The 144,179-nt window shown below is 40.7% G+C and overlaps 4 protein-coding genes and 2 long non-coding RNA genes across 21 annotated transcripts; 2 read left to right on the plus strand and 4 right to left on the minus strand.

Moving 5' to 3' along the window:
* Nucleotides 1–33,375: 33,375 nt before the first annotated feature.
* LOC131227362 (uncharacterized) lies at nt 33,376–34,875 on the plus strand. Its single transcript, XR_009162225.1, has 3 exons — nt 33,376–33,519; nt 33,826–33,899; nt 34,465–34,875. It is a non-coding gene; the product is annotated as an uncharacterized LOC131227362 (long non-coding RNA).
* An 8,476-nt stretch (nt 34,876–43,351) lies between these two features.
* LOC131227186 (10 kDa chaperonin, mitochondrial-like) lies at nt 43,352–70,940 on the minus strand. Of its 11 annotated transcripts, none has more exons than XM_058222935.1 (3): nt 70,774–70,936; nt 68,954–69,093; nt 43,352–43,430 (listed from the first exon to the last, which is right to left on the minus strand). In XM_058222935.1, the coding sequence occupies exons 1-3, from the start codon at nt 70,876–70,878 to the stop codon at nt 43,367–43,369; spliced, it is 309 nt and encodes a 102-aa protein (XP_058078918.1). In that variant the 5' UTR covers nt 70,879–70,936; the 3' UTR covers nt 43,352–43,366. The 11 variants fall into 11 exon arrangements, with proteins under 11 accessions (XP_058078918.1, XP_058078921.1, XP_058078916.1 ...); XM_058222938.1 differs by lacking the exon at nt 43,352–43,430 and adding an exon at nt 45,670–45,841; XM_058222933.1 differs by lacking the exon at nt 43,352–43,430 and adding an exon at nt 45,670–45,855.
* Nucleotides 44,269–45,723, plus strand: LOC131227191 (uncharacterized). Its single transcript, XR_009162091.1, has 3 exons — nt 44,269–45,244; nt 45,323–45,566; nt 45,647–45,723. It is a non-coding gene; the product is annotated as an uncharacterized LOC131227191 (long non-coding RNA).
* LOC131227188 (uncharacterized) lies at nt 68,956–98,544 on the minus strand. 5 transcript variants are annotated; one of them, XM_058222943.1, is made up of 10 exons: nt 98,392–98,544; nt 93,692–94,033; nt 85,090–85,285; nt 83,512–83,691; nt 82,546–82,626; nt 82,289–82,452; nt 79,451–79,587; nt 75,954–76,069; nt 74,586–74,836; nt 68,956–69,093 (listed from the first exon to the last, which is right to left on the minus strand). In XM_058222943.1, exons 2-9 carry the CDS (start codon nt 93,952–93,954, stop codon nt 74,588–74,590), a joined length of 1,386 nt encoding a protein of 461 aa, XP_058078926.1. In that variant the 5' UTR covers nt 93,955–94,033; nt 98,392–98,544; the 3' UTR covers nt 68,956–69,093; nt 74,586–74,587. The 5 variants fall into 5 exon arrangements, with proteins under 5 accessions (XP_058078926.1, XP_058078925.1, XP_058078927.1 ...); XM_058222942.1 differs by lacking the exon at nt 68,956–69,093 and having other exon boundaries at nt 74,446–74,836; XM_058222944.1 differs by lacking the exons at nt 68,956–69,093; nt 98,392–98,544 and adding an exon at nt 98,121–98,244 and having other exon boundaries at nt 74,446–74,836.
* LOC131227190 (uncharacterized) lies at nt 89,823–91,706 on the minus strand. Of its 2 annotated transcripts, none has more exons than XR_009162090.1 (3): nt 90,485–91,704; nt 90,281–90,376; nt 89,823–90,197 (listed from the first exon to the last, which is right to left on the minus strand). XR_009162090.1 is itself a non-coding variant. In XM_058222947.1 (3 exons), the coding sequence occupies exons 1-3, from the start codon at nt 90,431–90,433 to the stop codon at nt 89,941–89,943; spliced, it is 333 nt and encodes a 110-aa protein (XP_058078930.1). In that variant the 5' UTR covers nt 90,434–91,706; the 3' UTR covers nt 89,823–89,940. The 2 variants fall into 2 exon arrangements, 1 of the variants encoding a protein (XP_058078930.1); XM_058222947.1 differs by having other exon boundaries at nt 89,823–90,044; nt 90,122–90,197; nt 90,281–91,706.
* A 41,590-nt stretch (nt 98,545–140,134) lies between the features above and the next one.
* LOC131226822 (uncharacterized) lies at nt 140,135–140,861 on the minus strand. The gene is made up of 2 exons (XM_058222545.1): nt 140,292–140,861; nt 140,135–140,188 (listed from the first exon to the last, which is right to left on the minus strand). The coding sequence occupies exons 1-2, from the start codon at nt 140,859–140,861 to the stop codon at nt 140,135–140,137; spliced, it is 624 nt and encodes a 207-aa protein (XP_058078528.1).
* Nucleotides 140,862–144,179: the final 3,318 nt, after the last annotated feature.

Here is a 144,179-nt window from a genome sequence, read left to right on the forward strand (position 1 = left end):
CGTGGTCCAGGACTTTTAAGATGTATTCAAAAACATACCTGGACTACCACCTCGACGTGAGATAGACTTCACGATCGAGCTAGTCCCTGGAGCCAAGCCCGTCTCCTTGCCTACTTACCGCATGCCTCCTTGTGAGATGGAAGAATTGCGGACTCAAATCGACGACTTGCTAGAGTCGGGTTTCATCAGACCCAGCGTGTCGCCATGGGGAGCCCCGGTCCTATTCGTAAAGAAGAAGGACGGCTCTTTGCGGCTATGTGTGGATTACAGAAGGCTGAACCAAATAACGATTCGGAACAAATATCCGTTGCCTAGAATCGACGATTTGTTCGACCAGTTGAGGGGTGCTCAATACTTCTCCAAGATCAATCTAAAGTCAGGGTACCATCAGTTGCGAGTTAGGGACGAGGATATTCAGAAAACGGCCTTTAGAACTTCCTTTGGCCATTACGAGTTTCTAGTTATGCCGTTTGGACTCACCAACGCTCCAGCGGTCTTCATGGACCTCATGAACAGAGTCCTTAGGCCCTTCTTATACAGATTTATTATCGTGTTTATTGATGACATATTAATCTATTCAAAGAGCCGTGAAGAGCATGGAGAGCACTTAAGAGCAGTCTTCAAAACCCTAGAGAAAAATCAACTGTTTGTGTAGTTTAGAAAGTGTGCCTTCTGGAAGGAGGAAATCAAGTTTCTGGGACATGTTATGTCTAAGGAAGGGATATCGGTGGATCTCGCCAAGGTGGCTGCAGTATAGGGTTGGAAGCAACCGAAATCGGTTACAGAAGTGCGAAGCTTCCTTAGTCTTGCAGGCTATTACCGCAGATTCATTAGAGACTTCTCAAAGATAGCCCGGCCGTTATCCCAGCTAACCCGGAAGGATCTCAAATTTGCTTGGAATGAAAAGGCAGAGGCGGCTTTCCAAGAGTTGAAGGATAAGTTGACATCAGCACCTGTGCTTGTACTACCTGAGCAAGGAGTCAAGTACACCGTGTATACCGACGCCTCTCATGTGGGTTTGGGCTGCGTACTCATGCAAAAGGATAGGGCAATTGCGTATGCATCTCGGCAGTTAAAGAAGCATGAGGAGAACTACCCTACGCATGATCTCGAGCTTGTGGCGGTAGTTTTCGCATTGAAGATATGTAGGCACTATCTCTATGGTGAGGAGTTTGAGCTCTTCTCTGATCATAAGAGCCTCAAATACATCTTCACCCAGAAGGACCTAAATATGAGACAGCGTCACTGGATGGAGACGTTGAAAGACTTCAAGTTTGATGTCTCATATCATCCTGGCAAGGCCAACTTGGTGGCAGATGCCTTAAGTCACAAGAAGGTAATTGAATTTGCGGCCCCGCTAATGGTGAGAGAGTGGGACATGGTGGAGTTCGTTCGGGACTTCGACATGAAGCTAGCGATGGAAGAACCATATGAATTTATAGCCCACGTTCAAGCCCAGCCAATGATTGACAGTAAAATCATTGAAGCCCAAAGGAGCGACGAGCTATTGAGGAAGATGAGGGAAGGGGCAAAGAATGATGATAAGTCCGAATGGAGGGTCGGCATCGCCGGGGGATTGCGGTACCGAGGCCGCCTTTGTGTTCCAAACCTCCAGGGATTGTGAGAAGAAGTTCTAAATGCCGCCCACAATTTCAAGTTGGCGATGTATCCTAGTAGTACAAAGATGTACCGGGACCTAAAGCGAACCTATTGGTGGGACAACATGAAAAAGGAAATAGCAGAATATATATCTCGATGCCTCACCTGTCAACAAGTTAAGGCCGTACACCGCCGACCACCGGGCCTATTGCAGCCCATGCCTATAGCGGAAATGGAAGTGGGACTTCATATCCATGGATTTCATTGCCGGTTTACCCAAGACTAGAAAGGGGCACGACTCGATATGGGTGATTGTGGACAGGCTAGCCAAATCAGCCCACTTCCTGCCAATCAAGACTTCTAGCTCCGCCGATGACTTGGCTAAACTGTATATCAAGGAGATAGTGCGGCTCCATGGCGTCCCATTGGAGATTGTGTCGGACCGGGATGCTCGTTTCACGTCGATCTTTTGGACCCGCATTCAAGAAGCTATGGGAGCGAAACTGAAGTTTAGCACCGCTTTCCACCCACAAACAGATGGGCAAACCGAGCGGGTAAACCAGATTTTGGAAGACATGTTGCGCGCTTGTGTTCTGGACTTCTAGGAGAGTTGGGACGATTGCCTCCCATATGCCGAGTTCGCCTACAACAATAGCTTCCAAGCTAGCATCGGAATGGCACCATACGAGGCCTTATATGGGCGTCCATGCCGAGCCCCGCATTGTTGGGAGGAAATTGGCGAGAAGGGATTGCTCGGGCCGGACCTGGTACGGATCACGACTGAAAAGATTGGAATTATCTGGCGCCACCTCTTGACGGCTCAAAGCAGACAGAAAAGCTATGCCGACACAAGGTGAAGGGACTTGGAATTTGAAACTGGGGACCATGTATTTCTCAAGATCTCCTCAATGAAGGGTGTGTTGCGCTTTAGCAAGAAAGGAAAGCTTGCGCCACGGTTCATCGGGCCTTTTCAGATTTTGGACCATGTGGGAGCGGTCGCCTATCGCTTGGCCCTACCCACACCTCTAGCCGGAGTGCATAACGTCTTTCATGTGTCTATGTTGAAGAAGTACGTCCCCGATCCTTCGCATATCATCAAGTGGGAACATGTGGAACTTAAGGAAAATGCCACCTACATTCTTCGACCTACTCGAATACTTGATAGGAAGGAGCAAGTCTTACGCAACAAGATCATTCCGTTGGTCAAGGTACTATGGACCCATCACAATGAAGAAGAGGCCACTTGGGAGACGGAAGCAGAAGTCCACAAGCATTACCCATCCCTGCTTCAACAATATGATCAGATACAAATTTCGAGGATGAAATTTATTTATAAGGGGGGTAGATTGTAACATCCCGTCCAAACGGTACAGGGTCCTGAGGTGTCCACGTAGGATTTTTCGCAGGACCGGATGTTTGAAACATTCGTGGCAGGGATACCATAAGCTAATTAACCTAGAATTAGCCCGGTTGAATAAACCAGACCGGCCTTGGCAAGACCAAATGCGGGCCGCCAAGCTGGATGACCAATTACACTGAGCAACAGCTCGTGCGGGCTATACCGCGACGCCAGAAGGTCAGAAAAATCTAGAAATTTAGGGGATCATAGGGCTCGCTGGGCTTGTGGACCATCGCGGACCACGGGCCCAGCAGACACTCAGAAGTGGGATCTGGCCCTGACTTAATGCACCTCAACCACGCTAGGACCAAAATCTGGCGCTTGCAAATGTAACCAAGATTCCAGGTCATCCGACCGTTGGATCCCTTCCATATTTACCGTGGAGGCCTAATGGATTTTTCTACACCTGTCCACCAACGCTGGGACCCGATCGTGGGCCGGTCACTGTCGATCACAAATCGGACCCGTGCGATCAAACCCCCTGTCCGATCGTCCTTAAATTTTGTGTGGCCGTTCATCGGGCCTTGAAGCACCCATCCTATAAATCTCATAGCCTGAGGACCACCAGAATTACTCAAATCACTAGAATGGACCCCACCGGGCCGTTTTAAGATCAAAGCCTTTGACTCAAACCCCACTTTCGTCTATCCGTTTATTCCCAAATTTTACACGGGCCCTAGACGGGCCATAAGGCACCTACCCACCAAATTTGGTGGCCAAAGGAGCATTAGGGCCACGCCAACCCCGAAAATGTCCCTTATTAGGCTAATTTGGGAATTTAAGGGAACTTAAGGCCAAAGGGCCCAAGTCTAGGGAATAAAACCTATCCCTCATAAATCTCTCTCCCATTTGCCACAACTACCAAGAGAGAAAGAGAGTAAGGGAGAGTAAAGAGGAGAAGAGAGAGAGAAGGAGGAGATCAAGGTGGACCCTAGATCAAGGTGGGCCCCAAGAAAGCCAACCCTTTCAACGCTTGCCACTCTTGCAAGGAGAGAACTCCTTTCCTTAGCCGCAACAACTATTCGTGGGTTGCCTAGGTGAGTTTTTTACCATCCTTCTTGAAATTCGAGTAGAATTGTGGTTTTGAGTTGGAATTCTAACATGCAATAGCTTGATTTAGGATTTTTGACCGTTCTACCCAAAGGCCCTCATTCCTAAGGCATTTTTCGAGTCTCCATTGAGCCATAGGTGCGGACTATTACTCCTAGGTGGCCTAGCACTAAATTCAATATGAGTTTAATGATTTTGATTGTTTGATTGATGCATTTAGAGAGTGTAGGGAGAACCTAGGAAATCATGCCCATCTTAATGTTATGGAATTGCATGTTCTATTTGATTCTCCTCACATGACTTGTTGGATCTTGATTATCGCTTGTTGGATGATTTGTGGTTTGCTCACATGATGTGCCTTATCTATTCCCATGTTGATATTTTTTATGAAATGTAGGAAGTGAGCAACTTCCTCACCAACACCCACAACAGTTGCACCATTGCTAATGAATTGTGAAAACTTGTTTATTTGATGAGTATGATCTATATGATGGAGGTGAGTGAACCTGATTACGATTTGCCTGTTGATACTCCTGTCCGTTGACATGTAGTGGACCACCATTTAAACCTTAGGGTTGGCCAAGAAACGAGGAAAGCTAAGGCGGTCTCTTTGGTAGGACCGCCTTGAGGCTAAACCCACGGTTTTGGGCAAGTGTGTGTGTGAGCGACTGTAGTTAGACTACGTGGGTTGCTTGCACGCGAAATCGTTCCGCCATGCACTCGCCTGGACTCGTGCGGTCTAGCCTACTGCCTGGCCAACCACGATTGTTAACCATGTTTGCTCACACTTGTATGGAAACTGGGACACCCCACAACCATTGTAGCCCAACAACAATCCACTTGAAATCGGTCCACAGTCTCTTGAGCCGGGCGTGGTGGAATGGGACACCATGTCCGAGCTGTCGGCCTATGCTGGGGTATCGCGCCTCCCCGTAGTGACAGCGAGCGATCCCTTTCTCATGGCACTCCTCATGTGCTTGAAGTCGAGGATGAGGAACCTGACAGGATCACGGATCGCGGGGCCTCGGCCTCACGCATTGGGGGGTCTTGGCCTCGCAACCAGTTTAGGGCATTAATAGATGGGGTGTACCAGATTCCCCAAACCTGCTGGATGAATGAACCTAACTAATCACTTGGCTAACACAACCGCATCGCATCGCATTAGTTAGGTTAGCGACTCGGCAGTCGAGGTCGCATTGAGGGAGTGTTGGCATTGGGTTAGATGGCGTCGCACGAGGGAGTGCAGTGGCGAGGGCATCCATCATATCATCCTGCATGCATCCTGCATGCATATGCATTAACAAGACTAGACAGATGCTTATGATTGTGCGCTTTTCATTAAATTCTTATTGCAAATTAATGCTTGTTACAACTTATGGCTAATAGCACCCACTGAGTTGATCACTCACTCCCACTCTAGGACGGTGTTTTAAAACACCAACCAGACCCTTTTATAGATGCAGGTGACTCGGGACTGGAGGAGCCTGGAGAGCCGAGCCTAGACGAGGAGGTCGAGCTGTCATACTTTCAGCTAATGGAGGGATCGCCGCCTGCTTGAGGAGCGGGATTGGATGGCCAGGTTATGGACTCAGCTCCATTCTTTTGGACATCATATTCTTTTGTTATTTTGGTTGGGCAACGCCACGCGCGACCCATTTACATTTTTGGACTTGTATATGTATATGTGAGACCTCTTCACTTCAGCAGACTTGTGTATTCATGTTTCATGTTCAGGGAACTTCAAGCTGCGCAACTCAAACAGATTAAACGCACGTTAATGATTATCTGTTAATGGTGACTCTCGGGAACTCGGGAGTCGAGTGGATGTGCGACCCCCGATTTCCAGGGCGTTACATTTTCACAGCCCCACTGCAACCACAAGTAGTACCATCACTAGAAGTGTGCTTAAAAATTTCTACACTTAATACTCCTATATAGAAGTAGGGCAAATCATATTTAGTGTGAACCTTGAAGTAAAGACAGCACCATGGTTCGGGTCCACGGTTTGGATCAACGGTTCGGATTAACGGTTCAATTCAATGGTTCGGTTCACGGTCCGGTTCTACATGCCCCTAAATCAGAACTGAACCGTATCCAACGGTTCTTGGATTTTTGAAACTGAAACTGGAACCGGTGCAGTCTATAACCAGACCAAACCGGACCGTTGGATCGGTTCCGGTCTGATTCCAAGGTTCTACCAGTTCGATGTGCACCCCTAATATGTGCATAGGTTGGACCTCAAATCAATGATCCAGATTTGACCGATGGGAATGTCCAAATGGCCCATTCAAAAATCAAAACATGTAGGCCTTGAAAAATACAATATAAATGTTAATTGATGTACGATGGAGATAAATGATTTTTTAACTTATGTGGCCTAGATCACATACGTCCCACTCTCTCTCTCTCTCTCTCTCTCTATCTATCTCTCTCTAATACACGTCCAGGGCATCTTCCCATCTTATAGGCATGAGAGGAAACGTGGGAAGCGTGATTTCCTTTAAGGCAAAGGTGTTACTTCCTCCTTTATGGTTTCTTAGGCTACTTCTTTTTTAAAAAAATCTCTTAGCCTCCTTATTAGCACATATCATGTTTGAATTTCACACCAATTGAGTTAATTGCTTCATTTGTTAAGAATTGTAAAATAATAATAATATACGATTTTCTTAAAATATTTTTACCACATTCAAGAACAAGAAGGGGTGGGGTTTTAAATTTGAGATCTCCAAGGACTCAAGAAGGCCCTTGGTCACTCTATGTAACTAATCTTAGTGGTTAAAAAAAATACGATAATTGAGATAAATTATTTTCTTAATGATGGGCCATGGATGTATGCATGACAAAATAAAATTTCACATATACAAAAGGAAATCTAACCATATGAATCATATAATATAGGTATAACAAATATATTAAAACATTTAATTACATAGCAATCCACTACATTATGCTACATCATCAGATAATCACGACCATCAATTTTTGGGCCCTAGATATAGAACATTTTTCATGATCAAACTATGAGAATTGTATCATTTCAATGTTAATGCTTCAGGGAATAAGTGAATGGTGATCACTGGGTAAATTGTGTGATCTGACGGTCAAAATTTAAAATCTTGACAATCTGCATATTGAATTAACTTTTTTTTAAAATGGTATATTTGGTAGTTAATCAATTACTATTTAATTTAGATGGTTTGGATCGATGATCCATGGTTTGGATTGGTGACCCAATGGACGGATTGTCATAGACCTTGGTTTAAATGGTCTAAATGACCCACCTGATGATCGGTTATGATAAAATAATTGGGAAAAAGAAAAAAGAAAAAAATTATCCCTCAAAATTGCTGGTATATTACATTATATCATCCTTAACAGAATTTCATTTCGAAATCCATCGTACTTTACTCGGTAAAGAGGTTGGGATAATTTTCTCAGATCTTAGCTTCTTACTCCCATGAGGCTTCTTCTTCATTATGGTGATTCCATTGAACCTTGACCAATGTATTACCTTCGTTCGTAACACATGTTCTTTTCTATCCAAGATGCGTATAGGTCTTTTGATATACGATGCATCTTCTTGAATTTTTAATAACTACCAATCTATTACGTGAGACACATCTCTCTCATATTTATGAAGCATGGATACATGGAAAACGCTGTAAATACTAGCAAGTTGCAAGGGTAGTGCTAGTTTGTAGGCAACATGTTTGATTCTCTATAGGATCTCGAACGGTCCCTATAAAATGTGGTGCTAATTTTCAATTATTTCTGAATTGCATAACACCTTTCATAATAATTTAGGGTTTTGATTTCTAAATCGGATTAAGTTGATCGCATTCAAATTGGAACCAAGTCGGGTTCGAGTTGTCATAGGTGAGTCTTCTTCTATGAGTGTTGGGTTACAGTGTAAATTCAGTTAGCTTGTTTAATTTTGAGTCTTAAATTAATTTATGGAAAATAAAAATCTCAAATCTAATCCTAAATCTAAACCATAGATCGACTACGTAATTCTACATCAAAATCCTAAATATAAATAATCAAAACCCTAGTTTATGATCTTAATCATAGGTAGTGTGTAAAAATTAAATCTAATCATATGATTTTTAGAATTCATAATAGGATTTGATTCTAATGGTGCACGCGTTTCTTAGCGACATTAGTAAGCAATTCGACTCATAAGATGATGACCTTTCCCCTTGGGCTTTCTACTTTCATGTTAGTTTAAATGATAGTTTCCCTTTTAATTTTGATAATTGATAATTTTATTTTATAATTACTTATGTTATTTATTAGATTAGACCCTCAAATTATATGTTAAACACTTATCTTGTATAAATGCTTACATGTTGCACGTGAATATCTGCTCATACTCGTGGATTGTTTATGAAGCTTGAATTGCCACATCGATTAGTGGAAAGTTCTACTTATATATGTATATTCAGAATTGGGATGTCAACTTGATTGATTGTGATTATAATGGACCCTCAAACTAGTGGTCATCTTTTTCTAATGGGTTAAATGGAACTTGTTGTGGACTTACTATCTCAAGGATCATTTGTCGCATGTATCTTTGATTTAAGATTTTCCCTACATGGCTTTAATACAATGTTTTCCCTATGTGGATTTGACAGAATATTTGCCATATGTGGCTTTGATTGCATATTTGCCCTATGTGGCTTTGATTTTGTATTTATCGCATATGCCTTTAATTGAACACTTGTCATATGTGGCTTTGATTGATTATTTTTATACAACCTTGCGATGGTAAATTCCACTTGTTGACCTATGATTGGCCATTAGTTGAATATGTTACCATTAAACATTCAAGTTGTTAGAGTCTAATGAGTCGTGGATAGTGGTATGGACACTCTGCCCGAGCTGTTGGCCTATGTTGGGTGACGAGTCTCCAATAATGACTTTTGAGCTTTCTAAAAATGGTTGTTTGCAATTGGACTAATAATGGTTGAGCTAATCATGTATTCCATGGCACGTGGATGTTATCGGGTGTCTGATTGACTGTTTGGAAAGACCAATATAATGTTCAAACGACTAAATTTATGTGAGCTTATCACTTGAGCACGTACTTATTGTAGTTTCACTGGTGACTAGTCACTTTAAGGTTACATGTGAGTATTGCCCCACTCATGGGTTTTTCTCAAAGGCCAACTGTATGAGCATCCCCAAACTTATGTGCATTCATATATCCATGTATTTAAATAAGATTGCATCGTGGATTGTTTTTATGTTTCCTGTTTAAACTATACTTAACTAGTGCGGTAGTGTGTAATCTTAAGAAAAAATTCTCATTGAGATGGCTACTCATTCTTTGAATATACAACCATACAGATGGTGCATGTGATATAAATGATACTCATGTTCAGACTAGTGAGGGGTAGGGTACAAATATCATGGATGTATGGTCGTATCTGCTTCAAGAGAAACAACGCGATCTTGCATCTCAAGTCTAGTTGCATTTTATTCTCTTTCATATATTAAATTGTTTCCTTCTTGTATTTGTTAACATTGAGACATTGGTTTGTATAAGCCATATAGGTGGCCGATCGTATATCTTTAAATGTGTATTCAAATTTTTCTTTATGCTTGATTTGTTTTTCTTTCACTGCAATGCTCACTATTGAAGAAGAAAAAATTATATGTGAAACTTGGGTTATCTTTAAAGGTTATCACTGGAATTAAAAAAAAAATGGGTACTAAACTAAGGTTACGAAAACCAGGGCATTACATTGCTGCTCAAGAAGAATCTTGTCCCATGGACGATGCTTATGAACAAGCATGGAACGATCTCCTTCAGTGGAACAGGGTGCATCAGTTCAACTATGCTTTACTTAGAGTGATTCAAGAACAATGCGATGAGCTTATAGAGGACATCAAGGAGAAGGACTGTACTTATGTTGTAAAGGATCATGCCGTTCTAGAGGATCTTTGCTCCTTTCAGGACTCCCAGATGGCTGACTACCAAGCTCGGTCATGTGAAAGTCTTGCTAGTAAGAGGGAGGCTAAGGGTACAGTCTCCTCAACCGACAACTACGTCGATCAACTTCTGCACATCCTACCCATCCTTATATAGCATGGATCTGACTAGAAGTAGCAGAATGAGACTATGGAGGTGAAAAAAGTGTGCATTGTTTAATAAATTGAGGAAATAAAGGCAGCATATGCCTAAAATACCTCTCTCGGCCAGTGGCCATTTCTCTCTTATTTTCTTTTATTATTATTATTATTATATTATTATTATTATTATTATTATGTAAATTGGTTGATGGCCCGCTTTACTTTCAATAAACTTGTTTTTTCATTATGTTTTTTGTACCACTCTCATATTACTATTTAGTCATGCTATTCTTGACATTGAACAACACCATTCTCATCAAGGTATCAGTATTACCACCGTGGTCTGCCGCATTCAATGTAAGACATAGCCGATGAGAATTCTCTAGCTACGTGTACCATTTAAATGAACAAAAAAGGACCCATATTAGTGTTGTTGAAATTTACCTTATCGGTTGACTAGATGCAGGGGAATACTGTCAATTAAGTCGCTAACAATTTTCTACTCAATAAGATCGACCAATGTCATACCCACACTCGACTGCACCCAACACTTAGTATCTTTTTCCTTCTTAGTGTAATAACAACCTCGCTGACGAGGCATGTGAAAGTGAAGAGACGTGTGTGTCGTTTTCCAAGGAACCAACATTTATTGCGGCTGCCCGTTCTATCTTCCTTAGAATATGATTCGATGCCGCAATCCTCACTTCAATTATCCAAACCGCCATGTCTCATCACGTGTGGTCATTAAATGCCTCTGATGATGCTTATTAAATCACCATTCTCTTCTATTATGCACCCTACACCTTCCTTTGTTGCATCCTTTACCTTCACACTGTCAGTAAGTTTGGCCTCATGTCTTCCTCGATCTTCTACACACGATACTTATCCCTCTTAAAAGAGATTCTTACTGCAAAGATTGAATACTTCTCTCAGTCATCTCTCCTCCATAACGTTTCTCACTTCATCAGAGATGCCTTTGAGGATTCACAATCTGAACTACCTCTAATGGAAATGTATGAGGTTTTAACCAAATTACAACACCTTGGGGATCGATACTTCAAGGCAGACTTAGAGGTACAAAAATACGTTGCACTAATGAAGGAACACTCCACTGTTCATGCAAAATCCAACTCTTTTTGCCCAATATGATGCGGCATAGAGACATCATTAGCACTAGAACTATCAACACTATTTTAACAAGGTAGTACTACGAATACTCCAAGCCCAGTGCCAAGAGCTAGTCGATGTCCTCAATGAGGTTGAATGTCTCTATCCTAAGAGGGATAGCCCTGACTCTCAGGAACTCATGGCCTTTGTGGACTCTTGGATCCATCTTTACTAGGCTTAATCACATGAAAGTGATGCCTGGAAGAAGGAAGTTAAAAGCGAGGTTAGTGCAATCTACAGCTACATTGATGAAGTTTTGGCCTTCCTCAACCATATTGCAGCTGAACAATGGGCTTGGAGAAGTTATAAGAAGCATGCTAAGGAGGCTAGATCTTTTGCACTGAAAATTTTTGAAGAGATCAAGGCCACCTTTACCTAGGACGTTCGATCAAATGCAAATATGTAATGCGTTTTTTGTTTTTGTTTTTATTATAATCACCACCTATAATAATATAATCCATTTTCTTTCCATAATTTGTAGTAGGATACTCATCAGTTATTTCTCTTTTTCCTTACTATTCGGCCTAGCCCTGCACTATCTCCTATAAGGAAGGGTGGTAAGTTTTCAAGAATCGGCTATTAATTTGGGCTCTTGCAACCTTTCTGCTTTTATCACGCAAGAGGTAGGCTCCGCTCCTAATGACTTGGATGACAATATACGGCCCATCCCAAGTGGCAATCATTTTTTGCCCAAAGGCCTAGTCCTTGTGTCTTATTAGCAACTAGATCTTATCTCCTTCTCCAAAGGACTTTCCCTTTACCATGATTTGTACAGTTTGGATCAACTTAAATACATACCAAGTGAAAATGATTTGTATGCATGTGTATGGATACTAACAGTATGCCAGAGTATGAAATTATATATATATCTATATATATATATATATATATATATATATAAGTATGATATATATATATATATATATATCTATATATATATATATATATATATATATATAAACACCTGTAATTTTCAATTGAGTTTCCTGATAATAATCAGAAATATAGTACAATGGTAGGTTGGCAGGGAAGAGATTTATACAATTCGACACAACCAATGTAATCCATCCAGATGATGGGTCCACTTTTGAAGGATCGTGAACTGAACGAATGATCATAGCTGTTTAGTTGGAGATAAATTTTAAGAAAAGTGGTATACAATTGTTGATAACATGGAGTTACAAGTACATCATCGTGGACAACAATCACGGTTGTTTCCTTTGTTTAGGTCCGACCTGAGATTTGGAACTGTTTTATTTTTTGGGCTTATGCCCTTAAAATGGAAAACAGATTGGCTACTCCCTTGCCACCAGCTTGGTGGCTGATGGTCGGTGCTCTGTGGGACCCACCATGGTGTATGTGTTTCATCCATTTCGTTCATCCATTTTTAAAGATCATTTTAGGGCTTGATTCAAAAAATGAGAGGTATATAAATTTCAGGTGGACCACACCACAGGAAAATAATAATGATTGGATTTCCACCATTAAAATCCTCGTAAGGCCCACTGTACTGTTTATTTGACATCCAATCTGTTGGTTAGGTCATACAAGCCCAGAAGGTAAAAAAACAAAGATCAATTTGATCCAAAACTTTTATGGCCCTCAAAAGGTTTTTAATGGTGGACGCTCATTTGACACTGTTTAATGCAATGTGGTCCACTTGAGATTGGTATATACCTCAGTTTTGGTCTCATATCATAAAATGATATGTAAAAATAGATGGACAGCATGGATGAAACACATACATCATGGTGGGGCCCACAGAGCACTGACCACCAGCTATTGGCTGGTGGCCGGGGGAGTAGCCAATCCGTTCCCCCTTAAAAGAGAAATTTATGACTGTGGACCCCACCTTTTATCCATTGGATATTCTTGAAGCAATACAAACTTAACATACGCACTTAGACCTCCTCGTACGGACGACAAATTCCAGGACGAAAATACCCCTCCTTTTCACATAAATGGACTGGGTACTCCGCCTGCCACCCACCAATGGCGGATCGTCGGTGGTCTGTGGGCCCCACCATGATGTATGCTTTTCATCCATGCCGTCCATATATTTTTTCCGGATCATTTTATGTTATGAGACAAAAAATGAGGTATATCCAAATCTTAAGTGTACCACATTACACGAAACAGTGTCTTATTTTACAGTGTGGTCCACTTGAAAGCTAGATTTGTCTTATTTTTCACCTCAAGCCTTAATACGAGTTCGCCAAATAGATGGATGGTTTGGATATAACACATACCTCATAACGGGACCCACAAAAATCGATGGGGATTACAACAGAATAAAAAAATAATAAAAATAAATAAAAATAAAAACAAAGCCAGCGAGTTGGGGTCGACCGGGCTGGGATCCGGTCGACCGAGTCAGAGCTTGGCCTATGGCTACGGATTATAACCGTAGCCATAACTGTAGCGCTATACACTTTTTTCTCTTTTTTATTTATTTTTTATTTATTTTTATTTTTTACATGGAGAACATTTTCCCCCTTACATTTTTCTATAATAAATAACTATGTAAATATGTATATATAAGTATATAAAAATATTTTTCTATCTTTTAATTCATTTCTTTGTCTATTTATTTAACAAGCATATCTCCTAAACTAGAATGATTTACTTAACTTACCGCATATGATTTTGGGGTAGGAGAAGCTAATTTAGCCAACCAACCTAGTTATTTTCCAAGATTCCATTGGGTCGATGGTCGAAAATCTATTTCATTCATTTCGTGGTCAATTTCAATCACCTCGCGGTCTGGTTGGATCGGGTTGAAAGTCGGGTGGGTTGGTTCGGGTTAGTGCTCAACCCTAACCCAACCCAAGGTTCCTATACCTAAACCTTGACCTAACCCAACCCAACCCAATCTTGGGTTGGGAATTCTCAACCCAAGCCCAACCCAAGAGGGCTCGACGGGTTGATTGGGTTGGTCGGGTGTATACGTGCTAATATTTTCGTTATTACATTAGTTTATTATATTTCAATATAGGACTTATTTTTTATATCTATGATTTTATTAATTATATACGTGATTATTCATCATAAAGAACTTTATTTTTTTTCTTTTAAAAACTAAGCTAACATATAGGACTACTCCGTTAACAAGTCATATAGCATAGCACGCAATCTATTTGGGAGAGAGAAATCTGGCATATATTGTTAGTGTGAGTCCTTAGAAATGACGTGGACAAATGAGACCCGACATCACTAGCGTACCTTCTACACAAACAATCCACACTCAATTATAATTTATAAGTAATTAATATATTGATCGGGTTCGGGTTGGGTCGGGTAACCTGAGACCTCAACCAAAGACTAACCTAAGTTTTATCGGGTTGGTGTTTGTATAGCCCTTCACGTAGGTAGCCCTTCGCACATGTAGGTAGCCCTTCACGTGTCATTAAAGGCCCTTTTTACTATGTAGAGCATCCAAATTGCGGGGCAAACTGAAATATGAGTGGGGCAAACTAGAAAAACAGTGGGCAGACTTAAGTATGAGCGGGGAAAACTAGAAAAGCAGCGGGGCAAACTTAAGTATAAGCGGGGCAAACTAGAAAAACAGTGAACAAACTTAAGTATGAGCGGGGCAAACTAGAAAAACAGTGGGCAAACTTAAGTATGAGCGGGACAAACTAGAAAAACAGCGGGGCAAACTGAATTATGAGCGGGGCAAACTAGAAAAATAGCGCGGCAAACTAGAGAAACAGCGGGGCAAACTAGAAAAACATCGGGGCAAACTGCATTATGAGTGGGGCAAACTAGAAAAATAGCGGGGCAAACTAGAGAAACAGTGGGGCAAACTGAATTATGAGCGGGGCAAACTAGAAAAACAGTGGGGCAAACTGCATTATGAGCGGGGCAAATTAGAGAAACAGCGGGGCAAACTGAATTATGAGTGGGGTAAATTAGAAAAACAGTGGGGTAAACTGAATTATGAGCTAGGCAAATTAGAAAAACAGCGGGGCAAACTAGAGAAACAGCGGGGCAAACTGAATTATGAGTGGGGCAAACTAGAAAAACAGCGGAGCAAACTGAATTATGAGCGGGGCAAACTAGAAAAATAACGGGGCAAACTGAATTATGAGCGGGGCAAACTAGAAAAACAGTGGGGCAAACTACATTATAAGCGGGGCAAACTAGAAAAATAGCGGGGCAAACTAGAGAAATAGCAGGGCAAACTGAATTATGAGCGGGGCAAACTAGAAAAACAGCGGGACAAACTACATTATGAGCGGGGCAAACTAGAAAAACAGTGGGGCAAACTGAATTATGAGCAGGGCAAACTAGAAAAACAGCGGGGCAAACTGAATTATAAGCGGGACAAACTGAATTATGAGCGGGGTAAACTGAATTATCACAAAACAACATTTTTTTCAGAAGTAATATCTCAAAATACTGTAGAAAAACAAAAGCTCTAAACACTCACACATAGAATCTAACAAAATCGAATATCACAGATTAACATTAGGCATGTTTAGATACAAGGAATGAAATTCTCTTGCTTCTAACAACAAGCATGAATTCTCGAAAAAGAATCTTTAAGTGTTCTAGATAGTTTATCTCATGTGTCTCCTCCTGGATTGGTGATGGATCAAAAATCTCCCCCATAAAAGAATCCCAGCCATCCAACCATTAGACTTCTTTTCCAATAGAAAACAAAATCAACAATATTTAAGTAAAAAAATGACCATCTTGACCCTTTCAGGTAATAGTTTCTAGCCCAAAACAAAAGACACCCCACACCCAACATAGGCGTCTTTATGCCAATGTTAGTGGTTTTGGAATTTTGAGTATTCATGATGTTGAGGTAACTCTTTAAGCAGATATAGATTAACTCATGATATGGCCTGTTCAACTGATATTTTTCCTGTTTTATAGTTGCTACACCAACAAGCTCGTAGCAATTCGATTAGTTAAGATAGAGAAAAGATTTAAAGTCTCCCAACTTATACTTTTTAATATCTTTGGAAGTTTAAAAAAGAAAAAGAATAAAAAATCAGTAAAAAAAACCATAGCCAAACATACATGCAATTGGAGATTTAAATACGTTAGAGAGATCTAGAAATGTGTTGGATTGAACCAGGACTTCATCAGGACACTTTGGGAAACTTGGTTCGATTTCATGCAATTGTTCATGAGTGACTGTAGGATGAAAAGTTGGACCGAGTGTCAACAGTGCCTTGTCTAATTAGATCGGAGTGTTGAACATGAGGTCATTGACTAGTCCCGACAACAGCACATCTAGATCTTTGATGAATGACTTTAGATAGAAAGCTAGAGCAGATGAAGAAGAAGATGTGGCCATTGAGATAAGGAAATTGGAAAATTTTGATACAAGAGAGAAGAAGCAAAGGTAAAAGAAGAGGCGCACAGACTTAGTCTTGTTTATGTATCAGCCACAATACGTGTGCATTAATGAAAGGATGATCATGACTCCTCGTACGATATGATTTTATATGATGTGTCACATATACAACTCAAAAGGATGAGGCAAAGAATATCTTTCGGTATAGTTTCAGTCAGGTAGAATGAATGGGCAGACAATATGTGGAACAACGATCGATTACATTTATTGTATTGGACAACGGAAAAACGTCGCTTTCACCTTTTTACCAAAGGCGAACTGACGTGGGGGAAATAATGTAGCTTATTTCTGACTATTTTGGAAAAATCCAATAGGAGAGCAACATGTGGCATTGTATGAGAAATAGGATATGGATGAAAAGATCTTCAAGATATGTGGAGCGCTTTTTGTAGAATCATAGCTGGCGTAAGTTCAATTTTACACATTAGTAAATGGTCGACAAAGTGATATGGCTGAGTTATTCAAAAGTCTAATGAACAAACCACTGTAGTAATGAGAGAAGGATTTGGAAAGAACAAGCTACATGAAAACTCTATAAATAGCAGAGGAATCCAACAAAGAAAAAAATGCAATATCCAAACGCAATACAATAAAAAAAAAAACAACCAATCTATCCATTTACTTTTATTTCAGCTTATCCTAGAAATAACAATAATCCAATAGTGATAATTCTTAGTTATAATATTTAGTTGTAATCCAAATATACACTCATACGTTGGATTTGATCTTTATCCAATATCACGTAGTCCTTTCAAGAGACACAATCTTGCAGTTGCTCCTACTAACTGATGGTGAGTTTTTCCTTTCGTTTGATTGCTGTTTTTCTAGTTTACCCCCCTCATAATGCAGTTTGCTCCGCTGTTTTTCTAGTTTGTACCGCTCATAATTCAGTTTGCCCGCTGTTTTTCTAGTTTGCCCCGCTCATAATGCAGTTTGCCCCGCTGTTTTTCTAGTTTGCCCCGTTGTTTTTCTAGTTTGCCCCGCTCATATTTCAGTTTGCCCCGCTGTTTTTCTAGTTTACCCCGCTCATACTTAAGTTTACCCCACTATTTTTCTAGTTTGCCCTGCTCATATTCAGTTTGCCCCACTATTTTTCTAGTTTGCCTCGCTTATAATTCAGTTTTCCCTGCTGTTTTTCTAACTTGCCCCGCTCATAATTCAATTTGCCCCGCTATTTTTCTAGTTTGCCCCACTGTTTTTCTAGTTTGCCCCGCTCATACTTAAGTTTGCCCCGCTGTTTTTCTAGTTTGCCCCGCTCATATTTCAGTTTGCCCTGCTGTTTTTCTAGTTTACCCCGCTCATAATTCAGTTTGCCCCGCTGTTTTTCTAGTTTGCCCCGCTCATATTTCAGTTTGCCCCGCTGTTTTTCCAGTTTGCCCCATTCATACTTAAGTTTGCCCCGCTATTTTTCTAGTTTGTCTTGCTCATATTTCAGTTTGCCCCGCGGTTTTTTTAGTTTGCCCTACTCATAATTCAGTTTGCTCCGCTGTTTTTCTAGTTTGCCCCACTCATATTTCAGTTTGCCCCGTTGTTTTCTAGTTTGCTCTGTTCATGATGCAGTTTGCCCTGCTATTTTTCTAGTTTGCCTCGCTCATACTTCAGCTTGCCCCGCCGTTTTTCTAGTTTGCCTGGCTTATAATTCAGTTTTGCTCCGCTGTTTTTCTAGTTTGTCCTGCTCATATTTCAGTTTACCCCGCTGTTTTTCTAGTTTGCCTCGCTCATATTTCAGTTTGTCAGCTATTTTTCTAGTTTGCCCCGCTCATATTTCAGTTTACCCCACTGTTTTTCTAGTTTGCCTCGCTTATAATTCAATTTACCCCACTGTTTTTCTAGTTTGCCCCGCTCATATTTCAGTTTGCCCCGTTGTTTTTCTAGTTTGCCCCGCTCATAATTCAGTTTGCCCCGCTTATATTTCAGTTTGCCCCGCTGTTTTTCTAGTTTGCCCCGTTCATACTTAAGTTTGTCCCGCTGTTTTTCTAGTTTGTCTTGCTCATATTTCAGTTTGCCCCGCTGTTTTTTTAATTTGCCCCACTCATAATTCAGTTTGCCCCGCTGTTTTTCTAGTTTGCCCCACTCATATTTCTGTTTGCCCCGTTGTTTTTCTAGTTTGCTTTGCTCATAATGCAGTTTGCCCTGCTATTTTTCTAGTTTGCCTCGCTCATTCTTCAGCTTACCTCGCTGTTTTTCTAGTTTGCCCCACTCATATTTTAGTTTGCCCCGCTCGGGTGGTAGACTCTTAGGAGTTTCAACACCCGGTCAAGCGTTCGAGTATCCGTAGGTGGTGAAATTCCACTAGTGTGAGTGTGTGGGGGTGTGTGTTCATGTTTCCCCTGCTAAATTTCATGTTTCCCTCGATCAATTTTCTAATTTGCCCCACTCAATATTTTCTCAAAGCGATCGTTTTTTATATATCGCAATGGAGAATTCCATCATTTATAGTTGAAAAGAAGAGTCAAAAGAGGTTTTCCAATCTGATGGAATATTAGAAAATAACTAGGTTGGTTGACTAAATTAGCTTCTCCTACCCTAAAATTATGTGGTAAGTTAAGTAAATCATCCTAGTTTAGGAGATATGGTTGTTAAATAAATAGATAAAGAAATGAATTAAAAGATAGAAAAATATTTTTATATACTTATATATACATATTTACGTAATTATGTATTAGAGAAAAATGTAAGGGGAAAAAATTCTCCATGTAAAAAATAAAAATAAAAAAGAGAAAAAAGTGTATAGCATTACAGTTATGGCTACGGTTATAATCCGTAGCCATAGGCTATGCTCTGACCCGGCCCGGTCAACCCCAACTCACTGGCTTCTTTTCTTCTTCTTCTTCTTCTTCTTCTTCTTTTTCCCTTTGTAATCCCCACTAATTTTTGTGGGTCTCATTATGAGCTATGTGTTACATTCAAACCGTTCATCTATTCGACGAACTCGTATTAAGGCTTGAGATGAAAAATAAGACAGATCTAGCTAGCAAGGGGACCACACTGTAAAAGGTCGTGGGGAATTGAACCTCTACCATTGAAACCCTTTTAGGGGTTACAGAAGTTTTGGATCATTATGAAATTTATTTTTCCTCTTCATATAGGTCTTTGTGACCCTATGAATGAACTTAGACGGGAAGGATTTCTCACAAACATCACAGTGGGCCCCACCTGAGTTCCCATCGTCGGACTGTCCGTCAGCGCTCGTCTCTGCACGCCTACACGAGGAAGGCAGGGGTATTTTCGTCCTCAAATTCGGTGTCCGTACGAGGAGGTCCAGGTGTGTATGTTAAGTTTGTATCGCTTCGTAAAAACCACCGGATAAAAGGTGGGGTCCACAGTCGTAAATTTGTTCCCCTTAAAATACCCGGAAACAAGGATGGATGGCATAGATATAAAATGCATACATCAAGATTGGTCCCATGGCCACCATGATGTATGGGTCTTATCCACACCGTTTATCCATTTTTTCCTATTATTTTAGGGTATAAGGCCAAAAATGAGGGAGATCCAACGCTCAAGTGGACCACACCACTGGAAGCAGCGGTGATAATGATTCTCACCGTTGAAACTTTTCTTGGGCCGACTGTGATGTTTATTTTACAGCCAACCTATTCATAGAGTTACATAGACCTGGATGAAGAGAAAACACAAATATCAGCTCCATCCAAAACTTCCGTGTCCCCCAAAAAGTTTCAACGGTAAAAGTTTAATCCTCATTTTGTAGTCCACATATATCTTGGATCTACCTCAATTTTGTGCATTTATGGTAAAATGATACGTAAAAATGGATGGACGGATCTATACATCACGGTGTCCACTCAAAGTTGTTGCCCGTTCCCAGCTGGGTAGGACGCAATCCGTGTCGAGCTAACCCGGATACGCACGACCATGGTACTCGTGGCCTACAGGTGTAATCCAACTCATCCAAATATGGGCATATGTATTATCTTAACTATCCAATTTAAAGGAAGGGTCAAAATGGAGAAAAAAATCAACGGTCCCAGATTCAAAAAAGATGCAGAGGCGTGGCCCCTTTTATTTTAAAAAAAAATGGAGAAAAATTTAACGGTCCTAGATTCAAAAAGAAAATCCCATAAATTAGAAGTTATGATCATCAAATAATTACTAATTTTGTATAATCTACAGAGCTTCAGGGCTAATGATTTGGACGGTTTGGATTACAACTTAAATGCATGACAAGTGTATATTTTTTGTGTGCATGTGTATGGATACTAACAGTCTAGCAGATAATGAAATAACCGGTCCAAGATAAAAAATTACCATTGTAAATGCTACCTTTTATCCAGCGTCTTTTACGGAAGTCCAAAACTTACCTTCCCAACTTAGACCTTTCACGGACATATAGAGCATTTCAGGACAAAACTACCCCTACTTTTCACATGGCATTGCCCTACCGACAAGGGTATTTTTGTCCTCAAAAGTTCTATCCGTACGTACAAGGTCTAAGTTGGGAAGGTAAGTTTTGTACTGTTCATAAAAGATGCTGGATAAAAGGTAGCCTTTGCCGTGATAATTTTCTCTTGTAATTGCGTAAGAAAAACTTCTATACTCTGGCAGAATGCGATGGATGATATACAGGCACTTAGAAGTTACTTGGAGATCGCATAATTCAAATTAAACTGTCGAAAATGGATACCACCCTAGATGTCCGATGATCCAAAAATCACGCTCATTTGATTGTCTAACTATCGAATTCGTGGACATTAATTGGACGGCTCAAGATGGAAGATATCCATCCAATGGTCCTACTTCAACAAGCTAGTGTCGACGAATCATATGATATGATTTTTCAACCAATCCGATTTTAACTCAGAGACTGGGGATTCCACAATTTAGTCGGTTTAGTTTGAATTATTATTATTATTATATATATATATATATATATATATATATATATATATATATATATATATATATATATATATAAAATGTACAGTTCCTAAGTGTCTGCGTATCAAGCGTCACACGCTAGTAGAGGTGTACACAAACCGTGCTAGCCCGGTTAACTCGCTCGACCCGGCCCGAAAAAACTCGACTCGGCCCGACCCGGAACTCAGTTCAGGTCAGGACGGGCTAGTTTCTGCAGCCCGAAACTGAGTTCGGGCTGAGTTCGGATACGTCCAAGTTCGGCCCGACTCGGCCCGAAACCCGACTCGCCCCGTCCCGACTCGGCCCGACCCGTCCCGACTCGGCATACGTATATATATATACCCCTCTAAAAAAAATCTAGGTCGTTTTCCCTTTCCCTTTCCCTTTTGAGAAAACGCCCGACCCCAGCCGTCCCCACCAAACCCTATCCCCTGCTCGCTCTCTCACTGCCCGACCCCACCAAAACTCTCTCTCTCTCTCTCTCTCAGCTCTCTCTCTCTCTCGTCCGACCAGTAGAGGCCGTCCGCCTCTCTCTGCTCGTCCGACCAGCAGAGGCCGTCCGCATCTCTCTGCTCGTCCGACCACCGGAAGTCGTCCGCCTCTCTCTGATCGTCCGACCAGCAGAGGCCGTCCACATCTCTCTGCTCGTCCGACCACTAGAAGTCGTCCGCCTCTTTTTGCGAGGCCGTCCGCCTCTCTCTGCTCGTCCGACCTGCAGAGGCCGTCCGCCTCTCTCTGCTCGTCCGACCACCAGAGGCCGTCCGCCTCTCTCAGTCTCTACTCGTCCGACCACCAGAGGCCGTCCGCCTCTCTCTGCTCATCCGTCCGTCCAACCACTAGAGGACCTCCGCCTCTCTCTCTCTGCTCGTCCGTCCGTCAAACCGTCAGAGAACCTCCGCCTCTCTACTCTTCTCGCCATCCGTCCAGCAGAGCTCGCTCATCTTTCCGTCTAACTGCAACGAGTATGATTTCTCTCTCTCTCTCTCTCTCTCAATGTGAATTCCAAATCTCTCTCTTTTTTGTGTTTATTTCATAATAATAGGAGATTCTGAATCCAAGATTCATGGCATGATCAAATCTTGCTTCTTTTGATATATAGAATAGACATTTCAAGATGATGATTGGAACTATTTCGTTTCTTTACTTGCTAGTTGCTAGTGACTCCATTTTTTCATGACGCTAGGACTATTGTATAGCATGATTTTTACAATCTAACATTTGTCCCAGATGAAAGAATGAATAAACGGTTGAAATTGATGAGTGATGACTGATCATGACACATGTCACATAAAATAAAGAAATTACATTCTCACCTGAACGGCTTATTGCTGTGAATTTAATACGGTTAAAATGAAACATAACCAATGGTCCTTATTCACGGAACAAATGGTCCATTAATCAGAGTTTAGAACTCTTTGATCAATCTAATTTTGAAATTATGACCAATCTACAGTTGGTAATATTTAACTTGATATGTAGATTTGGACAGTTTAACTTGAGTTATGCACATGGCAATATTTAAGTTCTTAGTGCATGTATATGAATCATTATACTCTCCAGCAACCAAGAGAGTATCCTGCATAACTCCTTGGCAGTTTTACCTTAAAATCCTATAGTAATTCTTATTTTAACAAAGTAGTAAAATCGAGAATTGTGGGCTATATGATATATGTATGACATCTAATCCGTCCAACAAATACAATCCACCAAGACAATCAGATGAATTGAAAATATGTGTGATTTAATCATAAGGCGGGTCCACAAAAATATGCACCACCCTATCTATTCAAAATTCACATGTAACTCATATGATGAACGGGTTGAAAGTCATATACATAATACATGCCACATGGGCCCTACAAATTTTAATTTTTCCCTATTTAAAATAATAATAATAATAATAATAATAATAATAATAATGAAGGCATTTTGGCCGTTTCTCTCCCAAAAAATACTACCCTGATAGCATTATAGAATGAAATGACAACTCCTAAGAAATTTCGTGGTAAAAAATCATTTTTCCTTTAAATTTTCCTCATGGTAAAGGAGAAATTCTACTGATTTTCCTGCCAACTGTTTTGAAGTCACCCTTCTATGGACTGGGAGATCCCTGATGTGTGTCATTGGTGCCGTGTGGCCCATCTAACATTCAAAATGAGCGGTATGGATATTGCCTTGGTACGCACTCAGCTTCTGTATGCATCACACATGTACCTAAATCTTCTTTTGCATTTAAATAGGACTTCATGTATGAGTATATAGTATATACTAGAAAGCTCCACATGAAATCTTTTATCACAAATGTTTTCTGTTTTTGTTAGTTAGTCTTAATCTATGTTTATACCAATTGTTTATTAGATACATTTTTAATTTTTTTGTTCTTGTTGTTGTAGTATAGGATAATCAGTTGCCCATTTGAGGATTTCTATGTTGCCAAACATAGATTGAGTGTGTTCATGGATGCATAGAAATTCTCAAATTGTCCATATTTTGAAAGTTCAATGTTGGATAGATAGTAATGTTTTCATTTATTCTAATTTAAATGCACATGCTTGTTTCGGTTCGTCTCTCCTAATTCTCTCTGGATGTATTTCTTGTATTTATTTCCTCATCAAATATCCACACTTTATGTGGATAGTTGACGTGTGAATCAAATCCAAGATTAATATATTCTGGAGAGATAGGGGAGATGCTGCCGAAATTTTGGCGTGGCATTTAAATTGAATAATGAAAGCATTACTATCTATTCAATATTGAATGGGTAACTGATTTAATTATTTTTTATATTTTTGTTATAATATAGGATAATCAGTTACCCATTTGAGGATTTCTATGTTGCCAGACATAGATTGAGTGTGTTCATAGATGCATAGAAATTCTTACGTAATTGTTCCTTTTTGGACAGTTCAATATTAGATAGATATTAATATTTTCATTTATTCTACTTTAAATGCACATGTTTGTTTCGGTTCGTCTCTCCTAATTCTCTCTGGATATATTTCTTGCATTTACTTCCTCATCAAATATCCACACTTTGTGTGGATAGTTGATGTGTGAATCAAATACAAGATTAATATATTCTGGAGAGATAAGGGGAGATGGTGTCGAAATTTTGGCGTAGCATTTAAATTAAATAATGAAAACATTACTATCTATCCAACATTGAATATGTAACTGATTTATCAGCTTAGGAAATTCTTTACTAAGGTATAAGGATAAATGAAATTGTTTCATATCTTTAGATATGGCTAGTGAGGATGAAGTCCAACCTAACCCTAGTGCCGGTGCCGGTGCGTCAGCCACTTCACCACTTGTTGTTGAGGGAGAGGGGTCTTCAGTTGCAAACAAAGGAAAGAAACGGTCAGCTGTCTGGGATGATTTTGAAGAAGTAGTAGTTAACAATGTCCCTAAGATTAGATGTATGCACTGCAAAAGTCTATATACCAAAAGTATCGGGGTCGACGTCTCATTTAAACAGACATAGACAAAGCTGTGCAAGGAGACCTAGACTTCCACGTTCAGGCCAACAATTGCTATCATTTACAAAGTCCGAAGGATCTGGTTCTGAAGGTACGCTTACCACTCATAAGTTTGAAAAAGAGAAACTAAAGGAGTGGTTTGCAAAGCTTATTATCATTGATGAGCAGCCATTTAAGATGGTAGAGAGTGAAATATTTATGGGATACAGCAAATACCTTAATCCTCAGTTTGAGAAGGTCTCCTGTGTTACTGTGAAGAGGGAGTGCATGAAGATGTATGCCAGTGAGAAAATGAAGCTGAAAGCAGTTTTAGATTCGGTTTCAAGGGTAAGCTTGACGTCTGATATGTGGACGGCGCAAAATCAAAGAAAGGGTTACATTTCATTGACTGCACACTATGTTGATGAAAATTGAAAACTCTGTAGGAGAATATTGAACTTTCGCCACCTTCCACCTCCCCATTCCGGTCTGGTTATTTCAGATTGCATTTACAACTGTCTACGAGATTGGGGCATTGAAAAAAAAGTCAGTTCATTAACTTTAGATAATGCTTCGACAAATGACAGTGTCATACAATTCTTACGTAACCAGTTCAAGGCAACCGACAGTTTATTTTTTGAGGGAAAAATATTTCATGTTCGGTGTTGTGCACACATTCTCAACTTAATTGTACAAGAAGGGTTGAGATCAATTGACCAAACTATAGAGAATGTGAGGGAGAGTGTGAAGTACATAAGAGGCTCGCCGTCAAGATTGAGTATATGGAATGACATCGTCCAACGTTTGAATTTGACGTCTCCAAAAACGTTGAAGCTAGATGTATGCACGCGTTGGAATTTCACTTTTGAGATGTTGGATTCAGCTTTGGAATTGAAACATGCCTTTTCAGAATATGCAGCGCATGATAGAACATATGCTTGGTTGCCTACTGAAGATGATTGGAGCAAAGCAAAAGAAGTTCACAAATTTTTGAAGGTTTTTTATGATTGTACGAAAATATTTTCTGGCAATAAGTTTCCTACAGCAAATATGTTTCTTCCATCTGTGTGGAGGATCAAGGATGCCCTGAAGAAAGCTGCTGATGACGGTCCATTTTTTCTCCAAATCATGACAGGTGGTATGCAAATGAAGTTCGATAAGTACTGGGATGATTGTCACCTAATAATGTCTTTAGCTGTTGTTCTTGATCCTTGGCGCAAGATGAGTTATGTTAAGTATATCTTCACGAGGATTTATCCTACTGAAAAGGCAATATCTGAAACCTCGAAGGTTCGTGATGCAATTGAAGCATTGTACAACGCGTACATAACCACAGTGTCCACACCAAGCGTTTCTGAAGTTAGATCACAAGTTGCTTCAAGCTTTGACGATGCTGATTTCATGTCTTTCTTAAAAAAAGAAAATATAGATACAAGCACGAAAGAATCAGAGTTAGACATGTATCTCAAAGAGTCGGTCATACTACGGTAGGATTCAGAGTTTGATGTTTTGGAATGGTGGAAATTGCGAGTTAGTGAAGGAAAATATCTTACACTATCGACGATGGCACGAGATATTTTATCAATTCCTATTTCAACAGTGGCATCGGAATCTGCGTTTAGCACAGGGAGCAGGGTCGTGAGCAAGACTAGAAGTTCCCTTGCACCAGATACAGTAGAAGCATTAATTTGTACACAAGATTGGTTGCGTCCGCGTCTAGGAGGTGATCTTGATGAAGAAGATGAGGAGAATGTGAATGAAGCCGCAACACATGAAACAACAGCAATATGATGGATATTTGGGATGGATGTTATGATCTTCTTAGTTTATTTGAATTTGCAAATGTTGTAATGGGTACTCTTTTGACTTTTATTTTTATTTATCTATTATGTTGAAGGATATTATGCAAGCTGCGCAATGCATTTATACATCTGTCTGCTGACTTTTATTTTTATTTATCTGTTATGTTGATGGATGTTATGCAAGCTGCGCAATGCATTTTTACATCTGTTTACTGACTTTTATTTTTATTTATCAGTTATGTTGACTTTTATTATTTTTTAATCCATAAATTGCTTTTATCTTATATCGATATTTCATCATTGTTAAAGAGCCTAAAATACTTTTCCAACACAATATGTAGATATGTCTTCAAGCGAACCATCGATTAACGTTTGGGACTATGGTTCCTTAGTCCATTCTCCAAAGTCTGGAAAGTTCAAGATTTTGTGTAATTTGTGTGGAGCCAAGTTTGTTAATAAAACTAATCGGCTTAGATTACACTTATCCTGTCGGGGTGGAGATGCAAGACCATGTCCTAAAGCCTCAAAAGAAATCCAAGTTATTTTCCAAGCAGTTCTTGATTCAAACAAAAAAGCTTCCACTCCTCAATCTAAACTTTCTGAGGCAGAGAAGGAAGCTAAACTATTAGCATTGGAAGAAGAACAATTTCAACTCGCCTTAAAGCGCAGTATGGAAGAAGCTTCTATACATCAGCGATGTCCTCCAAGACCACATGATGTCGAAGCAGGTTCAAGCTGTACGAGTAAAGAGAAAAATAGTAAGAATTCAGCTAAATTTCTCTCCAGTCCGGGTGCGTTTTACAGGACGTTGGGAACTACGTATAAATCTTCTCACAAACATAGTTTGAAAAATCTAATTCAAACTATACAAGAGGAGGGCGATAAAAAGCTATCTCCACCTTCTGAAGAGGGAGAGGTGAATGAGTACGTATACGAAGATTTATGTAGCAGCTCGGGCTCAGATGAATCTCCTTGACAGTAGTTAGTAGTGTATGACTGTATTCAGTTTGTATGAAATGTTTTATTTTATGCTTTGTCAAATGCATGTAAATATAGTAAAATTATAATATATCCTCTCTCTTATGAACTTGTAAATTATAATGGGACGCGGATTACCTACCAAAGCCCTTCCCATAAACTTGCCATAAGGTTCGAAACTGGCCCGAACTCGAAGGTTCGAAACTGGCCCGAACTCGGCCCGAACTCGCCCGATTGCTGCCGGGCCGGGTTCGGGCTGGTGATGTTGGCCCGGTGACCAGGCCCGGCCGGGTTCGGGCCTGGTGCGGCTGTTGAACGGGCCTGGACGGGCTGAGGCCAGTTCGACTCGGCCCGACCCGTGTACACCCCTACACGCTAGCAGAGTCTCGAATCACTCCGCTCCTTGTCGCATCCTTGCACAGAAGGATATTTTTGTTAAGAGGTTTGTTCGGATACATCCGCACGTATCTCAATATCATATGTCAGGACTTTAGTGTTTGAATCTGTATAATCTTCCAATTATCCAGACCGTTTACATGAAGAGGCTCACTTTGAAATTTGAATGGTGGAAAATCAGCAAATAAATGCTTCATTTGTTTTTTCAACCCTCTCATTAACTGGCTTTTTTGCTTTGAACATGAACGGTCAGAATAACCCTTTGTATCATCAAGGTTTAAAGAAATCAATCCAAAAATTATTTTAATATACTTTTTAAATAAAGTCCTATCAAATAAACGGTTTGGATCATTACAAACAAAAATTAAAATACAAAAACTAAGTCACGATTAATCTTATTAGCACGTCGAGATGTATTCAAGCAGACCTCTTTTGGAAGTGAACGGATTGGCTACTCCCCCTGCCACCAGCCAATGGCTGGTGGTCGGTGCTCTGTGAGCCTCAACATGATGTATGTGTTTCATCCATGCCGTCCATCTATTTTTATAGATCATTTTATGTATAAGACAAAATATGAGGTATATCCAAATCTCAAGTAGCACACATTACAAGAAACGTAGACTAATAAAAACTTTTTGAGGGCATAAAATTTTTGGATCAAGATGATCTCTGCTTTTACCCTTCATCTGGGTCTGAATGACCTAATCAACGTATTGGATGTCAAATAAACAGTATAGTGGGCCTTAGGAGGATTTTAATGGTGGATATCCAATCACTATTTTTTTTTCCCGTGATGTGGTCCACTTGAGATTTATATCTCACCTGAGATTTATATCCCTCTAATTTTTGGAAAACATGAAGATTGAACGTACACAATTGAAATATTCGTGGGGCCAAAGAAGTAGTTTTGAATCAGGTAATATTTGTCTTCTCAATTCATCTCAATAGGAATGACGTAATTACGGTAGGGATGGCATTTAAACAACACTGTCGACTTAAGGAGGTTTTAATGGTTGGAATTTCCCTACCCACCTTTTTCCTTTAGTGCAGCCCACTCAAACTTGCTCACTTTTGGTCCAAAGTCCTAAAATGAGCTCACAAAAAGGATGGACTGGGTACATTTCTCGCAAACATTATAGTGGGCCTCACCTAGGTTTCCGGTGTAGAAATTTCTAGCCAAAGGCTTTCCTAGGAAATCCGCGGTAGCTGATCGGCTGGTGTACTGTCTTAACGTCAACAAGTTCTGTGGGTGCCATAACGAGGTATATTTTATATCCAAACCGCCCGTCCATTTAGCAAGCTAGTCATAACACTTGAGCTGAAAAATAAGTCAGATCTAATTATCAAGGGGACCACACTGCAAAACATAGTGGAGGATTGAGCATCTACCATTGAAACCATTTTGGGGTCACAAAAGTTTTGGATCAATGTGATATTTGTTTTTCCTCTTCATCTAGTTATGTGTAACCTTATGAACAGATTTGATGGAAAATAAATGTTATGGTGGGCTCTACAAACATTTTAATGGTGAGAATCATTATTCCCACAACTATTTGTGGTGTGGTCCACTTGAGCTTTGGATATGACTTATTTTTGGGATCATGATCTAAAATGATCTCACCAAATAGATGGACGGGGTGGATATGATAAATACATCATTGTGTGGCCCATGTAATTTTGGTCTCGTTTGAACCATTCGTGTAACTCGGAGGGTCAGCCCTCGTCTTTGCACCACACAACCTATGTGGTACAACAGCCGGTCCTGTGGAGTCCACTTTGCTATATATATATATATTATCTAAGACGTCCATTTATTATTCAATATAATTTAAGAATATTATTCCAAAAATTAAGCAGATTCAAATCTTGGGTGGACCATAATAGAAAAATTAAGCAGATCCATATAATTTAATGGTAAGTGTTTATAAATCACTGTTTGATGTGGTGTGGTCCACCTGATATTTTAATGTGTTTGATTTTTAGGACGACATCATAAAATGGGCTATAAAAATGAATGGATGGAGCGGATCTACAACATATCATCAACGTGGTCCTTACGGTAAGCTTTGTACCCCATAAGTTGTTTCTTACACAGCATCAGTCCAGAACTCAGTAGGCATTTTTTATCCGATCCGATGGATCCAACTTGATCCGACCCGTTCTGAATAGAACTGATGGTCTAAATCAGGCCTGATCGAGTCTGGAAATTCGGACCGATCCGGACCGAAACCCGAACCGAGTGGAACCGCACCGAATTGAACAGACCCAACCCACCCGAGCGGGCAATATAAAAGGGCTTTTTAATTTTTTAACCCCACACTAACCCTAATTTTTTACCCTCTTGCTCGGCCTCTCCCCTCTTTTCTTACCCTACCGAACGACAGAACGAGCGCTCCTGCCTGACGTGGCGACGCCCGATCTTCTTTCTCTCCGGTCTCCCCTTCTTCTTTAACACCCGTTCTGCTGCCTGCCCGACGCCAGTCTCCTCCTCTTCTTCTTCAACACCCGTCCGTCCCTGTCTACATCAAATCGAGTAAGTAATTTAGATTTTTTTGATTTCTTTGATATCTTTTACCCTAACCCAGTAACCCAGCATGATTTCTTTTACCCTCTTCTTCTTCAACACCCGTCCGTACCTATCTGCATTCAGGTGGTGCAGCCCTGGCTCGACGGTGGTCTGGCAGTGGTCGGGGTCCAGCCCTGGCTTGCTGCCCGCTGGTGGCCCACCTAATGAATCGATCAGCTTTATCATTTAGTTGAATCCTTCTTTTTGGTGGGTCATCTCTAGATTAGATATATCATAAAAGTCATGTGAGCTATTTAAGAAAACAAATGATTTTGGGTTGAATCCCACCTGAGATTTTGGCCCTGAGGGAGGTGAAACATCTATGGATGGGCCTAATGTCGTGATTATAGAACGTGGGTCCCACTTATATTGATGTATTTTCTTCTGATTAATAAAAATAAGAAATGGTCCTGTTCTCTCATAGTGCTGTAAATTATAATGATCCTGTATTAACCATTCATTTAGACAGAAATTTAACAAAGCTCACAAAATCTAACTCCCAACTCATCATTGGATAGGTAGGAGCCTTTATCAAAGGCACACACTGGCAAATGATTAGCAGATAAAATAGGGGGAACATGAGAGCATAGATTCTAAACTATCAAATTCCTCGAAGACAATCTTTTTCAGTTTTTTCTTTCTTTCTTTCTTTACAGATTTTTTACAAGTTCCTATGCAGGTTGCAATGAAATGTTATTGCAGGACATACCCAAGTTCAACAAAAACTGCCATGCAATGGATGTTGCCTTACAGAATAAAAAGATTTATTTTTCAAAGAACAGTACACGACTTCAGTGGGTACACAGCTAGGAAAGGAGCAAGCCACGTCGTGGGTTTGCCACCTGTCCACCTCACACATGAGATACACTGTAACACCCCCATATTTTTCAGTACTCGAGTGTTATCGTATAACCAAACTTAGGATAAATACAAGCCTGACTTAAGTAAACATTCACGTTCATCCTAGTTTAAATCTGACTGTTGAAAGCAGTTTGGATCTATGTATCAGGCTATCCATTCGTTAATCTTTGAGATGAACCATCATATCATCAGCGCAACCCATTGATACGACTTCGATCACCTCGATAAATGGATCAAACCATCCAATAGTCATATAATATTTAATAAGTATAATTATTTTATTTATTATATTTTACACAAACATAGATCTGAAAAATTATAGATGTATCTTGATAAATTATTTATCATATAGAAGTGTATGAAAATATATTATAATAAGAGTGATGCGTATATATTTAATGTATATAAAATATTATGAAAATAATATTATATTAACTAAACATAATGAATAATAATTTTACAATGTATAATTGAATTATAAATATTAAAGTAGTATTGAATATTTTTATAAACATGTGTACTAAAAATTATTAGATGTTTGAATAAAATTTTATATTATTTAACAATGTGATTTTAAATAGGATATTGTACAATTTTCAGTCCATTTATATGTATAATATGAGACTGTATATTATGAATTATATATTAATAAATAGGTGATCAATGGCATGCATATAGTACTATGTTAATATTAAAATTATATTTTTATATGTGTATGAGATTTTAATCATTGTAATTATAAGTAATGTATAGTAGTAATAAAAAAGAAAAAAATATATATTAATACTAGTATTGGTTAGTAATATAGGATGAAAACCTTACAAATAGCCCTTTGGACCTTTTCAACCATTGACGATCAATTTTAGGGTGATCCAACCATTGGATCGACATAACAGACACTTAAAGATCTTGATTCGGTTGGTATAGCCCACCTGAGCCTTGGATCTGCCACATCCTTGGTCAAGGGCTTTAATTTGACCTTCCAAGTGAAATGGACGGTAGGGATCTCATGTCAACATCATGGTGGACCCCACCTCGAGTCGCAAGTGCACAAGAGGGACGTGCACTCACTATGCACTGGACGGAGCAGCTCTGTCAAACAACAGTTGACCGAGCTTTCCACAAAAAGAGGGGAGCGGATTGGATACTGAACACTTCAGTAGCCAACCCGCTACTGAAGTGATGTGGTGAAATACAATTGGTTGAATACTAATAGCATGTTCCCTTACAAGGAGTTCCGTTAGACGTCTCTCTCTGTTTGCCCGTGCACGCACTCGAGCCGACCACCTAATGGTAAACTTTATTTTTAAGTCTTTTTTTTTTTTTTTGTTCTTGTGCTCCCTGAAGTGATGTCACCACTTTTCATGGGCGCCACCATAATGTATGTTTTGTATCCACACCGTCCATCCATTTCATGATATCATTTTAGGGCATAAAACTGTTCCTAAATGACGATTTTGGTGTAGTGGCATGTGTTACCATTGTTTAAGTTCTCCAAAGTATCTGATTTATAGTGTGAACATTTTAGTTGAATGTCATCATTTGAACTGGAAGTCCAGGAAAGTCTGCAGCAAGTGTTTGAATCTTCTTTTGTGTTAGATCGAAAGTGATTTTTGTGCTATGCATGCTTATGCTATGTATGCATGCATGCATGTCTTACCATTGGTTAAGTTCTCCAAAGTATCTGATTTATAGTATGAACGTTTTAGTTGAACATCATCATTTAGTCATTTGAACCGGAAGTCCAGGAAAGTCTGCATCAGTTTTCACTTTTCTTACATTTGAGTGCAGGTTTCTATAGCTTGCGGGTTAGGGAAAACTAAGGGTCAAGGTGATGATCCATTTCGCAAACGGAAGCCTGGAATGTGGAGAATAATGGAGCAAAATTTCAACTCTGGCATTTCAATTGATATAGTTCAGTTATTTCTCTTTTCTCTGTCTTCCTTAGCTTGCTCTAGGTTTAAACTACTAAGATTTGTAGTCAGTGGGAATTAGCCAGTTTGCTTTCAGTTGTCTGCTTACAGATCATTTCCCTTTGGAAACAGGAAAAGGTAAAAAAAGGGCTTCATTTGTAGACTCTGTAGTCATGATGCATCATGCCCTTTTGTCATGTTTTAGATTGACATGTCTTTCGTAATTCCTTTTGCGAGCAAATGTTGTCTGACTGCGAATTACTCCCAATGGGATCGGAATACTGGTTTGATAAAAGTTACCTCTGCACACAGATCTTTTTATGTTGGTGATGCAGTTGGGAGAGTCAATTAATGATCGTAGTGATGTGGATATTAAATTTGCTCAGGTACCTTTCAATGTTCTCCTTTAGGCTCCGTTTGGATGCAAATTGAACTGTGAACATTTATTTTAATCAAGATGAAATGACGAAAGCTAACGATGTTGACTAGTAATCCTAGCACGGCCATAGCCTCAAATGCATCCCGTTTCCTTTAATTTTTCATGTCCAACTTGTGACATAATTGCAATTTTGAGCTTCTACTCTCAATATGAGTGCTTGGGAAGCAAATCACAATTTGGTCAGAGGGACTTCATTCATGGTTCGAAATATCTTCTGATATGGCTTGGTATTGTGCAAGTCACATAAGTTTCGTATGGAAACGGAACAAGTTGGACCAGTTCGTGCCGGTTTCGGTCCCCAGGCTACTCGCACTCCAAAACTGCTACTTAAATCCATGGCTTCGTTATATCAACAATTGCAATTCGAATTAAACAATGCATCTTAAAGCTTCTCTTAATCTAGAAGATCTTCCATAGCGTCCTAAATTTTGATTTATGGTTGCAACATTCTCCTGCTGCTATCTTTGCTTTAAGCTTTTTGTTGACGGTATCTGTTCCTGTTGTGTTTATAGGCTGTTGGCTTGAAATTTCATCTTCCTGAGGAATATTTTGGCGCTTAAAGACTTCCTGACCATTAACCTCTGGTACACATTCACATCACTGATTCCTTTTGGAATTCAAATTGTATATTTGTAGCTAGTGGGAGGAACCATGCATGTAGTAGATTGTGATAGATTGGTTAGGTTATGTATGAGGAAGTCTGGCATTATCTGAAGCTTGCAGAAGTCAATTAATCATTACCCTCTGAAATCAGTGGGCAGATTGAATATTTTGGCGGAATGGACAGAGTAGATGCATGCAGTGTATGCTCTCTTGCTTTTTTGCCCTAAATCAACATGTTGTGTTCATCAGGTAGGACCTGAAATGTACTGGATATTGATTGGGGTATTAAAAACATCAAATCCAAGCAGAGAATTGTTTGATCTTTGTGAGTATTGGTGCTCCTAGACGTGGTAATTCATGATGAGGCTGAGAACCTGAAATGCATTGGATATTGATCTAGCTGTAAAAGTAATGCCAGTTGTTTGCCTTTCCATGGAGACCCTGGCATTCTGTTATTGATTTTTTTTTTTTTTTTTATAAATTTTGGCAGAGCGTCAGGCCACTGCCTTTACAAACGCCTGGTAAGGAGACTTGGATTGTGGGCTGTGCCTTGGGAGAGTGGCAACAATATGAGCTGGGTGAGGGTCATGAGGGGCCGCAGTTTAAAATACAGCGAACGAGCTTTTGCTATTGGATTGCATGGCATTGTTGTAAAGGGGTGCAAATGTCTACATGGACAGAACGGATGCATGCCGTGAATGGGTGGCATCGACCTACAAACGGGCAGTTAAAAAAGCATAGGGTCATTAACTATCTATTTCAGTCCGACTGTTGGTGGTCAGGATGGTTGGAGCTGGTTCAATTCCTGCACTGGGTCCACACCAAATGGCCTCCAAGTAGAATAGCCAATTGCCCTCAAGAACTCATGGTGGCCATGACCAAAAAGCCTTGTTCAAACAACGAGGAAAGCACTCAAATGAAATGCCCCTGTATATACCTAGAGAACAACTCATTTTGGGTGAGTTGCTGGGTGGCCCACGTGGCTTCATGTTCAAATGATCTGAATGGTCCATCTGATGCCCACTACAGTAGAGAGATCATTCTCTAAAATTGCTTTGTTTGAATATGATGATTCATGATATCCAGCCAGGGTCATTCACAGGGACGTTTTACAACTGGCTAAGTCGATGTCCGCATTAAACTGGGGAACAGTCCATCTATAGGAGTTCATGCACAGTGGAGAATCTCTGGACGCGAATTAACTAGACGTGCAACCAAAGGCCCTGTGGGGTCCACTACTATATCTGTGTGACATCCACTGCCCATCAGTTGGTCAGCTCATGTTAGGAAGTGAGCCTAAAAATCAGATCTGAATCTCAAGTAGGCACACGGCACCCCATAGGAAACAATGGGGATGGGAATGCCCACCACTAGAGCTACTCCCCTCAGTGCTCAGTGGGCCCCACCATGATGTATGTGTTTCATCCATTCCGTTCATCCATTTTTAAAGATCATTATAGGGCTTTGTCCCAAAAATGAGAGGGATATAAATCTCAGGTGGACCACACCACAGGAAAACAATAGTGATTGGATATCCACCGTTTAAATCCTCCTAAGGCCCAGTGTACTGTTTATTTGACATCCAATCTATTGATTAGGTCATACAGGCCCAGATGAAGGGAAAAAAACAAAGATCAGCTTGATCCAAAACTTTTATGGCCCCCAAAAAGCTTTTAATGGTTGACCTTCATTGAACATTGTTTCCTGTAATGTGGTCCACTTGAGATTGCGATATAACTCATTTTTGATATCATACCATAAAATGATCGAGAAAAATAGATGTATGGAATGGATGAAACAAATACATCATTGTGGGGCCCACAGAGCACCAACCACCAGCCATTGGTTGGTGGCGGGGGAGCAGCTAATCCCTTTCCATCAATGAGTTCCACCAGGATAAAAGGAGAAAGCAAATATCAAGTGGATTCGGGGTTGGTTCCAGATGGAGTCCAGTAAAGGTTCGGATGGCCTTGGGCTCACGTTCTTAGATCAGGGAACGGACCCGGACATGCTTCAACCGTCGGATCCTGCCCATTTTTCGTCCTCAAGTGTGTACTCGTCCCTTTGGGTATTGTACATGGTTCAGTGATAAGACCGTCCATCTGATGGGCCGCAATGTAGATGGATGATGCCTAAACTTCTCGTGGAAATACTCCATCAATCCAATTCTTCCATTTTCTATGAAATGTGGATAGCTGACGTGTCATTTCTGTAACCGTTAATTTCAAGCCACTGATGGATGGAAGAATTGGGCTCTCTCTTTTTGGGAGATCAACGGTCTGAATCACCGAATCATGCGCGCCTCAGTAGGTAGCCGAGGTCAGGATGATATTACAGATTTGATACTCAGCCATAGTACGACAATTGATACGCAGACACTGGGATATTGTTTAGGTTGCAAGTGTTAACTCAAATCAATCCCGAATGGCAGGTCCGGCTGTAGATAGGTCATCACTTTAAAATCAAATTGACTCTGTGATCCTACGATTGATGTGTATTTATTTGAAAAATTGGGAGATTTTTCAAATAAAAAATAAAAAATAAAATCTACTGACAAAAAAAAACTTAAAACAAACATTACCAAAATGAATTATCATCAATTCAACAACATTGAGAACAACATCAAGAAAAACAAGGAAAAAAAAAGAAAAAGGAAGAAGAATAAGATCAAGAAGGAGAAGAAAAAGAAAAAGCAGCAGCTACTAAAACGAAGAACTGGTTTTTGAATTCCTGTCCAGTCCTTCATGTCTCAGGTCACAGGCCCTGAGAGAATGAATCAATCCTCATAATAGCTTCCCAACTGACCTTCCACTTTCTTATTTATGTTCAAACCCTTCATTAATATGTTATGATCACGTTTACCATGACTTATGATGCATGACTCTGCCGCATCTGACTGATAATCCCACAGTACCAGTCTACCATAGTAGGATGATGAAACAAGCTGATATTCATAATGTGCGAAAAAATTCACTTTATAGATACCACTCATGTAGGCCCCCTCGAGGACTTTAATGGGGGAGTTGGTATGCCTGATGTCCCATATCTTGATTTCCTCACAATTGTCCGATGCGGTAGCAATACATTTTTCATTGATAGAGTTCCAATCACATGACACGAGAGGTCTGTCCTCACCTCTGAAAGTGATCCAAGCATTCTGATGGCGAACGTCTCTGATACGTAGAAAACCCTCATAGCATACGGAAGCATATAATGTCGGATTTTTAGGATTCCAAGTGACCCATGAAACAACGTCAACGTCAATATTATCGTATCTGTACGTATATTAAGGGATTGATTGATCGCGGTACCAGTGGTAGACAGTGCCATCCCAAGAGGCTGCCAGAAAAGAATTGTCAGATGACACGATTGGGCAGAGCTTTGGATTGGGAAGTTTTGGAGGGTATATCTGTAAATAGCTGCAGACCTCCTCGGGATTTTAACCAGCCACAATGATGGTTACAATTAATTAAAAGAGTTGTAAGTCTATCAATTTGAAGCTTATGGACAAATGAACGGGAGATTTCATCTTGATGCTCCAGAGGACTTTCGAGCCAGTAGTATGTCAAAGAGGAGAACCTGTTGGCAAGGCAAGCAAGTGATGCGTATATTGTTAGTCTTGAAATTGCTGGCATACTGGTAGATTGTAAGGTCCCCACTGGGGTCAATCATGGAGGGTTCTCTTCTTATAAAATAGATTTAAACTTAAATGATTCAATCCACTCCAACATCTCAATTCTATAATAGGTAGATTTGGCAATTTCAAAAGGTCGTGAATCAACATTTTAAGTAACTTTTTTAACTGTATATATGAAAGGAGACTAGAGCTGATATCTATAAAATAAAATAGACAAAAAAAAAAAAAAAAAGCCATAATGAAAATAAACAACCAAGTGATCTATTATATATAATTTTAACAAGTAATAACATGTGATGAATATAAAGATCAAAGCAATTTAAAATGCATGATAGAGAGAGAGAATATATGTGAAAAAACATGTAAAACGTCTGAAATATGATACAACTGCGTGACATCAAAGTTTAAAGTCAAGAGTACAATACCTGATCATGTGTAAAGGGTGATTTCTACTTTTCATAACTTCAAAATAATTTCTTAGGATAAAAAACACATTAAGAAAACCCTAGCAAAATATTACACAAATCACCCATCATTAAAAATTAAAAATTTTAGTCTATATATTTTGTAGTACAACATTATATTTATACAAAATATAATATAGCATACATTTCAACTCAAGTATATAATACCTTTTAAGCAATTGTAATTGGACATTCCATAATTTACATTATATTTAAATGACATTCATTGAGATGACTCAAAAAGAGGGAAACTATATAAAAATGCGTACCAAAAGAACCTTGGAAGGCACATTTTGTGCTACTATATAAATAGCTCTACTCTTGGAGTGACATTTGATGGTCCACTAGTGGCCCATATCCAAAATGAGCCCAAGGAACCACAAAGTCTTGGCTTTTTGGTAGGGTTTTCAAGACTTAAGGGTCATTGGTATACACTTCCAGAGTGAGTTTATGCAAAAGGGATTTTTATACTTCTTTCTATATTACCTTAAAGAAAAAATATTTTTAGCACTTATTTTGCCAAGAGAATGATGATACACCTGCAAAAGTCCATTCAAATGCACAAAACAAATGAGGTTTAGCTTAAAACATTGTTTAGGCATCAAACACCTTTATGTGGGTATCCACTAAATGGGCCTTAACTAGCCATGGGCTGGAGTGGACCTGACATTTTGGCCTTTTGGCAGGCCAAGCTAGCAGTTTCAGCTGAATAATAAATAAGCCGGGTCAAGCCAAGTTTGTTCATTTTCTTATACGGCTAACTTGAGGTTGGACTCAGCCTATTTATGTTTTATACTCGTTGGATATGGGTCCATATCCCAGACACAATCACTATATGTGGTAGACACTTTCATGATTTTTTACCTGATTAATTACACGGGTTGATCGCTCCTGATCCCAAACATGCATCCACGGTACACACGCAAATGCATGTAAATTTTGACCATCAAAATCTTGGGCCTTATAGCGGATGGAGAAAATACATATTGATAACCATTCAATTGAAGATCATCAACGATGGATGACTATTGAGAAAAATGATGGACGGGCAAAATTGTATGGTTTAGATTATGTGGCTTATGTGATTTGCATGCTATCACTCATCCACGGTATAGCTTCTATAAAGATTTTTTTAAAAAAAAAAGTACAATGACACGAGCTGTCATGGTATAATGTATTGAGGAAAATGCACATGGGCAAAGATGAAACAGAGAAAATTTGATCGAAGGCAGAAATGATTATGCCTGTTGGAACTTTAAAATAGTAGTGCAAACCAGAATGAGTTTTTCAACATATCAGATATGATTTTGGGGTAGGAGAAGGTACTTTAGCCAACCAAACTACTATGCTAGGTTGCCCATGTCGGATTTGCGAGATTCCATCAGATCGACTGTCAAAAGTGAGTTTTACTTTCATTTTTATTAAAAATAATAAGTTTTAACTGTTATATAACTTTTGATCCTTTGAGTTGTATGAGTCATGCCCAACATGAAAAGGGCTTAGAAAAGTTACGAGAACAGCGTGGTTAGGCTAAATTGGACACTTACCATTTTTGGCCGGAAGCCATGAAGTGTAGTAGGGATGATGATCGTCTGTAAGTCTGTAACTAGTAAGTTTACTATTTATAGTTACTCACCTTTTAAAGGAGTTTGAGTTTAAAACTTTATTCTAGGTTTGGGCTCATTATTTAAAGAATTATAATTTCAATTTTATTAGAAATTATTTCTATTTTTACCCCTCATGAATTCAAGGAAACTCTGCGAGGAGTCCAGAGAGCTCTATGGATTTGGAGTAATTATTTCCTCAGTAAGACCGTGACCTTCCTCATCACATCATTCCCTGCGTCGATTTTGAACGTGCAAGGGACCAGTAATTAGAATTAGAAGCGGCTCTCTACCTTCCAACATTGGTCTCTTTCTTTTATTTGCTAAGACATTGATGGGATGGCTATGGTCATCTGATCATTATGTCTTCTTGGAGACACGTTATCAAAAATGCTCATCGATCCAAACCATCCAATTTGTATGGCACTGATTTAGTGGAAAGTTCATTCATCAGTGTGAACATTTTAAGGTAGCATAGTGAGGGGAAGGTAAGGATGGTCCATATCTATGATTTGACTCTCCACGTAAAAGTACCAGACATTTAAGAGTGGTCATGTCTCGAAGCCCATTGGGTCCAAAAGTTTATACAGTGGCATGTGGAGCACATGGCTCGGTGATCTAAACCATTAATATTTCAAGCCCCAACCACTGATGGGTCCTGGATGGATGAAGTTTGATCCATGGTACACCAGTCCCAATCTATTGTATGTTCCTCTAAGTTCGATCTATGATGGGGTCCACAATTTTTCGATCCAATAAATGCATACCAAGGTCTGAAAAATCAAAATATATATTGTGGAGCTGAAAGCAAGTAATTCAGTTGAACTTTTTAGGGTAACTAGAGTTGTCAATGGGCCTGGCCTGGCCCAGCCCAACCTTAAGATGATGCCCAAGTCTGTTAGCATAGGAGGTTTTACCTCATGAGCCAACTTATTCCAGCCCGCCCAACCAAAAAAATTGAAAAAACAAAGAAATAAAAATCCCTACTGATCAATCCATTGATCAGGTGGGACACACTTGCACAAGTAACAGACATTTTGGAGGAATCAAACCAACGGTGGGGATTAAAATGGCATATTTGTGAAATATAATACATGTGCATATATATAAAGTAGAGCCCTGCTGGGTTAGGTTGGTCCTAGTTGGGCTTCCTTGACTTGTGCTCGACCCTAACCTGAACAATGATCGGGACATGCATGCGAAGCCAACGCCTGGTCTCAGACCAATCAGGTAGGTCCAAGCCCAGCCCAAAGCTGGGTTGGGGTTGCAGATGCGGCAGGCTACCTGGCCCATTGGCACCCTTCAGTAATATTTAATATTTTAAGTCTTTAAGAAGTAGAATTAAGGCTAGTTTGGTGGCTTATATTTGGTATGAATTAGAAATCAAATTACAATTTCCATGGAATCGATGTGCATTAAAATCCCTATGGAATCAATGTGAATTAGAATTCTCATTAGAGTTTGATAGTCACTAATTGAAATGCATTGGAATTTTGTATTATATTCATATGAACTTAAATTTAATACCCCAAGTTAGGGGTATTTGGTACCTTATATTTGTATATGAGAGGATTTGAGTATAAACAAAATCAAATCACTCATTTGCCACTGTGCTTGGAGGCAAATGAAATCGGAAGTATTCAAAATACACACTTTGGGTGTGTTTTGAAATTTACTATCTATATCTTAACGAGCTTATTAAATTTTCTTGTCAAATGTCAAATTCATCCTAAACTGGATATGCTAAGTAATTCCTATATGCATTTCAAACGCAAGCTCCCAAAACTCACATCAGCTAGCATGAAGCCTGCATGGCTCAAGCCCAACATGACCTAAACACTTCCACTAACAAAATGGTCCAGGCATGTGTTTCTTAAATCATGGACCATCGATTTTGGTCCCACTGAATAAGTTATCCACATATTATTTTTTTGTTAGCTTGTTAATACACCCCACTGTCAGTTGACACTTCACTGTTAGCCACCCCCCACTAAGGATCGGTACCAAGACCTCAATGTTGAAACGAGGTAGCTTTCACTCAGTCTACCAGCTATGGATAAGTGATATATATATATATAAGTGGGGTCCACCTTTGGGACCTAAGCCTTTCAACTGGTCGGCCCATCATGAACACAGGTAAGGCCCCACTATCTCTCCCTTATCATCATACTTAGCCATCCAATTGAAGACTGTGGAAATGGACATGTACAACCATCAATCCTCACTTCACAGGAAATATATCTTGTGGTCAGGATCACCTAATGAGGGAGATTTTCTGCTGGAGAATGCCGGGAGACCCTTGACCTGACTATGTGAGGCCTACCATGATGTATGTGTTTTATCCACGCCGTCCATCCATTTGAACAAGACAAGACCACATTACAGGAAATAGTGGGGATTGAAATCATATCATTGGAAACTTGGGCCACGTTTTTTTGGATCAAGCTGATATTTGTGTTTTCTCTTCAAGTCTGTGTGACCTTACTAACGGTTGGAAAATAAAAATCATGGTGGCCATAGGAAATTGTCAACGGTGGGTATCATTATCTCCACGGCTGCTTATGTTGTGTTCCACTTGAGCTTTGGATCTTCCTCATTTCTGTGCTCATGCCCTAAAATGACCTGGCAAAATAGATGGACAGCATGGATAAGACACACACATCGCAGCATGGATAAATGACAGAGTAGGTCACCAGGGCAATCCGCTTCCTTTTCTTTCAGCCAAGGTGGGCCACACAGTGATTCACCAGTTGCATCCACTCATTAAGCTTGACAAACCTACAAAATCAATGGATACGGTTGGGCTGACCGAATGAGTGAATCGACCTGATTTTCTACCGAGTAATCATCATGGTGTGGCCCACCATACATGGATGGTATATACACATGTGACACGTTGGCTGGAAAGAAGATCGGCTCCTCTTTTTTCGTACCTCCCATGCATGTGATGGACTGGAATTTTACTATGCTTTTTATGTAAAATCCAATCCTTACGTTAAAAAAGACAACGATGGAACCATGTAAAATTTCTCTTGTGCCGAGCATTGCATAATATCTCTTCCATGTATATATAGCTAGGAAGTCTAGTGCTGTTGTTCCCAAGTATCTATTTCTGTTGTAAATTTGAAAGGTGTACCTGATATGTAGTGAGAAGGCCATGCATGGCTATCCTGAAATTGAAGTTAATTCAGAATGAAAAAGCCAATTCACTTGCACTCTAGGTTTTATCATTTTAGAAGAAATAAATAACTCTATATATGCACCTTCTGTTATCTGAGCTTCTTTATATTCTATTGCACCATATGTTATAAAACCAGAAGTGTCTTCTTTTTGTGCAGAGCTCGCTATGAGGATGCCAGGTTTTTCTATCAGATGGACACAATAAAAAATTTGCTGAATTTTGAGGTCAACTGAATGGGATTCTTTTTCATGTTAGTCAGGTTTTTCACATAGCTTATGATAAATATGTTTTGCCTCTATTAACTATCTCACGCCACACAATGACATTATATAAAATGAAACAGGAGAAGCTAGGAAAGATGATGGACTAGATGATACATGTCCAAAAGACTGTTGGTAAGTTTCATGGTGTTAGGAAAAAAGATATGGTGGGATATCATCTGGGGTATTAGGATCTGTTTCTCTTTGAGAGTCTAAGATGTTGGGGGACTCAATAAAAAATTATATTTTTGGAAACTGATTTCCTGACTTTCACAAGGAATGCCTGGGAGGAGGGAAAAACAGTCACAAGGAATACAAGGGGATGAAAACAGAGGTTCGAAGAATTATATTTTGTCAAATACTTTTAAACAAGGCAACCATTCCAGCAAGTACTCTAGTAGCTTTTGGAGTAGGAAATCTGAAATGAGTAATTCTTAGTAAATTTCCAATTAAGGGAAAAGAAAAAAAAAAAAAAAATGCTATCCAGAATGAAGACACTGGTGAGGTAATTAATAACATGGACCTTAGCACACTAGGCTGGTATGTTGGGTCTTAAGTTGATTTGGCCATGCACCCTCTTAAATCTAGAATTTTGTCAGTTTGTTTTGCTGTTTACAAGGCGTTGTATAAAAGCTTCGGAGGATTTGCTGCATATGTTGTTGCTACCATTGACCAGGTAGAAATTTGATGTGTCTTCACATAATCTGAACATATTTCCTTGCATTTGCATATTCAATTAAATATTAATTCTCAATTGTTTGCTTGTTATTTAGTTTTGGAGTCATTGCATTGGGAATATTATTATCTAGAAGATCCTAACCATACGTATTCGAAGGCCATGACATCGGAAGAACATCTTGCTGGATTTGGTATGAGTTATGCTGACTTCATTTGCAAGGAGAATGAAAATGACTGCAATGAGCAACCTTTGGAATCTGCAGTGGTTGAGAGGATGATTTATTCGAATGGTGTGGCACAGAATCTGTATGTACTTTGTTCTGGTAGGTGGAGCACCAACCAAGGTAAGTAAGTCTAATGGAATTTTGAATCTTCATTTTCATTGCCTGAAATTTACCTAAACGCTGTTTCTTTGACTTGGCTAACTAGTTAAAATCAGGCCGAGTCAGCATAGTTTCAAGTGGACTAACCAGGAAAACAAGACTGAGTTACTTGCAAACCAAGGCCTACCTAGTTCCAGTCTGATTTCTGTCTTCTCTTTGTAGTTGAATATACTAGCAAACATGTTTTAATCTGAGAATTAGCTGCTCTAATTTCTCAAGCACTAGTTGTTTCTGTCTTCTCTTTCAGTTGAATAGACTAGTGGACCGCTGAAAATTACTTCCACAGTCCATTTTCTAGTTGTTTCTGATTTATGGTTGGGTTTGGCTCCCTATTTAGCTCCAAGGTCTTTTATGGTTGCTTTTCAGCTTTTCTGAATTAGATATTTTGTATGATTATAGGTCCTATTGCTGATGACATGTCCCACTGGCAAGCAACAATTATGGGACCAGCAGATAGCCCCTTTGCAGGTGGTGTATTTTTGGTAACCATTCGCTTCCTGCCAGCTTTTCAGCTTTTATGTATGTTGTACCTTCATTTACCTCTAATTGCCATCTACTAGGGATCCAATATTAGACATATGGGACCAAAAGGCTATGATGATTATGATGATGGTGACAATGAGTGAAGTTACATTTGTATTTTCTTGTAAATGGGGTTTGCATGATTGCATCCTCTTCTTTGAAACATGAAAAATGTAAGCCATTAGGGTGGATTGCAACTTCTCTTGGCCTATTTGGGTGAGGTTCTTCAAAACCTTCAGGGTGGCTTGGGTAATGCTCGGAAAGATTGATGCATTCTTCGAGGTTACGCTTGGGTAACTATCCTTTTTCTTCATTCTGATCTATATATTAGTATTTGTTCTTTATATTCTATGAATTTGTAGCTATGGTTCGACCAAGTGTGGTCTAAGGCAACTCCAAGCATTTCTTTTGAAGGAGTGCAAGCGATCCAAGGTTGAAGTACATACATTGTTGCTAGGCATGGTATTAACAGATTTGCTTCTAAGGTAACTTTGGTGGCATTTCCAAATGCCCTAATGCCTGTAGCTTTCCTTCATTAACTTTGGCCATCACATGAGCTGAATCAATAAATCTATCAATTTTCAAAAAAAAAAAAAAAAGAAAAAAGAAAGAAAGAGAAGGCAAAATTAACAATCAGCCCGAAATAGGAAAAACACAAAACAAATCAAACAAATTAAATAAAAGACAAACTTCCTTGACAAAAAACCTCCCACTACAGGCAAACTTTATATGTACATAGAAAATCTTCAAATATCAATGAACCATGATGGACCAAAATCCGTACAAAGAAAAAAAAAAATGCATATACACGTGTGCTACCGTACCAGACACCATGCCAAACACATGAAATGCCATGGCATGGCCCCTTAAACAGAGCTCCAAGAGAGCATCAAAAGCATCACAACCAAGGAAATCTTTGACAAAAGCTCTCCCTCACTACAACATACCATCACCACTACAGGGGCAGTTATTTCATACTCTGTAAGAGTGTGATAGTTCATATGAATGCATTCCAAATTATACAAATGGCATATACATAAATCAAGCTAACCATCAGAAGCTTGGGACCCACAGTATATAAGACATAACCCCAAAATCAGATTGATTGAACTATCCTGCACTCTCATTAGTATAATTCAGACAAATGACTAATTTTCATTTAGCTATCTGTTATATGTCAACCAATCAGCCAATTAAAACATTGGCTATGTGTAATTCTAGTTTGTTGTGTCCTGCTTATTATGCATGCTGTGATGCAGGACAATTAACCACTTGCTCTAAAAGCTTGAACTGTTAGAGCATGGCGAATTAATCCCTTTATCTCATAGCCTAGGCCCCACATCTCATGGGTTAGGACCTCGGCCGAACCCCCCTCGTGGGCCCCAAATCACATGGGTACCGCCTCACACGGGCCACCCACCTCGAGTGTGTCCCTACATCCCATAGGCTACCCCACTCGAGCTTGGTGTGAAATGCGCATTAATCACCCCCAGTGAGGAGTCTCAAACACGAGACCTCTCCCGTGGGCCCCGCCCACCCCAAGTGTGCCCCTGCATCCCACAGGCAACCCTACTCGAGCCTGGTGTGAAAATGTCCTTGCATTAATCAACCCCGGTGAGGAGTCTCGAACACGAGACCTCCCGCTCTAATACCAATTTGATGCAGGATAATTAACTACTTGCTCTAAAAGCTCGAACTGTTAGAGTATGGCGAATTAATCCCTTTATCTCATAGCTCGGGCCTCATATCTCATGGGTTATGACCTCGGCTGAACCCGCATCGTGGGCCCCAAATCACATGGGTACCGCCTCACACGGGCCGCCTACCACGAGTGTGTCCCCGCATCCCACAGGCTACCCCACTCGAGCCCAGTGTGAAATGCACATTAATCACCCCCGGTGAGGAGTCTCGAACACGAGACCTCCCTCGTGGGCCCCGCCCACCCCGAGTGTGCCCCTGCATCCCACAGGCGACCCCACTCGAGCCCGGTGTGAAAATGCCCCTGCATTATGCTGATTTTTATGTGTTGTAGTTTGGCAGTTATATTTGGTACAGGGCTGGCGACTAGTTTATTTAATGTATACTAAGAAGGAAATACCTGGATTGGGCAATCTTAACCGTAAAATAATTTTGTGACTTGTATGCAGGCTTACTATATAAAGACTTGAGATTATGCAATTTCTGAGAGTTTTTCTTCTCTTCTGCAATTTTTTTTAGTCATTCCATCATTAGAAATGCTGCTCGCAACAGTTCTCAAGAAAAAAAAAATATTTTATTGGGCCTAATTGAAACATATGGCTTCTGTGTGTTTGCGTGTGTGGTTCTCAGCCTCAGGAAAATGCACACTTTGCTGAGGTTCCTATTTGTATATGTGCACAGTTTTCTCTTAACAGTTTAGGTTGTCCCGTTGCTTCCTTCAGATATTACAATATGGTGATGCGAGAGGATTCTGTTGCGGAAATTGACAAAAATGACACAGCCCTGGTGAAGTTTATAGAATCGATAGAGGCTTTTGTTGTGGTTCTAAGATGTCGGAGAGCATCAAAGCATTCCTGCCCTGTTTCCAGCTGGTCTCATCTTCTGTTTTGTGGTTGTGATTTGCTGAGGAGATGCTACAGCTATTTTCAGTCCCAGCTGATGTATGGTTTCAGTTGTTTGGCTGTATGAGGCTATTTTCAGTCAGTCTCCAGCTTGTTAATGTGCATTTGTAGTTTGTTTTGAAAACTTTAAATAGACTGTTAACTGTTTTATTAGTATTGTGCTGGTTATTTTATGTCGAATGTTAAATGGCTGAAACATGCACAGGTTTGATCATCGATTGATTATGATATTGTTAGCTTCGGTTGATAGAAACCCAGACTAAAGATTGATTTAGTCTCGATTGGCATCAACCGATGTTAAAAACTAAATTTAGATACCGTCCAGATATTGCTTCCTTTTAGGAATCCAAGGTCAGGGGATGCGATGCTAAATTGATGGGTACTCTATGGAAGGCCACGGATATCAAATGAATCGCCTTAGATGCAGTGGGCAGTTCGGGTGGTATTATTCTTGCTTGGAGATCATCTCTATAGGCAGTCCAAGATAGTTGGAGGGGGTCGTTTTTGGTGACGGCCAAGCTTCAGCATATTTCTATGGGCCTTAATTGCTTATTCTGTGCGGTGTATGGTCCTAACCAAGATGCGCAGAGACCTCTTTTCTGGGAAGAATTGTTGGCGTCCATCCAGGCTTTTGATGGTCCTTGTTGCCTCATGGGGGACTTTAATATTACTCGTTTCTCGGAGGAGAAGTCTCACGGGAATTCGGCGTCCACTACTATGTCCTCTTTCTCTCGGTGGATTGAAGATCAAGAGCTTGTGGATCTCCCCTTAAATGGTTCCCGCTTCACGTGGTCTAACGGCCACTCCATTCCTTTTATGTCCAGACTCGACCGATTTCTGATTTCCCCATCTTGGCTCAATCTCTTTCTGTCCTCTTCCCAATCTGCTCTTCCCAAGGTCACGTTGGATCACTACCCTATCCTGCTGGAGGTGGAGGAACAAAATTGGGGCCCAAAGCCTTTTCTCTTCGATGTCTCTTGGTTGAAGATTGCGGGCTTCCATCAGATGGTTTCAGACTGGTGGGCAGAGTATTCAGTTGAGGGCTATGCCGATTTCAAGTTACGATTTAAACTTAAACGCCTAAAAGAAGATTTGAAGAAGTGGAGCAAAAGTCTGTACCTAGACAGGGAGAAGGAAACGGAGTCCCTCCTATCAGAACTGCGTCGGATTGATTCTATGGCAGAGGGGACTCCTATGTCTCCTGACATTATGTCCCGTAGGATACACATTATTCAGGAATTGGCAAACAGGGCGTTGGAAAAGGAGATTTCTTGGAAACAGAAGGCTCATATCAGCTGGTTGAAAGAAGGTGATCGAAATACAAGACTTTTTTACAATATGGCAAGTTTTCACGCTTCCTCCAACAGGATTAGCTCCCTTATAGTGGATGGGGTCCGGATTGATGACAGAGATGCAATCGTGGATGAAGTCGTTTCTTATTTTTCCAATCAGTTCGCCGCAGAAAATTGGCAGAGGCCGCCCCTGGACGACCTGCACTTTAAGATCTTTCAGAAGAAGACGCGAATCTGCTTGAAGCCTCTTTCTCTTTGGAAGAGGTTAAGCAAGCCATTGACAGCATGGCAGGGGACAAGGCTCCTGGGCCGGATGGATTTCCTATTCTGTTTTTTCAACATTTCTGGGAGATTGTCCATGATGATGTGCTGAGTTTTCTTGTTGGATTCTATGCCAATGGAAAGATCTCTAAATGCTTCAGCGCCTCGTTCATTGCTCTTATCCCTAAAGTCCCTGGCGCTGCCTCTTTGAAGGAATTCAGGCCGATTAGCTTGTTGGGTAGTCCTTATAAAATCCTAGCAAAAATCCTTGCTATTCGGTTGAGCCGTGTGATTGATAGGATCATCTCTGGAAGTCAGTGTGCGTTCATTGCCGGTAGACAGATTGTGGACGCTGCCCTCATCGCGAACGAGTGTTTGGATTCAGCCTCCTCTTTCGGGTCAAAGTCAGTGATGTGCAAGCTAGACATTGAAAAGGCGTATGATCATGTCGATTGGTCATTTCTGCTCTATCTCATGAAGCGTATGGGTTTTGGGTCGAAGTGGTGTCTCTAGATCAAGGAATGCATAGGGTCGGCTTCTTTCTCGATGCTCTTAAATGGCTCTCCTAAAGGCTTTTTTCAAAGCTCCAGGGGGCTCAAGCAAGGAGATCCCCTCTCCCCTTTTTTGTTTCTCATTGTTATGGAATCTCTCTCTAAGATGCTCCACAGAGGTCAGTTGGAAGCTCTGGTGAGTGGTACAAGGATTAAAGGAATGAGGAGTCCGTTCGATAATCCAGTATGCTGACGATTCCCTTCTTTTTTTCGGAAGCCGAGGTTGACAAGGTGTTTAATTTGCATACCGCCATTCGCTGTTTCGAGGTAGTTTCTAGTTTAAGAATAAATCTGGATAAATCTTATATGTTCGGCATCAACCTGAACAGTGATGAGCTTGCGGTCCTATCTAGCCACTTTGGATGTGCTCCTGCCTCTCTTCCTTGCTCATTCGTTGGTCTTCCCCTTTGCATTTGAAGGCCTCCTAAACGAATGTGGGAGAAAGTGGTTTCCAGGGTTGAGAAATTACTGGCTAGATGGAAATGTCGGTACCTGTCTCGTGGAGGCCGCCTAACCTTAATCAAAGCTTCCCTCTCCAATCTCCCTATTTATTTTATGTCGCTCCTCAAATGCCCAAGCTCGGTGTTGGCGTCTATCGAAAAATGCAGGTGCGATTTTCTCTGGCATGGAAATGATAGTGGCAATAAATTTCACCTCCTGAAATGGAAGGATGTTTGTAGGCGGACTCTAGATGGAGGAAATGGTTTAAGGGACCTAAAGTTTATGAACCAGGCTTTATTAGGCAAATGGATCTGGATATTGGGGACGGAAAGGGGCAGATTCTGGAATGTTGTTGTTAAGCATAAATATGGGGAATCCATCGGGGGCTGGTGGACTAAGCAGTCTTCCACCTATAGGGCTTCTGCTATTTGGAAGGACATTCTTAAAACCAAAAGAGAGGTCCTTAGCAGCATCTGCTTCGACCTTGGTGACGGGGCAAACATTCGGTTTTGGGAAGACAACTGGGTGGGGGGATGTACTCTCAAAGCCAGATTTCCTCACATATTCTCTCTCGCCCCAGTCAAATCTGTTTTTGTGAAGGACTATTATGAGTTAGTGGGCAATAGTGTTGTGTGGAACATCGCATGTAGGCGCAATCTACAAGACTAGGAGGTTAACGAATACGCTAAGTTGCTGGAATGTATTTCTTTGAGCATCCCCTCCAGATCGACTTCTGACAGGTTGATTTGGATCCATTGCAAGTCAGGCAGATTCTCGGTTTCCTCTTTGTATTCTCTCATCTCTTCCTCCATAGCTCAAAATCAGGCCAGAGGGGTTGGTTTTCTATGGAAATATGCGGTCCATCCCAAAGTTACGGTCTTTGGCTGGTTAGTGGGGCATAGGAAGATCCTGACCATTGACAATCTTCAAAAAAGAGGGATGCCTATTCCTAACATCTGCTTGTGTTGTATGCGCCACGAGGAATCAGTGGATCACCTGCTGGAACATTGCTCTTTTATTTCCCAGATTTGGGCCGACTTCTTAGGGTGCTTCAACATCAGTTTCTGCTTCCTTGAGAAGGTGGATCTTCTCTTGCAAGCGTGGCACGGGGTCTACATCGGCAAAGTTAAAACCAAGATTTGGAGAATGTTTGTGCTTGCTATTTGGTGGTGGGAGGAATGCAACAATAGATGTTTCAGAGATGAAGCCCATTCCGCTCAATTCGTTGCTTCCAAGGCCCTGATCGAGTGGGCTTCTCAGGTTGAAGTGCTGAAGGGAGCTGATTTGCGGTTTTTAGGGTCCTGACCTGAGTTTGGTTGATCTGCTATCTCAGCGGATCTTCTTTCTCAATTTGCTTTGCCTTGCTTTGGCTTTCCGTTTTGCTGCTTCGTTGTTTTTCTTTCTGTTTTTTCTTTTTTCTCTTTGTTTCTTCTTTCTCAGTTTAATGCATTTTCAGTTCATCTTTCAAAAAAAAAAACTAATTTTAGCCTCAGTTGTTGAGAACTGAGGTTAAAAATGGAATTTAGCCTCAGTTGATGCCAATAGAAGCTAAATCCATCTTTAGTCTCAATTTTACATCAGTTACCTAAATCGAGACTACAACTTCCGTGGCTAAAGGCTTTATAGCCTCAGTTGTTGAGAATCGAGGTTAAAAATAGATTTAGCTTCGGTTGGAGGCTGAAGCTAAAAAGTTCTTTTAGCTTCACTTGAAAAACCGAGGCTATAAAAGCCCTTTTAGCTTCAGTTGCTAAAACCAAGGCTAAAGCCTTTAGCCACGGGGTTCCACCCTCTATTTGAATAATTGAGGTAAAACTGAGGCTAAAGACTTTAGCCTCAGTTTTTAACCTTTTTAGCCATAATTTTAAACTGAGGCTAAAGGCCTTTTTTGTTGTAGTGTTGCTGACATGCCGGTACATTACAATGCTTGACTTTTTTATCATGTAGGTTAAAGAAATGATTTCAAATTAAATGATTCAGTTCACTCCAACATCTCAAAAGGTTGTGAATTAACAATACAAATAACTTTTTTAAACAATATAAATAAAAGGAGACAAGAGCATATAACTATCAAATTAAAAAGGCAAACAAATGCCACTATGAAAATAAACAAAAAAAATGGTCTATTATATAGATTTCTAACCAGTAATAGCATATGATGAATATAAAGACGAAGCAATGTAAAACACATGAGAGAGAAAATACATGTGAAAAAAAAATATCCAAAACATGAGAGAATACAGCTATGTAACATGAAAGTGTAAAGGTGCGAGTACAATACCCAATGATGTGTGAAGGGTGAATTCCACTTTTCAAAACTTCAAAATGCTTTCCTAAAAAATAAAATAACATTGAGAGCAACCTAGTGGAAGAATACACAAATTACCTGTCATTAAAAATTTAATTTTTGGTCTATATATTTTTTATGCATCAAATACTAAGGGCAAGGAACCATGAAAGCTTGGCTTTTTGGTGGGGTTTTCAAGACTAAGGCCATTTGTATGCACTTTCACAAGATAAGTTTTTGCAAAGAGGTTTATGTGCCTTGCATTCTATATCTTGATATCTTGATGAAAAACAATGTTTAGTACCTATTTTGTAGAGTGAGTGATGGAATCGGGTTTGCAAAAGTATATTCAAAATAGGATTTGGCTCAAAACACTGTCTGCACATCAAATAGCCCTTTTGATGATGCTCATTTAACCGGAATTAGCTAGCCATGGGCTATAGTGGGCTTTGACATCTAGGCCTCTTGATAGGCCAAGCCTGCATATTGGGTTGAAGGATAGATAAGTGGGGTCAAGCCAAGTTTGATAATTTTATTATAGTGGCCTAGCTTGAGGTTGGATTAGGCCCATTTATGTTTTATGTTGGGTGAACATGGGCCCATGTCTCGGACACAATCACTATATGTGCCAGATACTTTCAAGAATTTTTTACCTGATTAGTTATATAGGCCAATCGCTATTGGGCCCAAAGTGCAACCACAGACATGCATGCACATGCACATGAAATTTCGACTATCAAAATCTTAGGCCTTATAGCAAATGGAGAAAATATATATTGATAACCATCCAATTGAAGATCATCAGAAATGGACCATTACTATGGAGAAAATGATGGACAAGCAAAATAATATGGTTAAGACTATCTGACTTAGTTCATCCATAACTAGTCCCCTATAAAAGAAGAAGAAAAAAAAATATACCATGGCTGAGCTACTACAATATAGTGTCTTTCAAACATTGGCCTCTTCCTTTTTATTTGCCATGACATTGATGGGATCGTTATGGTCATTTGATCACAATGTCTCCTTGGAAACTTATTATTTAAATGTCACTGGTTCCAAACCATCCAATTTGTATGGCACTGATCTGCCGGAAAGTTCATTTATCAGTGTGAACATTTTAAGGTAGCCGTAAGATGGGTTTGTATATATGATCTCAAGGGCTACTGGTCCAAAAGTTTATACAGCGGCAAGTGGAGCACATGGTTCAGTGATCCAAACCATTGATATTTTTGGCACCACCATTCATTGATCCTAGATGGATGTAGTTCAACCCATGGTACACCAACCACTATCTATCGTACGTTCCACCAAGTTCTATATATGGTGGGGTCCACAGATTTCCCATCGAATAAATACATAGCAAGGTCTCAAAAGTCAAAATATATATTGGGAAGTTGAAAGCCAGTAATTCAGTTGCACTTTGTAGAGGGCCTAGCCCGGCCCGAAACCCAAGACCTAAGTCCTAACCCTGGACCAAGCCCGGTAGGCATGGAAGCCCAACCCTAAGGTTGAAAAAATTGGTTGGGCCCATGCCCAACCCAATCCTGCCTGCCCAACTCAGAAAGATTTCTCACTTGACTGTTCCTAATATATATCCATTGATCAAGTGAGGTACGCAATACATAATTTAGAGGAACAAAACCAATGGTGGGGATTAAAACGGCATATTTGTGCAATATAATACATGTATGTATAAACTCTGGTCGTCTTGGGCTCGGCTGGGCCTAGTTGGGCTTCTTTGACTTGAGCACAAGCCCAACTTGAACATTGCCCAGGCCATGCATGTGTAGGGGTGCACACGGGTCGGTTTGGTCCGGTTCTGGGGTAAAACCGGAACCGAACCGTTCCTAACGGTTCTGAGATTTTTGGAACCGGAACCGAACCGTTAGCGCACTAGAACCGAACCAGACCGGGACCGTGAAAACCGGTTCGGTTCCTAATCGGTTCCACGGTTCTGGCTTTTTAAAAAATTTAACAAAAGACCCTTTGCAATTTTCTCAATGTGGCCCACTCCACATTCAAATCGTCGATCTGTACTGTCCATTGTGTACAGAAGGGAGATTTAACCCTTGGCAATGTGGCATTCTGAAACCATGCAGGCTGTTGTAGAATTATGACCGTTGAACATGAAATGGACGGCGGAGTAGATAAGCTCATGGGCCATGCTGATTTTGCTCCAAAAGCACTCTATTCCTGATGGTTTTTCGTCCTCAATCTCATGAACGGAGTAGATTTTCCAAAAGACTTCAGTAAGTGGGCCACCAAACGTCACAGAGTCGACGTACGTCAACTCTGTTGAAAACAGAGCTTCCGTCCTTTTGTTGTGGGCCACCATCATGCAGGAAGAGATGGATCTGAACCGTTCATCAGGTAGAGGGGGTAGAATCCATTAAAACCATGTTGAGCTTTCTTAGCCGTATACATCCTCGTGATCTCTACAACGATCGAAAGAAGGCCGTCTGACTGCTTTTAAGGCTTGATTATTCAGGTGAGCCATATCATCATATGATTAAAGCTCACCATTCACGGTCCAAATTCCAAGAGGAAGACAATGGACGGTGTGGATCTGGGCCACGGTTCAACGGATTGGGTCCACGGTTCGGTTAACGGTTTGGTTCGGTTCTGCGTGCCCTTGAACCGAAACCGAACCGTATCCAACGGTTCTGGAAATTTTGGAACCGGAACCGGAACCGGTGCTGTCTAGAACCGGACCAAACCGGACCGATCCAACGGTTCTGGTCCGGTTCCACGGTTCTACCGGTTAAATGTGCACCCCTATGCATGTGAGGTCCAAGCCTGGCCTTGGGCCAAGCAAGTAGATTCAAGCCCAGTCAAAAGCTGGGTTGGGCTTGATGAATCGGGTGGCCTACCCAGCCCATTGCCACTCTTAAGAGTGACCTCCAAGACAATAATATTTAATATTTCAAGACTTAAAAAAATAGCCCTAAGAGTGATCTCCAAGACACGATAATATTTAAAATTTCAAGACTTAAAAAAGTAGCCTTAGGGATCTTTGAGTAACTAATATTTCGTATAAATTAGAATCCAAATCACAATTACTATGAAATCAATATAAAATAAATGTGAATTAGAATCCGCGACTATGTTTGACAGCCACTAATTAGAGTACATTGGAATGTTCTAGTAGATTCACACAAACTTGATTAAGTAAATCAGTTTTAATACCCCAAGCTAGGGGCTATTTAGCATTTTATATTTGCATTTATTTGAAGGAATTTGAGTGTAAATGGAATCGAATCACTAATTTTGGCACTACATTTGGAAGGTAAATGGAATCAAATGTGTTTGGAATACACTATTACATATTATGAAATTTCAGGTTTTTGGTCAGATCCGGCTATAGTTGGAGTGAAATGCCTTTTTGGCTCTATTTTTAAAGGCAGTGGAGTTGCATGTCTAACATTGGTTATAGTATCCGCAGGTTACTAATCTATTATACACATGACATATTAACGATACTCCAAAATAATTCAATTATTAGCTACAACATTAAAATCACATCAGTAGAATGATTCAATTGTCCAAACATTGGTCATCTAAATTAACAGATAAAAATGCTGTTGAGTCGCTCGTTTGTTATCCTTACATTTGTGGCTCACACGAAGCTCAAAATTTCGTCCTTTTTTTGCCAAATTATATATTTTAATGGCTTATTAAAACTAGTTTGTTGAATATCACATGTCCTAACTGAGAATATTAAAGCTGATTTAGTTTATCAAATTCATGCCAATGCATTCCAAATACACATCAACTCGCTTTAAGCCAACATTGCCCAAGCCCAACATAACCCAAACACTTCTACTAGCAAGATAGTCTGCATGCATGTTTCTAAAATCATGGCCCTTTTTTTTGAGAGATAATAGAGACTTTCATTAAAAGGAAAACAAGGGAGCAACCGACCCGCTGAGATAGCGAGTCAGTTAGCTCCATACAAAAGCACATTACAATCTTTTAGAGGGATAACAATAGAAGCCCATTCGAAAATATAAAACTGAACCCTTTGCACAATGGAATCCCCCTTTAGATTCCCCTCTAAAACATCTCCCATTCCTCTCTTCCCACACCGCCCACTGAATAAATGGCCCATTGATTTTGGTCCCACTGAATAAATTATCCATGTCTGATATAAAGTAAGATAAACTATTTCTTAACCCTAGAATGATACAAGTGAGGCCCACCTTTAAGACATAAGCCTTTCTTAACATGAGTTATGCCCCAATACTATCTCTCCTTTATCATCATACACAGCCATCCAATTGAAGGCTGTGCAAATGTACATGCACAACCATCAATCCTTCTTTTTTTTTTTTTTACACACGCACACACACCCCCACACACTCACGCTGTAGTGGGATTTCACCACCTATGGATACTCGAAACCTTGTCCGGGTGTTGAAACTCATGGGAGTCTACCACCGGAGCAAGAGTAAGGATCCACAACCATCAATCCTCACTTCATAGGAAATTTATTGTGCGGTCAGGATCACCCTAGTAAGGGAGATTTTCTGCTGGAGAAATGATCACGTGCAGCGGTAAGAAAACTTTCACACTCTTCCATTTCTTTCCTGGGCCAATTGCCTAGAGATCCTTGACCAGACTCTGTGGGCCACACCATAATGTGTGCTTTGTCGACACCCCCCATCCATTTTGCTAGATCATTTTGGGGCATGAGCCAAAAAATGAGGCAGATCCAAAGCTCAAGTTGATGACACCACAGGAAACAGTGGGGATTGAACGCCTACTGTTGGAAACTTCCTTGGGCCACGACACTTTTGGATCAAGCTGATATCTGTGTTTTCCCTTCATAGAGGTTTGTGTGACCTTACCAACATGTTGGATGGCAAATTAAAATCACTGTGGGCCCTTAAAAGTTTTCCATAGTAGGTGTCGTTATCCCCCTAAGTTGCCTGTGGTGTGGTCCACTTGAGCTTTGGATCTGCCTCATTTTAACTTAGGTCGTAAAATGACCCCACCAAATGGATGGACGGCTTGGATAAAATACACACATCATGGAGACCCCGCAGATTCAGCTCATCAGGTCACCAGGGGCAATCTGCCTCCATTTCTTTCCAGCAAACATATACATTGATAGAATATCCAACCAGTGCAAAAGATGGGCCATACAATGATGATTACCAGTTGGATCCACTCATCAAGCTGGACAAACCTTCAAAACAATAGATATGGTGGGGTTGACCAAATGAGTGAATCGACCAGATTTTCTACCAAGTAATCATTGTGATGTGGCCCACCTTACACGGATAGTATATACACATGTGACAAGTTGGCTGGAAAGATATAAACTCCTCTTTTTCCATGGGACAGGAATTGTCCAGATGACCTCCAACACAGCATGGAAAACACAGGATCTATAGGTTACCCTGACTTATATGTAAAATTCTCTCCCTTTACATTCTCTATGTATTGCACAAGAATCATTATTCAACGTCTTATATAAAAGATTAGCTCGAATAAAAACTCACGTCAGACACATCGATGGGATTACTAAAATTTCTTCCAAAATTCATAATTGACTCATCTTTAGTTTTTATCAGGATATCATAATTACACCTAATTAATATGTACAAGTAAAGATACACAACATATATTTCATACCCGCTCTTTCACCAAAAGTGAACTTATATTCAATATATATCTCATCCCTTCTTTTTCAAAAAAAAAAATATGTGTAATGAGTTGCCAAACATATATCACTTATTCTCATTAGCTCATTTTAGGGCATGACCTAAAAATTGGCTGATTCAAAGCTTAAGTAAAACACATCACATGTTATGATAATTATGATACTTATTTTGATAATTTCTTAAAGGGTCATCTAAGATTTGAATGAGTTTTATATCTTTATCTTCTCTTTATTTAGCTTTATGTCACTTGTAAATCAATTTTATAACAAATAATTATCACAATTTTTGGTAAGAAAGTTTCCTTATATCTTGCTATATATATACATATTACACAAATACTGTGAAAAATTATTGTTACTACTAACATTTCAATTGCCACAACTACCCGGATGGGTGGTGTCATCTTAGTGCTTAAAAGGTACTTTTAGCAGGCAGCACATGTAAGGGGAGAACTTGCTGGCAGTACGAGCACGCAGCATGTTGTTGGTGTTGATCTTGAGATTACTGTTATACTATTAGATTGTAAGTTTGTCATTTACCTTACTGTGTTGGTTGATTGTGTGGGTTTATCTTCTTGCGGCAAGGTTAGGGACAACTCTAACTGATGTTATTATGGTGACAACATTGTTTCAGACGTACTTGCAATTTGCTTGTATATGTTTTTGACATATTTAAAATTCAAAGAATAAAAATACATTTACAATCCTCTTTTTTTTTCACAACAAAATGATTTACGTGGTTCCCCTTCAATACATCCACGAAATCACATTGATCTACTATGTTCAAAGGTAAAAATAAAAAATAAAAAAGCAATTATCAATACAATACAACTCTCTTTCTCTCACTTTTTGTTTCTCTAGAATATATATTATCCCAAAATGAACTACGGTAAAACACTAAGATTACGGAATTGCCATTCAAGCAGGTGGCATAAACCCCAAGCAAGGTGGCCCCCAACGAGCTTAGCGCAGAGGTCGACGTGTGACAGTGCTAGCTGGATGAACATTACATCTCTGATGATCAGGTTCCATAAAGCCCAACACTGTGGGCCACATTGAACTTGTGCACCCAACCAATTCGGCTAACCTCAGCATTGCCAAAATCGGCACACCAATTGATACCATGTTATTAAATCAAAACCTACATAATGCACCAATCTACAGTAGATTGGGCCATCAAAGCTAACGGCCACTATCATTCTGCCAACCTTCCCATTGATAGAAACAATGCCTCATTCATCACTCGACTCCCATTACCCTTTCCAACATCTCCAATGTATCATATATGGACTGAGACAATTGATGTGACTCATCCTCCACCCCAAATGTGTGGACCGCATGATCCACCTCTATTGCACTACATCCATGTGGCTTCTTGATTCTCCTCTCTTTCATCATCTTCCTCACCCTAGCGGCATCCCCCAACCGCCCGGCTTCCTCATACATGTTAGCCAAGAGCACATACCGCCCCGCATTCTCAGGATCAAGAACAAACAGCTTCTCAGCAGCCTCCTCTGCAAGATCTATATTGTTATGTATACGACAAGCACCAAGCAATGCTCCCCACACATCCTTTCCCGCCTTCATGGGCATTCTTTTAATGAGTCTGGCGGCCTCATCGAGTTGCCCGGCCCGGCCCAAGAGGTCCACCACACAAGCGTAATGGCCACCACTCCTCTCCACGCCATGTTCCCCCATCTTTTCAAAGATTTCCAGGCCCTTTTCGACCAACCCCGCATGGCTACAAGCAGATAGCACACAGATGAAGCTGATATCATCTGGCTGCACACCCGCTTCCACCATCCGTGTGAACATCTCTAGAGCTGATTCTGCATTGCCATGCATCCCATAACCCCATATCATTGCATTCCATACTACTACATTTCTTTCAAGCATTCTATCGAAAATGACCCGGGCAGTTTCCAACCGGCCACACCTTGCATACATTCCAACTAGACCGCTGCCCAAGACAACATCTATTTTGATCTCGGACTTTATGATGTAAGAATGAATCCACATACCCACATGGATCGCCACCAATTGCGCACAAACGGGCAGAATGGTAACCAGGGTAACACGATCAAGCATTTTTGTAGTGCCACCCACCACCAACATCTGTTTGAAAAGCAATAGTGCCTCGCTCAGGCATTCATTCTGGCTGTATCCTGCTATCATGGAATTCCAACTGACCAGATCCTTCTCAGGAATTCCATCAAACAACTTCCTAGCCATTCTGATCTCACCGCACTTAGCATAGAACGCAACGAGAGCATTGCTCACGAACAAATCAGACTCCAGCCCCGCTGTCAAAGCATGGCCATGGATCTCCCTCCCCATCCTCCCATCTTCCATCGCACCGCACGCCTTCAGCAAGAAAGGAAATGTGTACCGGGTCGGACAAACCCCACTCCGCCGCATGCACCTGTAAACCTCAACAGCTTCCACAAAAGGACCTAAATTCGCATAACCGCGGATGACAACATTCCACAGAAGAACATCTCTTTCACGCACTCCCTCAAAAACCTGGCGTGCGTCGTCCATGCCCGAGTTCCCGTATTCAGCATAATGGCTAACGAGCTTCGCAGCGAGAAACGGGTTCTGCTGGAAACCGCTGGAGATGATCTGGGCATGAATTATCTTGAGGCTTTTCTCACTGCTGCAATCTTGCAGGAGCCGAGTGTAGACGTAAGAGTCCCTGTAATACTTTCCTCTCCAACTTCCACAAAAAAGCCTGACACATTTACAATCTATTGACTTCAACCACCTAATACTTATCCCTAATTTATGCTTAAATAAATTTCAACTTAAATAATTCAGTTCACTCCAACATCTCAATTCTATTATACTTAACAATTTCAAAAGGTCACAAATTAACATTGGAAGAAAAAAAATTTAACTGTATAAATGAAAGGAGATTAGAACTAATAAATATAAAATAAAATAGACAAAAACAAATGTTATGATGAAAATAGACAACCAAATAATATATTATATATATTTCTAACAAATTATAATATATGATAAATATAAAGAATGAAACAACGTAAAATGCATGAGAGAGAATACCTGTTAAAAAACATGTAAAACATCTGAGAGAGGATACAATTATGCCACATGAAAGTGTAAAAGCATGAATTGCAATGCTTGATCATGCGTAAAGAGTGATTTCTATTTTTTAAAACTTAAAAATAAAATCTTAGGAAACAAAAAGTGCATTGAGAACACCCTAATGAAAGATTACACAAATTACTGTCATTAAAAACTTAATCTTTAGTCTATACATTTTTTATGCATTGAATACATTTAGGTAAAGGATCTTGTGAAAGGATTGGATAGTACAACATTATATTTATACAAAATATAATCCAACCTAAGTATATAATACCTCTTAACCAACTGTAATTGGCCATTTCTTTATCAAAGTTGCACTTAAATGACATTTCATGAGATGGCTCAAAAGTAGGGTTTTTTTTTATATATATATTTATTATTATTATTATTATTATTATTATTTTAAAGTGTACCAAATACATTTGGAAGGCACATTTCAGGCTACCAAATGACTCTACTCTTGTAGTGCCATTTGATGGTCTACTCATGGCACAAATCCAAAGTGAGCCCAAGGAACGATGAAGGCTTATGGTAGGGTTTTCAAGACTAAGGCCATTTGTATGCACTTTCACAAGGGGAAGTTTATGCAAATGGAGTTTTCATGCCTCGCATTCTATACCTTAAAGAAAAACAAATATAGCACTTAATTTGCCGAGCGAGTGACAGGATAGGGTTTACAAAAGTGCATCCAAGCGATGCACGAAATACAAAATGGGGTTTGACTCAAAACATTATTTAGGCATTAAATGGCCCTTTTGAGGATATCCATGTAAACGGGCCTTAACTAGCCATGGGCTAGAGTGGGCTTGACATTTAGGCCCCTTGACAGACCTGGCCCGTAGATTCGGTTGAATGATAAATAAGTTGGCTCAAGCCAGGTTTGATGTATATAAGTTTTTTTATAGTGGCCCAACTTGAGATTGGATTAGGCCCATTTATGTTTTATATTGGGTGGACATGCCCCATGTCTCGGACACAATCACTATATGTGCTGGATACTTTCAAGCTTCTTTTTTCACTTGATTAATTACATGGGCCAATCACTGTTGGGCCCAAAGTGCATCCACGGTATATGCATGCACATGCACATAAAATTTCAACCATCAAAATCTTGGGCCTCATAGGAGATGGGGAAAATATATATTGATAACCATGCAATTGAAGACTATTAGAAATGGGCCGTTAAGGAGAAAATTATGGACGCGCAAAATGATATGGTTAAGACTATCTGACTTGTGCGATTAGCAGGCCATCACTCATCCACCAGTAGTCTGCTATAAAAGAAAATAACACTATGACTGAGCTACCAAAGTATAATTAATGCCTTTTGGAAAATGCACATGGGCCATTGACATGACCTGAACCGTCCATTAAGTTTTTTCCACTTTTCTTGATAGGCATGAAAAACACATAATTGTAAGAGAGGGTGCTAGCCTTCCAAATATTAGCCTAACCCTTTTATTTGCCATGTCATTAATGGGATCGTTATGGTCATCTTATCACAATGTCTCCTCGGAGGCTCGTTATCAAAATGTCCCTGGATCCAAACTGTCCAATTTGTATGGCATTGATTCGATGGAAAGCTCATTTATCAATGTGAACATTTTAAGGTAGCCCAATGAGGGGAAGGTAAAGATGGGTTCGGATCTATGATCTCATGGTCTACTGGTCCAGAAGTTTATATAGTAACAAGTGGAGTGCATGGCTCAGTGATCTAAACCATTGATATTTTGAGCCCCACCATTGATAGATCCTGGATGGATGTAGTTCAATCCATGGTACACCAATCCCTTTCTATTGTAAGTTCCAACAAGTTCAATCAATCATGGGTTCCAGAGGTTTCCGATTCAATAAATGCGTGGCAAGGTCTGGAAAGTCAAAATATGTATTGGAGAGTTAGAAGCGAGTAATTCAGTTGCACTTTGTAGGGTACCTAGGAGTGGCAATGGGCTTAGTCTGGCCTAACACTTAAGACCCAACGTCTGAGACCAGATCAATCCAAACTAGCATGGGAGCCCAACCCCAAGCTTGAAAAAATTGGTTGGGCTGTACACAACCCAATCCAGTCCACTAGACCCAAAAAAATTGATAAAATATCTATTTCTCACTCGTCGTTCTTCATCTATCCATTAATCAAGTGGGGCATGCTTGCACAAGTAATAGACAATTCGAAGGAACAAAACCAAATGGTGAGGATTAAAATGACATATTTGTGCAATATAATACATGTAGATATAACGTTGGGCGGATAGGCTAGGCGTAGTTGGGTTTTTTTTTTTACTTGAGCACAAGCCCAATCTGAAATTTGACTGGGCCACGCATGTGAGGCCCAGGCCTGGCCTTGGGCCAAGAAAGTATGTCCAAGCCCAGTCCAAAGATAGTTGGGCTTGGTGGATCGAGAAGGCTATCTGGCCCATTGCCACCCTTAATAGTGACCTCCAAAACTCAGTAATATTTAATATTTAAATACTTAAAAAAGTAGTCTCGAGCTCAGTTTGGTGGCTTACATATGGTATGAATTAAAGTCCAAATAACAATTATCACGGAATTGATGTGAACTAGAATACCAATGAAATTGATGTGCATTGGAAATCCTCAGGTCATGTTTGACAATCACTAATTGGAGTGCATTGGAAATTTCTAGTATATGCATAGGATCCTGTATTTAATTAATTATATCAGATTTAATACCCCAAGTTAGGAGTCATTCAATACCTTGTATTTGGGTATATTAGTGTAAATAGTATCAAATCACTTATTTGGTATTGTGTACTTGGGTAAATACAATAAAGGGTTTTTAGAATACACACTTTTGATGTATTTCGAAAATTTAAGTTTTGTTTATGAGATTTGACTGTACTTGGAGTGAAATGTCATTTTGGGTCCTTTTTAAAAGCATTAGAGTCACACATCTAACAAAGGCGTAGGTAGGCTACTAATAGGCTACTAATCTATTGTACACATGGCAAGTTAGTGATACTCCAAAACAATCTAGTTATTGCATACAACAATAAAATCACATCAATAGGATGATCTAAACTATTCAAACATTGGACATCTAAATAAACAGTTTAAAAAATGTTGTTGAGTTGCTCGTTTATGATCCTTATGTTTGTGGCCCACCTAAGATTCAAAATTTCCTCATTTTTAGGCAAAGTGTACATATTTTAATGGACTTATTAAAATCATTCTATGGAATATCACGTGTTCTGACTCAAGACATTAAACCTAATTTAGTTAATTAAATTCACGAGTTCTTCTTACTGACAATGTGGACGTTAAGAATGCTGCCTCAGATTTCTTTTCCGAACTCTTACAGGAAGATGATGAACCGCATATGGGAGACCTCTCAGTTATCCCTTCCTTGGTGTCTGAGGAAGACAACCGCAGCCTGATGCTCGACCCAACGTGGGAGGAAGTCCATGAGGCAGTGAAATCTCTTCCTCTGAATGGTGCTCCGGGTCCTGACGGATTCTCGGGAGCATTCTTCCAAGAATGTTGGGATACGTTGGGCCGTGATATCCTTGCAGCAGTCATTTTCTTCTTCAATGGAGGAAGTCTGCCCAGAATGCTTACATCCACCCTTCTTTGCCTAATCCCAAAGATAATCTCTCTCCCGTATATGTTTCTGACTTTAGGCCAATAAGCCTTTGTAATTGTATTTACAAAATCTTATCTAAGGTGATTGCAGTGAGACTAGGAAAACTTCTTCCAAACATCATCTCCCCAGAACAGGGGGCATTTGTGCAGGGCAAATCAATAGCAGGGAGTGGTGCGCTGGTCCAAGAGATCTTCTGTGACATCACTAGGAAAACTAGAGGTGATAACATCATCTTGAAGTTGGACATGGAAAAAACTTACGATAGACTGAACTGGTCCTTCCTCAAGAAAGTCCTTTCGAAGTTCGGCTTTGTTAACAATTAGATTGACCTAGTTGAAAAGTGTTGGTCCAATTCCTGGTTCTCCATTATTATCAACAGGGAATCGTCGGGATTCTTCAAATCTTCAAGGGGTCTCCGCCAAGGAGACCCAATCTCTCCAAGCCTCGTTGTCTTAATAGCTGAAGTTCTAAGCTGGGGTTTTAAGAAGTTCGTTCTTAGTGGCGCATGTCAACCCTTCAAGACCCGAAGAGACTGCCCCATTCTTTCTCATCTCCTATTTGCAAACGACACAATTCTCTTCGCAAATGGTAGTAGTGCTTCTTTGAAGACCATAGCCAAATTCCTCAAGGACTATGAAAAGGCCTCGAGTGAAAAAATCAATAAGAACAAAAGCTTCTTCATTCCTCCTTCGGCGCAATCGGAAACCCGTTCTAGATTGTTCAGTAACATTCTTGGCTATCGTAAGGCAGATTCTCCATTTACTTACCTCGATATCCCTATCTTCCAAGGGAGACCGAAGAGGGCATTCTTCCGAAGCTTGGTCGACAAAATTCAGCAAAAAATTTCAGGTTGGAAAAGCAGAATCATCTCCCAGGCTGGGAGATTGACATTAATCAATCATGTCCTATCGAGTGTGCCGATCCATACTCTCTCAGCGACAGTGGTCCCGGCTAGCATCCTGTCCGATCTAGAGAGGGCCTTCTCAGATTTCTTCTGGGGATGGGAGGGGTCCAAAAAGAGGTGTCACTGGCTCAGTTGGAACAAATTAACCCTCCCAAAATCTGAAGGAGGTTTGGGGATCAAGAACCTCAGATCAGTCCTTCAGACATTCAGATTGCAGTTCAGCTAGATGGTCAAATTTAGAGGGAACCAAAGTTACTGGTGCAGTTTTATGCGAGCCAAGTATCCAGCGGACACACGCTCAGACGACAGATTCAGCCTTTCATCTGCAGCTTCGTCGTTCTGGAAACAGGTTCTTAGTGAGGTTCCGGCTATTATAGACCGTGCTAGATGGCTTATAGGGAGTGGGAACATATCCTTCTGGGAAAAAGACTAGACGGGCCTTGGCCCCCTGCGCTCTCTCTCCCAGCATCCAATCCCAACTGCTACCCAATCTATGCTGGTCAAAGATTGGATCGGCCCTCTCGGCTGGAAATCTGTTCCGGATGCTACCAAGCTCCTCCTGCAGCACGTGATCAAGCATGTTACAGATGAGGGATTTTGTACCTCTTCTACAAACGACAGATGCATATGGCTAGACTCCATCAGCGGGGAGCTCTCGATGGGGCAAGCTTGGTAGACGATCAAAGGCTGATCAGAAACTCTGGGCGAAGTGGGTATGGCACGCCAAACTTCCTCCCAAAATCTCCCTCCTTACCCGGAAACTTTTCCAGGGTGCTATTCTGATAGAAGCTTCAGTTCAGAAGAGAGGCATCCATCTAGCTTCAAAATGCGTTTGCTACCTCCCTCCTTTCCTTCCGGATCGTGAATCGATCGACCACCTATTTGTTCTCAGCAACACAACTTCTCAAATCTGAAATTTCTTCAACAGAGCCTGCAATGTCCAGCCCATTAGGCCCTCCTCGGCCACATCAACTGCCATCCACTGATGGGCGTCATCCCCTGCTTCTAAATCTCTGTCCCTTCTCAAAGACCTAATCCCAACATTCATTTTCTGGGAAATTTGGCTGGCGAGGAACAGAGCAAATTTTGAAAACAAAAATATGCACGTTGCCAACATCATATCTAGCATTCTCCACTGGATTAACCTATCGAGCTCCGACCTTCCGTCGCCCAAATCCCTTAAGTTACCCATCCAGCTCTCTTTTAGCATGCTGGGGATCCGTATCCCTCCAAGGTGAAATGATCAAGGCCCAATTGGGGCTGCATCAAAGTTAACGTGGATGGCTCCGCGAGAGGAAACCTCGGTCCCTCTGGAGGGGGAGGAGTGGGAAGAGATGTGACGGTAACTTTCTCTTTGCTTTCGCCTTTTGGTATGGCTTTGGGTCCAATACTAGGGCAGAGATGAGGGCTATCCTGGATGGTATTGCCCATTGTGCCCAGCTTGGAATTCCGAGAGTGGAGATCGCTTCCAACTCGAGCGCAGTTGTGGCGGCCCTTGCTAAGGTGTCCCATGGCCCCTGGGCCCTGTGGTACTAGAGGAAGAGAATAGAAGCCTTGAGAGGTACTTTGGAGGTTCGCATCTCCCATACTCCAAGGGAGGCTAACTCGGTTACAGATGAGCTCCCCCGTTTGGGTAGCGGCACCCAAATCAATATATCCTTCCGCGATAAGGAATCCCTCTCGATTATCGCCAAAGGCCAGCTGTTCCTGGACAAGGTTGGGTTGGGCAACCTTCGTGTGGTCTAACCCCTTCCATTCTTTCTTCCTTTTCGTTTCTTTTTCATTGTCTTTCTTTCGTAGTCCCACATGATAGGCGGGCCCCTTTGTATCGGTGGCCTAGCCCGAATTTAGCATTAGAGTTGTACAACCAGGTGCTACCCCTTTTGTTGATATAGACAAAGATTTTTTATTTTTTATTTTTTTAAGGAGAAAAAAAAAATCTGTACTTTGAATGGACTATAGGAAAGATTCAATTTCCAACATATACCTTTTCAATGCCTTGCCCATTGCACATATTTGAACTCCATCTGCACATGCCATTCGGCAATTTTATGATTCTTCATTTTGAACCTCATATTTACTGTAATGAAGATGAAGCGGCTAAGTGAAAGTTTGGTGTGAATGGAAGCAAGAGTACCTACCATCATAAATAATAGCTTGGTTCATTTTCATCAAAAGAAGAACTGACACTATATGCTCTAGTACAGAAGACACTATAAATGGGTGAATATTTTGAATGTTAATGAGATGGGCAAATATTTTGACAACTTATGCAGCTAAACACCTTGTTAAGATTCCCCATCAAGAAGAACGGAGGAAATTTTTTGATAGCTTCTACACTATCGCGCCCTCTTTGTATCTCTCTTGATGTTCTCTTTCTTGCAATAAAATCATTGTTTCCTTTCAGTTCACAAAACAGGAAAAAAAAAAAAAGAAAAAAAAAACAAAGAATGTCAGTTTCAAGCTATAATGGTATGGAAGAGACCATCCTTCGAGCAATCTAACAATTGTATAATTCTCCTTTCAAAGAGACAGTGGATGCCTCATCCCTGCCATTATCGCATGGGAACCCATCAGCGAATTACACGATCTGAAATGGTGTCCAACTATAGGAGTATCAACAAACCACTTGCCCCTGCATGATATAAGCCATTGCATCATGTCATTTACTTCCCTGCTACAACCTCTAAACATTTATGCATTTCCATAGCAGTAAATTCAGAAAGTGATTCACAATGGATCAAATTGATGCTGCAATTTCCACGAGCCAAATTGTAGACAAGAAATGAATTTTCAACTTCCAATCCCAACAACCAATGTAAAAGATAGGTGTAAATTCATTCTGTAAAGAAGATTTCAAGCCATGCATATTAAAGTATCAAACATGAAACATCTACTCAAATCCTTAAAAAGAACAATACATTCACACGTGTGTGTGTGTGTGGGTCATACTTACTCTTTGTCTCCCAGCTTCACTTCAGTCCCTCCATATTCAGGTAACAGAACAGTGTCTCCTCCCTTCATAGCAACAGGAATAACATTCCCATCTCTATCACGAGCACCAGGACCCACCGCAACAACTTTCCCAGAATTCAACTGAATCAAGCACATAAAAAATATAAATTAGTAATAAAAATGACCAAAAGATATAATGAAACATTTTAAAGAAAAACCTGAAACTCCTCAAGCCCAAAGAAACTAAGAAAATAACGAGATGTGACCAATGGAACCAACAACCAAAAGCTAGAACCCATGGATATATTTCAAGAACCTATATTCATGCACCAGATTATTCTTGTTGTTTCAAGAAGCATATAATGGCCGATATAAAGGCCACGTTAACTCTATAAAGTTAGATGTTTGCTAAATCCACATGCGCGTGGAGCCCTACCCATCCACATGCAGGCACACGTGCCAATGTGGAACATGTGTGCAAGATCTGAGCTTTCCAACAGTTGGAAACAATCATTAGATCTTCCCCCTAAAAAATCGGGCCATTTCACGCCTCAGGTGGGCCACAAGGTACAAAGTAAACAGATGGTTTTTTTTTTTCTAGCCATCCATTTGTTTTATATGTTACGGCCTGCCTAAAGCATGAAATAGTTTGATTTTAGCCAGAAGATCTAACCAATGCAGCCACCTGATGGAAAGATCAGAGCACACACTCATGTCCCATATTGGCACATGTTTCCCACACATCGAATTAGCAAACTTCATGAAAGTAACAGCCACAAACCAACCCACCCTACTTGCTAAAAAGAGTCCGCATCGAGTGAGATTCCAATAGTACTATTGCTTGGGCTTTTGGATCTAGGCCAACTCCTTGGAAGTGGCAATTCATCGTAGATGAAATGAGAGGAAAGGTCTGTTTGTTCCCTAATCTTCTAATCTTGTCCATAGAGAGGCCAATTCACCATGTTTGGTCAAGGAAGCTATCGGCCAAGGATCTCTGTATGATGCTAAGGTTTATCCATTACCTTAATGGATATTATCTCATTTTCTATCTTTTGGAGAACTGATCCCCCACAGGCAGGTATTGTACCATCTTGACCGCCAACATGCCACTTGTGCAGGGGACACCAGTACCATGAGATTGGTAGGCCTGACCATGAAGATCACCTAGCACAAAAATCAAGCTGGTCGGCTCATCATGTCGGCCACACCATCAGAATCGGTGGAAACCAACAGTCTGACTCCGCATAAAGGTTCAGCCCACCTAGTAGTAGATCAGACTGGTTTTCGAGAAAGGTTCGCCCCTATCGTCTTGATGTTAATGATTTCCCAAACATGCAGAATGTTGGTAGGAAAGATGGTCTGGTACCACAAGTTGCAGTACCGATGCCTGTAGCTGATCAGTTCTCTCTTTTAAAGCAATTCTATTATTACCTACCAAAAAAAAAAAAAAAAAAACCACCATTTTTTTTCTTTGCGTAATGCAAGAGTACAGAGTTGTACTATTGTCTCAACATAAGTAGATAATGAAGGGTGTTCTTATAATCAAGGGGGTGTAAATATGAATAAAAAACACTAGAAGACAATAAATAAGAATCTTCACTAGAAAAGGAGTCTGATGGGATGATTTTCATCAGATATTGTACCAAATCGACCAAAGAAAAGGAAGATATTGAAAAACCAAGTGAGATTTTCGAATTAAAAAGCTACCCAGAAGCAGAAAATGACGATTGATCAAGTAAGGGGAAGAGAAGCAGACTGTGTAGAGAAGATAAGTTCTTTCTTTGAATGAGGAGATTGGAAATTATTGGAATTTTCTTGTACCTTGTTCGTTTTTTCAGGGAGTAAAATTCCTGCATTGGTTTTCGATTGAGGGACGATTTTCTCGACGAGAATCCTGTTTAGAGAAGGAATCAAGCGCCTCACCATGAGAGAGAGAGAGAGAGAGATGAAATGCAACGAACGAAAACGGCCTGGTGGTGCAGTAGGGTTTAAGGAGGTTTATTTTCGTGTCAAATTACATAAATGCCCCTGACTTTGGTTCTAGAGCACAACTTTGATACTCCGGCGGGGACGCGGATTAGCTACTCAACCCGTCAGCAGCGAGTAAGAGACGTCATCAAGTTCTGTAGGGCCCACCATGATGTATGTTTTGTATCCACACCGTCCATCCATTTGGAGAGATCATTTTAGGGCATGATCCGAAGAATTAAGTAGATCCAAATCTCAAGTGGACCCCACCACAGAAAACAGTGGGGACAGTGACGCCCACCGTTGAAACCTTCCTGGGGCCCACCATGATTTTTATTTGAGATCCAACCTGTTCATAGGTTAAAAAAGACATGGAATCAGGGAAAAAAAAACAAATATCATCTTGATCGAAAACTTCTGTGGCCCTCAATAAGTTTTTAATGGTAAGCGATCAGTCCTCAATGTTTTCTATAGTGGTCCACTTGAGATTTGGACCGGTGTAATTATTTTTTTCATGCCCTAAAATGATCTCTCCTAATGGATGGACGGTTTGGATATAACACATACATCATGGTGGGGCCTACAGAACTTGGTGAAGACAGTTCAGCAGCAATATCGCTAGCTAATCCGCATCCCTCCGGCGGAGTGTGATGAATGATAAGCCGTCACTAAATAATATGCAAACCGAATTAATTCCTCAAATAGTCGATTGCTTGATATCTGATAGATGGTTAACATGAAAATCAATCAACGGTTCAAATTCAACAAACATTTTTTTTTATATAAACTGAGGTATAATTTTATTAATATCATTTTAGGTTTGCAGCTCTCCTACATTGTTTTCTATGATTTGCACGGTTTAATTTCAGTTATATATAATGCTATCAAAGCACCGGGGTGGCCCGTTCCACCTTAGGTCGAGCTTGGGCTAGAGTACAGGTTCAAGGGCCAGGATTCAGCTTATATTAAGGCCCATTTCTTAATGTTAAGGCACAATTCGACTTATATTCAGGCCCACTTCTTAATGATGAGGTGGTGCCTTGTACAGATGTATGATGTCTCTCCCGTTAGGAAACATCGTCCTCTCATCCACATGCACGCATGTATGTTCGATTGTGGCTGTAAATCTTATTTTCTTAAGAGTTTTTCATACGCTCTCTTTAGTGGTGGTCTATATAATATATACATAGGTAAAGATATGTATTTTATTAATTCATCTTTTAAGGTATTTTATTATATAAGATTTCTTGTATGGGTTAAAGAGATGTAAGCCCTGTTTCTCATATTTTCAGTGAAAAAGAAAGTATTGTGTTATTATCTCGCAGAATACGTATATTGTCAAACTACGTAAATCTTTGTGACTTTTGTCTTTTATTTTAATGTAATCTTTTTCTTTTGTGTTTTGGCCTTGCGATCACATGTTTTTCTGCAATAGTGGAAGGCACTGAGTTTGGACCGTGTACAACAACTCGGCCTGGCCCATTAGGCAATTTTGCAATATGCATGATACCAACTCGGCCTGGCCCATTAGGCAATTTTGCAATATGCATGATACCGATACATGAACATCCTAATTTTACTTATGTTAGTGCTCCAACCCAAACCTCTCTCCATTACCAAACGAACCCTCAGGCTCATGTTCCAGCTCAGGCCCAGCATAAACATTTCGCTCAGGCTCACAGGCCGAGTCTAGGCTCGGGCCTAATTGAAAAATGCAAGGAGCTTAGCCTGGCCCTAACCTAGCCACTCCCCTAGTTATACATGAGTCACGAGTAAAACTACAAATGCCTGCGTATCATCCTTCCCAGGCTGCCAGAGTATCTAATAACTCCTCTTTAAGGTCTCAGAGTTTGCTATCTTACACTCAATTCGCTGCATGCAGCGCAGTTGCCACAATGGAAAGGAGTGTGGCAAGATGTCCTCCCAACCATTGAATCATCATACTAAAAATTCAGGCTGTTTCAATAATCCCGTAAGCCATCCTTATAGCAAAAAGAATGGACGGTTTAAATAGAATAGTCAACGGTCCACATTCGACTTATATGTATTGCCCCACCCAACCATTTTTGCACATGATAATCTTCACAATGGGCCCACCATTGTGACTTTGACAAAGAAGAATGGCTGCTAGCAGCGAATCTTCCGATTCAATGCCCGTAGTTCCGTTGAATTTTCATCTCGATAGGCAAGATCATTTCATATCACATTGGCAACGACAGTTGGAGGAGGCATGCAAAAGCATAGTGGAAGGTACGTCGTGTGTCTCTTCCCTGGCCTCTTTCAAGGATGCATGCAAGAAACAATGCAAATGAATGTTATTCACTCATCTTCCCATGGCTTCTGATCAGTGTTCGAAGTATCGATGTCGCTACAAGTTTCGCTAGCTTGGGATAAGGAAACAATATCAGGAAACAATATCGATATTGCTAATAACCGCGAATGCAGGAAAACATGAGAAAATGGTAAAAGTGAAACTTTAGGATATGCTAAAATACACATATTTGCATATTTAGAAATAAAAAATTTGCAAAAAGAATGTATACACAATAAGTTTCCATTTAACAGGGGTTAAAGGCATGTGATGTCATAAGAAATAGTCTAACCATCCCATTGATCCCATTTAAATAAACATCCATTGATATTGCAGAATATCAATAACTCACAATATTTTGCCAAGAAATCATCAACAACCCGGAAAGAAAACGAAAGATTGTGGCCTTGATATCGAGCATGTTGCAATAACGATAATATTGAGATATTATCAATATTAGCAACGATAAATTGAAAACAGCATACAACAATATACTCATAAAAAAATTAATAGGATTTTTTTTCAATAAATAAACTTTATGTGATATCTCTGCATTGATGATATGATTGAAATATCGCTGATACACTGTGATACAAGCCTCATTACACAGTCGAAAATGTTGGCGATATCAATACATTGGCAATAGAATTTACGCAATTGAAAATATTGGCGATAACGATACGTTGGCAATACTTGGCGTCTAGCAATGCATTGCTGATGTCTAGAATTTCTAATTCTACCAGTGTTATCGGTGTCGCTACCAGTGTTATCCATATCACCAAGCTAGAAATAACGATAATATCGGAGATAATTCAAACAACACTTCTGATTTCTTTTTTCTATGAAAGACTGTTGTTGGGCTAACAGGACGTTGGGCTGGAACTGCCCACGGGAACCACTCGGGTTACCTACACACCCGTTTCAGGCAAGAAAATATTCAAACTTGGGTTGGTTTGACTGCTTGGCTATACAAACCAAGCAAACTTTCAAGTGTGCTAGATTTTAGTTGCTTAATACCTATCATCTATTTATATATAATGCCATGGGCTGAACCAGTCGGTCTACCTGTTGACTGAACAGCCCACGTAAACAGATCAAGGTACATTGGTTTGTATCACAAAACCCTGGTCCCCACTAGCCCAGCTTGTACAAGCTCAAAACCTGAACAGTACTGCAAAAACTTTTTGGCTGAGCACAACCCATTGGATTGCAAATTTCCTTTTTTTTTTTTTTTTGCATTATTGTAACATGTTTCGGAGATTTCCACACATTGCAATACTTTCTGCGAAGATCATTGATTTTTCTTTATTTCCATGAGTCTATTACTAGATGAAGGATTGCCCAATAACATTACCTTTATAACTTGGAGGCATTCACCATAGTTCTGCTCAAAGCAGTGGCTGTTTTTGAATCCGACTGACGTCCCAAATGCTTGCAGATGAAGTCTCCAGCCGACATGAGCTTGCCAAGATCCACATTGGTCTTTACACCGAGCCCATGGAGCATATACACAACGTCCTCAGTAGCCACATTGCCAGAGGCACCCTTGGCATATGGGCACCCTCCAAGGCCAGAAACAGACGAGTCCACAGTGCTGATTCCCATCTGTTTAAATAGAAGAAAACAATTCCAGCGTTGATCCTTAGAAGACTGCTTGGTTTTGAGGGGGTCTTTCAATACGTTGAATACTTAGGAAATGAACTCGATTTACATGAGATCCGACTTTTCCACCATTCGTGGAATGAAAAGTCTAGAAATTGCTTTCCACTTCCAAGGTTGTACTACAAAAACTGGATATAAATTTCTCCCCAAAAACATACTGTAAGTATTATTTCTAAGATTATGCAGGATAGCCCTCGTAGAAAAGTGCATTCCAAACCAGCATTTGGGGTATCAAGAGTTTCAGCCGATATTATCGGTTATCAATTTGCAAATTTGGGAGTGATATCATGGACTTTAACCTCCAATTTGCAAATTTGGAAAAAAAAAAAAGATAATTCCCCCATTTAACTTGCAATTAGGTGTGGAAAAATCACATTAGAGTGGTTGGAGGCTGATCTACAAATTGAAGTACTTTTTAATTAAAAAACTTTTTTTTTCAAAAATTCCAGATTGAGCGGTTATTTAACCTTAAAACTCATGTGTTTATGATCAACAGTTACTCAATTACATCCGTTGATACCAATACTGAAAACATTGTTCCAAATCAAACATCAAAATTACTATCGGATACCGCAGTTTTTCATTTGCTATAAATTCCCAGGGTTTTCCATGTGCATGATTTGGAATCTCTCTTATCCGAAAAAGAACTGTGAAATCCTCAACCCATGTATATGTACAGTATCTGGAGTACTCAGTTTGTACAAGTGGGTCCCATGGCTCACAGATCCATCATCCATAGCATTGACATAATGGGCTCCACCATCAATGGGGCGCTATCCTGATCCTTCCCATCAAAGTTGAATACAGAAAGTTAAGATAGAAGGGTCCACATTCAATGATAGAAAAGACAACAATTAAATGGCTTGGATGATCTGATCTGGGACATCTTGGTGCATCCCCTATCCTTTTTGTGGGGAACCATTTGAAGGGTCTTTATCAGCAAATCATGGGCTACACTCATAGAACTGCAGGATCAGGTCAACAATATTTTTTTTAAATCTCTTTTTGATTAAATGGGGTTAGTGATTTACTCTTGAAAATTATACAGAGCTTTGCTTACTTGGAGGGAAACGAGAATATTTGAAAGAGATTGCCCATATGTATCATGGAAATGGACAGCAAGCTTCTCAACAGGGACAACAGCCATCACAGCTTCAAGCATTGGAACAATGGTGCCTGCAACAAAGGAAAGAAGCATGTAAAGAAAACAAAACCAGAATGAGTATCTGGTGCTGCATGCTAAGATCTTAGTTATCATGCATTCAATCTCGGTCAACAAGGCATTTCCAGACATTCCATTGTTGGGCCCTATGACATATGGGGCATAGCCCAAAAATCACACTGGTTAGGTGATCCAAGCCACTGATTGGATGCTTCAGAGAATTACACCTCCAGCCAAATATCAACATTAGATAGGAATTATGTCCCTTGATCAGTGGCTAGGAGCATCTGATTTTTAGAGTATGGCACATTCAAGGTAGGTACAACAGATGAACAGTCCAGATCTCATACAAGCATGCCGCATGTACTGACATTGAGCACTTGATAACAAATCCAACTATTAACAGTTACTAGTAAGCATTGGATCCACTCCCAGCAAAAATAAAGAATTTACCAAAAAAAAATTAACATTAGTGGTCAAAACAAGCATATTCTGCAATGCAGCTTTTGAAAGTATTGAAGTTAAGGAAACCCCTCCTGTCTACAGTGGACAGATTAATTATTCTTTTACTTCACATAATTTTGGACATTTGGCACAATAGTCCGTGATCCAGACCATTCATTTGGTGGGCGCCGCCATGATCATGTCAATATTCGATAATTTCCCAAATCTAATGTTCTTAACCCTCCAATAAGTGACCTATAAAGAAGAATGTGAGACTGGGTGCTACCTAGCAGCTGGACTTTCCAGCTGAACCTGGCAGTCATATAGTGCCCATGTACATCCTCATCCCATTTATCTGGCCATTTAACAGCACGTACGATTTAACCTTTACGGAGAATATGAGCAACAGTCACCCACTGGACAAGAACAAATCTAACCAGATGGTATGATTTCAATCGATTTTTCCACATAGTAGCCACTCCATGTTTGGATCTAGCTGATGAACAATCCAGCAATAGTACTTCTGTGCAGCATCAAGGATATGCAAAGATTAGAAGATGCTACATACGGCCCAACTTTTCTTTATGCAAAGATTATAAAATGCTACGTACAGCTCAACTTTTCTTTTATGTTCTCTTCAACAGTAAGATGACAGTGGCAAACCATCAGAGGCTTAAGCTTGAACCTCAGCCATGAGTCCCCTATTGGGTCTCAACTCACCACTGTATTTGTGTATGAATCTGGCGAAGAATAATTACAGTAGTGACTCGAAAGCTTTTTCTTAGTTTAGCATGCTTATCCTGGTTGTCGGTGGCAGGTGGAAGCAGGCGTGGGAGCCAGAGCAGCATTGGAATGTAGAAAATAAATAATTTGACATGTAGTGTCCAGGAACCATGGGCTTCCTAAGTGGGACTGGCAACCTAAGCGGAAGGCTTTTCCTACTATCATGGATACATCAAGTCTACCCTCCGTAAGGTGAAAACAGATCCTACAACCAAGGTCTGTTAATGGTAACAGTGGCCATAATGGCCAGCCTAATGGCTGTTTCAATATGGGTCGTAGTTCATAACAGCTATTACAGCCCCTATAACAACTGAAAAAAAAAGGAAAATTCAGAAGAAAAGGAAAGATCCAAATACGCAGCCTTTTCTAATTTTGAAAACATATGATGGTGTGACAGGCCATTCTTTAGTAAGAATATTGTCTCGGGCTACTTGATGATACTGTTAACCTGAGAAGCTAAGACCACTTTAAAACAGCCATCATACAATCCGAGGGATTCATCCCACTGATGCATATCTCTAATCATTTTATACAATTTTCCTCAAGAAATTTAAGGGAAAATTAATATAAAATTCAGAGGAATATTGTCGGGCCAATTTGGGTACACTTGAATGACCTCAAAACGGCCTGAAATTCGTGTAATCCAGGGGATTCATCCCAGAAATGCATATCCTTAACCATTTTACATCAGTTTGCTTAAGAAAATTGAGGAAAAAATAAAAGAATATTCTATACTATTCAACCCCAAAATTGGCCTAAAATACCCAAAAATAGAAAAAGAGTTCAAAACATTGATTTTGTGCATGCATTATAGATCTAAACTTCATATATGTCACTCATTAATCTAAACTGCAAGCGTTTTTTTTTTCCTTTTTTGGAAAGATATCTAAACTCCAAACATTTTAGATAAAATAAAATAAAAAAGAATAAATTGCTGGAAACTATTTTAAAAACGTTGAAAAGATCAAACATTGAAAATTTATGCAAATATGCTCACATAGAACACAAATCTAGTAAGATTTTGAATCAACACAAATGCGCAAGAAAAAATAAAAAAGGAAAAAAAAAAAAAAAAAACCTTTTCTTACTTTCCCTGAAATAGACTCTGGATGTTTGATTCATCGAATCAAAAACTCAAATCTTGTATTTTGATCTTGAAAATTGGTGTAAATCTGGTTTTAAAAAAATGGATGCAAAACAATCCCACAAGGCTAAAATGGGGACAAACAGGGGAGAGAGTGGAAAATTTTGAGGGAAAAAATGCCGTATTGGCCCATTACGCTTGTTACGGGCCATTTTTTCAGGACTGGGCATTACACCCCCGTACCATGTAATGGGTCCCATTGTTACCATTACATAATGGCCATTATGGCCATTACGTAACCTTTTTCAAATACCTTGCCTCCAACAAACGAAATGAAGTCTTCGTGTGAAAAAAAAGGGGCATGTTTCACTGTTCATGGTTCCCAAGGACGAGGGGATATGCTAGAGTCAAATCGTACTCGAGATAGCCATGATTTGGAGTGGAAAAAACATTTGGATTTTGCATTCACTCTCGTTTGTCAAGGCGGTTGCTCACAACACTGAAGCTTTTGCTCTTTGGGAAGCTATAAAGATCATCCACAACCAGCTCTGAGGCAAGACGTCAATGTGGAAGGGGATTCTGCTAATGTTATTGATTGGGTTAAAGGGGTGCAGCCTAGGGCTTGGGACTTCTGCTTTTGACAAAGATATTTATCTGCTGGGCTAAACTCTTTTTTTTCTTTTTTTTGGCAAGTTGGTGGAGATGATAATTATATTAGCATGAAGCATTGGCAAAGGCTGGGGTTCCTTGCCTTTCTCTTTGTAGTGGGAACCTTGTTCCCCTTTATGCAATCTTGTTGTCTTTGAAAACAAAAAAGGAAAACACTAGCCCTCTTATTCTTTCCGTTCTCTGCACCCTCCCAAGCACCAAACATGATTAGTATGCCTGGGAAGCCCTGTCAACGACTTACGGTTCTCCCAAACTACCTAATGTTACCAATAGACTTCTGAGTTTTGGAACTGCCCCACTTGGAAACAATCTCATCCAATGCACATTATTTCCTGGGGCAGATACTCTCACATCCATGTCCTTACCATGCTTGCTACATGGTCATAGCCATTATTTAAACAGTTTATAACCTTACCTGGAGTACCCACTCCAATTGTATCACCAAGGGAGATTTCAAAGCAGCCCATATCATAAAGCGCTTTCGAAACGTATGACACTTTTGATGGGAGCACTGCTCCTTCAACAGGACAGCCCGCAACACATGATACATACCTACCAAGGTTGAAAATCAGCAACTTCAAATCAGTACATGTAGCAGCATGAGACATGCTTCAGAAGCTATTGACTTTCGTGAGATTATGAAAACATCAATGCTAATGAAATAACGGTTATAATGCAAAACCACAAGGATGGGTATCAAATCATATTGGATTACCAATAAGCTAATAAAAAGAAAAGCAAAACCCCAAACATAACCACTGATTTACTCTTTAATATGATGTTGGAATCAATGTTTTAAATATCGGTCGATATATCGTGTATCCCACATGTGCAATACGAAACGGACAGGTAGTGCCGATATATCCCACATGTTGGATTCAGTGAACATTTTCAATTTCCGATCCTTTTTTTTTTTTTAGATTATGTTAAATCAGTGTCAAACGGTTACAAATCCATTGGTTCTTCATGTTTTGCATGAAAAATCATGGAGTTGGAACTTTGATTTCAATATCCATTGGTTCTTCATGTTTTCCTCTCTTTTTTTCCCAAAATTTTCCTTCAACCAACTGTCAATTGAGACTAATTTCGAAGTATTTAGGAGTATTTGATGAAATGATCATCACATACACTCTGATTTCGAAATTTGAGAGTAAGTGGTCTGATTTGGAAAAATTTTGGGAAATTTAGAAATTTTCCCAATTTCTCCCAAATCGCTTGCAATGTTGCACTCCAAACATGAAATCAAGCATGTATGAGGGTTGATCTACTGATTTGTTAAGTCCTTGTTAATTGTCAAAAAGCAAATTTTATTTTTAATTAAAATTTTTAAAAAATATTAAAATATTAGATTTTTTTTTCAAAATTTCCTTTTAATCAGCTGTCAATTGAGACTAATTTCGAAGTATTTAGGAATGTTTAATGAAATGATCATCACATACACTCTAAATGTTATGCATTCAATTTGAATATAGTTGCATTAGTTCAGTTAGACAACACAGCTTAGGGCCCTATGCAAAGGAAACTTATTATTTGCACTTCTTTTTTGAGATGTTATGATTTAAAATTGTGCATTAAGGTCTTTTTTTAACAATCCCTGAAGTTTCAATGAAAAATTCAACCGTTTTCCCAATGTTTCCCCATGTTTCCCAAAAGGTGCAATAAATTACCCGATACAAATATCTCATGCGATAACCAATTCATATTTGTATCCCAACGATAAGATACATAACACAAAACCGATATTTTGAACACTGGTTGGAATTGATTAGTTTGGATGCACAACTAAGTTCAGTTCAATCAAAAGATGAAATACTAAAACTGTAATGACATATCTCAGTACTCAAAATGAGGAAGTAACCCTTGAGTGTAATGCACAATCCTTCGAGTCCAACTTGTAATACTATTGCATTTTACAGCATAGTCCCTTGATAAGAATACCAATGAAGGTTGATTAGTCCAACCCATTGAACTCGTCGTTTCATCATAGCCCTTGCCCCAGCACTTTGTGGTTAGCTTTACAAATCCCGTTTTGCCAATCAATCCTATTTAAGGCCCTATCCTCGGTAAACCAACAGGCCCTCAAATCCCTTATAACCAGCTTGATCCAAGCCCGTCTTCCTCTCATCCACTTCACTTGTCTAGTCCCTCAACTGTAATCAATTATTCCATACTGCACATGATTGAACCATCTCAAGCGATTCTCATCATTTTATCTTTGATTAACACTATTTCTAGGCTGCTTCACATGCGTTCATTTTTATTTTTTATTTTATCCTTCTAGGCCCTGTTTGGGAGACACCTAAAAAATTAATTCATCTCATTTTACTTAACAGTAATTACGGTTTAGATATCTTGATCTCTATCTAATGCACAAGTTCACGTTAACAGTAACTATGTCTCTGAGATGAAGATCTCTAATACATGATTACGTTAACTAAAATGAGAAAAACTCATTTTTAAGAGTGCCAAACAGGTCTTAGTCTTCCCACGCATCCATTCCAACATCCTCATCGAAAACACTCAACCTCTGCTCATGCTGCCTGCTAGCTGTCCAACACTTTACCTTAGTCATCTAAGAGGACAATAAAAGAGAAACATGAGATACAAATGCATAAATGAACTCTTAACATCTGCCCTGCAATAACATCCATGACTAAGTTGGAAAATTTGAGACATATATTTTCCATGAGCACTGCACCAAGTTATTCAGTTGGAACGCAATGAGATGAATCAGTTGGGATTCAAGTATCTCTGGCCCCTCTCTTTCCACTGCAATAGAGTGGAACAGAAGTTCTGGCATATCATGATATCACGGTATCTAAATATATGTGACAATGGTGACAACAACAGCACATCAAGATGGATGTTGGACTAAATCAGGATGATGAACTACATCAGAGTGGACTTAGATTTACTTTTGGGAAAACATGTACAAGTTTGGACCAACTTGATGGATGGATTGAATCTCACAATTATGGGCCATGCTGGCATATGTGTGGCATGTACATAACTTAATTGCACACTGGTGTGCGCTTAGCAAAGCTCTATGGTATAACTTTAAACCATGGCTAACCAACTTATATAGCCTTCTCAGCATTCGAAATAGACATCTTGTGAAAGAAAATAATTTGCTGGGCCAGTAAAACAAACATTAGAAATGGCAAATCTTCACTTGGTCAGTAGAAAGAAATTGCAGGGCCCTTGAACCTTCCAAGAGGAATAGGTTTCTAGGAAAAGGAAAAGCAAGACACACCCACGAACAGGAATAGAGAGCTTTCTGGCAGCAAGAGCAACATCACGGTAACGAGTGAGGCTCTCTTCAATGCTACAGTTAATGTTTGATCTAGAAAAGGACTCTGAAGCAGATGCAAATACGGCGACTTCCTTTGCACCAGCTGCTACTGCCGCTTCAAAACCCTGGAGCATGTGACGTCAAATCGTCAACTGTTCTCTTCAAACAAATTTGCATGGTATAAATAAGTTTAGAATCAGTTTCAGACAAGCGATTACTTTAAGATTGGGCGTTAACACAGGAAATCTGACACCGTCCACGTTTTGAATTGCTTCCATCACATCCTTTGCATCTGCTAGCTGTAATGCATTTCGGCAACAAAATGATTCAGAAATTGGAAGTTCATGGGTTCAAAATGACAGACTGAAGTTTTATGTACCAAGAAAATGCAGGTGGGACGCCAAACCAAGTACATAAAAATGAAGCAGAAGTATGTGGGCCAGGGGGGACATTGAAACAAGGAAGTCCTTTGAGGCAGATCTAATGGTAAAAAGATAAGAGGGATTACAGGGTCCTGAGAGATCCAGCAAACATACAATTTCTTTTATGCTTTCAGTTCTGTACATGTGGACCCATCATCTGGTGATCCAGAACCATTCTCTTATGTACTCCACCTTGGATAGGGGATGCCTCAAACTAGATTGGAAAATCCAAAACTTTAATCTTTAACCTTTTCTTGTAAAGTATGGACAATTACTGGATTTTTTTTCAACAATATTTGTAGTCACTGATCAAGGGGTTAGATTTTGGGAGGCATTCCCCTTCCTAGGTGGGTCCATCGATCATTTATTCATCCATCCATTCAACAATAAATGGATTTATAGATCCATTAACAGTGTATGTTTCTTCACTAATAGACCCTTTTGGCATGGGTTGGTCTCCAAACAACTTGAGGCCCATTAGGCCAGGCTTGGGCATGAACATCTGGTTTGTTTGATAATGCCAATCTTGGGAATGTTCAGAACCATGCCCTAGATAGCCTTAACTAAAAGTCACAACTATCTTTCTTTGTGCATTATAGTCCAAAAACCTTTCTCGGTTGAAGAATGAAGATTCCACAAAGAATAAGCAGTTTACAGTTGAAGTACTGTGAAAGCAAGTCATCATAAAAGGTATAGAAGTATAAATAAATAAATAAATAAATAAGGAAAGACAGAGAGAAAGAAAAACCAAAGGTACATTACCTGTGGTACCCATTTTGGTGAAACAAAGCTTGTAGCCTCGACAACGGGCAAACCAGAAGAAACCAATCTTTGGATCAGTTCAATCTTTACAGCTGTAGGTACAATATTCTTCTCATTTTGCAATCCATCCCTTGGCCCAACTTCCACAATCTTGACAAATTTTGGTATATCACTTAAAAACTGCAATTATGCAGCCAAAAAAAAAAACCCTCTATATTATGCACCACTTGAATCAGAAAGAGGTGATGGAACAAATATGATTAATAAATCAAGGAATTCAGAAAATAGCAACTGAAAACTAAATAAAGAGAAAAGCGTGCAACATCTAAATAAAGCTATCAAGAATGAGGAATCTAACTGAGAAATTAGAAGGCAGCATGATGTCAAGATCGATCATTTCCATGTCTCCTTGACATGGGCTTATAGCCATTTCAACTCTCCTTGTACATAGTTTTTTTTTACGTGTACAATATTCTAGAGAAGATTAGAGAGTTGAAGAGATTTTTGGAACATCCTGGAGTCCTCTAGTACCTTCTTGTAGCTAGAGAATTCTAGAAACTTTCTAGAATCCTCTTAGCTGTTGGATGGTCGTCATGTGGAATCATCCTAAACATTCATGTAGAGAGACTAGAAGCTTCCTACCTCTATACAAGGAGGGGTCCTCATTTGAAAAGCACCCAAGAAAGTTGTAAGCTCTCTTGTGTTCTAGTGCAATACAATTTCTCTTGCCTTCCAAAGCTTTCTTGTGATCTCTCCTATTCAAGTAGCTAGGTTAGCACTTGGGTGTCGGTTGACTCATTCATGACAAGACTGTATGAGGAATGTTGCATGGTCTAAACTTGGGGAAGCACTTGGGATGTGGTAATGAGCCAAGTTTATAGAGCTGTAGAGATAAGGATGCTGAGATGGATGTGTGGGAAGAATATGATAGAATTGAAAAGAGGTCAAACAAAGCAGCAGAGAAGTACTCTACTAGGAGATACAATGATGGGGAGCAAATTTAGATGGTATGTTCATGTGCACCAAACAGCGTAGATGGTAGGGTTTAAGGGCTTGAAAGATGATTAGAGGAAGACCTAAAAAGACTTGGATTGAGGTGGCGAGAAGGGATATGAAAACTTACTGAGGACAGTCCTTAGACAGGACTCTTAAGCAATTGATGTATGTAAGCAGTTAGCACTCATAATATTTTCCTGAGGCTTCTCATTTTGCAGCGATAATGATCAACACACAAACAAAAATGTGCGCACGCACGTGTGTGTGTATGTCTGTGTGCATTCTTTTTTGTCAAATACGAAAACTCCAGTCTCGAACTCATCCAAGTCACCAGGTTGACTGGTCCAAGTCAAAACTTTGCAGTAGGCCTAATTGAGTTTTGAGTCTTGAGTTTTCCATTGTTGAATGTAGATGACAGGGTCGAGGAACATTTATCAGTCAAACACTTCTCCCCTCAAGTTTTCCTAATCATGAGTTATTTCTACAAGTATCTAAATATTTCACCACACCCACATTTAGAAAAAAAATAATCAAATGAAGATTCTACAATAATAAAGAAGCACATTCGGAATTTAACAGCACCTTATTTGTTCGATATCCAGTGTCCTTGTAATTGCATTGTGTGCCATATTGACGGTTTTGTGAATGCGGCCAACCACAAGCACTATCAAATACTCTACTCCAACCAAGCGATGAGATCCTTGGATTTGACAGGTTTACTTCAAAATTTTCCCTTGAATAGCTTCTCCGTGGGAATGTCTCTCTTGTGGATTCCTCACTGCAAGGGAAGAACTCATTACAGCCATTCAATAGAGCCATCTTCTTAAGCAAAAAATCTAAGTTCACAATATAATAGATGAGAACCATGGAACAAAAATTACAAAATTGGAATGTAAACATTGACATTCAAAGAGTAATCGAAAAGATTGTATACAGTATAAGGTCCCAATTCACTGTCAACTGCTTTGGAGAGGATATTTCATTGAAACTTAGAACCATTCTAAGTGTTTGGCATTTGCCGTAGTGCCTTTTCCTAGACAGGCATCAGTAAGAGTGCTAAAAGTAGCACTTCTCCACCCAAAAATGTGAACTACAGAGAAATTGTTTGCATTGCACCTGTTTTTCAGCCACTATTGATTTGAGCAGAAAAATATCTGTTCGAATACACGTTTGGCAGACATCCAAATGCACCCTAAAGGTCAGATTGATATATTGACAAATTAGTTACGAAAAGCTAAGGGCCCGTTTGGATAGGGGATTCCGCAAAATCAGGATTAAGCCCTAGGCCCTCCACATAGGATTCACAGCATTAAAGTGGCAACTTTGTTCCGCATAAATGCAATTAGTGCCTCTCTTCTTCTTCTTTTTTGTTTTTTTTTCTAAGAATTCCTTAATTGTATTTATGCAAAGGAGAAAGCCATTTTAGTGCAGGGAATCGTACATAGCAGGTATGGGGCTTGCCAAAATCGGGATCAGAACTAATCCCAATTTTGCAGGATCCCCTGCCCAAACAGACCCTAAGTAAATGATAAAATCCTATTGAGCCGTAAATAATGGTTACCAAACTCTTGATTTTTTTAAATTTTTTTTTTTTTTTTTTTACACATGCACACACACCCCCACACACTCACGCTAGTGGAATTTCACCACCTACGGGTACTCGAACCCTTGACCAGGTGTTGAAACTCCTGAGAGTCTACCACCGGAGCAAGAGTTAAGGACCCCCAAACTCTTGATTTAACAAAGTATCAAAAGCTTATAAACCTTTAAGATTGCTAGGCACTAGCAACAAATCTTAAGATTGGATTTGTGCATGTGAAAATATTATACAAGGGAACCCATTTAGAGTTGGCCATACGGTACAAGAGCACAAAATTCAGCTTATCCAGAATTTTGAGGAACATGAAATCCCTCCATTAAAAAGTTCACATTGACAAAAGCAGGATGAAGAGGTCAGCCAATGCAGGAACCAGCTCAAATTCTGAGGAAAAGGACAATATGAAAAACAAGCATCAAGCTCCAGGAGTTTATCACACGATTAAGATTATTCAAGTAATAACATGTAGACAAACAGGCAGCTATTCTGCTAATTATTTAAACCCTTTGACAACACACCACCTTTCAGTACACAGGTGTGAATCAAATGTATTGCAAGTAGACAATTGTTAGCCATCAATTCTCTTCATGCACATGTGGCCGATCTGATGAGTGGACTGAGCTGATTTTGTACCAGCACACCTACACAGTAGGGCATACATGATGAATGCTCTGGACCTCGCACACGTATGATGGATTGCCAAGTCTTGAGTAGGATTAGGATTCTAATCCTACTCATGTGACACTTAGCAGAGCTGACATATTACACATGAACCCATCAGGTTCACCAAAAACAAGTAATATGAATAACTTGAGCTTTGCTAAGCACACCTGCGAGGGCAATAAAGCTCATGTACACACCACACCTGACAGCAAGGCATGATAGGTACAAGATCCAATCCATCCATCAGAAAGGAACCACTATATTGATGCCCTGGCCCAAGAATCAGGTTGATCCACGGATCACGTGGGCCACAATTTGCAAAACAAATGTATGGCTCTAAAAAACTTGGCTGAAGTATTCTGACCCATTCATCTATTTCCAATATTGGGGCCCAAATGTTGAGTGGACCAGATTTATTGATAGGAAAACATGAAGAAGGTTGGACTAGTGATTGAAATATCGGTATCGCACAATGTATGCACCCTTGGGATACAGATACGTATCGGTTATCGCACGGGATATATCGTTTGTATCGCATAGTTTATCGCACTTTTTGGGAAACATGGGCAAACATTGGGAAAGTGGTTGAATTTTTTAATGAAACTTTGGGGATTGTTAAAAAGGCCCTTAATACACACTTTTAAATCATAACATCTCAAAAAAAAAGATTCACATAATAAATTTCCTTTGTATAGGATCCTAAGCTATGCAATGTTTAGTTGAACGAACGCAACTATATTTAAATTGAATGCATGATATTTATAAATATATCATAGTCATGTATGAAAACACAACCAATTCATTGAAAAGAAAAAGAAGAACTGAATAAGTAAAATTTGAGAAATATACATACCAATGAAGGGGAGTAGTTGTGGTCTAGACCCACAGAGTTGCGCGGTGGCTCGTAATCACCATCTCCATCTCGACGGGGCTGGGCATAGTACTGCTGCTCCACAAATCGACAATATTGTACCCAAGTCATAGTAGAGTGATACCAGTTAAGATACTCCCTAACATAACGCTGGTACTCATCCTCTCCGAACTGAATCAATACGTCCATCCGTGGGTACTGCGTAATCGTCATAGTCTGTAACTGATATGGATCTGGGAATGGCACATATGAAGCTCCTTCATATCCATATTGTTGGCCATATCCATACTGCTACTCATATCCCTGCCTATATGCAGAAGTGAACTCCTGACCATGGTTGAAAAATGATGTGCCGCAACTGCTGGAGTTACTCGTCACATATCCACTAGGTCCATATCCATGTCCATACTGCGGCACAGAACTCGAGTTATTCTCCTATGTTTGTGATCCAGATTCATGTTGTGGCCTGTAACTCGAGCTCTCCTCCCTCATCCGTGATCCAAATCTAGAACCACCTTGCCTGCCACGAACGCTTGTGTCCCTCATGCATTTTGCCAGCAGCTCCTCCTCAAAATCTGAAAGTTTATGAGTCTGCTTTTTCTACAGCACCTTTTGATACGTGTGTGTCTTATTGTAAACAAGACGGGGTCGTGGTTCTCTTGGACAAGAACCATGGTCAGGGTCCTGTGTGGAATGATCGAAATTCTCCTCCCCGGTAAAAGGGCTAAGAGGCCTCTTATCCTGACTGTCACCCGCGTCACCACCACCATCATCATCATCCTTACTGTCATCAGAGTCATCGTCACCCTTATCTCCGCCATCATCATCATCGGACTCATTCCCCGCATCACTCTCTGACTCAGTCTCGATGTCAGACAATGTTTCCCCACCACATGTCCCGCGTGATAGTGACTGCCGCGGGCTACCCTCCGGACTCCTCGTCAATGGGTCGAATGCCTCGTCAGGAGACCTCTGTTACTCCACATGTGTGTCAACATCAATCCCTTGTGTCTCTACTTCTGCCGCAATATGTGGCTCTGGTCGCCCATCCGTAGAGGTGGGCATCGAGCCAAGTCGAGTCGAGGTGGGCCAAGCTCAGCTCGGCTTGTCCATGCTATACTCGAGCTCGAGCTCGGCCTCGAGCTCAACATTGAAGCTTGGCTTGTTTGCCAAAGTTGTCGAGTCGAGTTATAGTCAAGCTAGTGATTTAAGTCAAGTCGAGTTTACCTCAAGTCGAGCTCGATCTTGTTCATATCATAACCCTACTCACCCCAGATGGAAAAAAAAAACATAACCCTACTCGCCCCAGCCGATTGAAGAGAGAGAGAGAGAGAGAGACGATTGCAGAGAGAGAGCTGATTGCAGAGAGAGAGAGAGAGAGTTGATTGCAGAGATCATACCACATCATGATTGCATCTTTGGCCAAAATCCAGCAGTACAAGATCATGTGGGACCTCGTCAATGCCATGCGTGGGGAAGGGATTTTGAACGTTGAGAAATTCTGTGTGATCATACGCAAGTATGCAAGCGCGTAGAAGGCAGATGAAGCGGTCTACACCTTCAACGTCATGGATCGGTTCGGCGTGGCTCCGAACCTGGCTACGTTCAATGGACTGCTAAGTGCGCTCTGCAAGGCCAAGAATGTTCACAAGGCACAGGAGATTTTTGACGGGTTGAAGGATCAATTTGTGCCCAATTCAAAGACTTATAGTATCTTGCTGGAGGGATGGGGGAAGGAGTCGGGGAGCAGCTAGGTAGGGTAGAGAAGAAAGAGAAGAAAGGGAAAGGGAGGCTAGGGTTGGGTCGGGTATTGTTTTGTTTTTTTTTTTTTAACTTATATATGATATTTATTAATATACTTATTAATCGAGCCGAGTCAAGTTCGAGTCGAGTCGAGTTGAAATGCCCCATGTTCAAACTCAGCTTGAACTTAACTCGAGCTTCCAAAAATTAGCTTGACTCAACCCAAATCGGCCATTCAAGCCGAGTCAATCCGAGCTTACTTGAGCCGAGTCGAGCAAGTTTTTCGAGCTGACGCGACTTGTGAACAGCCCTACCCATCCGAGGTATCTAAGTCATCCAACCTAACCCACTGGTAAACTGGGTCATCCTCCGCATCCTCAGCATATGCATGTTGTCCGACCGTCATCAGGTCTAGTGGGTCTTCCTGCGCTTTTCTTCTTCCTTCCGAGCGGAGCAGCCTCTCTCGTAACTTCATATTGTAGTGACAATACACTAGCTTCTGAAGCCTCTCATACCCTAGTCTATTATGTTTATTTGTATGTATGAGGGAGAATGTACTCTAATTCCTTTCACAGGGTGACGAGGACACCGTCTGTGCAAGCACACGGACAGCCAGTCGTTGTAAAACCTCGCAGTCAGTCCCATACATGGACCACCATTCGCCTGCATATCATAAGATTCTTTCATTATCCTAGATTTTCCAAAATAATATAAAAGTTAAGTTTACTATAGTGACTCACATGCCATCATGGCGTTCCTTGACTTCACCGCAGGGTGACACCCAAACATTCCAACCGCGTCACGGAATTTAACAATCTGTTGATGGCGTATAGCAACCAGAATAAGCATTTAATGATTAAGATGAAGATAAGGAGAATGTAAGTGCGGAACATATTTACCTTACTACCAAAGGTGCCTTTCCCCGAACAGTGGGGGAATAAGTGATCGTACACCTCATGTACAGCCCTCTTTAATGAATTATCTTCGAAGAGGTTCTGGCTGTAGTAGTATTTGGGATTTAGGAAATACGATGAAAACCAACATATACACATCAGTACAACCCTCGTTTATTATTGCATATGGAAAAAAATCCATATAGGTACTTATCAGCCTGATGTAGTGGGTGAGAAAGCGTCCTTTCCCAACGGTCGTCTATTATTGCATGCACCCACTTATATGCATTGGGAGCTTTAACAATAATGGCCTCTTTCATCAGCTGTATAGACGGATACAGCGACCCCATCGACAGATTTGTCTCATTGTCCACCATCCTCAACACCACATAAATGGGCTCTAGAATACCCCTGCCCGTCTCTAGCCCCGAACGGGCAGTTCTGTGGGTGGGCCCATTGTGCAGTATCTGTACATCCAAGCCGTCAATCCCTTTTGCTCATATCATTTTAAGGCTTGCACACAAAAATGAGGTAGATCCAACGATCAAGTGGACCACACCAAATACCAAATAATAAGCTTGGTTGCATTTAATAACCATGTGTGTGGTCCATTTTAGCGTTGAATCTGCCTCAATTTTGTTTTCATGCTTAAAATAATCTGAGAAAAAGGGATGGACGGCTTAGATGAAGGGAACAAACAAAAATCAACTTGATCAAAAACTTTAATGGCCCCCAAAATGTTTTTAATGGTCGACGCTCATTCAACACTATTTCTTGTAATGTGGTCCACTTGAGATTTGGATATACCTCATTTTTAGTTTCACACTGTAAAATGATCTATAAAAAATAGATGGAAGGCATGGATGAAACACACACATCATGGTGGGGCCCATAGAGCATTGACCACCAGCGAAAGGCTGGTGTTGCGTAGAGTAGCCAATTCGTTTCCGCTATAAATCCTGGCGCGGATTAGATACCGACTCTAAATCGCTACTGAAGTGACGTCACCAAGTTACGTGGGTCCCACCATGATGTATTTTTTCTATCCACACCACCCATCCATTTGAATAGATCATTTTAGGGCGTGAGCCAAAAAATGAGTCAGATCCAGAGCTCGAGTGGACCCCACCACAGAAAACAGTGGAGAGAGTGACATTCACCATTAAAAATTTCTTGAGGGCCACAAGATATGGATGGTCAAGATGATATTTGTGTTTTCCATTATTCCATATCTTCCTGGACTTATGAACAGATTAGATCACAAATAAACATTATGATGGGCCCTCAAGAATGCTATGAGTTTCAATGGTGGGCGTCACTCTCTCGACTTTTTTGTGGCGGGGTCCACTAAAGATTTAGATCTACATCATTGTTTGTATCATGCCCTAAAAAATTATTTCCAAATTAATGGACGATATGGATATGACACACACATTACCGTAGGACCCACAGAACACGGACACCACTTTATGCGATTGTATAGTGAGTAACTCCCTACGCTTAGCGTACTGTGTAAACTCATGTGAGGTCCACCACGATTTGTGTATTTTATCCGCTCCATCCATCCATTTTACCGGATAATTTCAGGGCTTTAGCCCAAAAATAAATCATATACAATGTTTAAATGGGCCACACCCTACAAAACAGTTGAATTGAACATCCACCGTTAAAACACCCTTTTTGGCCACAGAAGTCTTGGATGATTAGATCAATCTTAAATTCGTATTTTCCCTTCATCCACGTCTACATGATCTTATTAACGGTTTGGATGACTGATAAATATTATTGCAGGGCCCAAAAAGGTTTCAATGGTGGAAATCAGTATCACCACTGTTTCCTGTGGTATGATCCACTGCTCGTCTCTAAGTTTTGGGATCAACCCTTAATTTAGATGGGAAAGCAAATGGACGGTGTGGATAGACCACATACATTAAAGGTGGGCCCAACTGAGTTTACTGAGTACGATAAGAGCATGCTCAGTAAACCAGCTCCTGCGTCGATCCCCATTTCACCCCTCTCGCGCCATCTCCTTTATTTTCCCTCTCCGTCACGAGCGCTTTCCCTCTCCTTCACGCGGCGAGGGTTCCGGAGGAGGAATTCTCGTTCCGTTTCTTCAAATCCGGCCTGATTTCTCGCCGAATCTCCAAGAAATCCGCACAGGCACGCTCCAATCAGCGAAGAAAGAGAGAAATTGAAGAAAATAGCGAAAAAAATTCGAAGAAAGAGGGATACAGATACTTACCCGTCGAATGGCCCACCTCCGATCACCGCCACAGCCTACGGCTATAGGTAGTCTCCGATTTCTCTCTCTCTCTCTTTTTTTCTAATTCAAAATTTTTTGATTCTCCACAACCTACGGCATCGGCTTTTTATCGTTGTGGGTTGTTGGCTACAGTGGGACTCGTGAGTCCCCTGAAAACACACTCGTGAGTGTCCGTGACTCCGTTTGTCAATTGCCGACAATAATGGAAGAGGAAATACCGCGATATCGTCCGATGTGGGTTGTATCGGCGATACCGACGATATATCGCTCGATATCGCACGATATATCGTGCGATATCTGAATTTTTGGATTTTCGGTATCTTCCAGGGGTTATCGAATGAGTTTCGTCTTGCTGGGGGCCGATAACGATAATATCGGCCAATATATAGGCCGATAGTATCGATATTTCGAACACTGGGTTAGAGCAACCTGATCGATGGACTGGATCTCCCAACCATGTGCCATGCTGGCACATGGGTGGCATGTACATGAGCCTTTATTGCATACACGTGCGCTTAGCAAAGCTATGGATAAGCTAAGGAATAGTTCAATTTTATTTGTTATTCATCTTTCACATCATTATTGAAGCAGGTTATTCAATTGTTTAGTGCAAAGCAAAAACTACAGACAATTAGGCACTCCAACATATGAAACTCAAGTAACTCTTCTTGTAAGGTATATTCACAGTGAGAAATTATAGGATCTTGATGCACCATGAGATGAATAATGTCCTGATGCACTCAGTTCATGCCAGTGAGGCCCGTGATTTGATGATGTATACCGTCAATTTGATGGCCTCACTGCAGACGGGGGAATCCCCAAAATCTTCTAAATTTGATGATCCTAGCAATCCAATCTGTGCCTTTTTTTCCAGACTGTTGACTTACTTGTCTTAGCAGTCTATTTTGCACGCCACAGTCAAAAGGGTTGTGAACTTCCAAACTGGGACATTCCCCATGAAACATGGGCCCATTATACTAACCATGTGGATTGCCAAAACATGGACCCAACTTGTATGCACGCATGAATCAAGGCATTACACTGTAACTTCTCATTCACAATGCTCTTCATCAGTCCTAGGCCTATGCAAAGGGGGGGAAAAACAGAAAATCCAGTAGATCATAACAGAACATCTTCAACCTGTGAAGACATACTTGCCACTGTTGGAAGAGCTGCACCTCCTCTCTTTAATCAAGTGATTTCTCATTTCCATTTCACCAATACCCAGCCAGAAAGAACTGGAGCAAAATGTTTGAAATCTACCAACGCTGTTCAAGTTTGGCAAGTTCTCAAGACCAAGTGGCACCTCTAAACTTGACGCTTTGGAGCTGGATATCAGAAGGGAAACTGGAACATATGTACGCGATAAGCAAGTGCTCCACCATGAACAACTACGCAAGGCCTTGGATGCAAGCATTGGATCAACAGCAGTACGAGAAGGGCCGATTCGCCTCAGATGAAAGGACTATTAAAACTCATTTCAAAAATTCAAGTACCTGAATTCCAATGCACAAACAAAATTAAGCCAAAAGAACATATCAATGCATATATAGAAACTGAGATCTTGCAACCCTTTAGGGTACCTTTATATTCAAATGTACATTAGTGTGCCAAATATATATTCTAGCTAGCATGTGGGTTTACCACCAAATTGTGGTTGGAGCCTGGAGGTGCTCTCTGAGTGTACACAACAAAATGCTTGGTGTTTGGGTGCTTAAGCATGCAACAATTTCCTCTTTTTTTCACCCTGGCCTGAATCACAAAAAGCCTCATTTTTTTCTGAAGTACAATTTGGTGGTAGTGCACACTGTCGACCATGGATCCATGAACCACCCAAATCTTACACTTAATTAGTGCAAATCTCAAGTGGTTGCCAAAAAGTACTATCAAACAACTAGGTTTGGACAAACACTAAAATCATTCCTCATTGCCAAGGATTCCCCACTTCCAATGCAGACAATGAATTGCTACAATCAATTGTGTAGATATTCTTTCCAGTTATGTTTCTTAAGCAGGAAAAGATTCCCAGATATGAAGCATGTGATAGAAGAAATCGAGCCATTATATGAGTTAGGTTCTTAACGGAACACCTGTCAAAACTAACGACATTCTCATATTCACCCCGCCTTTGAGCAACTTACAAGTTACAACAACATAAGATCTTTAATTACGGAGGCTCCATGTATCCAAACAATAGAACATCAGAAACCGCTTTTTTTAAAAACAGTATTAAGTGGCGTTTTACAAATGGCAATGATGTAGAAGCTCTTTTAGAGAAGTTCAATAAAGATGTCCAAATTATATAGAGAAGATTTGACAATGATATCAATGGATGAAAATATTTTATGAGCAATGAAAATAAATCAAATTGCTTATAAATGTGGAATCGATCCTATGATATTTTTTGCCTTCTATGAAGATTTTTAAGTTTGAATACTTAGAAAGTTGGCTGCTACGCTTGATGCCTTGGTTGCCTTTAGAAGGCAAACAGTATAAAAGGAAATTTTAAATGGAATTTTATTTTATTTTTTTAAAGGCCCATGAACATGTAGGTGAGAAAGAAAGCAATCGTGCTAACATAACTCGACAGGCATAATGACTTCACTTGCCATCAGATGACATCATTGAAAAAGAAAAATACGAGAAACCCATTAACAAAAAAGAAACCCGCTCAATCAAACCATGTTTGTCAACTCAGAAAGGTTATATATGGTTTATAACAAGCCCTTCATGCTTGGTTCGCATACTTTAGTTCCTTATGCAGAATGGGTTTCTATGCAGTTAGGCCGCTTCATATGTGTTCACCTACTCTTCCAATTAGTGCGATTTGTCTTGCATCTGTATGTTGACAACATTATCCTCACCAATGAATGCAACTCTTTGATTCCATCCTTTTACTCTCGCCTCTCAGTTTGACATGAAAGAACTTGGCTCATTGCATTATTTTCTAGGAATAGAAATTGTTCAAGACTCTTGTGAATATTTTTTCTTAGATGAGATATGCTTTAAATCTCCTCTTTGCATAAAAATTGGAAGATACCAAGCCAGTTTCCACACCTATTGCCATTGGTAAAAGCTTGGTATCTCTGTTGTGACCCATATCCTGATCTATCTCATTAATGCAATCATCTTGGGATTCTTTTTTTTTATTTTTAACAATACCCAACTCAAATCCATCTAGATTTCACTTATGCTATACCAGTTAGTTCGCAACTGCTCCTACTATTAATAAATTTATGTTCACCCAACAAATTCAATTTTACTTAAAGGACTGAAAACAAATCAGTGGGGCCATGCCGGTATGACAGAATATGCGTTAGGTTAGAAAGCCAAAACAAAAGAAGCCACCATAGAACAGAAAGAACATTGTTTTGATATCATGGCTAATGTAAACCCGGGTGCTGAACATAGACATGGAGGGTACATTCATCCCTGTTCTACCCTTGCGGTTAAGGCTTACAATGATGCTGATGGGGCTAACAATCCTGATGTTTGGAGATCAACCACTAGATATTGTTTTTATCTTAGCCATTGTTTATTGCTCTAGTAATGAAGTTGAATGCCAGTCTCTAGATTTTGCAGTAACTAACACTACTTGGATGTGCTTTCCTCTTTAAAGCATGGGTATCTCTCTGTCCCAATTACTCTACTTTATGCAAGATATTAAAAAACAGTTGCGTAACAACTGTAATGGATGCTATGTAATGATAAAGGTGGGACCCATTACACGGTACAGGACTGTAATGTGCACACCATGGGCTCATAACGGTCCGATAAAGGCCGATTCAGTTTGTTCCTTTATAAAAATACTAATAATATTAATAATAATTTACTGTTACGACCACCATCATTGAATGCCTTGATTTTTTGACAAATTCAGTGCTATATGCATGTGTTGGAATCCAGTCTTTCATGTGCACACCAAATAAATGAAAAATAAATTTCATCTTGCTTGGGAGAGAGTTTCCATCGGTTTAGTGAAGGTTCTCTTAGCGACCTCTCTAAATAGTTTGTTGACATCTTCACCAAAGCTTTGTCAAGGGGCCATTTCAGGGCTTAAGAGTATGTTGGCCACTGCATCCCCAGAGGCACTCAATTTGAGGGGGAGTGTTAAGGGAAAATGCATACTATGAGTGTACTCCCATAATTTCTATGAACTATGAGGGTATTCTTCTAATATGTAATTCTACAAGCTTTTTAAGTATAAATTTTTTAGATGACCCTGAGAATATCCCTATGATCTCTAAAGATAAGCTTGAGAAGATCACTTACTAGATAGACTTGAGAAGTCTACAATATTAGACATTTGTAATCATTTATTTACTCAACCAAGGAAACAAATCTTTTTTTTTTAATGGAAAGGATTCGTTTAGTGAATCCAAATTAGTTAGGATAAGGCTGAGATGACGATGATGATGATGAATCAAGGAAACAAAGGAAATGATTCAATTACCATTGGATAATCAAGGTAACAATTCTATCTTCCAACCCTTTTCTTTCAAAATCTACTAATATCATGTTCACAATAATGAGATTTCATTCATCCGAATATCATTTTAGGAAGGCACATTGGTGCATTTCCAGTTCCATTTTGTGAATGGTACTGACTTATTGTCCTTATAATAGTACAACCCACTTGTCCAAACTTTTACCTTTTTTTCCTCTGATTCATATGCGTCAAAGGGGGAAAATGCGTCAAAGGGGGAAAAAAAAAAGTGATGAAATGGAAAGTTCGAAATTGCCATTAACCCAACCTATGGTTCATCCAAGAGGCGACCCATTAGCTGTTCGAGAATCAATTGGCATATGCACCAAAATCTAATGGTTTGTAGGGACTAAGAACCTGCACTGCAATTTACAGAATTGTAGAAGAAGCCTGATGATTAATAAACCTTCACCAAAACAAAACTAATCCCTTTGACAGGACATAAAACAGAAAATACAGCATCATTTTCTGTTTCCACAATCAGAATTCCCACAAAATCATCATGTAACTCGAAGGAAAGACAACCACAAATCAAAACGAAATAATTCCATAACAACGCGAGCTTCATAATCCACATGAATGGCGTATGATGATCCAGACCATTCATCCAGCAACTACCACACTGGTGGTTCATAGACAGAAAAGTCGTACTGATAGGACAACTCTGACCGTCCAATGGTCTTGTATTTTTTTCATGTTGAACATTGACCATCTATCTTTTTCAATTTAACGGTCCACCCGTTCAGGCCACTTATCAGATGGACACTGCAGTCTGATCACCATGCCTATCCAGCTATGACCCAATCCACGTGGTGGACGACACATGAATTCCACATCTAAAGTACCATTCTTCCAATCAAACCATAGATGAAAAATAAAACAATTGAGTTATTCCAGTATCAATCCTTCATGAATTAATACGGTGGGCCCAAATGCTCCCACCTATAATCAAACGAGACCCTTGGATAGGAGCAGTCCACCTTGAAGTTCACACAGGCCTTAAAATCACACTGATCAGATCATCACATCCATTCAAATAACGGCCGACAAAAATGGAAAGAAATACCAGCTTCGCTCTTACCGTCCATTTCACATACCATTTATCGTGCGCCTGAGATTATACAATCAACATTGAATTTGGGTGTGTGCAATCTAGGGTGGGTTCCTTCTATCCAACGGCCATTTTTTTTATCATAGTGCCCATGCATCAAAAACCTTAAATTTCCAAACATCAGGTATCCAATCCTTAGCTGAATATAAATAAAATTTAAAATTTAAAATTTAAAATTAAAAATTAAAAAAAAAAAAAAAAAATCTAAAATCATTCAAACAGATAACAGAAAATCAAAAGAAATGAGAAATTCTCACCATGAAAAAGAAGCAATCCAAACTGCAAATTTCGTAGATTTCGAATGCTCTCGTGATTTTGATAGACATCTGCAGAGAAAGCGAGCTTAAAACGATTCGAGCTGCGTCAGACAGAAATACAAATTGCAGACGCGCCCATCTTCAAGCGCCAAACACATACGCGCCACGTGGCACTTCTGTGCCGGATCTGGGACATCCATAGGATGGTCCTTCGCTGTGATTTGCGAATCCGGACAGTCCATTTTTCATGGTCAAGGCGACGACCCCTCTATTACTGAGTAGGTGCTGGAAAAGTTCTGTGAGCCCCACCATGATGTACGTGTTTTATCTTGACCGTCCATCCATTTTGCGTGCACATATAAGTATTTAGATTCAGTCCCTGCTACTACTTCATGTGGTGCGGTGCACTTGGGATTTCGATTTACTTCATTTGGGGTTGATGCCCTGAAAAATGGATGGACGGTGGGTTTAAAAGATACACATCATGTTGGGCCCACAGAGCTTTTCCAGCACCTCCGTCATAGTAGAGGGATCACCATTGAATCCGAGTCGGGATTCATTTTGGGACACGCTCTAGTGAAGGGACATAACATACCAACGGTTTGGATTACCAAGACATTTGGTGTATAGCGTGCAAAGATGTGACCCATTTGGAGGACTAATATCGCTTTAATAATCCTAAGGGCCCGTCTGGGAGCATGGATACAGAACACTTGGATTCGGAGGAACCACTGGATTTGAAATACTCTTAGGGCTCGTTTGGCCACCTGCATTAGGTGCGATTAAGCTGGTGGAATTGAAAAAGTAGTACCGAATGCATATGTAAGGTATTGTCTCTGAATTGAGTGTATCCCATGCTTTTTAATGGCATGTTTGGAAGATACAGGAGTAACTTCTATCCAGCAGGATTAGAGCCAAATCCTGTTTGCGAAAGATAAATCATGGGATTGCAAATGTATGAATCATTTCTATATATTTTTTTGTGTCACCACCCAGGTAGGCTCCATTTTGACAATCGGACCCGTTCACCAAGTAGGTTACGGGTCTTATGGATCCTAACTTTAACTGGTTTTGATGATCAGGGACCCCACAAAGAGCCTTGAAAGGTTTCAACAACAAGAGTTCATTTCCCTCTGTGTGGCGACTTGAAACTCGAATTTGCCTCATTTTTTGGCCTATGGCCTAAAATGATATAGAGAAACCGGAGTACAGTGTGGATATATCATATACATCATGGCGGGGTCACGAGTGGGACACCCCACCCCACCTCTGCGAGCAGTGACGTGAGTGGGTCTTACCAACCCTCCATCACCTATAGTGTGGTCCACTAATGGTTGGATCAGTTTGATTTTTGATCCCAGTGGTCAAAATAACCTAATTAAAGAGGTGGATGGTGTGGATTTAACAGCTACCTCATTATGGGTCCCATAAGTAGAAACCCACTATAAAATTCTATGCATGCGAGTGCAAGGTAAGAGTTTTTCGGTCTCTGTAGTCCACCTAGGATGAGGATAGACTTCATTTTTGGGTTTTAAGGATAAAACAGAATGGAAAATTGGATGGACATCTTGGATGAAACATACACATCAAGTTGGGACCCACGAGTAGAGGCCCCTTCCCTTACAACTCGTAGAGGTGGGATACGGAGAATCAACGAGGGATGGCAAAATCTCACCCATGACAACGGTGTTTGGGCACCAATCTCAAAATGATTTTCATCCTCCATTCTAAACATGTCAACCAGTTGTATTAGATGGGATTATGAATATCATCCCATCTAATACCACCTAATGCACCCGGCCAAATAGGCCCTTACTTAGTTTGGCACCCTAAATTCATAAAACTTTAATCTAAAAGTAGTTATACATGATTTTAATATCTCTAATTAGTGAACTTATGTAATGTTTGACACAATGATTATAATAAGCTCGCTAAAACGCATATGTTGTTCGAAAATGATGAAATTCCAAGTTTCGAATGGACTACAAGCACAAGATCACATCCGAGTGACTAACCAACAATTTTTAACCGTTGATTTACATGGACAATGTTTGGACCGGGCTGATCATCGTATTAAAGTGTTTATAGTGATGCAATTGATAGTCTAATTATTTTAGGATATCATTAGTGGGCCATACGTTCAATAGATTAATAGTCTAGTGACACACATGTTACACATGCAACTCTTGGAAAGATTTTAGGCTTAATCGGAGCTTTCACGTGGATTTCAAACCCCCTCTAGATTTGAAACCCCCAATTACTTCATGGTGCCAAACAATCAGGAGATTTGAAACTCCATAAAATTCCCCCAAATCTATTGTGCCAAACGACCCCTAGGGTTACCTGGACTTTAAAAAAACATGAAAAAAAAATAAAAATAAAAAATGCTAGAGAGATAACCATAAGGATTTATATGGACCATTCATGAGGCCTCATTTGGTCCAGATGGCCTCGCACTAACATAAGGATTTGTAGTCCTGAATTATTATTGTTTTTAATTTTTTTGAAGGATTAAAATGTTCCTCTGCCACAATTGCCCTTGTACAACTAGATCTTGTCTTGAAAAATGAAAAGCATTTTTAAAAGGTATATGGGTCCCATAAAAAAATTGAAATTCAGCCCACTCCTTGTCGATCTAATATGTTCATTTTAATCGGACAACCGTGAATCTAAAAAATATTTTTTTCTGCTTTTTGTTTAAAGTTCTTTATGGCCTGTTGTTAACAAATGTCTTAAATCTGAGGAAATCCAACTAGCCCGAGAAAGTTCGGGTGAAAATCCAGCAACAATTTATTTTGGAACTTCCGAGAAATTCGACCAGTCAAAGGACAAGTTCAACTAGCCGAAATGTCCTTCGACTAGCCCGAGATCTAGTTCGATTAGTCAGAGGTTACGTAAATTGTGCACAAACTGCTTAAATTTGAGGTGGTTTCCGGATTATTCCAAGTTGGTGCAAAAGTTGAGGTTCATAATCTATAAATAGGAGTTCCTAGGGCATTTCTAAATAAATTCCTAGGCTTCTTAAAGTACTCTAAGGATTTCTAAAAGGGGTTCTTGTGTTTTAAAAAGGTGGAGCAAGAGAGTGATTCAAGGTTGTTTGAATCGGGTAAGTCTTCTCCCTTTATAATTTCTACTTTCATAGTAAAGATTTGTCGCTTCGTGTCGTGGTTTTTTTTCCGAAAGGGTTTTTCATGTTAAATCTTTGCGTTCTCTTGTGTTTGATTGGTGCTCTCGAATTGCTATCATAGATTGATCTCCGTGTGATTCCGTAAAACAATCCCCAACAAGTGGTATCAGAGTAATCGTTAGGACATTTAAATCTGCAAGATTAATATCAATGAGAAGCACTAGGTATGATATCGAGAAGTACTTAGGGAAAAATAACTTTGAGTTATGGAAGATCAAGATGATCAGTTCCTTAACCAAGTAAGGTGAGGATGGTGCTCTTGAGGAGAGAAAGTATACTATGACTGATGATGAATGAGATACTCTCGATAAGAAGGCCTTATCCTCAATCCATTTATGGCTCACGGATGAGGTCCTCTATAATGTTTTGAGGTTTAAAAAAAAAAAAAAACTGCAACTGGTTTATGGGCGAAGTTAGAGGATATTTATGCTAAAAAATTCATTGAAAATCACCTACACTTGAAGCTACAGTTGTTCACCTTCAGATTAGCAGAGGGTGGAGATATGGAGGCCTACATCAGTAATTTTAATAAATTGATTTATAAATTACTGGACATGGAGGAAGTGATCAAAGATGAAGATCAGGCATGTATATTGTTGAATACTCTACCGTCATCGTATGAGTCATTCAGAGACTCATTGTGCACCGGAAATAAAACCCTAAGTGTGGACACCGTTATCTCAGCCCTTCAAGGGAAGGTCATGAGAAAGATGAACAGTGGCTTGGGGTCATCTTCTGATGCACTGTTTACAACGGGAAGAAATACTGAACGAGGTACATGATCTTTAAGACCTAGATCCAAATCCAAGGGTAAGAGCAAAGGAAAACTAAAGTGAGAGAACTGTGGGATGAATGGATACATGAAGAAGGATTGCACAAATCCTAAAATAAAGAAAGAAAACTGAAAGGCTTCTTCAAGGGAGGCCAATGTTGTCACATCTGATGAAGAAACAAGTGGAGGTGATGTTCTGTCTATGTCTATGGTCGGACACTTGCATGACAATTTTATAAATGAATAGATTCTTAACACAGGAGCATCATATCACATGACTTTTCATCGGAGTTGGTTCGCCAGTTACAAGGAATGTGATGGTGGACAGGTCTTTATGGGCAATGACAATGTCTATAATGTTGTGGCTATTGTTACGGTAAGCATCAAGATGTTTGATGGGATGGAGTGTACCTTGATTGAGGTCAGGCATGTTACTGATATGAAGAAAAGTTTAATTTCTCTCGGTGCACTCGAGGCGTAGGGTGCAAGTACACTGATATAGATGGTGTCCTTAAAAATTCAAAAGAGACACTTGTGGTTATGAGAGCACAAAGGTACGGAAACCTTCACAGGTTAATTGGGAGAGCTTCAGCAGGTAGAGTGGAAACGGTCGTTGCAAATTCCACGTCTGTACGTATGTGATATGCTCGTATGGGCCACATAAGCGAGTGGGGCATGAAGGTATTATATGATTGTTGTTTGATTCTAACTTTTAAAAATTCTGATTTAGATATATGCAAGCATTGTATATATGGTAAATAATCTAGATTATCATTTAAATCTGGAAAACATGAATGTAAGAGAGTGCTTGATTATGGGCACTCTAACGTATGGGGGCCATCGCCAAAGGTTTCCATTGGAGGGTTGTCATGGTTTGTTTCATTCATTGACGACTACTTCAGGAAAGTCTGGGTTTACTTTATGAAATATAAATCCGAAGTTTTCACCATATTCAAACAATAGAAGGCAATTATGGAAAAACGGTCAAAGCGAAAAATAAAGGTTTTAAGGACTGACAATGGTGAAGAATTCACTTCTACTGAGTTTATTAAATATTGCAAAGATGAAGGGATCATTAGACACAACAAAGTGCGTCACACGCTCGAACAAAATGGTGTAGCTGAGCGGATGAATCAGACTCTCTTGGAGAGGGCCCGATGCATGCTAAGTAATGTTGCGTTGGGTAAGGACTTATAGACTGAGGTCGTTAACATGCTTGATACTTGGTGAACCGATCCCTGTCTAGGGCAATTGAATGTAAAATCCCAGATGAAGTATGGAGTGGTCATAAGTTGGACTATTCAGATTTGCACATATTTGGTTGTAAGGCTTACTCTCATGTATCGTCAGTTGAGAGAGATAAGCTAGACCATAAAGCCAAAAGGTACATCTTTGTTGTCTATGGTATTGGTGTAAAAGGTTACAGGTTATTCGATAAGGTCACACGCAAGGTCATCACTAGCCATGATATCAGGTTCGATGAAAGCTTCATATTCCACAAGAATGATCAGGAAGAGTAAGAAGAACAAGAAAGGTTAATCGTAGACATCCAAATTGACACAGATGATAGTCATGCAGAAATAAATGTGCAAACAGAGGTATAGGAGAACGTGGAGCAACCATTTGTGAGAAGGAACTCACTGTGTAATCATAGGTTACCGACAAGATACATGGATGACTCTAATATTGCATATGCCCTCATTACATATGAGGGGGAGCCGTCAACTATTTAGGAGACTCTTGATGAGCCTGATGCAGAAAAGTGGAAGGCGGTTATGGACAATGAGATGAACTCGTTGCCTAAAAACCACACATGAGAGCTGATGAAGCTTTCAGTGGGCCAAAAAATGATCAAATACAAGTGGTTATTTAAAAGGAAACATGATAAATACAAAGCGAGACTAGTAGTGAAAGTATATGCTCAGAGAGAATGAATCAATTTCACAGAGATATTCGCGCCGGTGGTTAAGCAAGTATCCATCAGATTCGTATTGGCGCTGGTTGCCCAATACGATCTCGATCTGGAACAGATGACCATGTCAAGATTGCATTCCTGCGTCAGATTAGGTGGGCTACCCAACCCATTACCACCCTTAAGAGTAACCTCTAAGAGCCAATAATATTTAATATTTCAAGGCTTTAAAAAGTAGTATTATTGCTCATTTGGTAGCTTATATTTGATATGAATTAGAATCCAAATCACAATTACTATGGTATCGATATGAATTCGAATTTCGATGGAATTAATATGAATTGGAATCCTCAATCATGAATGTATTAGAATTTTGTAGTATATTGATATAAACCTAAATTTGATTAAGTAAATCAGCTTTAATACCCTAAGTTAGGAATCATTTGCATGCATTTGAGAGGATTTGAGTGTAAACATAATTAAATCACTTCTTCGGGATGGTGTATTTGGACATAAAGGGAATAAGTGGTATTTGGAATGCTCACTTTTGGTGTGTTTTGAAAATTTGAGTTTTATACTTGAATGTGTTTTTGGATTAAATGCTTTCTTTTTAAAGGCACTAGAGTGCATGTCTAACAAAGATGGTGCGAAGATACTAATTTGCTATACATGGTTCATGTTGATGATACCTCAAAACAGTTATATTATTGGTTGCAACACTAAAATCACATTAATAGAATGATCTTAACTATCGAAACGTTGGCTAATCTAAATAGATGGTTAAAAAACATTAGTAAGTTTCTCGTACGTGCTCCTTATTTTTGTGGCCCACCTAAGGCTTGAAATTTCTTCATTTTTGGCCAAATTATATATTTTACTGGGCTTATTAAAATCATTCGGTCAAATATAACATATATGGCCTAATTCTGGATATTAAAGTTGATTTATTTAATCAAATTCATGACTTATGAATATCCTCAAGAATTCTAATGTATTCTAAATACAAGCACCCAAAATACACACAGCTAGGCTCAAGCCAACATGGCTCAAGCCCAACATGACCCAAACACTTCCACTAACAAAATGTTCTGGATGTGTTTCTTAAATCACGGCCATTGATTTTGGTCCCACTAAAGAAGTGAACAATGTCTGGTATAAAGTAATATTCATCTATTGCTAAACCTAGAATAATACAAGTGAGGCACACCTTTGGGATCTAAGCCTTTCAACCGGTCGGCCCATCATACCTAGCAATCCAATTGAAGGCTGTGCAAATGGACATGCACAACCATCAATCCTCACTTCATAGGAAATTTATTGTCTAGTGAGGGAGATTTTCTGCTGGAGAAATGATCGCGTGCAGCGGTAAGAAAACTTTCACACACAGCCATTTCTTTCCTAGACCAATTGCCTAGAGATCCTTGACCCTACTCTGTGGGTCCCACCATGATGTGTGCATTATCCACACCTCCCATCCAATTTTCCAGATCATTTTGGGGCATGAGCCCTAAAATAAGGCTGATCCAAAGCTCAAGTTGATGACACCATAGGAAACAATGGGGATTGAACGCCTACTATTGGAAACTTCCTTGGACCACAATACTTTTGGATCAAGCTGATATTTGTGTTTTCCCTTCATCCAGGTCTGTGTGACCTTACAAACATGTTGGATGGCAAATAAAGGTCACTGTGGGCCCTAAGTTTTCCACAGTGGGTGTCATTATCCCCCTAAGTTGCCTGTGGTGTGGTCCACTTGAGCTTTGGATCTGCCTCATTTTAACTTATGTCGTAAGATGATCCGACCAAATGGATGGATGGCTTGGATAAAATACGTACATCATTAAGACCCCCAGGTTCAGGTCACCAGGGCCTTTGCCTCCAGTACTTTACAACCAAGAAATACATCAACAGAATATCCGGCCGGTGCAAAAGATTGGCCACCCAATGATATATGATCACCAGTTGGATCCACTCATCAAGCGGACAAACCTTCAAAACAATAGATATGGTGGGGCTGACCAAATGAGTGAATCCACCTGATTTTCTACCAAGTATTCATCCTGGTGTGGTCCACCTTTACATGGATTTTATATACACATGTGACACGTTGGCTGGAAAGATCATCAGCTCCTCTTTTTCCATTAGACTGGAATTGTCCAGATGACCTCCAACCTAGCATGGAAAACACAGGATCTATGGGGTTACCCTGACTTACATGTAAAATTCTCTCCGTTTACATTCTCTTTATGTACTGCGCAAGAATCATTATTCAACTGTCTTATATAAAAGATTAGTTTGAATAAAAACTCATGTGGGACACACCAATGGGATCATTAAAATTTCTTCCAAAATTCATAATTGACTTACCTTTAATTCTTATCAAGACATCATAATTACAACTAATTAAATTAATGGGTACAGGTAAGGTTACACACAACATTTATTTCATCCCAGCTCTTTCACAAAAAATTAACTCATATTTAACATATATCTCATCTCTTCTTTTTTACAAAAAATTGGGATGAGTTGCCAAGCATATATCGGTTATTCTAATTAGCTCATTTTAGGACATGACCTAGAAATTGGCAGATTCAAAGCTCAAGTAAAACACATCACATGATAGGACAATTGTGATACTTAGTTTTATAATTTCTTGTAGGGTCACATAAGTTTTGAATCAAGTTGGTATCTTTATCTTCTGCTTATTTAGTTTTATGCTACTTGTAAAACAGTTGGATGACAAATAATCATCACATTTGTTCCTAATAAAGTTTACTTATATCTTGCTATACATATATTACACCAATATAATGAAAAATTGTTATTACTGTTAACATTTCGAGTGACACAGCTAGATAGATGGAATGGTATTATCTTGGTGGTTGAAAGGGTTTTTTGACATATGGCACATGCAAGGGGAGAACCTGTTGGCAATGCGAATAGTCATCATGTTGCTGGTGTTGATCTCGAGATTACTGTTATGCTAGTAAATTGTCGTTGGCTTTTTTGTGCTGGTTGATAATGTAGGTTTATCTTCTTACGGCAGGGTTAAGGCCTAAAGGAAAAGAGGGAAGTAGATGAGGCCACAGCTGCCTCCCAAACCTCCACAAAACAGAGGAGCTGAAGGCAGGCCTGAAGCAGCAACATGCAACCCCTCCTCTTGCAGCCGCACCAACCAGACCTAATTCCAAATCCAAACGGCGACCCTCCCGCATTGGAACAACCAAAAGCAGCTATCCAACAGTTTAAAGAATATAAATACAGTTACAGTATATTGACTTCAGCCAGCTAATACTTATCTCTAATTTATGCTTAAATAAATTTCAACTTAAATAATTCAGTCCACTCCAACATCTCAATTCTATTATACTTAAATTTATCAATTTCAAAAGGTTGCAAATTAAAATTTGTAAAGATTTTTTTTTAACTATATAAATGAAAGGAGATTAGAACTTATAATAAATATAAAATAAAATAGACAAACAAATGTTATGAGGAAAATAGACAAACAAATTATATATTATACATATTTCTAACAAATAATTACATGTGATGAATATGAAGAATGAAGCACGTAAAATGAATGAGAGAGAATACATGTGAAAAAACATGTAAAACATCTAAGAGAGGATACAATTATGTGACATGAAAGTGTAAACGCATGAAGTACAATGCATGATCATGCATAAAGAGTGAGTTCTATTTTTCAAATTTTCAAAATAATTTATTAAGAAACAAAAAGTGCATTGAGAACATCCTAATGAAAGATTACACAAATTAATGTCATTAAAAACTTAATCTTTAGTCTATACATTTTTTTATGAATTGAATACCTTTAGATAAAGGATCCTACTAAAGGAGATAATACAACATTATATTTATACAAAATATAATACAACATACATTTCACCTAAGTATATAATACGCCATTCCTTTATCAAAGTTGCACTTAAATGACATTCCTTGAAATGGCTCAAAAGTAGGGCAGCTTTATTATTATTATTTTTAAAAATGGGTACCAAATGCATTTGGAAGGTGAATTTTCAGCTACCAAATGACTCTTCTCTTGTAGTGCCATTTGATGGTCCACTCATGGCCCAAATCCAAAGTGAGCCCAAGGAACGATGAAGGCGCTACACCAAATTCGTCAATTAGGAACGCCTATATTTTTTGTTCTAAAACGGTTTTAAACCGTACAATACATCAACGCACACTTTCAAAGAAATAAACCATAGCTTTGTGTCAATTGAAACCCTAGAAGACTCGTTTTCTTCCTTTCTTCTCTATCTTCTCTCTCAATTTGCGATTTTCAGAGCGATTTCAGAATGTCAGGAAAGGGAGAAGGTCCTGCGATCGGAATCGATCTCGGCATCCCCTCCCAAAATCTCTCTTCTACCCCTTTTTGTTCCCTGCTCTCTCTCTCTCTCTCACACACACACACACACACTCACTCTCTCTCTCTCTCTCTTTCTCTCTCTCTCTGAAGGATACACGCTTTGATTTATCCACAGAAGCTATTGATGAAAGATCGGATGGCTGAGAAATGTCTGAGGCCAAAGACCCTGCGATCAAGCTCTTCGGGAAGACGATCCCGTTGCCGGATAGTTAGATTCCGATGGAGTCTGGAGAGAAATCCAATCCCGTCCCAATGCTGGAATCTGATGATGAAAAGGTTTGTTTTTTACAGGTCTGTCCTCTCGTCATTAGAAATAGATATTGGGGATTTCCTTTTGAAGTTTCTCATTTTTCTTTGTTGAATTTCTTGTGGACGGCTTCTTTGATTGATTTTTAAGGTATCGTGTAATTTCATCTTTCGGAATTTGGGCCTTTTATTTTTTTTGGGTAATTTCTAGGAAAAATTGGGGTTTTTTTAGTGTCGATTTCAGTTATGAATTTTCTTTTGAAAATTTCAATTTTTTTTTTCTTTCTGTTTTGGAGTTTCTAGTCGGTGAAATCTAGGTTTTGGTTTTTTGATAAGATAAAGGGTTTTGTGTATTTTCTTCAAAAAAAAAAAGGGTTCTTGTAACGACCTTGGAATTTTTGTGCTAATCTTTCCTTAAGTAGTTGTTTTTGGGGTAATTAGCGCTTTACTTGATTGCTTGTGAAATTCGCATCAATCAGTTTAAATTATATCTGCATGGCTCTAAACGTGTAGATTAGTGAGCGCTATGTTACTCTGAAATCTGGGATCCATCGCTAAATCCAGTTGTTCTGGGGAATTTTTGGAAGATCTGGATCGGACCTAGACCGTGCGTCGAAAGTCCGATAGCGATGATCTTAGGCTGTTGCGGTCACTGAGTTGGGCTTGGTCTTCACCTCAAAAATCAAGTCGATCTGATGTTCTGGGTCGATTTGGTTGAGTTCGGAGTGAAGAGTGTGAGAACGGTTGGAATTTAATAAGCTTTTTATGAAATCTGAGTCGTGTCGCTTGCGCGACGATTTTAAGCATTCTGACCGTTGGATTCTGACCCAATTTCACCCTCTGATCAGGATGGTTGGCCCAGGCATATCCTAGTGCTTGTGGACCTGATCGGGCGATAGAAACTACGGAGCACAAACACAAAGCGATGATAGACCCGCACCCAATTACACTATAGTAGCGACAACGTGCGGTGTGTGACCATAACCCAGGTCCGGTTTAATCCAGATCATGCTCTGATACCAACTTGTAACGCCCTGAAATTCGGGGGTCGAACATAACTCAGCTCCCGAGTTCCAAAACATCACTTATGCAACATAATTAATGAATGATGTATGTTGACTGTATTAGCACATAAACATGGGATAGATTAAGCCAAAACGCAGATATGATTCAGGGATAAGTGAATAAAGCAAGCGGAAGACTTATAGTAAAATATGTGTACAAGTGTAAGTCCCTGAATTACATATACAACCAGATCGTGTAAAAGTGTTATTTATCAAAATTATAAGTACAAGTTACATCATTTCAGTTCCCAAAATAGTAATCCCATAGATCCCACACATGACAGAGGCTCGCTAGAACCCGTCTCGCGCATGAAGGAGAAGGCGGTCTCGTCGTCATCCGGCTCGCTCTGCCTCGGATGTCGCATCCACGTCGCAACATCGGGGCCTAAGGCAGTCCGGTGGGTGTACAACACCGCCGAAACGTGGGAGTGAGTGATCAACTCGGTGGAACAATAAGGCACTAAGGTTAACATGTTATCGATTCAATCAAACAGGTAATGATAAAGCAGGACAATTAAATAAATCCTAAGTACTCTTATTAATGCAAGTATGAATGCGGTATGATGCGTGCCCTCACACGTACACCCTCAGCGTCTTCATCTTACGTTACGCATGACATCGCCTCAAAGTGCGCCACATCTACAAAGCACATGCAAATGCGGTGCATGGATATGATTACCAAGTTGTTATTAGTCCATTTCACACAACAGGATTGGGAAGCTAAGATACCTTCCTCATATCACCATCCAAACAGTGATCCATACTAGGGTCGTCAATTCTAGATATCTCATACGATCATATAGTTGAGGTCGTAGCAAAGGGCTCGTCACCAATCAATGTACGCCTTTCATGCCCTTACTACCACAGTTCGGCTCGTCACCTCCTTGCGGTATCCAGGTATGCTCGAGGTCACTACAAAGGGCTCGTCACCAATCAATGTAGGCCGACAGCACGAATATAGTGTCCCATACCACCATAATCGGCTCACGAGTTTAGTTGCTCACTGGTCACTACGGGGAGGCTCGTCACCCCAGCGTAGGCCGACAGCTCGACCACGGTGTCCCATACCACCATGTCCGGCTCATGAGTCTTAGCGGATCAGGTACCATGGTTCTTAGGATTTCACTGGTAAGTTCGGTACCCTAGATTCAAGCAGTAGCGTCCATACATGGTTAACATACACTGGACAATCGAGTTACTTGACGAACTCGACTAGCACGAGCGCACGTTGAATTGAACGACATAGAGTGCGCAAACACTCCGCGTGGCCAAACCACTACCGCCAACTCTAATACGGCTCGGGTTCGTCTAATACGTCCTACGTGGCGAAAGCAATCTCAACCACGAATATAGGGTCAATTACCGATCTCCTGGACTAAGGCATAGTCCCAAATATCCTACACTACTACAGATATTCATATGGAATGTAAAACAGTAATGGAACAATAACTCAAATCATGTTACATACACATCTGAATAATATCAACTTAACATAAATGTAAGCATAGGAGATGCTTGAATTTAAATAACTTGAAAGGTAACTGCATAAAGGAAAACATGCGCATCAATGGGAGTATTGAGAATCACTTCTCAACGCCCACACTTAGTGTAATCAGTTACACTTAGGTCATTCATGCATTTCTACAAACACTTAGCATACATGGAACAACATACATGACGCATGTTGAAATACATGCACTTAGACAATTCCTTTTATCAAGGAGTTGTCATACATGCATCTAGCACACATACATGACCAATAATCATGGCAAGCACAAGTGCGTATTTTATACGTATACGGTACTTTATAAATACACTTAGAATACACAAATCTCACTATAGCACATGCATATCAGGAAAGCAATGCAAACATAACATTTGACATGTGAAATCTCATCCATAACAAGAATAAATCACTAACTGGGATTGAAAGCCTTGAAAACCATAACCTATACACTTAAAGTCCGCACCTTACGCGAAGAAAGAACCGCCAAACTGATTTAGACGAGTTGTCTTCGTCAACGGCGCTAGAATACCCTAAAATAAGGATAGAAATGAGATACAACAACACCAAGTCTAATCTAAGCTCTAACACAGGTTAGGGTTAGGTTAACTTACCCCAAAAGAACTCAGAATCGTCAGAGGAACGATTCAAAGTGAAGGTTCAAAGGTGAAGAAGAACAAGGAAGAATCAAGATGATTCACCAATCAATCTCTCTCACTAACTCTCTCTTTTCCACTCTCTCTCCAAGCTAGGGTTAGAGAAAATTCGTATGGAAATGAGAGCTAGGGTTTAAGGACTATATATAGGCCTTAAAATGATGGAAATAACCCCAGGGTCAAGGTATACTTAGGTTATAACCAAAGTACGCCTTTCTCGATCCAACGAAGCACTTCTGGTGGGCCTATAACCACGAAAGGTCGGACTTAAGCTCACTGACCATGGATCTAGGTCAGGCAGAGTTTTCATACCGACCGGCTCTTCAGATCAGCCGTGGCGGACCACACTCAATTCCACGGTCACGGAAACTCGTGTTTCCTTAACTGACGCGAAGTATAAGCAATCACCCTGTCCTTCTGCATAAGGACACAACCCAGACCAACGCGAGAGGCGTCAGTATATATAATATACTTAACCCCTTACTCTGGCAATACTAGCACAGGGGCGGACGTCAACTTGTCTTTCAGCTTCTGAAAAGCTAACTCCGCCTGCTCACTCCAAGCAAACTTCAAATCCTTCCGTGTCAGCTGCGACAACGGTCTGGCAATCTTCGAGAAGTCCTGAATAAAGCGTCGATAATATCCTGCAAGGCCAAGAAAACTCCTCACCTCAGTAACTGAACCAGGCTGCTTCCAGTCCTGCACTGCAGCTACCTTGGCAAGGTCGACGGCTATACCTTCCTTGGACACCACATGTCCCAGGAACTTGACTTCCTCTTTCCAGAAATCACACTTCTTGAACTGTGCGAAGAGCTGATGCTTCCTAAGAGTACCCAAAACCGCTCTTAAGTGCTCCTCGTGCTCTGCCCGGCTCGCCGAATAAATCAAAATGTCATCAATAAAGACAATGACGAATCGAAGCAAAAACGGGAAATACCCTGTTCATCGGATCCATGAACACGGTGAGTGCGTTTGGTAGGACCGAACGACATCACAAGGAACTCATAATGACCGGAGCTGGTCCTAAGCGGTCTTCCGCACGTCCCCATCCTTGACGCACAATTGATGATACCCTGTCTGCAGATCAACCTTCGAAAAGTACCGTGCCCCCTTCAACCGATCAAACAGATCATCAATCACGGGCAAGGGGTACTTATTCTTCACGATTACCAGAAGTTCAACTGCGATAATCAATACACAATCGCAAGGAACCATCCTTCTTCTTCACAAAGAGACAAGTGCTCCCAAGGAGACACACTGGGCGAATAAAACCCAATTCTAACAAACCATCTATCTGCTTCCTCAACTCCTCCATTTCACTCGGAGGCATCCGATAGGTGGGTAAAGAAATGGGCGCCGCACTGCATAAGATCGATAGCAAAATCAATCTCACGTTGAGGAGGTAATCCAGAATCGACTCAAACACATCTTCAAACTCTGATTAACGGCGTACTAACCAACGCCGACTCGCGAACTCTTCAACAGAGAAGAATAAAAATCAATACGAATAGGGTAATTGACCTCTGGGAAAGTAAGTCTCGCCCTCAGTCCATGGATCGTCACCGATCTCGCTTCACAATCAATCTCACCGCATCCTCGTGAGCCAATCCATACCCATAATAACATCGTAGTGATAAAGCGGTGCGACTAGCAAATCAACACGGATCGATCCACTTCCCAGATCGACCAAACAATCCATACAACGCTTGCCCAAGGCAGAGGACATCCCCGTAGCGGTAGTAAGCGTCACTCCATGCATAGGAACAGATCTCAAACCCAAACGCCTAACTGCCGCATAAGAAATAAGAGAAGTAGTGGACCCTGTATCCACTAGCACAGAAACGGGAACCTTCTATATGCGCTGTCACCTCAAAGGACCTCGGCACCAAGTCAGACATAGGCGCTTCAGCTGAAAGCGCATGAACACGAGCCTGCTGCTGACGATTCGGCGGAGGAACCATGGGCCGCTGAGGTGGCCTGAAACCAGGAACTGCAGGTCTGAAGGATGGATGAGCTGGCGCTGATCGAAGAGGAGGAGGAGAAATAACCGAAGGCATCGGACGGCTAACCCTCTGCGGTGGAGTAAAACCACCTGCTCGCATACGAGAAAAGCAGAAACGGTCCAAGTGCCCAACCTTCCCACAATAAGAACATCTCAGATCAGCTCTCATCGGCTGAGCGGGCGGCGCTGAACGCCTAGGAGGAGAATCAACACGCGGCCTCTTGCCAAGGAAAGGTGCACCCTGGAAATCCGGTCTCGGCCTAGGAGGCATCGGTGCTCGCATGCGGGACGCTCTATCTCCGTCCTGCTCTGCTCGCAAGGACATGCTCACTAGCTCCGCATATGAAGAAATGCTGGCACAGCAAATCTTCGATCGGATCTCAGGTCGCAGCCCCTCAGAAAAACGCCGCATCCTCATCGGCTGATCACCCAGGATCAAAGGAACATACCGCCCCAACTCAGTAAACCGGTTCTCATACTCCGTAACCGACAACCCTCCCTGGCGGAGGCGAAGGAACTCACTCTCCTTCTCATGTCGGTACGTCACCGGGAAATACTTCTCGTGGAAGCGCGCTTCAAACGCCTGCCACGACCACACGAAGTCCTCCTCGACAGTGCGAAGCACACTGTCCCACCACAAACTGGCCTCCTTCTCAAACATGAAGGTGGCAAGCTCAACCTGCTCGACCTCAGAGCAGTGCAATGGTCTCAGCATCTTAGAGATGCGGTCAATCCAATACTCGGCCTCCTCGGGTCTATGAGAACCCGCAAAAGTAGGAGGTCGCAAGCGCTGGAATCGCTCGAATGTGCCGCTGGTACTGGCACTAGCACTGGCACTGGCGCTCCCAGATGGAGGCATAGGTGAAACAGGTGGAGTCGCCCCTACTGACTGAGCAAAGATGCCAGCCATGGAGGAGAGGAACTCCTGCTGCTGCTGCTGCTGCTGCTGCTGATACTGCTGCTGCTGCATCAACAACATCATCTGCTCAAACCTATCAACAGGTGAAGCAGAAGAAGGTGCATGGCTCGGCTCAGGAACCGAGGGTGTGACTGGAGGAGCCATAGGTGTCGACCCAACACCAGCACGAGATGGACCCGCCTGTGGATCTGACTGGCTATCGCTCAAGGGAGGAACCCCAGCAAGCGACTCAATCAGAGAAAGACGGGCCGAAGTCTTCGAACCCTTAGGAGGCATCCCTACATTAAATCAAAGGATGCAACCTGTCAGATTCTAAGTCACATAATCCATCCACACAACAACAACACAGCACAACTCCAAAAACAAACCACATGCATTCCATTAACCAAAATCGTCGCAATACAAGTAGTGCAGCAATACATGAATCACGACTAGGAAAGCATGAAAACAACAACATCTAACACTACAAACAACCACAACTACTACAACCACTAACAGCTACCACACTACAACAACTCCAACTACAAGCCAACAACGGCCACACACAGAAAGAAACACCAAACAAAGCAAAGACGGCCACGACGATGCTACTCGTCGGAATCAGGAGACGGAGGCGGAGCACCCTTATCCTGCAAGCAACACAGGATAGACTTCAAAGTCCGGGACATCTTCTTAAACTTATGCTTAACAAAGCCTCGAAGATCAACCATCTCCTGGCGTAGAGCAGCTTGCCCTTCTTCAAGCCATGTAAGACGGGTATCTCTGGCAACCTGCTCTGCGCCCTGCTCTGGCACCACAGGAGGAGAGCGATCACTCGAATCCTGTGCCTCAATCTCTTCCTCGTCTTGCTCTGCTTCTTCCTCAGACTCCGCACCACCTTCAGCATAACTCTCATCGTCACCACTCTCAGACCCGGCCTCACCCTCAGAGGCAAGCCGACCAGAACCAACCTCCATCAGCTTAAGGGTCCTCAAGTTGATATAGCGAACAGGGACCGGCTTCTCAGCTCCAAGCCTATAGCCAAACTCATGTGCGATCTTGCAAATGAGGCGGCCAAAGGGAAGAGACTCGGTCCGTCTACTCGAACGAGCGATGAGAATAATCTGACGCAGGACGTACGTCGGCACACACAACTTCGCATCCTGCCCCACCTGATATAGAAAATCTACCATCAGGCGCGTACACTCACTGCGGTTGCTCCGCCTGGGATATACATTGAACGTAAAGATGTGGTGAAGCAAACGGAAGTCGTCCGTCATGAAAGAAGCCAGAAGACTCTTATTCGGCTGCCATTCAACTAGACGACCACACAAGGATCGGGTGCGACGATCCCTCTCGCGCACACTGTCCACATTCTTCTTGCTGGCATGCACTTCCCCAAGTGGCACCTTCAAGAGTCCGGATATCAAAGCAACATTGACAATTCCAACTCGACCGCTACCACAGGGAATCTTGAATTGCAGAGGATCCAGCGAAGGCTCCAGAATGTTGGCATAGAAGGCCCGAACAGTGCTAGCATTCGCGCGATACTCGCCTTCGAACAAGGGACCCCAACCAGCCCCTTCTAGGCGCTCCAACAAGAAGAACTCTCCAAAGAGCCGCGGATCAACATGAGCCTCAAAAAGGACTCTACGCCCCTCATAGACTCCATGCGACAATTCTGCCAACAAGGTCCTACTAATAGGAGCTCGAGGATCGAGGTCCCACTTCGTCTGGAACTCGCGCGTGGCGGACGTGCTAGCGGCGGCACCTCTCGGCCTCCGTGCACGGGTTGGGCGGCTCGGCCCGGCTTCATCCACGGGCGCTCTCTTCTTCCCCATCAAGAAAAGAAGGGAAGAAATGGAAAAGATGGCCGTCACAATCTCAAAGAGGGCCATGAGAAATGAGAGAAAGAGAGAAATAGGAAGATGGTGAAGCTTCCACACAACTATGAGCCAAAAAGGGAATGAAAGGGCTCAAATGAGAGGGAAAGATGGAGAAATCAGCAATGGAATGGAAGATTTGAGAATGGAGTGATGGGTTTGCACGAAAATGGGAGGAAGATGAAGATTTGGGAGAGATTTGAGAGAGTTTGGAGAGGTTTTGGGAGAAAAGGAAAGCTTGGAGGTGGGTGTTGTGAAGGAAATAGATGAAAGGAAGGGTTTTAAAATGAAAACCGTGGAGGGGTGGGCCACACAAGCCCCATGGACGATCGGCCCGCGTCGGCCCGGCCCGCCTGGCCCGGCGACCGGCGATCCCTCGCCGAACCGGCGATGGCATCGCCGGTCTCTGGACATATCGACGATGCCTCGCCGATTGGCGAGGTCCTCCTGGTCCTCCTTGGTCCAAATGATGTGGTTCCCCCCTGGGTCCCACAGAAAATGCCCCGATTGGCCCCTTGTGTAGTTTGAAGCCTATCGGGTCATTCTGACAGAAATCTGGTTCAACCGGCGATTTCTGGAAGGTTTAAAGATGAATAATGGGAAGATAGACCATCTACACTCATTAATAGAGGGTCTAGGAAAGATTTCGGGTCGCTGTGTGTGATCAGGTAGGAGTACAGACTCGATCTCGACAACAGTTTTCAAGAAACTTTCGCCGATAGAAACTACGGAGCACAAACACAAAGCGATGATAGACCCGCACCCAATTACACTATAGTGGCGATAACGTGCGGTGTGTGACCATAACCCAGGTCCGGTTTAATCCAGATCATGCTTTGATACCAACTTGTAACGCCCTGAAATTCGGGGGTCGAGCATAACTCAGCTCCCGAGTTTCGCGTCAGTTAAGGAAACACGAAGAGAATTACCCTACGCACGACCTGAAATTGGCAGCTGTCATCTTCGCATTAAAGCTTTGGAGACATTACCTCTATGGTGAGGAGTTCGAGCTCTTTTGCGACCACAAGAGCCTTAAGTATATCTTCACGCAGCGTGATTTGAATATGAGGCAGCGCAGGTGGATGGAAACATTGAAGGACTTCAAGTTCGATGTTTCTTACCATCCTGGTAAGGCGAACCTTGTGGCAGATGCGTTGAGTCGCAAGAAGGCTTTGGAGTTTGCGGCTCCGCTGATGATAGCAGAGTGGGAGATGTTGGAGTTCGTGCGCGATTTTGAGCAGAAGCTTACGGTGGTTGAGCCGTATGAGGTTATCGCACACATTCGTGTACAGCCCGTTATCGACGAGAGGATCGTTGCAGCTCAGGCAGATGATGAGCTTTTGGTGAAGATGAGGCAGCGGGTTGATACAGATGAGAGCTCCGACTGGAGTGTTAGTTCTGATGGGGGCCTACGTTTTCGTGGCCGGTTATGTGTTCCTGACATCCCTGACTTGAGACGTGAGGTTCTCGAGTTAGCCCATAGTTCTAAGCTTGCGATGCATCCAGGTAGCACGAAGATGTATCGGGATATGAAGAGGTCTTATTGGTGGGACAATATGAAGGTCCAGATTGCTGAATTTGTTTCTTGTCTCACGTGCCAGCAGGTCAAGGCAGAGCATCGCCGACCTCTGGGCTGTGGCAGCCCATGCCCATAGCGGAAGGGAAGTGGGATTTCATCTCTATGGATTTTATTTCTGGGTTGCAGAGGACGAGAGAGGGATTTGAGACTAGTTGGGTGAGCGTCGATCGAGTTACGTAGTGGGCGCATTTATTACCGATCGAGTCACTTACTCTGCAGACGAGTTGGCTAGGTTGTATATCAAGGAGATAGTGCGTCGACATGGATTCCCCTGGAGATTGTGTCGATAGAGACACGCGTTTTACATCTATCTTACGGACTCGTATCCGAGGAAGCAATGGGTGTGGCGAAGTTGACCGCGTTTCATCCGCAAAGCAGATGGGCGGACGGAGCGCGTGAATCAAGTCTGGAGGATATGTTGCGAGCTTGTGTTTTGGATTTCAAAGACAGTTGGGATGATTGTCTTCAGTATGCAGAGTTCGCGTATAATAATAGTTTTCAGGCGAGTATCGGCATGGCTCCCTACGAGGCGTTGTATGGTCGCCCGTGCAGAGCACCACATTGTTGGGCAGAAATTGGTGAGCGTAGTTTGCTTGGCCCAGAGTTGGTGCAGGTGACTTCAGAGAAGGTTGACATCATTCGACGTCGACTTCTAGCAGCGCAGAGCAGGCAGAAGAGTTATGCGGATACGAGGCGTCGACCGCTTGAGTTCGTAGTGGGAGATCATGTGTTTCTGAAGGTCTCTCCTATGAAGGGAGTTCTGCGGTTCGGTAAGAAGGGGAAGCTGACGCCGAGATTTATTGGTCCATTTCAAGTTCTGGATCGAGTGGGAGCGGTAGCTTACCGCCTTGCTTTGCCCACACCTCTTGCGGGCGTGCATAACGTATTTCATATCTCTATGCTGAAGAAGTACGTTCCTGATCCTTCGCATATTATCAGTTGGGAGCAAGTGCAGTTAAGTGAGGATGCCACTTATGTACTGCGACCGACGCGTATTCTGGATAGAAAGGAGCAGGTACTGCGTAGCAAGGTTATCCCTCTCGTGAAGGTGCTATGGACGCATCATGGCGTAGAAGAGGCTACTTGGGAATCTGAAGCTGAGGTCAGGAAGACCTACCCTCTGATCCTCGAGGATTATATGAAGGTATGAATTTCGAGGACGAAATTTTCTTTAAGGGGGGTAGATTGTAACGACCTTGGAATTTTTGTGCTAATATTTCCTTAAGTAGTTGTTTTTGGGGTAATTAGCGCTTTACTTGATTGCTTGTGAAATTCGCATCAATCAGTTTAAATTATATCTGCATGGCTCTAAACGTGTAGATTAGTGAGCGCTACGTTACTCTGAAATCAGGGATCCATCGCTAAATCCAGTTGTTCTGGGGAATTTTTGGAAATCTGGATCGGACCTGGACCGCGCGTCGAAAGTCCGATGGCGATGATCTTAGGCTGTTGCGGTCACGGAGTTGGGCTTGATCTTCACCTCAAAAATTAAGTCGATCTGATGTTCTCGGTCGATTTGGTTGAGTTCGGAGTGAAGAGTGTGAGAACGGTTGGAATTTAATAAGCTTTTTATGAAATGAGTCGTGAAGCTTGCGCGACGATTTTAAGCATTCGACCGTTGGATTCTGAACCAATTTCACCCTTGATCAGGATGGTTGGCCCCGGCATATCCTAGTGCTTGTGGACATGATCGAGTTTTGACGATTGAATTGAGTGTGGTCCGCCACGGCTGATCGATAAAGCCGGTCGGTATGAAAACTCTGCTTGATCTAGATCCATAGTCGGTGAGCTTAAGTCCGACCTTTCGTGGTTATAGGCCCACCGAAGTGCTTCGTTGGATCGAGAAAGGCGTACTTTGGTTATAACCTAAGTATACCTTGACCCGGGGGTTATTTCCATCATTTTAAGGCCTATATATAGTCCTTAAACCCTAGCTCTCATTTTCATACGAATTTTCTCTAACCCTAGCTTGGAGAGAGAGTGGAAAAGAGAGAGTTAGTGAGAGAGATTGATTGGTGAATCATCTTGATTCTTCCTTGTTCTTCTTCACCTTTGAACCTTCACTTTGAATCGTTCCTCTGACGATTCTGAGTTCTTTTTGGGGTAAGTTAACCTAACCCTAACCTGTGTTAGAGCTTAGATTAGACTTGGTGTTGTTGTATCTCATTTCTATCCTTATTTTAGGGTATTCTAGCGCGGTTGACGAAGACAACTCGTCTAAATCAGTTCGGCGGTTCTTTCTTCGCTTAAGGTGCGGACTTTAAGTGTATAGGTTATGGTTTTCAAGGCTTTCAATCCCAGTTAGTGATTTATTCTTGTTATGGATGAGATTTCACATGTCAAATGTTATGTTTGCATTGCTTTCCTGATATGCATGTGCTATAGTGAGATTTGTGTATTCTAAGTGTATTTATAAAGTACCGTATACGTATAAAATACGCACTTGTGCTTGCCATGATTATTGGTCATGTATGTGTGCTAGATGCATGTATGACAACTCCTTGATAAAAGGAATTGTCTAAGTGCATGTATTTCAACATGCGTCATGTATGTTGTTCCATGTATGCTAAGTGTTTGTAGAAATGCATGAATGACCTAAGTGTAACTGATTACACTAAGTGTGGGCGTTGAGAAGTGATTCTCAATACTCCCATTGATGCGCATGTTTTCCTTTATGCAGTTACCTTTCAAGTTATTTAAATTCAAGCATCTCCTATGCTTACATTTATGTTAAGTTGATATTATTCAGATGTGTATGTAACATGATTTGAGTTATTGTTCCATTACTGTTTTACATTCCATATGAATATCTGTAGTAGTGTAGGATATTTGGGACTATGCCTTAGTCCAGGAGATCGGTAATTGACCCTATATTCGTGGTTGAGATTGCTTTCGCCACGTAGGACGTATTAGACGAACCCGAGCCGTATTAGAGTTGGCGGCAGTGGTTTGGCCACGCGGAGTGTTTGCGCACTCTATGTCGTTCAATTCAACGTGCGCTCGTGCTAGTCGAGTTCGTCAAGTAACCCGATTGTCCAGTGTATGTTAACCATGTATGGACGCTACTGCTTGAATCTAGGGTACCGAACTTACCAGTGAAATCCTAAGAACCATGGTACCTGATCCGCTAAGACTCATGAGCCGGACATGGTGGTATGGGACACCGTGGTCGAGCTGTCGGCCTACGCTGGGGTGACGAGCCTCCCCGTAGTGACCAGTGAGCAACTTAACTCGTGAGCCGATTATGGTGGTATGGGACACTATATTCGTGCTGTCGGCCTACATTGATTGGTGACGAGCCCTTTGTAGTGACCTCGAGCATACCTGGATACCGCAAGGAGGTGACGAGCCGAACTGTGGTAGTAAGGGCATGAAAGGCGTACATTGATTGGTGACGAGCCCTTTGCTACGACCTCAACTATATGATCGTATGAGATATCTAGGATTGACGACCCTAGTATGGATCACTGTTTGGATGGTGATATGAGGAAGGTATCTTAGCTTCCCAATCCTGTTGTGTGAAATGGACTAATAACAACTTGGTAATCATATCCATGCACCGCATTTGCATGTGCTTTGTAGATGTGACGCAGTTTGAGGCGATGTCATGCGTAACGTAAGATGAAGACGCTGAGGGTGTACGTGTGAGGGCACGCATCATACCGCATTCATACTTGCATTAATAAGAGTACTTAGGATTTATTTAATTGTCCTGCTTTATCATTACTGTTTGATTGAACTGATAACATGTTAACCAGTGCCTTATTGTTCCACTGAGTTGATCACTCACTCCCACGTTTCTGGGGCGGTGTTTCACACCCACCAGACTCTGTTAGGCCCCGATGTTGCAGATGTGGATGCGACGTCTGAGGCAGAGCGAGAGCTGGATGACGACGAGGCTGCCTTCTCCTATATGCAGTTTTCAGACGGGTTCTAGCGAGCCTCGGTCTATTGCGCGGGATCTATGGGATTACTATTTTGGGAACTGAAATGATGTAACTTGTACTTATAATTTTGATAAATAACACTTTTACACGATCTGGTTGTATATGTAATTCAGGGACTTACACTTGTACACATATTTTACTATAACTCTTCCGCTTGCTTTATTCACTTATCCCTGAATCATATCTGCGTTTTGGCTTAATCTATCCCATGTTTATGTGCTAATACAGTCAACATACATCATTCATTAATTATGTTGCATAAGTGATGTTTTGGAACTCGGGAGCTGAGTTATGCTCGACCCCCGAATTTCAGGGCGTTACAGTTCTTTTTTTGGATTTTTTTTATTCTATTCCTTTCTTTCTGATCTTATTCAGAAATGAAAATCTTAGCTTTTTATATCTTGATTCTTTTTCTTTTTGGTTTTGCATCCTTTTCACCAATTGTTAGATTTTTTTTTTCAAAGGAATTTCTTGTCGATGGGATATGTGTTTTGATTTCTAGCTAAGGTCAATTTTGTTGGGTTTTTTGTTTTCTTTAAAATAGTTTTCAATTTTTTCAATGTTAGTTTTAGGTGTTTTTTTTTTTAATCACCCATGAATTTCCCCATGCCTGTGAGTTAGCCCCTGTTAGGGCTACCCACTGGAGTTGGATTCTGAATCTTACCCTCCCCATATGTACCAATATAGGACATGGGGAATGTCCTATATTGGTACATATGGGGAGGGTAAGATTCAGAATCCAACTCCAGTGGGTAGCCCTAACAGGGGATAACTCACAGGCATGGGGAAATTCATGGGTGATGAGAAGGAAATTGGGAAAAAAAATCAACCAGAATTTTAGAACCAAAAACAGATCTCAAAATTAAAATTAAAAAAAATAATAAGAAAAGAAAAAACAAAATACACACCTAAAACTAACATTGAAAAAATCGAAACCTATTTAAAAGAAAAAAAAACCTACAAAATTGACCTTAGTTCGTTTCTGAATAAGATCAGAAAGAAATGAATCAAATAAAAAAAAAAAAAAAATCCAAAAAAGGAACCCCATTTTTTTATTTTTTTGACGAAAATACACAAAACCCTTTATCTTATTGAAAAACCAAAACCCAGATTTCATCGACTAGAAACTCTGAAACAGAAAAAAAAATTGAAATTTTCAAAAGAAAAATCATAATTGAAATCCACACTGAAAAAACCCCAATTTTTCATAGAATTACCCCCCCCAAAAAAAGCCCCAAATTCCGAAAGATGAAATTGCACGATACCTTAAAAATCAATCACAGAAGCCATCCGCAAGAAATTCAACAAAGAAAAACGAAAAACTTTGAAAGTAAATCCCTAATATCTATTTCTAATGACGAAAGGACGGACTCATAAAAAACAAACCTTTTCATCGTCAGATTCCAGCATCAGGACGGGATTGGATTTCTCTCCGGACTCCGTCGGAATCTAACTATTTGGCAACGGGATCATCTTCCCGAAGAGCTTCATCGCAGGGTCTTTGGCCTCAGACATTTCTTAGCCGTCTGATCTTTCTTCAATAGCTTCTGTGGATAAATCGAAGCGCGTATCCTTCATGGAGAGAGAGAGCAGGGAACAAAAAGGGGTAGAAGAGAGATTTTGGGAGGGGATGCCAAGATCGATTGACATTCTGAAATCGCTCTGAAAATCGCAGATCGAGAGAGAAGATAGAGAAGAAAGGAAGAAAACGATTCTTCTAGGGTTTCAAACAACACAAAGCTATGGTTTATTTCTTTTGAAAGTGTGCATTAATGTATTGTATAGTTTAAAACCGCTTTAGAACAAAAAATATAGGTGTTCCTAATTGACGAGTTTGGTGTAGTGTCACATTTTCAAAAGATCGTGAATCAACATTTTAAGTAGCTTTTTTAACTGTATAAATTAATGAAAGGAGAATAGAACTGATACCTATAAAATAAAATAGACAAAAAAATGCCATAATGAAAATAACCAACCAAATGGTATATCATATATAAATTTAACAAGTAATAACATGTGATGAATATAAAGAAGGAAGCAATTTAAAATGCGTGAGAGAGAATATATGTGAAAAAACATGTAAAACGTCTGAAAGAATACAACTATAAGGCAGGAGTGCAATGCCTGATCATGTGTAAAGGGTGATTTCTATTTTCATAATTTCAAAATAATTTCTTAGGGAGTTGATGCAAAAGGGATTTTTTAGTGCCTATTTTGCTGAGAAAATGATGATATAGGACTTGCAAAAGTGCATTCAAATGCGCAAAACAAAATGAGGTTTGGCTTAAAACACTGTTCAGGCATCAAACACCCTTTTGAGGTGTCTTCTGAATGAGCCTCAACTGGCCGTGGGCTATAGTGGGCCTAACATTTTGGCCTTTTGTCAGGCTAAGCTCGCAGTTCAGCTGAATATTAAATAGGACGGGTTAAGCCAAGTTTGATAATTTTCTTATAGCGGATAGCTTGAGGTTGGACTAAGCCCATTTATGTTTTATATTGGTTGGACATGTGCCCATATCTCATACACAATCACTATATGTGCTAGACACGCTCATGATTTTTTACCTGATTAATTACATGGGTTGATTGCTCCTGGTCCCAAACATGCATCCATGGTACAGACACACATGCATGTTAAATTTGACTATCAAAATCTTGGGCGTCATAGCGAATGGAGAAAATACACATTGATAACCATCCAATTGAAGATCATCAATGACGGATCGCTATTGAGAAAAATGATGGACGAGCAAAATTGTATGGTTTAGATTATGTGCTTATGTGATTTGCAGGCTATCTCTTATCACATATAGCCTCTATAAAGGTTAAAAAAATACAATGACTAAGTTGCCACGTTATAATGCATTGAGGAAAATGCACATGGGCCATTAAATCAAAATCTAAAGAATAAAAAGAAATAGGCTAAAGCCTCAACACAAGAAAGGGAAAAAAGAAGAAGAAGAAAGAAAATGTAAAAATAGAAAGAATAATAAAAACACATCCACATTGGGTGACTAGAAAAGACACCCACACCTCAATTAGGATAGCCCATACTTAAAAAAGGGATAAAAACCACCCACACCTCAAGCCAGGACAAAAACTACCACCTTGGCCATAAAAAAGAGCACCTACAAGAAAATAAGACTATCTACTGCAAAACAAAAAGTATGCATTAGGTCCATCATAAGAAATATAAGGATAACTAGAAGCTCCCGCTCTCTGCATTCCAGACAGTGGCCTCTTTTTTTTTATTTACTAAGACATTTATGTAATCTGATCATTATATATTCTTGGAGACATGTTCTAAAAAATGCCCATGGATCCAAACCGTCCAATTTGTATGGCACTGATCTGATGCAAAGTTCATTTATCAATGTGAACATTTTAAGGTAGCCTAGCGAGGGGAAGTTAAGGATGGTACAGATCTATGATTTGACCATCCATGTATCTAAAAGTACCAGACATTTAAAAGTGGTCATGTCTCAAGGCCTATTGGGTAGCACATGGCTCAGTGATCTAAACCATTAATATTTTAAGCCCCGACCATTTATGGATCCTGGATGGATGAAGTGGTACACCAGTCCCAATCTATTGTACATTCCACTAAGTTTCGATCTATGATGGGTCCACAAGTTTTCGATCCAATAAATGCATACAAACGTCTGAAAAATCAAAATATATATTGTGGAGCTGAAAGCAAGTAATTCAGTTGAACTTTTTAGGGTGACTAGAGGTGTCAATGGGCCAGGCCTGGCCCAGCCCAACCTTAAGATGCCACACAAGCCTGTTAGCATAGGAGGTTTTTCCTATTTCTCCAACTGTTCCTGATCGATCCACTGATCAAGTGGGGCACACTTGCACAAGTAACAGACATTTTGGAGGAATCAAACTAACGGTGGGGATTAAAATGGCATATTTGTGAAATATAATACATGTGCATATATATAAAGTTGAGCCCAGCTGGGCTAGGTTGGTCCTAGTTGGGCTTCCTTGACTTGTGCTCGACCCTAACCTGAGCAATGATAGGGACATGCATGCGAAGCCAACGCCTGGCCTCAGGCCAATCAGGTAGGTCCAAGCCCAGCCCAAAGCTGTAGGGTTGGGGTTGCAGATGCGGCAGGCTACCTGGCCCATTGGCACCCTTCAGTAATATTTAATATTTTAAGACTTTAAAAAGTAGAATTAAGGCTAGTGTGGTGGCTTATATTTGGTATGAATTAGAAATCAAATTACAATTGCCATGGAATTGATGTGCATTAAAATCTCTATGGAATCAACGTGAATAGTCACTAATTGAAATGCATTAGAATTTTGTATTATATTCATATGAACTTAAATTTGATTATGTAAATCAACTTTAATACCTTATATTTGTGTATGAGAGAATTTGAGTATAAACAAAATCAAATCACTCATTTGCCATTGTGCATGGAGGTATTCAAAATACACATTTTAGGTGTGTTTTGAAATTTACTCATTTTTACTAAAGTATATATTTTAATGGACTTATTAAATTATTTTGTCAAATGTCAAATTCATCATAAACGGATATTAAAGGTAATTTAGTATGAATATGCTAAAGAATTCCTATATACATTTCAAACACAAGCTCCCAAAACACACATCAGCTAGCATGAAGCCTGCATGGCTCAAGCCCAACATGACCCAAACACTTCCACTAACAAAATGGTCCAGACACGTCTTTCTTAAATCATGGCCCATTGATTTTGGTCCCACTGAATAAGTGATCCATAATTGATATAAAGTAATATTCATCTATTGCTTCAACCTAGAATGATATAAGTGGGACCCATCATGAACACAGGTAAGGCCCCACCGTCTCTCCCATATCATCATACTTAGCCATCCAATTGAAGGCTGTGGAAATGGACATGTACAACCATCAATATATCTTGCGGTCAGGATCACCTAATGAGGGAGATTTTCCGCTGGAGAATGACGGGAGACCCTTGACCCGACTATGTGGGGCCTACTATGATGTATGTGTTTTATCCACGCTGTCCATCCATTTGAACAAGACCACATTATAGGAAATAGTGGGGATTGAAGTCAAAACATTGGAAACTTGGGCCACAGATTTTTTTGATCAAGCTGATATTCGTGTTTTCTCTTCATCCAAGTCTGTGTGACCTTACTAACAGTTGGAAAATAAAAATCATGGTGGGCCCTAGGAAATTGTCAACGGTGGGTGTCATTATCTCCACTATTGCCTATGTTGTGGTCCACTTGAGCTTTGGATCTTCCTCATTTTGTGCTCATGCCCTAAAATGATCCAGCAAAATAGATGGACAGCATGGATAAGACACGCACATCGCAGCATGGATAAATGACAGAGTAGGTCACCAGGGCAATCCGCTTCCTTTTCTTTCAGCCAACATGTACGTCTGTGCAGTCTCCGATCTGTGCAAAAGGTAGGCCATACAATGATTCACCAGTTGAATCCACTCATCAAGCTGGAGAAACCTACAAAATCAATGGATACGGTTGGGCTGACCGAATGAGTGAATCGACCTGATTTTCTACGGAGTAATCATCGTGGTGTGGCCCACCATACACGGATCGTATATACACATGTGAGACGTTGGCTGGAAAGAAGATCGGCTCCCCTTTTTCCGTACCTCCCACGCATGTGATGGGACTGGAATTTTTCTAGATGACCTCCAACATACCCTGGAAAACAACCAGGTCTATGAGTTTTACCATTCCTTATATGTAAAATCCAACCCGTAAGTTAAAAAAAGACTATGAGCTACAACGATGGGAATATGTAAAATTTCTCACAACACTGATAAGTGGTGTGGCCCACATTATCTTTTTATAGGATGAATCTGAATCATAATATTTCTGTTTCCCCTTCATCAACCTCCCTATGACCTTTAAATACTTTGAATGGCAAATAAACATGACAGTCAGCCATCAGATTCCAGTGGTGGATGTGATTATCTCCACCATTTCCTAGGGTGTGGTCCACTTGAACTTTGTACCTACATTCTTTTTGGGCTCATGCTTAAAATGCACGGGCAAAACAAGATGAATGATATAGATAAAACACAAACATTTAAATCACAGCACATAGTCATACCAGCAGGACGCAAATTACTTGTGGCTACTGCCATAGTAAGTTTCTGTGGTTGCAAGCTATGTGAGCCCATAAAGATGCCCACGATAAATCCATTCCATCAGTCAACTTCGCAGGATTACAATAGAACAAGAGTCCAAAAATCAGGTAGATGCAAAATTTAGGTGGGCCATAACACATGACACAATAGGACAAGAGTCCAAAAGTTCAGGTAAATTCAAAAGGCAGGTGGGCCATGCCATATGAAACAGTGAGAATGAAAATTTACTGAGTCATAGGCATGAATATTTTCTTGATACAAAACTTCCTGTGGCCCCACAAAGTTTTCAAGGATTGGTGTTCAGTATGTGTTGTTTAGTGTAGTACTGCAGCTAACTTGAGACTTAGATTTGCTTCATTTTAGATTATTTGCTATTATTTTCTTGAGAAACTGATGGATTGAGTGCATCCCTATCTAGCTATACATGAAATGTTCTTTATTTTGGAGATGACTTCAAAGTATGTGACACCTGTAAACAAGAATCTTCTGCAGTAAGTACCTGTAAATTGCATGCAAGCATGTGTCACCTGCAAGGTAGAACCTACTGCAGGGCAAGTAGAATTAATGATGTTAGTGCTGATTTTGATATTGCTAGCGTGCAAGTACGTCATAAGTTTCCCACCTTTCTGATCTTATAATACAAAGAAATGACTTTAAATTAAATTATTCAATCCACTCCAACATCTCAAATAAACAAAAGAAAACTAGTGCGGATGACTATCAAAAAAAAAAAAAAACAAAACAAAAAAACAAAAGCCATCATAAAAATAAACAATCAAATGGCTATCATATATATATATATTTCTAACAAGTAATAGCATATGATGAATATAAAGATGAAACAATGTAAAGCACATGAGAAAGAGAGAATATATGGGAAAAAATATCTACAACATGAGAGAATACAGCTATATAACGTGAAAGTTTGAAGTCCCAGCTACAATACTCAATCGTGTGTAAAGGGTGATATCTATTTCTCAAAACTTCAAAATAATAACTTCTTAAAAAACAAAAATCACATTGAGAACAACTTATTGGAAGATTACATAAATTACCTGTCATTAAAATTTAATTTTTAGTCTATATATTTTTTATGCATCAAATACTAAGGGCTTTTTGGTAGGGTTTTCAAGACTGAGGCCATTTGTATGTACTTTCACAAGATAAGTTTTTGCAAAGGGGTTCATGTGCCTCGCATTCAATATCTTGATGAAAAATAATTTTTAGCACCTATTTTGTTGAGCGAGTGATGGATTAGGGTTTGCAAAAGTATATTCAAAATAGGATTTGGCTCAAAACACTGTTTGCGCATCAAATGGCCCTTTTGATGATGTTCAAATGGGCTAGAGTGGGCTTGACATCTAGGCCTCTTGATAGGCCAAGCCTGCATATTGGGTTGAATGATAGATAAGTGGGGTCAAGCCAAGTTTGATAATTTTATTATAGTGGCCTAGCTTGAGGTTGGATTAGGCCCATTCATGTTTTATGTTGGGTGAACATGGGCCCATGTCTCGGACACAATCACCATATGTGCCAGATACTTTCAATAATTTTTTACCTGATTAGTTATATAGGCCAATCGCTATTGGGCCCAAAGTGCATCCACAAACATGCATGCACATGCACATGAAATTTCGACTATCAAAATCTTAGGCCTTATACATAGCAAATGGAGAAAATATATATTGATAACCATCCAATTGAAGATCATCAGAAATGGACAAGCAAAATGATATGGTTACTATCTGACTTGGTTGATTTGCAGGCCATCCTTCATCCATAACCAGTCCCCTATAAAAGAAAAAAAAAAACCATGGCTGAGCTACTACAATATAGTGTCTTTCAAACATTGGCCTCTTCCTTTTTATTCGCCATCACATAGATGCGATTGTTATGGTCATTTGATCACAATGTCTCCTTGGAAACTTATTATTTAAATGTCACTGGTTCCATACCGTCCAATTTGTATGGCTCTGATCTGATGGAAAGTTCATTTATCGGTGTGAACATTTTAAGGTAGCCATAAGATAGGTTCGTATCTATGATCTCGAGGGCTACTGGTCCAAAAGTTTATCCAGTGGCAAGTGGAGCACATGGTTCAGTGATCTAAACCATTGATATTTTTGGCCCCACCATTCATTGATCCTAGATGGATGTAGTTCGACCCATGGTACACCAATCACTATCTATTGTACGTTCCACCAAATTCGATCCATGGTGGGATCCACAGATTTCCCATCGAATAAATACATAGCAAGGTCTCAAAGGTCAAAATATTTATTGGGAAGTTGAAAGACGAATTCAGTTGCACTTTGTAGGGGCCTAGCCCAGCCTGAAACCCAAGACCTGAGTCGTAACCCTGGACCAAGCCCGGTTGGCACGGAAGCCCAACCCTAAGGTTGAAAAAATTGGTTGGGTCCATGCCCAACCCGCCCCAACTCAAAAAGATAATTTCTTGCTAGATAAAATTGGTTGGGCCCATGCCCAACCCAATCCTGCCCGCCCAACTCAGAAAGATTTCTCACTTGACTGTTCCTAATATATATCCATTGATCAAGTGAGGTACGCTTGCACAAGCAATACATAATTTAGAGGAACAAAACCAATGTTGGGGATTAAAATGGCATATTTGTGCAATATAATACATGTACATATAAACTCTTGTCGTCCTGAGCTTGGCTGGGCCTAGTTGATCGGGCTTCTTTAACTTGAACACAAGCCTAACTTTAACATTGACTAGGCTATGCATGCAAGACCCAAGCCTTGGCCTCGGGCCAAGCAAGTAGGTCTAAGCCCAACCCAAAGCTATGTTGGGCTCGGTGGATTGGGCAGGCTACCCAACCCATTGCCACCCTTAAGAGTAACCTCTAAGAGCCAGTAATATTTAATATTTCAAGGCTTAAAAAACAGTACTAGGGCTCGTTTGGTACCCTATATTTATATAATATGAATTAGAATCCATATCACAATTACTATGGTATCGATATGGATTACAATCCCGATGGAATTCATATGAATTAGAATCTTCAATCGTGTTTAACAACCACTAATTAGAATGCCTTAAAATGTTGTAGTATATTGATAAGAATCTGAATTTGATTAAGTAAATAAGCTTTAATACCCTAAGTTAGGAATCATTTGAGTGCATTTGAGAGGATTTGAGTGTAAACATAATTAAATCACTTGTTCGGCAAGGTGCATTTGGACATAAATGGAATAAGAGGCAGTTGGAATACTCACTTTTGGTGTGTTTTGAAATTTTAGAGTTTTTTTTTTTTTTTTGTTTTGTTTTTTTTTTTTTTTTCGTTTTTTTGTCTTTTTAAAAAGATTTGGATGTATTTGGATTAAATGCATCTTTGGCTCTCTTTATTAAAGGCACTTGAGTTGCATGTCTAAGAAAGGTGTCGCTAGGATGCTTATTTGCTATACATGTTGCATGTTGATGATATCCCAAAATGATTCAGCTACAAGTTGCAACACTAAAATCATACTAATAGAATGATCTGAACTGTCTAAACATTGACCATCTAAATAGGCAGTTAAAAGACATAGGCAAGTTGCTCGTACGTGCTCCTTGCTTTTGTCGCTCACCCAAGGCTTGAAATTTCTTCATTTTGGGCCAAGTAATATATTTTCTATGATTATTAAAATCATTCTGTCAAATATAACATATATAGCCTAATTTGGGATATTAAAGCTGATTTGGTTAATCAAATTAATGACTTACGAATATCCTAAAGAATTCTAATGCATTCTAATACAAGCTCCCAAAATACACATAGCTCACCTCAAGCTAACATGGCCCAACCCCAACATGACCCAAACACTAATTCTAACAAAATGGTCTGGACCGTGTTTCTTAAATTATGGCCATTGATTTTGGGTATAAAGTATTATTCACCTATTGCTTAACCTAAAATAATACAAGTGAAGCCTACCTTTGGGATCTAAGCCTTTCAACCGGTCGGCCCACCATGAACACAGGTCATGCCCCACTCTCTCTCCCTTATCATCATACCTATCAATCATACCTAGCAATCATTTTGAAGGCTTTGCAAATGGATACGTACAACCATCAATCCTTAGTTCATGGGAAATTTATTGTGTGGCCAGGATTTCCCTAACGAGGGAGACTTTCTGCTGGATAAATGATCACGTACAGCAGCTGTAAGTAAACTTTCACATTGCCATTTCTTTTGGACTGTGATTGCTCGGAGACAAAGTGAGGCCGCCCACCGTGATGTATGCATATTTATCTGTGCTGTCCATCCATTTTGCCAGATCATTTTAGGGTGTTATCCTAAAAATGAGGCAAATCCAAAGCTCAAGTGGACCACACCATAGGAAACAATGGGGATTGAATGCCCATCATATTAGAAACATCCTTGGACCAAAACTTTTGGATCAGGCTGATATTTGTGTTTTCCCTTCATCCAGGTCAATGTGACCTTAAGAACATGTTGGATGGCAAATAGAAATCATGGTGGTCCTTGGTAAGTTTTCAACCATGAGTGTCAGTGTCTCCATTGTTACCTGTGGTGTGGTCCACTTGAGCTATGCATCTGCCTCATTTTTGTCCTCATGCCGTGAAATGATCTGGCAAAATAGATGGACAGTATTGATAAAATACACACATCATAGTGAACCGCATAGAGTTAGGTCACCAGACAATCCACCTCCATTTCTTTCCAGCCAACACGTACTATCAATGCAAAAGGTGGGCCTCACACAATGATGATCACCAGTTGGATCCACCCGTAAAGTGGGACAAACCTTCAAAATCAACGGATACGGTGGGGCTGACCAAATGAGTGAATGAACCTGATTTTCTACGAGTAGTCATTGTGGGACACGCTACCAAATTGCAAATTTGCGACGGACCAGGTCCGTCACAAAATGAAATTAATGACGGACTTGATCCGTCGCATAGTCCATCGCTGTTTGTCGTAGCAAACCTTACATGAATAGTATATACACATTTGACACGTTAGCTGGAAAAAAATCTCATCTTTTTTGTTCCATACCTCCATGCATGTGATGTGACTGGATTTGTCCGGATGGCCACTGACACTGGACAAGGTCTATTAGGTTTACCATGTTTTATATGTATTAGGATTCCTTGTGTTAAAAACTCATGTGGACCATACCAATGGTGACTAAACTTTCTACCAAAACTAGTAAGTGGTGTGGCCCATCTTAAATTTTTATAGGAAGTTAAAATTGATATTTTTGTTTTTCCTTCATTTATGTTTATGCTGTGTTTGTTTGGAAAATAGATCAAGGTGGAGCCCACCTGAATCATGAATAGTGCAGATTTTTAGACCCTATGCAGGATGTTGCATCTGATGTTCAAAGTGGATTTTATATACACATCGCGGTGGGAAAAACATGAATGGGTTAACAAACTAGACCGTAAATAGCTTATTTACACAGGAGACCGAAATTTGGTGAGCAATGGCAAGAGGGAAAGACAAATAAAGGGAGGAAATTGTTTCCTTTTTCCATGGCCAATTGAAGTTTTGGATCAGGGTTAAATTTAGGCCCCTAAGGGTTTCATGGGTTGTTGCATCATGTGGACGATCCAGATTTTGGGCATATAATGGGAGATGAGTTTTAAAAAAGTTATCATCGGAACTAATGAGAATTTATGCGTAGGGTGATAGCATCCCGTAAGGTCGAGCGCTGTCAGATTGCTAGCTGTTGGATGGAGACATTTTGCATCCATGACTATTGTTCGCAAACCCTGTTAGAATGGTGTCCCAAGACGTAAAGCTCTGCTTGGGCATTTTCTCAAACAGATGGTAATCATTGTCCACTGAACCATATTTGGAGTACATATTTAAGATCTTGTAAAAATGTTTGTCAAAAAAAAATAAATTATGATGATGATGTGTTATCCAGATGCAAGTGCTCATGATATAAAACAGAAACCATACAAAAAAAAAAAAAAAAACAGAGGCCTTATCTATAATGTTCAATCTGAGGTCTGCACTGCATGGGAGTAGGGAATGAGAGAGAGAGAGAGAGAGAGAGAGAGAGAGAGAGAGAGAGAGAGGCGGGACGTGGCTGGTGGTAGGGATTGAGGGAGAGGGAGGGCTACACAGGGGTGTGGCTGGTGGTAGGGATTGAGGAAGAGAGAAGGGTTGCACATGGATGTAGCTGCTGGTAGGAATCTAGCGAGATAGAAAGAGAGAAAGAGGGTGCACGGCTAGGGCTTCAAAGGGGGAGAAAAACCCTATTTACATGGCCATGTATATGCTCAGCCACAATGAAACTGATATAACTGGTTTCTCTCCTTCAACATGCGTTAGAGCATCAGCTGTTGGATGCAAAATGTCTCCAACCGACGGCCAACAATTTGACTGCGATCGACCTTATGGGATGCTACAGTAAGGTCGAGCATATAGTACCTTCTCTCTCTCTCTCTCTCTCTCTCTCTCTCTCTATATATATATATATATATATATATATGATTGCACAGTTTTTAACGGGGCTTCTCAATCTCTTTTGCTCTTTAGAAGACTTTTATTATGGAGAAAATGATGGACAAGCAAAATGATATGGTTACTATCTGACTTGGTTGATTTGCAGGCCATCGTTCATCCATAACCAGTCCCCTATAAAAGAAAAAAAAAAAAAACCATGGCTGAGCTACTACAATATAGTGTCTTTCAAACATTGGCCTCTTCCTTTTTATTCGCCTTGACATCGATGCGATTGTTATGGTCACTTGATCACAATGTCTCCTTGGAAACTTATTATTTAAATGTCACTGGTTCCAAACCGTCCAATTTGTATGGCTCTGATCTGATGGAAAGTTCATTTATCGGTGTGAACATTTTAAGGTAGCCATGAGATAGGTTCGTATCTATGATCTCGAGGGCTACCAGTCCAAAAGTTTATCCAGTGGCAAGTGGAGCACATGGTTCAGTGATCTAAACCATTGATATTTTTGGCCCCACCATTCATTGATCCTAGATGGATGTAGTTAGACCCATGGTACACCAATCACTATCTATTGTACGTTCCACCAAATTCGATCCATGGTGGGATCCACAGATTTCCCATCGAATAAATACATAGCAAGGTCTCCAAAGTCAAAATATTTATTGGGAAGTTGAAAGACGAATTCAGTTGCACTTTGTAGGGGCCTAGCCCAGCCTGAAACCCAAGACCTGAGTCGTAACCCTGGACCAAGCCCGGTTGGCACGGAAGCCCAACCCTAAGGTTGAAAAAATTGGTTGGGTCCAAGCCCAACCCGCCCCAACTCAAAAAGACAATTTCTCGCTAGAAAAAATTGGTTTGGCCCATGCCCTACCCAATCCTGCCTGCCCAACTCAGAAAGATTTCTCACTTGACTGTTCCTAATATATATCCATTGATCAAGTAAGGTACGCAATACATAATTTAGAGGAACAAAACCAATGGTGGGGATTAAAATGGCATATTTGTGCACTATAATACATGTATGTATAAACTCTGGTCGTCCTGGGCTCGGCTGGGCCTAGTCGGGCTTCTTTGAATTGAGCACAAGCCTAACCTTAACATTGACCAGGCTATGCATGCAAGACCCAAGCCTTGGCCTTGGGCCAAGCAAGTAGGTCTAAGCCCAACCCAAAGCTATGTTGGGCTCGGTGGATTGGGCAGGCGACCCAACCCATTGCCACCCTTAAGAGTAACCTCTAAGAGCCAGTAATATTTAATATTTCAAGGCTCAAAAAACAGTACTAGGGCTCGTTTTGGTAGCCTATATTTATATAATATGAATTAGAATCCATATCACAATTACTATGGTATCGATATGATATTACAATCCCAATGGAATTCATATGAATTAGAATCTTCAATCGTGTTTAACAACCACTAATTAGAATGCATTAAAATGTTGTAGTACGTGTGTGTGTGTGTGTGTGTGTGTGTGTGTGTGTGTGTGTGTGTAAGAACTGGGAATTTCATATATCGAATTAACAGAGTAACTACAGCCTGACGCTTAGTGCGGGCCTGAGAAATCAAACCTGACCATAAACAAAACCAAACCCACAAAGAAAAGGAAACCCCAAAGGACCCAAGCACCCTATAGAGGGAACAGCCCAGGCCTAAGATGACAAAAAATACCCTATAGACATTCGGGCCTCTGCAGGAAAAAAAAGGAACCTGAGAGAAGCCTAGCATAAGAAGAGAAGCTGAAAAAGACCCCAAGCTAATGCAAATCTAACCACTATGGGAGGAAAGCCGAACTACTCCCTGACCCAGCCTATCCAGGAAAAGGCCGCCTCTCACATGCCTAGGGAGGAGTGAATAGTGAAGAAAGAATGAGGAAACCTGACACTCACTTCCCATACGGGCCATACCATCTGCTGGGCCATTACCTTCTCGATAAATGTGCCCAAAACTAATCCGACCAAAAGCTCTCCAACGCAGAATTCTTTCTATCTAATAGGCCCATTTTCATGAGGGGCACGTGATGCCATTAAGAAAATCAATCACCAGCTTTGAGTCTAACTCTACCATAATCTGGGGTATCCGTAAACTGAAACAGAAAGCGATCCCGTCATGAATTGCATGAAGCTCCACATATGTGTTGGAAGCAAGCCCATAGCCTTCTGAAAATGCGAACATAAACTCCCCGTCATGATTCCTGCAAACGCTGCCACCCCCAGTCGGCCCCAGGTTTCCCCTAGCCGAGCCATCTGTGTTAAGCTTGGCCCAACCCTTGCTAGGTTTCACCCACTTGACGATTGAATGGGGGGGACGGGGGCGGGGAGAAACTGAGATCCCCAAAAACGCATGAGCAGAACTGGAGGGGGCGGGTACAACAATTCAGGGCCACACTGAACTAGCGAGGATATCCACCATTTCACCTTGAACACAATCCCATCAACCTGCATATCCTTGCCTTCAAATCTAGCTAGGTTCCTAGACTTCTAGATCTCCCACAAGATGAGAGAGGGGGAGATCCTGCGAATCGGGGATAAATGTTGGTGTAGACCTGCAGAGATCCACCATAGATCTAGGGTCTCAAGGATGGGCAAGTTAGAGGCGAAAGGGACACTGAGGGCCTGCCAAAAACCTTCCAAACGGCTGAGGCTGTTTCGCTGGAGAAGAAAATATGATGTAGAGTTTCAATGCTGTGTCCTGCAGGTGCAACTCCATTGCAGCAGACACACTTGAAATCCAGAGATATGCCACGCCCTTGCACGGCTGCATCAGTTGGAATCGTCCTCTGCAGGATGCGTTAGACAAAAATAGATACTTTGGGTGGGAGTTTCTCATGCCAGACTCACCTCGACCAGGCCTTGCGTGAGAAGGGAGGCCTGCTGAGATCCCACACTGACTTGACGGAGAAATCACCTGAAGCAGAAAGAGGCCAGATACAACAATCAGGTCTTTCCGATAGACAGAAGCCCCCCTGAAATATAAAATCTATAACATACTGAGGGAGGAAGGCAAATGCAGATGAAGGCGGAAGAGGCCCATTCAACCCAATCACGTGATTTACTGGGGTCGTAAGCAGAGAATCAGGGACAAGAGAAGAGGAAAGGTTGACAAGGGGACCCAAACCTAACCAATTATCAGTCCAAAATCTACAGGAGCCGCTTCCAATTTGCCAGCAAACATTGCAGTCCAGAATAGGCATTAACACATGAATTTTCTTCCAAATGGGAGATGCAAATGCTAGCAGGTTGACAGGACTTGGTGAAGGCTGATGTGGCTTGTATTTTACCACTATGAATTTCTTTCATAGGCTATTTCCATCTTGGAACTTAGCTGACCAGCCCAACTTAAGCCAGAGGGCCTTCATGAAATCCGACAGTCTTCTAACCCCGACGCCACCTTCAGCTCTAGGCAAACCGACTTGCTGCCAGTTCTTCCAAAGCAATTTCTTCTTTCCCTCGGACCAGCCCTAAAGGAAGTTGGAAAAATGGCGTTCCAAAGTTCTGAGGACAGTAGAAGGGATGAGAGTTGCAGCCATGGAGTGAACTGGAATGCTACCAAGCACATGCTTGATCAGATTAGCCTGCCAGCCCGAGAGAGAAAATGCGCTTGCCACCCACCTATCTGGTTCTCTATCTTTTGAATAAGAGGAATAAATGCAAACAATTTCAATCTACCAAAAGCCAAAGGCACACCCAGGTAAGACATTCCTGAAGGGCATTGAGAGATGCCTAGCAATCTTTCGATTCTCCTGGCCTTGACAGGAGGAAGCTTAGCTGACATTGATGAATATGAGAGTATCATCAGCATACAAAAGATGGGAGATAATCGGGCAACCCCTTCTGAGCTTAAAAGGAGCACATTTACCTTGGTCAATCATACCTCGGTTGAGAGCTTCTGCAGCAAGAATAAAAAGACTGGGGGAGAGCAGATCTCCTTGCCGAATACCTCTCAAAGATTTGAAGAACCCCGATGCTTCACCGTTGATGAGAATCGAGAACCAAGCATTACTCCAACAATTTTTCGCCATCTCAACCCAAGAAAGGCTGAAACCAAACTTCAATAACACTCGCTTCAAGAAATTCTAGTCCAGCCTATCGTTGGCTTTCTCCATGTCGAGTTTTATCACTACATTTCCCCCACGAACTTTCCTGTTTAGGTCTCTAACAATTTCCTGCGCAAGAGCGATACTCTCCGCCATTGATCTGCCCTTGACAAATGCGCCTTGCTCTGGCGAGATTAGTAAAGGAAGCAACATATTCAGCCTACCTGCAATGATGCCGGATATTATCTTATATATACAATTGCACAGGCTTATAGGCCTGTAATCTGAGGAGGAGGGGGCCGAATTCTTTGGAATAAGACAAATGAGAGAAGCTGACATGGCCCTAGGGAAATCACCTCCTTGAAAAATATGCGTGGCTGCTTTGAGAAGATCATTACTGACTATTTCCAAGCATGAGGAGAAAAAACTGGCTGAAAATCCATCCGGTCTAGGTGCAGCATCTTTGGGGATGCTCTTGATTGTCCTATGAACTTCTAAGAGCATGGGAAGGGCCAAAAGGCTATCATTCATCTCCTGAGACACGACAGAGGGGGTAGGGGCCAGTATAGATTCATCAATCTGAACAATACCAATAAAAAACTGGCTCTCAAAATGGCTGCAAGCAGCCTCTTTAATGTCTGCCAGCTCTTCCAAGATGCTACCCGAGTCCAGTTTAATAGATCTGATAGCTGCTCTTCTCTGTTTTTCTTTTGCTGAAGCATGAAATAGCTTGGTGTTTCTATCGCCTTCCGCTAGCCAACTATTTTTGGCTTTTTGTTTCCAAAAAATTTCCTCCAACATCTCCACCCTCTTGAGATTTTCCATAGCTGTCACAAGCTGGAGTTGAGAGGAGCTGGCCAAAACGTCGTCTGGCTGTGAATTTTGCAATTGTGCCTCTAAGGTTGACACATTTAGTTTAGCTGATCTAACCAAGACGAAAACATTCCCAAAACTCTCCTTATTCCAAACCTTTAGGGCCGGGCCCTTTTCACCTCCTTTAGCTTTAGAATCAGGTTGAACATAGGGTGGGGAGAGGCAACTGAGTCCCATGCAGCTTGTACAACGTGCAGAAAGTCTTCATGGTGGGTTCACATCTGCTGAAATCTGAAAGGCTTCGGACCCGAAGGGACGCTGCGGGGGAGGGCCAACAACAGAGGCGCGTGATCACATAGAATGAGGGAAAAGCAGAGGCCCAAGAAGCATTGATAAGGACCCTGTCGAGCCAAGCCCATACTTTAGAAGCACCAGCTTGATTGTTGCACCATGTAAATCTAGGACCCACAAAACCTACATCCATTAGGCCGACATCATTAATTGCAGCAACAAGCTCTTCAGAGCTTGGACTGGACTGATGGGACCTGCTCCTTCTTTCAGAAGTATCTGTCACTGCATTAAAATCTCCGCTTACTGCCCACATACCCTGCAAGGACCTAGAAAGAACTGATAATTCCTGCCATAACAATGTTCTACGATATCTGTCACAGCTAGCGTACACAAATGTGAGATACATAGGAGATGTGAATTGCTGAAAATTAACTGCAAGGGTCAGGGACTGAGAGGAAGAAACAATAATTGATGCGGAAATATGATTTTGGTAGAACAACCAAATCTTATCACCTTCAGCCACATTGGATAAAGAGTGGAAACCGAGTTTTAGACCGGTTTTGACTCTCTTTTCATCGGCAATCATAGGTTCTAAAATGACAACGATCCAAGACTTGTGAGAATTGATAAGCCTTGTAGCAGTTCTGATGGAACGCTGATTTCCAATACCCCGAATATTCCAAACGAGAATACTATCCATGCTCCGGTCTCCCCTGAAACTGTAGTCTCTATCTTGGGCCTCTCAACCAGGGCGCGTTTGGGTCTTGGATGCCTCTGCCTGAGAATTGATAGTGATGTTGGCTGGAAACTGAAGCTAATGGCACGCCCTCTTCAGTGACATTCAGCTGGACAAGGGATTGAAGAGGGGTTGATCTACCTTCAGGCGACTCTCCTGCCTGCAGCGATATCCTATCTTCCTCAGGGCTCGCATATCGAGCCCTATTGAACTAAGGGGACAGATAAACCCCTAATCCAGAACTAAGATTGTGCGTCTCCATTGCAACCTGAGATGGAATGAGGTTAAGTTACTAGGGAAGGGGGGTGATGCTTGATGATAGGAGATTTAGGAGCTTCGAAAGAGGTTTGTGGGGTGAGGTTGGCGAGAGATATGGGACAATTTCCAATCCCTGGAGAGAAGCTGAGGAAGGGCTGTCACTTGCGGGATTAGATTTGGTGAACTGCTTGCGAGGTCTGAAATTGTAAGGCTAGTGATCTGGGGAATAATTTTGCTGGTTATCGAAGATTGGAGATGAAGGAGAGTGAGGAAGGAGTTCCTGGTTGCTTCTGCTGCTGAAATCTCCTCCATAATTACAGGTGAGGGGCCGGGGTTGCCTGCTATTATCAGCCGGGCCAGCCGGTGGCTGCGTAGAATGTGGGGACTGGGCAGAATTAACTGGCTTGTCTGATTTTAGTAGAAGCAACACTTTGTTAGAGTCATTTATGCAACCGGCTTGGCGTGTAATCAAAGAGGTAGCTTCTTCGTTATGAATCTGTATGGACATGTCACGAACTTCCGAAATGGGACGATGTGAATGCTCCGGTTGAAAACGAGATTCGACTCATTCTTTGGTGGGACCAGGGCGGTCTGAGGGCTGGCCGCAAGCAGGCTCACTCCTGGGGATGGTCCTGAAGGAGGAGGGGTTTTCCAATTTCACTTGAATCAGGAAAGATCTGTCGTCGACTCGAAGCTGAATGATGCGCTAGAGATCGACTTCCGAGTCCAGAATGACTTTGATCAGCACGAAGACTTGAAAAAGACCATATCTACTAATGGTATCTAACTGAACAACTATACCAAGAGTTCGCCTAAGATCAAGGAGGACTGATTCAAACCAGGCATGGGACGGAATACCAAATAGCTTGATCCAGGTTCCCGCCTCACTGCAAGCCGAATCTAGAGACCAAGGTTTCACTGACTGCAAGCCCATCTTATTGAGGAGGGGCTTATCCTCCACAAAATCTGGAATTTCAGGCTTGGATTTAAAAGAAATGAGGAACGAATTCATGGATAACTTGGAGATGTCAATAACAGAAGCTTTGAATCTAAAGTCTCTGATAGCATCCAACAGCTTGATTATGGATGTATTTGGATCTGCCACTATACTGACCAGAGCTAACTTGAGTTCGTCCAATTTGAAATTCACCGGATTCGGATCTGCCTCTACACAAGAAGATGGCCTGGACTTTACCCGGTCAATAGGTCTCTGTATCCCACCCGAGACGGCTGTTGCAAAGGATGAATGAGCTGGAATTGTAGGCCCCTGTCCGCTTGGACAAGGAACAAACACCTTGTGGGCAATCTTGCTGGTCGCGAGTTTTTTCTGAAATGCCTTTCTAACTGCAATGATTCTGCCATCCACTCTCTGACTATGCATAGTATCCATAGCATTCTTCGCCTCTTACTCATAAAAAAAAAAATGGATAAACGCATATCCCTTCGACCTGGACGAATTTGGGAATACCGGCGTGTATAAATCATACAGTTTGCCAAATTTGCCAAAGATCTTCCACAAATCTTCCGATGAACAGTTGAAGGGAATGTTCCCCACGAACAGGTTGAAACCCTCAGACGGGTAACCCCTCTTCGTTCGCTTGGGGCTACCAGATCTTTTGGTTGATCTCCCTCTTTGGTGATAGGAGCTAGCGACCGAGCCCCTTCTGGACGGGGCCCTATCCCTCCGCCGTGGGAGGTGCTCAACCATCAGAGGGAGAACATCATCGTTCTATTGTGCGGATACCTTCAATGTCCAGCGCCTGCTGGTGCTTTCTTAGCGATTTCCTACGTACTTTTAACTTAATGTTGTAGTATATTAATAAGAATCTGAATTTGATTAAGTAAATAAGCTTTAATACCCTAAGTTAGGAATCATTTGAGTGCATTTGAGAGGATTTGAGTGTAAACATAATTAAATCACTTGTTCCGCAAGGTGTATTCGGACATAAATGGAATAAGTTGGAATACCCACTTTTGGTGTGTTTTGAAATTTTAGAGTTATTTTATTTTATTTTAAAGATTTGGATGTATTTGGATTACATGCATCTTTGGCTCTCTTTTTAAAGGCACTTCAGTAGCGTGCCTAACAAAGGTGTCACTAGGATGCTTATTTGCTATACATGTTGCATGTTGATGATACCCCAAAATGATTCAGTTACAAGTTGCGACACTAAGATCATATTAATAGAATGATCTAAACTGTCTAAACATTGACCATCTAAATAGACAGTTAAAAAACATTGGCAAGTTGCTCATATGTGCTCCTTGCTTTTGTCGCTCACCCAAGGCTTGAAATTTCTTCATTTAATTTTAGGCCAAGTTATATATTTTCTATGATTATTAAAATCATTCTGTCAAATATAACATATATAGCCTAATTTGGGATATTAAAGCTGATTTGGTTATAATCAAATTAATGACTTACGAATTTCCTAGCTCACCTCAAGCTAACATGGCTCAAGCCCAACATGACCCAAACACTAATACTAACAAAATGGTCTGGACCTTGTTTCGTAAATTATGGCCATTGATTTTGGTCCCACTGAATAAGCGAACCATGTCTGATATAAAGTATTATTCACCTATTGCTTAACCTAAAATAATAAAAGTGAGGCCTACCTTTAGGATCTAAGCCTTTCAACCGGTCGGCCCACCATGAACACATGTCGTGCCCCACTCTCTCTCCCTTATCATCGTACCTATCAATCATACCTAGCAATCAATTTGAAGGCTTTGCAAATGGATATGTACAACCATCAATCCTCAGTTCGTGGGAAATTTATTGTGTGGCCAAGATTTCCCTAACGAGGGAGACTTTCTGCTCGATAAATGATCATGTACAGCAGCTGTAAGTAAACTTTCACATTGCCATTTCTTTTGGACTGATTGCTCGGAGACAAAGTGAGGCCCACCGTGATGTATACATTTTTATCTGTGCTGTCCATCCGTTTTGCCAGATCATTTTAGTTATCCTAAAAAATGAGGCAGATCCAAAGCTCAAGTGGACCACACCATAGGAAACAG

This window comes from Magnolia sinica, chromosome 15, assembly GCF_029962835.1.
Source record: "Magnolia sinica isolate HGM2019 chromosome 15, MsV1, whole genome shotgun sequence".
Lineage (NCBI taxonomy): Eukaryota > Viridiplantae > Streptophyta > Magnoliopsida > Magnoliales > Magnoliaceae > Magnolia > Magnolia sinica.

Excerpts from the sequence above, each read along its gene's own strand:
- LOC131227186 (XM_058222930.1), bottom strand. The coding sequence starts at position 70,878 with ATGGTGAGGCGCTTGATTCCTTCTCTAAACAGGATTCTCGTCGAGAAA. Across the intron at positions 69,094-70,773 it reads TCCCTGAAAAAACGAACAAG|TTGAATTCTGGGAAAGTTGT; the intron begins GTACAAGAAAAT and ends TGCTTGATTCAG. Across the intron at positions 61,113-68,953 it reads GTGAAGCTGGGAGACAAAGA|GCTTTTTTGTGGAAGTTGGA; the intron begins GTAAGTATGACC and ends TAAATGTGTCAG.
- LOC131227190 (XM_058222947.1), bottom strand. The coding sequence starts at position 90,433 with ATGTGTATATGTTGGTTTTCATCGTATTTCCTAAATCCCAAATACTAC. Across the intron at positions 90,198-90,280 it reads AAGGCACCTTTGGTAGTAAG|ATTGTTAAATTCCGTGACGC; the intron begins GTAAATATGTTC and ends CGCCATCAACAG. Across the intron at positions 90,045-90,121 it reads AAGGAACGCCATGATGGCAT|GCGAATGGTGGTCCATGTAT; the intron begins GTGAGTCACTAT and ends TATGATATGCAG.
- LOC131227188 (XM_058222943.1), bottom strand. The coding sequence starts at position 93,954 with ATGCTTGCATCCAAGGCCTTGCGTAGTTGTTCATGGTGGAGCACTTGC. Across the intron at positions 83,692-85,089 it reads CTGGATATCGAACAAATAAG|TTTTTAAGTGATATACCAAA; the intron begins GTGCTGTTAAAT and ends GCATAATTGCAG. Across the intron at positions 82,453-82,545 it reads TGTTAACGCCCAATCTTAAA|GGTTTTGAAGCGGCAGTAGC; the intron begins GTAATCGCTTGT and ends CACATGCTCCAG.
- LOC131226822 (XM_058222545.1), bottom strand. The coding sequence starts at position 140,861 with ATGGATAGTATTCTCGTTTGGAATATTCGGGGTATTGGAAATCAGCGT. Across the intron at positions 140,189-140,291 it reads ATCAAGCTGGTGCTTCTAAA|CGTCCCTTCGGGTCCGAAGC; the intron begins GTATGGGCTTGG and ends CCTCCCCCGCAG.